Here is a 144,179-nt window from a genome sequence, read left to right on the forward strand (position 1 = left end):
TGGTGTGAGGTTGTTAAATGCAAGCCCGAGCTCCTCGGTGAGAGCTTTGTTGTCCGGATCAAGCGATTCGATGACTAGGCTGCGGGTGTACTAGGTTTTACTAGTATTTTTAAAATGGCCGCCGTCTCGGTTTTGGCACGAGTTCCGGTTGTTGTTTGATTCCCGTGTGTGGGTGCTATATGGAGTCGACATACTAAGTATCTGTTTCATGTACCGGACCATACGACGCCATTGTTCACGTCACAAAACGTACAATTTATCGGGAGATTTAAAAATTTGGCTTAAATTGCCTTATTTCCCAGTGAATAAAGCATCGTTTGCTTCCTGGAAAGCGCTTGGGGTACTATGGAACACCGAATCTTTAGAATAAAACAAACTTTTGTTTTGTCTTCATGGCTCTATTGAATACGGCTTGCCAGGGTATATGGCGCTATCTAGGTTCAGTAACGTAAAAAAAATCGCGCCAATCCACCCCGTGAATGTGGTTGGAAAGCAAAGCTGTAAACGGCACCCATAACGATTACCCATGCGACATCACTTAAATTCACTCACATCGCTCTACAAATAGCAAAACCAGAGAGAAGTGAAATGCACTTAACCACACCATTTATTACTTCAAAGAGATATTCTTCTTAAGTTTAAATCAATGCATGAAGCCTGAACGGTGGACAGCAGCATCTCCCATGGCTGTTGTTGGGTAGTTGACGGAAAGAGAGGAGGGTGCTCAGGGCTAAAGTCGAACACCCTGATTACGGGGCGGAGTGTTCCTACTTCTGAGGAAAATTTACATTCAGCGTCGTAGCGATTCGGATACATTAAATGAAGACGCGTAGGCTGTGGGAAGGAGCCCGGATTGTATGAGCCTTAGGGTAGTTTGTTGTTCTATTGAAAGGTCAGGGTAATTCGAAGGTACAGTCTGTCTCAGAAGGCGATAATGCTGGGTTATCTCCCTGAACGTGACAGGCGGGTGACTGTCCTCGTGCAGCTCCATAGCACGGGAAGTTAAAGCGCAGGCTTGTTGGGTGGGCGTATTTGTTGCCCTTCATTGAAGCGTGAAGGGGTGTCTAGATGAGTTGAATGAACCGTTTGGGGAGCGGTTTTTTAGCACGCGCAGTGCAGGTCAGGACACCCAACCCTACTGGTAATTCCAGTAGGCTTGCTGGGAATCGATGACTACCCTCCGAACTCCTGGTTGAGCGAGAGCCAAGGTGATGGCTGCCTCTTCTGCTGCCGTCATTTCTTGGGTCCTAAGCGAGGTACACGCAAGGAGGTTGGTTCTGGAGGTAGCCACGATGATGGCGTATTGCTGCCCTCGATGTTTGGAGGCGTCTGTGTAGATAACTGCATGATCCCCACCGAGGGTGGTGTTTAGCGCTTGAGCCCGTGCTTTTCGGTGACCCTCGTCATGTGAGGGGTTCATATTTCTAAGCAAAGGGAGCATCTTTGGTTTTAGTCGCCAAGAGTCTGGGTGTACGCCAAGCGGAGTGACATTCTGGGCTGCCCAGCAAATCTGGTGAAGCATGCGGTTACCCATCGCAGTTCTGAGTCGGACCTTCTGGTTAGAAAGATGGCCTTCCATCAGCTCTTCCACCGTGTTGTGGAGCCCCGTGCTAAGCAGCTTCTGTGTGAACGCACTCATTAGAAAACCAATGGCCTGCTCGACCGCCTTTCTAATCATTATATAAAGCATCTCTATGTCTTCCTTGTCGAGAAGAAGACGGGGGGTTGACGTAAGTAACTCTCGAGAGGACAAAAGCTTCAATTAATCGAAAGGTACCGGATTCTTTGAGGCCTCGCTTCTTGGTGGCAACTCGCCTGATCATGTGTCTGATTTGGTTAATGCTGTTTTTGAGGCGCTGCAAGGAGACGTCACTCTTGGTGTTAGCCTCGAGATGTAGACCCAGGATCTTGATGCTGGGGTTTGGAGTGATTGCCTGGCCATCAACGAGTATTTGATTGTATTCCTTGGTTTGGCGTGAGGTCGGACGACAAGGAGCTGTGATTGTTTACGTGAACACTGGAGGCCACAGGCTTTAGCACATTGGCGTACTAGAAGTGAGATGCCATGCATTGGTGTGAGCTTCCTTTAATTTTTGTAACTCTTAGCACATGAGCAAGGTGCGGACAGGGCCGCTAGACGGGCGTGAGTGGTCGCGTGACGCTTTCACGTGGCATTCAGCGAGAACGCAGGGGGGTAAACCCGTCGATGTGCTTGGTGAGTACACCACCTGTCTTCCCAGTCTTCGCGTGGGCTCGTAGCTAAATCGGTAAGACAAAGGGCTCTCGCTTTGTTGGTCTATTAGTTCCAGGTTCGATTCCCAGCGGTTCCAGTAAATTCTTTTATTTGTTCGCTGGAGTTTTCTGGCGACACCAACGGTCGCGAAAGAACCCTTGGGGGGTAGAGGTAGAAAGCTTTGCTTTAAAACACGCGAACCGCCGTAGGGTACCTCGATGCCGGTGCCGCCGTACAGGGGGGAGACACCCTTTGAATGGTCCCGTGCCGCCGCAATTGGATCAACGTGCTCAACGCGCTGTTGTTTTCGTTTCCCACGAGACCCAGCAACGCGAAACATTTAAGATGGTTCAAAATTCGCCAGTAAACCGCGTTGCGGCGATAATTTTAGCGCGGTTTCGATACAATGACTTGCTTCGGCGGCGAGCGAGTGACCCTAAATGGCGGCGCCATCGTATACGTGTCTCCACTCTGTACGGGGGTGCGCGAATAAAGGCACTCGGTGCTGCAGAGCGGTCGGTTCCTGTGATGTCATTGCAGACCACGAAAACACACGATTTAGCGGGAAAATTAAAATTGTAACCTAAATTGACTAATTTCTCAGTGAATAAAGCATCGTTTGTATCCGGACAATCGCTGGGGGCACTATAAAACACGAAATCTTTAGAATAAGACAAGCTTGTATTTTGTCTTCATAGCTCCTTTAAGAAACTGTTCTTTCAAATGATATGTATCCGCGCAAGAGAAAAACTTGTACTGGAAGAAAAAGCACCAATAATCCGTAGATAAACGCCCTAGCGCCAATATGCAATGAATAATGCAGAGAAATCATATCAATTTCACAATTTGTGTATATAATAAATGTAGCTGAGAGCAAACGAGGAAAATAAATAGTGCATAAAAGATGAATTGCAAAACAAAACAAAAAAAAATGTCAGCTTACCTTATCTAGCTCAAGAAGCAAGGATCGGGCGGTAGTTTGCGCTTCAAATAAGTGTATAAGAAATCATCTATTCCTATACATGGCACTATGGCAATAAATAACCCGAAAGTGGGCAAAGTGCCGTGTCACTAAATAGCTGCCTCAACGTACACGGGACGAGTAACGGTGTCATACTTTTTCGTGACACAGGAAACGAAACAAAAAGATAAAATCTTAAAAATATTTTTCACAGTAATTTTTGCACTCTAGTTAAAACTGATGCTGCCTAGTTAAACGGTCGATAACTGGCCACACGGCAGACCCATAACCATGCTGTTCCATAGGTGTGCTATTCTTATGCACCTCGTGGTGTCACATGCTGTTTTACCGCTGCGTCGGCATGTGGCTGTATGGTTCTGACCCGTGATGTTTTGGCAGTACTTTCTGTGGTGTTCTATTTCGCGGCTCTGTGTTTGGACCCCGACCCAGCAGACACGCGCAAACAGGCACACCTGGTTGTGCTGGCATGTCTTTGAGGGACAAAGCAGAACTACTTAGTGGGGATTCTAAATTTTCTAGAATGTTTTATGCAATTTCATGCAGTCCACAGATATTTAGACATGTAAGCCAGAAGATACAATCATTGACAACGTATTGCAACTCAATGTGATACCTACCGTTTTCCATGGCGCTCCTTTGCTTCATGCCGTAAATGCCTCCTTCGGAAAGCTTCACCGGAGACGTCCTGTATGGAAATGAGAACGCGAACAAAAACGTATTAGAAATTGCTGTCACGCCTTATACAAATACGAGATTGTGCCGTGTCATTTTCACACCTTTGTGCAACGACATTTCTACATAACATGAAAGAAGTTCTGTACAGTTAAGCACGTAGCCGATCCATTCTAAATAATAAAATATTTTAGAATTTTATCAGAGTTTAGGTAGGCACTTGTTCCTTTCTGTACTCAGCCGCATCTCCAATCACACATAAGCCCCACACTGCCTGGAACCTTTGACTACAGTACTCGAGGTTTGCAGAACACATTACTGAGTTCTGGAAGCTAAACCATCCGTATCATATAACTTCGCTTCGTATCAACCTCGGGCCAATGCACTAATGTACACAACTGCGCGTCTTTCATCCACCGCAGAAACGTGCGCGTGTACGGAGCCAGGATCTAAAGTCGGTGTCATGCGATTAGTTCGTGCCTGAGCTATTAATTGTACCAGATTAGAAAAAAGGGCAGACGGAAGAGGTAGGAGAATCATTTTTTACGCATGATGAACGATCTGCGACGAATGTCACCACGTCATCAACCAGTGGTTTCTTAAAAGCACGTTGTTATTCTGTGCTTTTCGCGAACAGAGAGTTTGGTATTGTTGTTGTACCAAAAAAACTGTATGTCAAGAGGTTCTCCAAGCGTGGATTCAGAGCTTAAGCGACGCAAAAAGTGTCCTGTCTAAAAGAAAACATACGCGCAGAAGTTATGCGATACCATGGAACTTCATAAACTATTTTGTTTCCTTGTCACCGCTTAGAAACTAACCATCGATGTAATTTTAGTCTCAAGATGCTCTAAATGAACCGTCATTTCAGGTCATCTATCAAAAGTCATTATTTGGCGGAAACGGAAAGCTAGTGTTCTATTCCAATCTAAAAGCAGGTGTCTTCTTTGTTCGACTACCCCTGCATACCTTCCCTACTATGGACGAAATGACAACTTGCGGGAGAATCTGCATTGGTAAACACCTTGATCATTCCCTAAAAAAGCGAGGCACCTTTTGGAACTACAAATTATGTTCCTCTGGTCTGCATGTGTTTGTGTTAACGACCAATGTTGACTCAGAATAATATGCCTGTGAAATCTCCCGCTGGGCACGCGCCAATCATTATCCTCATTAATCATCGTCGTCTTCGTGCAGAGACAACCCGTGGCATTAAATCAGGCATCCCCGATTCGGGGAGCCATAGCCCCGTCTCTCGCATCTGTCTTTTGCTACAGTCGTAGGTGCCGCAACTCAGGAAGATTACCGCACACCACCAAAGAGACCATCCACCGCACCGCTGGATTGAAGTTTGAAGAACAGCGCTACCTTGACCACTTGGCCCTGCCCTTAGTTTGATGGCGCATTGCGCGCACTGGCCAGCTACTCACGCCGACAGTAACCTCTACAATCAATCAATCAATGAATTATTTGTTTAATCTCGAAAGAACAGGTACAAACAATTTGCAAAGAGTGGCTGGATCCATTTCCAAGAGCTAGTTTTGGTCCAAATTTTGAAATGCATAGTTACAAGCAGTCATCTTATTAACAATCAGGTAGCAAACACACCATAGTATAACCATGTTATATACAGGGTGATCAAAGTTAAGTCGACAGGTTTTTAAAAAAATTGGCTCTTAGATTTACGCGAAGACGACCTTTAAATTAAGGTTATGCGCCCAGGGGGACACCTAAATAGGAGGTAATTATTGATATCAGAGCATTCATTAACAAAAATTGATTAATTAACTTTTTAGTGGCTACAGTAACCAGGCATGTTTGTATTGGAAAGTTAGACGCAATCATGTGTCTACGCAGTTTCAATTGGCAGAACTCTTCTAGCGCATCCGTAGTCCGAGATATCAAACGGCGAAGTTCAACTGCCCTTCGCATGATTACGCGTGCAAGACAGTCTGCACCGGCGCAAAGCTCCTCCCTTTTGTGACGTGCCTGCTGTGTACGGTGTTTACTTCGACAAGGGGTGGAGGCACAGGAAAAAGTGATAACTGGCACCCATTCATTCTTGGCTGGCGTTATCGCAATCTGTAAAACTCGGAACCGCTATCAAAACACAGAACAAAAGGGAGGAGCTATGCGCCGGTCTTGACTTCTGGCATGCGTAATCATGCTAACGGCAATTGAACTTCGCCGTTTGATATCTCGGACTACGGATGCGCTAGAAGAATCCTGCAAATTGAAACTGCGTAGAAAGACTATTGCGTCTAACTTTCTAATACAAACCTGCCTGGTTACTACCGCCACTAAAAAGTTATTTAATCAATTTTAGTTAATTAAGCCACCTACATCCATAATTACCTCCTAATTATGTGTCCCCCTGGGTGCATAACCTCACTGTAGAGGTGGTCTTCGCGTAAATCTAAAAGCCTATTTTTGAATAAACCTGTCGACTTAACTTTGATCACCTTGTATAGTAATTACCGATACAACGTCATGCAGTATGCGTAATACGTGTTGAAAAAAGAAGGCAATGAATAAGCTATGCCGACAGCGACGCCGCCATCGCGTCGTCATTACTAGACTGCTCAAGGTAGCGGCCATGCTTCTGCAAGCACCCTCACCATCTCAGCACGACTTGTAAGAGGCAATTTCCAAGCTCAGAAGCGAGAATGCCCCGTTGTAAGAGCTAGAAAACCGAATCATCGAGCTACTTGAAACTGAGGAAAATTAATGGGATTATATCGGCACGTTGGAGTACCAAGGAAATATATGGGGTGCCTTGAACGGGCTGCGCTATAACTCGAAAGTCCAGAAAATGCTCGCTTTGAACAATGGCTCTTGAGGAAACCCAAGGCGCCCTCAATCATCGAACAGGCTGTGCAATGGCAGGCGCCCTGCAGATCATCCAGACGAATTATCTCACGTCAGCTCACGCAGATCGACCTCGAGAGTTTTCCAGCAGAAGATGCAGGTGCCCGACTTTCCCTGTGAGCCATCTGATTGGCAGGTTTTTTGAAACAATTTCGAGGCGACTACCCGCGAGCACACGGACGTTTCCGACATGGTCAATGTCAGGAGCTATGATAACCGTTCAGAGCTCCCCCAGCTGCCAATCAATCTTCCGCGGCTGCAGGAGCTAGAAAATGTGCCATTCACGCTTAACTCATGGAGAAATCGAAGCGAGAGCGCATTCTGCGTTTCACGCACATCACGACGTTGGCAATCTGGAGTTTGATAACATCAGGCCAGGATGTTCATTGGAGTACAGCTGGCGAACGATGGCAATACAAGACCATTTTCCGCCTACCGGATCTTGACGATGCCAGAACAAGAGAAGACCATGGAGACCAATTCATCCAATAACGTCTCCCAAGGCCCCGTTAACAAAGAAGCCGTTGTCAAAGCCAACGCTTCACTATCAAAAATTGCCGGAGATGAGGCTAAAGGAAACGGCTTGGCAGCAGAAGACAGATGTAAGAAAGCGTCAATAGAACAAAGGAACACTGAAGAAGGAAATGATACGCCAGTTTTAAATGACAGAAAGTCACTTTAAACCGGTTAAAGAACTGAAGACAACGACGTGAAAGAATACATAGGGCCTCCACCATGTGACTTAGAGTACACCTTCGTTCGAGCCATCGTGAAGGCTGAATTCTTACCGGACGTTTTCGGGACCAGACGAGTTACAAACGACTAAGTACTGGAGTAGGGTGCACCCACGCGCGAAGTTGAGTCGTTCCATTTCACTACAGCTGGAAAAGCTGAGAAAACCTTGCTCATCTCTTCTGCCCCATGAGAGGAGCCAGTGAGGCCCCATAGAGAAGCAGGAGAAGCGTATATATGAAGCTGACACCCATCCCAAAATTACACTCGTCAGAAACGGAGACTAGCGAAAAAGAAATACGAGGGAAGCACTGCAGCTTGCCCTAAACGCGTCTCCATTCGCTTCACCAGAGCTACAGTGACACTATCCAGTTCCGCTACAACACCTTCCAGCAGCTAATGGCGACATTACTCAGGGACTAGAAACGTTTCGGAAGGCCGGGAGCACAGTCCGCTTCGCTGTAGCGAAGCCTGGCTGTACTGGAATCTGAAAGTCAGTGGAAGCACCACTAAAAAAGATGTGGCTCCATTTGACAATAGGACGTTGCGGACAGAAATAATCATCATGAACAGCCAATTTAGGTCCACTGCAGGATGAAGGCCTCTCCCAATGACCTCCACCCGCTCCTGGCCTACGCTGAATGATTCCATTCTTGGCCTCAGAATTTCCTTATTTCGTCTCTCCAGCGAGTTAATCATCAACAGCCTATTTAGGTCCACTGCATGATGAAGGCCTCTCCCAATGACCTCCACTCACTCAGGGACTACGCTGAATGATTCCATTCTTGGCTTCCGAATTGCCCTATTTCGTCTCTACAGCGAGTTAATGGCCTTACGCTTCTGCTAGTCTCGTGCATTGGTATCCGTTCTGTTACCCTAATACAGTCGAGTCCACTTATACGGATACCATTTATGACAATATATCGGATATAACGATGAACAGCTATGACACCGTCCGCATTTGTATGCTTTCAACGGGAAAATAAACCGCTTATTACAATACGCCAGTTCCGCGATATCCGATATAACGATTGAATCGGGTTACAGAAAGCACCAAAAATGAGAGGTGCCACCGGCTCTCTACGCCAATCACACCGACACCGTGCGCCGCGATGCGCCTCGCATCCCGTCCACCCCTCAGAAAACGAGTCAACTGCGCAGCTTACGAGGCAGCGAGGGGAGGAGGGGAACAGTTCTACTTGCAAACAACCCTCCTGATGCTGCCGCTTTGTCCCCGTTCGCGTGCCTGCTGCTTTGAATTTGACTGGGTGCCTCTTCAACTAACTCCGTTTTTCCGCGGATCAGACGTCAGGGACGGTGTTTTGGAAACGTCTGAGTGCCTCACAAAAAAAGCGATCGTTGCACGGATACGTGCTTCGGACAGCGGTGGCAGTGACAACTCTGACGACGCGGTTGCACAGCCTACTCGGGTAGCACCTTCGCAGGAGGCCCAACGCACAGTAGTCTCTCAGGGACTTCGTTTCCACCGAGGACCCTTCGCTCAGCTAGTAAAGCAACTATAGATGCTCATGAAAAAGATGTGCGCCAGTTTCATGTGCAGAAAACACAGCTGAGACCGAGAATGGCTTCTTTTCCACAAACAGGCAGCAGTACAACCTTGCTTGCTTGCAAATAAAGTGTTTTGAGCTCTGCTAATTATTTTTATTTAGCAACCCGCATATACCAATCATCGGTTATAAAGATGGGATTTCCTGGCCACTTGGATATTCCTATACGTGGACTCCGCCTGTTCTCAGTTCGTCTCACTACATGGCCAGCCATAGTCCACTGTTTCTTCATTTGGACTATGATGCCTTCTACAAGAGTTTGTTCCCTGATCCAGTATCCCCGTTTCCTTTCCCGATGTTACTGCTATCGTTATTAGCTCCATGGATAGTTGTGCCGACCTAAGTTTGCTTTTCAGTTGTTTGCTTACACAGAAAGTTTATGGTCCATATGTCACGACAGGTAGAACGAATTGGTTAAATACTTTTATTTTTAGGGATAGAGGTAGCTTACTTTTTAATATTTGTGAGTGCTCGCAAGTGCACCCCAACCCATTCCTATTCTGCGCCCGATTTCGTTCTTGTCTTTGGGACCAGCAGTGACAACCTGTCCAAGGTAGTTATATTCTTCAACTTGTTCTAGTACTTAGCCACCTGTGCTGAAGTCGGAGCTATCAGCATGCTTTTCGTTATCTTTATAGGGGTGAGACAGCTGAATCAGATTTGGGACAATTTGTGGAGAAGCGAAATCTCGATTTTGGAGCAGAAGAACGGCGTTTATGTCACCTTAGGAGCCTAAAAGATCATATTTTTGGCCACTCGTGAGGGACAACTGCACTTTTAATTAAAATTTGAACGTACATAACACTGAAATAGCCGTTCAATAGTTCTTTTTACCAGATATCACAAGGTACGAACTGCAAGTTACAAACCCCGCTTATATTCTTAGGCTCTATGCATAGATACACAGTAAACGAAAACAAGCCGGATAGGGAGTTTTATTACGTTTATGCTCTGGTATATCCTCCAGCAGTACAACTCTTACGCCGTACTGCGGAGTGCGTAAAGCATTATACGCCTAAACACTCCGTCAACCAAGTGACGGTGTAAATACGAAGCGATAACATACCATTGCTCCGGCCCAGGACGGAGTTAAGCACATAACCTGCACAGAAACTCCGGCTTGGGAGATTCACGCCCGGAAAAGCTCCGTCCATGAGCGGAGTTACAGGACGAGCCTCTCGCGAGATCTCGGCGCAAACGAGAGGGCAGTCGTCAAGATGGCCGCTGCTCCCGGTGGACGTCCAGCGAGACACCGAGTTCCGATATAGAAACCGTGGCATGTCGCGTGGAGTTTCCAAAAAGTGACGACCTTGCCGCTTAAACGGCACGCGAGGAAGGAATGTATCAGCAAGATCAACCAAGACTGTTCCCGACGTATTGTGTTGTGCGCGAGTTTGCTTCGCGCTGCAAGAATGTGGCGGTGGGTGCGTGCGGGAGCACGAACAGGATACTTCAAGCGGCGATCGGATCAACAAGCGTAGGACTCGTCGATGCATAACAGTGTTGCGCTGTATAAGCAACCAATCTTCCTACACAGCAAGGTGGATGTCGCAAACGGTAGGGAGGCTTTCTGGCCCATACTCTGTACTTCGGTAGGTGCATATTCGCCTACGCCGTGATGTTTGTCAAAGCTTGGAATTTCAATTTTGCTTGAAAGGCGTTGCGCTGCTGAGCACGAGGTCGCGGGTTCGATTCCCGGCCGCGGCGGCCGCTTTTCTGATGGAGGCGAAAAGCGAAAACGCCCGTGTGTACGAGATTTCGGCGCACGTTAAAGATCCCCAGGTGGTCAAAATTAATCCGGAGCCCTCCACTACGGCGCGCCTCATCGCCTACGTTGCGTCGGCGCGTTAAACCCCACAATCAATCAATCAATCAATTTTGCTTGAAAGATGCTACCGTCGCGGACTGTGACGCGGTGGTGGTGGCGTAAAAGTGACCATGTTTGCGTCTCGCTGCAATCATTTGGAAAGAGCGACCCGAATAATGTTTTCATTCTTCATTAAAAATGTTCCAGGAGCTGCTCTTTGCTCCAAACTCAGAGTAGTCGGTCAAAGAGAGGCTAGTCTTTTCCGCAATAGCACCATCGTTTGCAATGTTCAGTTCATATTTTGTTTTTTGTTTGTAAACAGCGCATGATTGTACAAAATAGGTGTACATGCTTATTTATTTATTTTTTGTTTGTTTTCCTAGCTAAAGTCGTCCCTCTTCCTTTATATCTATGAGTTTCGAGTGTCAGAAAAGCTCTAAATGCGCCGTAAACACGCCGTGATGGTGTTGCTTCAAGCAGACATCGCCCGCTTCGCCCTTCGTCACGCGGGGAGAAAATCTCCCAGTCGTTTTCTGGGAACGTTCACGAAAGCCGTACCGCGCACACCGAGGAACTGCCGCGCGCCCCCAACGTTTAGGGAACGCGACTAAAAGAAGGGGGGGATATACGCACACAAAGCAAGTTGACTGGCACAGAAAACATGGGCGCCTTACGCAGGTTCCTATGCGCATTCCAATGTCGTCACCTTGTTTGCATTCTCGTAGTCAAACACCACCTTCTTTTCTTCGGGCTTCGTGATATTTCATTTTATGTCTGAATTACTTTTTTTATTTTGGTGATTGCTCGGCCTTTTGTATTGAAACGTCGTATGTGTGTGGCTTTTCGGTACTGCCTGCGCTGTTTCAAATTCAGTTAGCCTTTCCGTAGTTGTTTTTTCTGACGTGGCTATGGTCATGTCATTCTTGTAAACTGTGTTGCAAGCTTGATAGTAATGACGCTCGTCAAATATGGTCGTGATTTTCAATTTTATTTCTGTTTTTATTTTTAAATAAATAACATGGTTTAGAGAGGGAAGACATCTAACTTTCGCTTTACAACGTTTCGTCACTTTCTTTTGAATTTGCGCTTATGAGTGAGCAGAATAGACGCAGAAGTGATGGGCTTACATTGGAGCTGCAAATAAAATATATCGGTGTTTCAACGAGCCCAAGCTGCTATGACTACGGGGCGCGCCGTAATGGAGGATTTTTGGCCGCCTGGGGTTCTTTTACGTGGCGAAAATATCGACACACGGGATTTATTGTGTTTCGCGTTAATCGAAAAAAAAAAAACGCCGCTGTGGTCGGTACCGTACCACCATCCTTGGGCTCAGAGCACAACCCCAATGGGCCACCGTATGCCTGGTAGCCGCATATATTTTCCACCATATTTCATGTTTCAACTGATTGGTATTTCATTTGTGTTTGATGCGATTTATTTCTCGATGTTACTTAGACTCTATTATCGTATTTATTCGTATTCCATCTATGTTTGGGTATCAGCTGATATATTTTTGCACGCGAATATTTTGTTCTATTGTGAACTTTACGTGCCATGTGTTCTATTTTGAATTTGAAATTGACGTGAAGTTGTAGTTGACAAGGAAATAAATGTCTGTTTTTTTTCCTTGCAAGTCTCGGTACTGCCCTGCTCAGCGTGGTTTTTTAAAACATAAACTACTTCACTAGACACTCAAAAACACTTATTCGTGGCGGAGCTTTAGGTGACATAAAATACTCCTCCGGATGGCTAAACACGCCTTCCTTCTGGGGTGTCCTTAATTACATAAAATACCCCGCTAAATGCCATAAAAAAGTACTCTTCAACGGAGTAATTGACAACACGAAATACCCCGCTAAATGCCCCCAAAAGCACCGCTTCTCAGCGAATTAATAAGAGCGTGGCTAAGTGGCTAAGGCGTTGCGCTGCTGAGCACGAGGTCGCGGGTTCGATTCCCGGCCGCGGCGGCCGCTTTTCTGATGGAGGCGAAAAGCAAAAACGCCCGTGTGTACGAGATTTCGGCGCACGTTAAAGATCCCCAGGTGGTCAAAATTAATCCGGAGCCCTCCACTACGGCGCGCCTCATCGCCTGCGTTGCGTCGGCGCGTTAAACCCTACAATCAATCAATCAATTAATAAGAGCAAGAACACTCCACTAAATGACTGAAAAAGCTCCCTCCCTTAGGGGAGGGAGCTTTACTAGATTACTAGATACTAGTTTACTAGATACTAGTTTACTAGATACTCCCTTTTAGCGGAGTAAATAAAACTCCGTATACGGGGGACGCTAGATGAGAAGCAATTATTAGCTATCCGGGGTATTTCCATTTAGAGTGTAGTGTGGGAGCCATTGGAAATATCGAATCGAAAGTAAGCAATGTTAAGGCATTTTAATTATAATGTGAATGCCGGAATTATTATTTTTGTAATCCAAGACTCGGCTTTACGCACGTGTAGAGCCACGGCAAAAGTTGCGGAAAGCGATGTGACAGGCGTCGCACCCCACCAGCCCTCCCATTTCAATCCCTAACGTGCGCGTTCAATACGATCGTAATTTGAGCATCGTTGGTGTGTTCAGCCAACTTTCGTTTGCCATTAACTTTCAATTCAGACAGATGAACCATTATTACTAGCGTACAATAATCCATGTCTGTGTCCATCCCGCTGTCGGACACAGCATGAATATTTTCCCGCGATGTAGCCTGCGGAGCAACTTTTGCAGTCTCGATTGTCCCATAGCCGCTGCTCGGAAGCTCGTTGCCAAGAGCAGCAATAACTCAGCGTTTTATAACACCGCAATGTGTCCGAAATTTCCCTTAAAACACGCACCGCGCCTCACACTCAACGGCGAAAAACGGCGAATTCACTGGCACCACGTTGTTTTTGATGAACTCCCGTCTTTCGAGTTGAGCAACTTCCCACAACAGATCAAAAGACTAAATGTACACCCAAGCACCCTCATAGCCAAAACCACGGTATAAATCGGCATGAACCACGAGCCTCTGCCTAAACCCCAAGCAACTGCTTCGCCCGGCGGCCATGTTTTCCGATCTTTACCGCACCAAGATGGCGGCGCCCAGTAATGTCGTTCCAGAGATAAGGCGCTCCAAAAATTGCCGTTTTTTTCCATCAACTTGCCCAAGTAGTTTGTCGTCTAAGTACACATAACTATTTTTCCTACGGTGGTTTGCAATGGTTTTCGATGGGAAAACTTTAAAAACGCATAGAATATCACATGCGCAATCCGACATGGTGACTTTCCAAAAAACTATCTTGGCCAATTTTATGCGAGTTTTTATTGAATAATCAAAACATTAAACGCTTACAAACAACATCACCTTGGGAGTGCTGGAAAATCATGCCATCAGATAGAATTTTCCCCCACTCAAACTGATGGGACCGTTAAAATCCTTGGTTCTTAGGCTGTTTTGGAGTAGTCTGGCAGAAGTTTTGAAATTTTCAAGCTTTTAGAGAATCCTGGCACAGGAAATTAAATTTGTGCCAAAACTGCGCAATATGCGCAGCTGTCTCACCCCTGCTTCTGATTTGCTCATATTTATTCTTAACCCCACTACAAAACGTTCTGATTGTAGAGCGTTAATCATTTCTTAGAGTTGTTCTACCGATTCAGTGAATAAGACGATGTCGTTTGCGAATCTGAGATGATTGAAGTATTCTCAGTTCATCCCTAAACCTTGGTTCCCCCAGCCACGCTTCCTGAATACCACCTCCAGATATACTGTGAACAATTTTGGTCAGATGGCATCTCCCTGTCACACTCCCTTTTGGATCACAAACTTTTCGCTTTGTTTGTGAAGGCGTATCCTGCCCGTACAGTGCTCATATATGTCGTGTAGTAGTCTTCTATAGGTCAATTCTACACCTTCCCGTTTTGAATGTGTCAACACTGCTACGGTGTCTATTGAATCAAACGCTATTTACAGTAAAGATTCCCTGTAAAAAGGTTTATTACACTCTGCATATTTTTCTATTACTTGATTGATGACCCCTAAAACAAGATGCGACACGATGTGATGAGAGCTTTCCAAAGATTGACATTCCGGACCTAAAAACACAATATTATGATGCTTACTATTTGTTCAACCCTGTAACCGTTGCTCCCTGGTGGGAGTAAGGGACGTAACGAGCCGGTTAGACCAAACAGGTTCGACCTTTACAGGATCGACCTGTGGGAACAGAAGAGTCATCATCGGAGTCACACACACACGAGAAGCATTCCGTGATTCCGGGTACCGCCTCCTTCATAGTTGTTTAGGTGAAGGATATAGCACACCAAGAAGCTCAGCTAGCAGGACACTACTACACGAGCGCAGCAGAAAGCCAATCCCGACGGAGAAATAAAACGTGGTGATTGATGAGGGTGATTGATTCACATTGATGAGGGCAGACAGAACATAAAATACATTGCTAGGATTACAGGGATTAGAGAGCCTTTTTACCTGAAAATCTTCAGCATCTATGTCTCCATGTAATGTGGAAATGAACAGAAAATAGCGAGGCCGCGTGCAACTCCCCAACTAGTTATGTTGACAGCATACTTTCACCCTGTAAAAAAGGTTTCCTTGTCCACACTGTTAGGCTTTGATATGATAGCCTTCGCGTTTACTGGAATAATGCGTACAACAAATATCAGATGGCATCTAAGCGAGCATTGCTGCTACTGAAAAGGTACCTCATTTTATACAGAACTAAGGTGTTGTCGAGAAGCCATGACAGGGAAACCTGAAATTTATCTGAAGCCCGCCCAATTGTTGACGGAGGTGAAATCTGCGTACCAGTGCCATTGATTTCTTAATGTAATAAGGGACGAACATTTGTGGCTAGCACTATTGGTGTCCAGTGACCAGCTGCAAGCGACTTGTTCGTTACAGTGATTTGTATTTTTGTGGTTTGCCTCACGTCTACATCGTATATATACGAGCATGCAAAATAAGCCCAATTTGTTGCACAGCGCTGTTTGGTCTGTGTTTATCTTTTTCCCAGTCCTGTCGTTTGCAGAAGTCTTTCTGATATTGTGAGAATACCTACCACTCAGGTTCCTTTGCTTGTGTCTTGTTCTTTTACCGTATAAATCATTTATATGAATACAGAATAAATTAAACGAATAGTTACAATACATGCACGTCACGGCTGCTTATTCAAAACATTCTCTCGTATACGGGTCACATTTAGAAGCTTGCACCGAACTATGTCGGTTATAAAAGAGGGGGTAAGGCAGTTTCATCAGTATGAGCTGATAATTTACTGCCACCGAAGTTACAAGTTATTAAAAAGCATACGATCGTCTAGTATGCGATTCTAGCTACTTGAGACCAAAGTTAGGTTAGAAGGCTCCCTGCAATATAAGGAGAAGAACACAACGTCAAAAAATGTGTTGTGCGATTATCTTCTCGTGCTCTAACAGCAATCTCTCCAGTGCCAAAATCAGCGTCACACACACAATGAGTGCTTACGATCCACGCTACTCGAGCAATTGTTGCCGCTTCCCCCAATATTATTCGCAAATATCAACTCTTTCCACACCGCATAGTCTTCCAAAACAATTCGGTCACTTTAAAAAAATGGTTTCAACATAAAAAATAACATGAAAGGAGTACGAACAGTTGGGAAGAGAGGGCTGGGAAATTGTAAAGAGTGAGGAATACGGTTAACAGGACGCACAGTTACAAGGAGGAGGAGCACACTGGAGGTGGAGAATAAAATTCAGCACTCAGTGTCAGGCAGCCATCAGGCGCCTGTCCTTTGCACCGTGCATCGGATTAAGCAGGTCTGAAAAAAACTGCTGCTTTCATGGCGCGGAATGAAGATATCGCTGACGTTGCGTTGAGTGTCTCCTGAAGAGGCCCTGAGTGTATACAACCCATGCGCTGTATATATTTTACGCCCGTGAAAGAGTATGACAATGGGAAAAATGCAGCACCGAAAGGCTCCCTACGGTGCAATAAACCTCTGATAAGACCCTAAAAGATATAGTTTGATAAGCCCACGTTGTCATACGACATATTTGACCGAAAAAAAGAAGACAGAGACAAAGCTTTAATTACTCTAATAGCTTACCCTAATAGCGAGCTTGGCTTGCCACTAGAAATTGGACCAAGAAGGGTGATTGATAATAGCTGAAACAATCCTGCACACAAGAACCGCACAAAATCGCGAACACGGCGCTACAAGGTGCGCCGTAGTGAAGTTCTCAGGATTACTTTTGTCCACTGCGGTAATCTAGACGTGCAACGATATCTCTCCACACGGGCGTCTTCCATGTTCGTCTTTATCGGAAAACTTGAAACCCCGGTCGGCATCCAACCCACGCCCTTGGACTCAGAAGCATAAAACTAGCAGGATTAGACGCCTGCCTGCTAACAAAGCCGTGGAACTGACATCGATATCTTCGGAGTCCTCTATTGCCAGAACCAGCTCCGCCCCTCTCCAGCCTCGACCTGCAAGGAGGATAGAGACGCATTGAGAAACGAGCATCAGGGAATAGCACACACTGTGAATATTGTATTCACTGAGTAATTGTTTCCAGTACATTTGCAATTCTACAGATAACTACAGGTGCATTTACGCAATTAAAATCATTGAATCAGAAAATCTCAGAGCTAAAGACATGCAGGCGACACGAATATCTTAATCCGCGTAACTTGAACTCCAAAGAAACCATTCGTTGATTGAACACTTATGGACGCGCATCATTGTTGTCTTCCTATTTCCTTCTTTCTCCATTCGGCCACCAGCCACTCTGCTGATATATGTTATTCGATTTGATTCTTTTCCTCCTGCACACCCATCGCTACCAAATTATCAAGCGTACATATTCCGAAGACTGCGAACAGATACATTTCACAATACCCCTTTCGTCTCGAATATGTCACCTGACTATCTGCAGTCGAAATAACCCCTTACAACGTATCATGCCGTCACCTCCTTTTTACCCATATAACTCGATCCTCTAACAAGCCATCCCTTGAGCAGTGGGAATCCACGCTAACCACCTCGACAGCAGATCTTCCAGAAGCTTTGGAGCGACAATCACTGGATTTGGCACAGTGTTGCGGTCTCTTCGACATTGGAGGCTGACCCCATAATCATCTCCATAATCATTTACTGAAACAAATGTTTTGTTTTGCATTCCTCATCCTTTTTGCCTTCATCTACCCGAAGGTTTTCTTGGAATGCGCCAATTCTGTTCCCCATTTACCTAACTTCCGATGACACCCTGGGAGAAGGCGTTTACCGCAGTCTTGGTGCCACAAAGGGAGATTGGCGACTTCCATGGCAGTACAGATAGCATGCTGGCTAGGCCATCAATGTTTTCTAATCAAACTCCAACGACCAAAGTTCCCTATTCCTGCAGTTTGTTATGCCAACTGTGGTATCCAAGGTAATGGGGGACGCGCCGACATGACCTAGCAAACAGCGTTCGAGCAGCGCCAGGGCAAATTTAATCGAACAAATTTTAAATGGCGATATGATCTACAAGCCTCAGCTGCGTCTTAGCGAACGCGGCGTCCAACACAACGCGATTAGGGCAACTCTCTGCGTACCAAAGACCCCCAGCGTCGGTTGAATTCGAGGGCAGCGGGTTGGATGGGCGATCTGGTGTACAAGGGTTGATGCAGTCCTGGAGAAGCAAATAGTACTTCGAACCTGTCAACAACTGCAAGACAAACCACCGTGTACTTTGCACAACTACAGTGGTTGGTAGGAGCCTACGAACGTTTGATAGACAAAATCAAATCATTCATTGAAGACCGATGAACTGAATGGGATCTAAGACGGACAATGCAGTATGGGCGGAAAATTAGACGGGAAGTTTTATACTAAAGTGGCTATTTGGGTTTTTTGCTTTTACAGAGCAGGATAGTACAGCTGAGCAACACACAAAAGGAAGACTTGACACGCACGAGCGCTGAACCAAAATCATTGAGACAAATAGTACGCACATTTATTTGAGCAGCCACCACAACACAATCTAATACTCTTGATTCAGCAGCCTATGCGTAAAAAAGTTCAGCCCCTCCACTGACGGTGTAACAGACCCTGAGTGTATGTAGGAGAGGCAGAGGCGCATTACGGGTTCTGCTTCCATTATTTTTTTGAGGCACACGTCCATTTCTTGACAACATTCTCAAGTGATCAGCAGTTAACGTAGGCGAATAGTTGACAACCACAAAAAGAGAATTGAACTGTTCACTCATTCGTCGCTGAATCAAGACTGGTAGGTTGTGTTGTTGCTGCCGCTAATATGAGTGCGTACCGCCTACAACTGAATTTTTCTCGAAGCTCTCGGCGTTGGATGTTTCTCGGGTGCTGATAACATGGACAAAATGCGTTGGGTAGCGATTCCGGACTGCCGATAGCCTACTGTGTTGCCGTGGCATTATTATCGCGACAGTTTTCATTGCGTGGTCTCTGGCCGGTCATAGCCCTCCTTGCGTCCTAACGAAACACCGAAGTGATTTGTAAACACTGCGTGATTACTAGCGGAAATCGTTGTCTGGAGATGCTAGGCCAGGTTGCAACCACACTTAGTGCGTTTACGCGACTTTATTCAGTATAAAAAGCAGTTCAAAAATGCTGTCCTCCTCTCTGCATCCTCCTTGCCGATTTACTATGACGTTTCGTATTACGTCAAAACGGGAAGGATTGGCTTGACTGCGCTACAGACGGCTCGCCGACCACATGACAGAATCAGTCGGGCAAGCGTATAGTCGGCCGCAATTCCTCCACTAGGTTGGAACTAAGCCACGACACGTTTGTGCCTGGAAGAATGTGGTTTTAGTTTGTTAGTTGGTAGACTGTATGAATGCCTAAGTCCAATTCGCTCCGAACAAGCGCACATACGACGTTTCGCTGACTGTTACGCTAACAGAAAAATCTAGAGACAAGGAAACGCGGCGGAAGAGTCATAAAAGTTGATATAGGTAAAAAATGAAAATAAGCCGAAAGTTTTATTTAGTGTAAAACCAAGGTGCGGGAAGCACTATTTGCACTGAGTGAACTAGCACAGCTGCCAGCAGCACGACCACACTTTTTCGATCATTTGTGCCGAAGGAATGCAGTCGCTGCAGATGAGATATTTGTGGGAATTTGGGGAACGCACAGAGCACGAGCGTTATTCAAGAAATACTCAATGAAGCTGCTTGGATTGCAGCTAAAAAACTAAATAAAAATGTAAACAGCGTATGCAATATATGCTTTAAATTTCCAATCTTGACAGTGCTGCCTTATGGCCGATAGGTCTGGAGCATTAGGCTCGTTGTTTTTCAATTCGCGAATTCGAATCCCCGATAGCGCACTTTTTTCCATATAAAGCAAAGCTTTTTACCTCTACTCCCCAAGGGTTCTTTCGCAACCGTTGGTGTCAACAGAAAACTCCCGTGAACTAACAAAAGAACTTACTGGCACCGCCAGAAATCGAACCTGGAACTAATAGAGTAACAAAGCCAGAGCCCGCTGTCTTACCAATTCAGCTACGAGCCCAGGCGGAGATGGGGTGGACAAGTGATGTACTCACCAAGCACATCTACAAGTTGAACCCCTTCATTCTCGCTGAATGCCACGCGATAGCGATTAAAGGAAGCTGACACCAACCCATGGCATCTCACTTGTAGTACGCCAATGTCGTAAAGTTTCTGGCCTCCAGTGTTCACGGAAGAAATCACAGCTCCTTGTCATTGCCCTCTCACCAAACGACGCATCAAGGAACACATTCGAATACTCCCTGATGGCCAGCACAGAATGTAACTCCGCTTTATGTACTCCCGGATTCTTCGCGACAAGAAGATTCTCCCTTTGCTTGAAAATATAAACCCCTTACACGACGGGGGTCGCCGACAAGGACGGGCTCAAGCGCTCGACCCCATCCTCGGTGGCGATCATGAAGTCCTCTACACAGACGCCTCCCGACATCGAGAGCAGCAGTACGCCGTCATCGTGGCTGCCTCCAGAACTAACCTCCTTGCGTGTGCCTCTCTCAAGACCCAAGACATGACGGCAGCAGAAGAGGCAGCCATCGCCTTGGCTCTCACTCAACCAGGGGTTGACCGCTTCCCAAAGCCTACCAATATTACCAGTCGGGTTAGGTGTCCCGACCTGCATTGCGTGCGCTTGAAAAACACTCTCCAAACGGTTCCATTCAGCTCATCTGGATACCCGCTCGTGTTTCAATGGAGGGCACCGAACACACCCACCACAAGCCTGGGCGTTTACTCCTCCCCCCCCTTCCCGGCTATGGGGCTATGCAGCTGCACGAGGACAGTCACCCGCTCGTCACGTTTAGGGGCATAACCCAGCATTATCGCCTTCTGAGACAGACCCTACCTTCGCCTTACCCTGCCCTTTCCAGAGACACCAAACTACCCTACGGCTCATAAAATCCGGCTCCTTCCCACACCCTACGAGTCTTCCCTTAAGGCACCGGAATCGCTACGACGCTGAATGTAAATTTTGCTCAGAAGTAGGAAAACTCCGCCACGTACGCGGGGTGTGCGACTTCAGGCATGAGCACCTTCCTCTCTTTCTGTCAACTACCCAACAAAAAGCAATGGGAGATGCTGCTGCCCAGCCCCTCTCCACCTACCCAGCTTCAGTTGGTGACAGGCGGCGCGCACTGTGGAGAAAGAACCACTCCCCTGGGTCGCACTCTGGGCCGTTCAGAAATCTGAATAGAAGTATTTCTTCCTCTTCATCCTGCTCCCCTTTCCTTTTATGCCGCCGATCTTGTCGCCTCCGTCCGCGGCGGCAGAAACGGAGAAGTGAGATCGTCTAACACCAGATTTGAGCTTCCTTTAATTTTGTAAAAAAGTTCCCACTCATGCGCTACACCAATACAACTCAACCAACCAACGTTCATACACCTTTCATTGATTGATTACTTAACAAGAATATCTCTGATTTAACAAGGGGTGTGGTTAAGTGCATTTCACTTCTCTCTGGTTTCACTATTTGTAGAGAAACGTGAGGGAATTTAAGTGACGCCACATGGGTATTCGTTGTTGGTTCCTGTAAGGTCCCCTTATGAGATGAGCGGCCAGCCGCCCGGGCTGGGCGTGAGAACCCGCCACTCTGTTGGGGGGCTCAGCGCGGTGGACTCTACGCCGCAGGCGTCGCCAATTCGCCACGGCGCGCACAGGAGACGGATTGCCTGGCCCACCGAATACCACGGGGATAATCCCCCATTGAGAAAGCAGACGGCGCCGCCGGATTCGGAGAGCCGTCGACGTGACGCGCGGAGGTGGTGGAATTATCGCCGTCGAAGCACGCGCCGCGCGAGACACCATTGTTAACGCGCCCCGGGCGGCACAGTGCACTGTCCCCGCCTTTCGCTCTCACCCCGCGGGGTCGCGCGTACCTGCTCGTCCGCGAGCGGTACGCGCCAAAGATGGCGGCGCCTCATTGAATATTCTGTAGCGCGCTGAGTGACAGCTGTCTACGTGAATCTGGGCACTTCCTTACGCGTGTACGAACGCTACAGGGGCGTTTCCGAGAGAGGGTCATCTCGAGGTGTTATAAGGCCGAACTTGGCCGTTGGAAATCGTTCTTGACAGAGCGCCGAGATGGGTAGTTGCCGGCGGGACAAGGAGTCTCGACCATTAAAGCTAGGTTGGGATTTGTGAGCCCCCTAGGCTACGGGTTAAGATCGCGTCGGACGTTTAGGATACAGCGCCGTACGGGGCAATTAGACGGATTGTCTCGCCCGTCGTTTCTCGAGCGGTTTGTGCACGCTCCGAGGATACGATAGTTAGACGAAGCTGAGAAGTGATTTGTGCTCACTTGGAGCTAGCGTCTAGCTGAAGTTTGAAGGTTTTCTTTTCATTACTCATTTACCCAGTTTTCCTGCTGTAAATAGCTGTATATAAACTCTTCGTTTTATTTAATTAACCCCAACGCCTTGAGTTGGTCAATTCGAACGCCGTCTCCAAGAACTTCAACACCATCGCCCTGCCAGCCTCCTGCCAAATCAACCGAAGCCCGGGCGATTGGGTTCCTGATCGACACCTGCCAAATCAACTGGACAACGGACGATTGGGTTCCTGGTCGACGCCGGACTTCGGGGAAACGAACCACAACAATCTTTAATTTGCAGTTTACAGCTTTGCTTTCCAACCACATTCACATGGTGGATTGGCCTGATTCGTTTTCTTCTGTCCGGCTTTAGGAGCTGAATACCGCCTCTTTGAGCGTATAAAGAATGAAAAGTTCGTTTATTTGAGCCAGTCTGCGGAGTGCAAGTAAAAACCCGAGCTTTACAAACTTAGTTTAGTGTCCCTTTAATACCCGACAAGCAGGACCACACGGAGCTACGCACCGATGTGACTTTTACGTTCCCTGTGTTGTCACAAATCTTCACACACAGCGGCCTATCGCAGGTTTCTGAATTGAAGCAGTAAACCCGTCTTTTTAAAGTGAACCACTCCTTCGGTGCGGCTTAACAAGCCGCACCGAAGGAGTCTAGCCGCACATGAATGTCTGACTGTGTTTCAAACTGTGCCCGAACACCAGGTTGGCAGGAGAGAAGCGCGGCGAAGGTAATATTGCAGCTTTGGTGGATAAAACTGAGTGCTTTTCACGCACAGAAAGAACATGTTTGGTTTCTAGTGATAGTTCATGCATTTGTTCGTTATTTTGTTGAAAGTGAGTTGCATGCGTATAGAATTTTCAGGCAGGAATATCAATAAAAAAATATGATGATGGCTTAACTAACTGCCCGGGGACCAGTTTCTAGAGTAACAATTGCGCCAGAAAAGGTGTTACGCACGTTCGGCTAAATAAAATGTGAGTCATGTCCACATTAATCGCTAAAGTACAACGCCTGCCACTAGGGACAATTACTTCAGACATATTGAACTGTTGTAGGATTGCATCTTCAAACCACCTGTTATCCTAGGAAGCCATTCTGCAGCCTGCATTCTTTCGTTGCCTTTCCATTCGGTGGTGAGGCATCTTTCTTTTGTTGAACTTCCTGCCTTGTTTCCTGTGAAAACGTCTGGCCTACATCCCCCGGCCAGCTCCATGCATTAAATATTAATCGTAATTTCTACTGGTTAACAAATAACCGTTTGAAGTAAGACCAGTACTCTAGCAGTGACCAGGCCCAGCCTCACAAATGTAGGGCAACCCATTAGTGTATTCGTGCTGTTTTGTTGCTGCCTTCTTCCCTTGCCAGACTGATTTGGTTAATTTAGGCAGACACACAATACAGTGGTCGCACAACCGGGGACTCGATCAGAATGTGGATAAAGCGGCAAAAAGCCATATTATACGTGAAGTGTTTAAGGAGGATAACATTCTTTAGAAGAACTAAACATAGTTTCTATTGGGAGAGCTTACAGTGACCTTAAAAACACGGCAAGATTCCTAGTAGGAATATAAAATACAAGAACTTACCTCCAACGGATGATCCTGATGCCAAACATTCAACTGATGTTGAGACGGGACTCGATGGTCTTTCCCTGTAAAAATAGGCGTTCTCTATTGCAACAGAGAGTCTAATTTACACATATGCTAGGTGCAGTCAAACAAAGTACATTAGATTACAACGACTAAAACGTTTGATTACTCTCATGGCCAATATATTCCCCGGAAATACTTTTATCACGTTCCTTATTGTCAACACAAACCTCCTGCCAACCACACAGGCCAAGTACCAGGCTCCAGCCTAACGATCACCATATTTATAGAGAAAATTCTGCGATCCGCAAACGTTTTTCCTGTTTACAGGGGTAAAACAGCACAAACAGATTAGACAGCACTTTTTGAGCAGCAAAATACTGATTTTGGAGGGACCACAATAACCTCGATTTAAAGCAGTTCACGATATATAAGCACATATATATAATGTCACGGAACACATAGGCGGCGAATGCCCTATACTGCCATCGCTCATCACCAAAGACGACGAGGACGACGAAGAAGTGGCTTGGCCCCAGCGCGCGCTGTTATGGCCGCATTCTAAATTCCGTAAATAGATTGTTCCTCATCCTTCAACCGTCATTCGAGTCATTGGTTCTGCCGCCACGTTACAATTGGTGGAGAGTGCGGGTCGTCATCCCCGCCCTGGGCCCAACTTCGCACCTCATCGGCATTGGTGGAATCCTCGAGGGTGCGTGAACCGCGTCGGGCAGCCCCAGCCCCGCCGCTACAAGAACTCGACGACGTCCCCCCCGCCCCGTGTCCCCAGCCCGTGACGAGCCGATCCGACGACGACGCTTGACCAGACGACGACGAAGACGTGTCCCCAGCCCTGTGGTCCGACGCGGTAGCAAGCTCTCACCGGTTCGTCACTCCTTTGTGGACGTCGCTGCTGCAGGCCGGAGCTCACCAAACTCATCCCTCACATTCGTGGTGGCAGGAGCTTCACTGTATATTCTCATAACATCATTCACCTTCACCGAGCTCATCATGCTACTGCGGCCTCGACCGGGACGGTCGCCTTCGAGGAAAGGGGTATGTTACGCCATGCAAGACGATGCGGCCATAACAGCGCGCCATAACAGTGCGCGCTGGGGCCAAGCCACTTCTTCGTCGTCCTCGCCGTCTTTGGTGATGAGCGATGGCAGTATGGGGCATTGGCCGCCTAAGTGTTCCGTGACAATATATATATATATATAATATATAATTGGAAATGAGGGGCAGTCAAGAAAACCTCGGAAAGCTAAGGGGGGAATGCGGTAAGTCATAGAAACATACGAAGAATTTTTTGAGTCAGAAAGAAAGTGGTGAAAAAATGCCCGCCGTGTGGGATCCGAAACCACGTGGAGGTCGTGGGTTCTGGAGGTCGTGGGTTCGGATCCCACCCAGCGGGCATTTTTTCACCACTTTCTTTCTGACTCAAAAAATTCTTCATCTGTTTCTATGACCTACCGCATTCCCTCCTTTGCTTTCCGAGGTTTTTTGACTGCTACCCTTATTCTACAGATAAATAAATATATATATATATATATATATATATATATATATATATTGTCACGAGAGGGCCAGATGGTTGCCAAACAGGAGACTAGTTTTAATTAGAGTCGAGCCCACAGAAGGTAGCGAGCAAGCAGGCAAAGCGTCTTCTTCCTCTAGCCAAGTCACTGGCTCCGCCTAGTGGTCATGGCGGAAGGAGGAAGCAAAGCAATCACTGAACGAGCTGATGAGAGCCTGGAGTAGGTGCTTTTGCTCTTGGGTTAGACTGGGGCTAATTTCAACAAGACTGGTAGGCTCAGCAGTCGCTGTGACTGTAGAAATGTTCAGGACGTCTTGTCGATCTTGATCCAATGTATTCTGTACAGTAGCTATTTCATCGATGCCCGCTATTCCTGTGAGATAGGCTACAGCTGTGTCCTGGTTAAGATTCTGGGGTGCGGCACTGAAATTCGTTAGGAGAATGTCCGTGCGATAGTTCCGGATTTCAACCACTCCCCGGGCCACGCTGATCTGTCGTTCCAACAGAAGGGGCACGTTAGCTTCGGCTATTCCGCACGTAAAGTCACTGTCGCACTTGACGGAAACAAACACACTTGCTCGGGGGGGCAGCGTCACGCGACCATCGCAAAGGCGTAATGCCATACAACGCGGCTCGGCTTCGGTTATGACAGCTCGGTTGGTAGAGAACGTGACCAGGAGCTCCCGCAGGTCGATGATGGCCCCATACTCATAAAGAAAGTCTAGTCCGAGGATGAGTGGCTTTGAACACTCTCGCAGGACAAGGAAACAGGACGGGAAATAGGCGTCTCGTATCTTAATTCCGGTCGTGCAAACTCCAAGCGGTGTAAGGAGGTGACCACCAGCCGAGCGAATCGCGGGGCCGCTCCATGGTGTTACCACCTTTCTTAACCGGCCAGCAAGCTGGCTGCTCATTACAGAAAAGTCCGCTCCTGTGTCCACTAGAGCCGTCAAAGGGTAGTCGTCGGCTGAAATGAGAATTTCGGCGGATACTACTCCAGCGTTTTCATGGTGCGTTTCTGGGCTAGGCGTCAAGTCGTCTGTTCGAGTCGCTGCAAAAGCGGGTTCGGGGTCGGGTCGTCGCGGTGGTGAGGCCGGGGCGTCGGGTTTCGCTTCGCGTCGTAGAGCCGGTGGAGGATGTTGCGAAGTGTGAGCGGCGGCAGCCCTACCCCCGGAGGACGCCGTCCTCAGTTTCCCCGGCGGGGGCTACGGGACCTTCAACCAGCCTCGGCGGTCGTCGTAGTCGAGAGTGGGCGTCGAGGGGACATGAAGCGTTGCGGCGAAGGTGATCTGGACTGGCGTTGCTGTTGCGGCGGAGGAAGCAGATGGGAGGCTAGGTACTCCTGAATTTCACGAGGTCGTTCGCCGTAGCGGGGTCGAGGGGCACCAGGCGAAAACCCTCGCATGCCCATCCTGCGGTAGGGGCAGTAGCGCCGAACGTGGCCCATTTCCCCGCAATGATAACAGAGGGGTCTGTTGTCCGGAGTCCGCCATATCACCGCTTTTCTAGCAGGCTGGTCTGGATCCATCGCCGCAGCGTGGTGAACCGCTGCTGTCTGGGTGCAGTTGGGGGCTGATAATGTTGAGGCCCATAGGGAGGTCTGCGCAGAGCGTCTGCGTACGCCATGACATGGGGTGCAGGCACGTCGTAAGTTGTTGCATGGGGTGCAGGCACGTCATAAGTTGTAGCATAGGTGCTCTGCGGTGGCGGTGTGGGCTGCAATGCCTGACGTATCTCCTCGCGGACTACGTCGGAAAGGGAGGCCACGCTTGGCTGACGACCAACGAGGTTGGCTTTTTGGAGCTCAAGTTCCTCGCGAACAATGGCTCTTATAAGCTGACGCAGAGAAAAGTCATCCGTGTTCCCCGGCGCTAGAGCATGGCAGCTTGATGTCTGGGGATGAGATTGACGGCCGTACTGCATCCCACGTTGCTGCAGCGCGCGTTCCATTGCTGCTGCTTCTTTAAGGAAGTCAGCAACGCTACCCGGTGGGTTCCGAAAAAGGCCTGTGAACAGCTGCTCCTTTACACCTCTCATTAAATGCCGCACCTTTTTCTCCTCGGGCATGTCGGGGTCGGCCCGTCTAAACAGTCGGCACATGTCTTCTACAAACATGGCCACAGTCTCGTTTGGACCCTGGAAACGTGACTGAAGGGCGATCTCAGCCAGCTCCTTTCGTTTGCCACTGCAGTATGTGGCCAAGAGCTGTCGCCGAAATTCTTGCCAAGTGTCCATGGCGGCTTCATGGTTTTCAAACCAAGTCTGAGCTGAATTCTCCAGAGAGGAATAAACCATCCTGAGTTTTCGACGGTCATCCCATTCATTGAATGAGGCCACCCGTTCAAAGCTCTCAAGCCAATCGCCGACGTCTTCAAAGCTATCCCCGTGAAATGCTTTCGGTGTGCGAGGCGTATGCAGGGCAAGCGGTTGAGCCATTCCTGCCGTCTGGCTAGTTTGGCTCGCGGTTGAAGTCATGGCTGACCTCATGGCTGACCTGACAGGTGTGGCGAGACGGCCAAACTCCGGTTCCAAGCCTTGCAGGCGTCGGCTCGCCTTGTGAACTGGTGTTGTGTCCACTGCGCTGGGGCTTGGAGTAGCCGGGTCTTCGGCACCGAAGTACATGGGTTAGATACCCCGCAGCTCCACCAAAACTGTCACGAGAGGGCCAGATGGTTGCCAAACAGGAGACTAGTTTTAATTAGAGTCTAGCCCACAGAAGGTAGCGAGCAAGCAGGCAAAGCGTCTTCTTCCTCTAGCCAAGTCACTGGCTCCGCCTAGTGGTCATGGCGGTTTCCGAGTAGTCGGCGCATACCCTTGCGGGGATAGTTACCGTTCATAGTGTCTGTGGCAATATATATATATATATATATATATATATATATATATATATAGCGAATCACAAATGGGAAATGAGGGGCTCGGTGAATTAAGGCAGAATAAGGGATGGAGTCATATATATATATATTGTGAGCTGAATTTGTGTCTTGCTGCCTGCTAGGAGATATTTGTCCCCATCGGTATTTATCATCATCACCAGTAGCTTGCAGCTACCGCATCATCTGCTGTACATACTCATCATCACCGGCATAACCTCGTCTTCGGTTAATCATCATCAGCAGGGATGCTGAGTCGCCATCTTGGTGCTTCCCCGCCTGACGCCTCGGAATAAAGGAGCTGCGAAAGCAACGGTCCCGTCACCTTCTATCTACGGCCTCACAAGTGGTGGACTTGGAACTCGATTCCGAGCTGTACTTCTCCTTCGACACCCCTGGAGCTCCGTTCCGATCGCCGCTTGCCCTCAAGACCAATGTCCATGTCGCAAGACACTCCGAGTGGCGCAGTCTCCACGCCTCTGCAATGCATCGTCACCACTCCCCAGCGCGACCCGCCCGAGTTCGCTGGTCTTCGGGGCGAAGACGTGGAGGAGTGGCTGAACAGCTACACACGCGTTAGCCAGTTCAATATGTGGGATGATCGCCTCAAATTGTTCAACGTTGGCTTCTCTCTGAAGCAGATTGTCGAGACGTGGTATTTAAACCACAAACATGAATTTACCGACTGGGCTGGATCCACCACGGAGGTGCAAAAGATTTTTGGCGCCCCTAAAACGCGGAGTGACAACGCTAGGAGGAAACTGGAGGTTCGCGTGCAGCAAGCTAATGGGACATACACCTCATACATCGAGGATGTTCTAGCGCTGTGTCGCCACGTCGACAACCACATTCTCAAAGGGATCGGCGAGTTCGCTTTCAACGCACTTGTCCTGCAGAACCTTCCACCATAGCAGACGTAACATCCACCTGTCAGCGTATCGACGAACTTCAATCGATCCGCCTCCCACGGGACACGGCGTCTACCCCTCATCTTGGGAACGAGACCTTCGTGCGATGATTCGAGCTATAGTTCGCGAAGAAGTGTACGGAAACATCTCTCATTTTGCGCACGGTGTTCGCCACGCCGCTACGACTCCTGGCCTTCGCGAGATGGTTAAAGAGGAGCTTGCGGCTATGCCTGTGCTAGTGCCACCTGTCCATCCAGTTGCCCCATCAACACTGTCCTACTCGGATGTCGCTGGTCGGACACCTCTGCCGTTGTACCCGATCGTGACCCACCCTTCGTCTGGCTATGTCTGGCTATGTTGCGGCCATGCCCCACGCGCCGAGCCCAAAGCCCTACTTTCCACCAAGTCAGGATGCCTTCTTCAACCGGCCCGCGTGCGGCATTCGAGGTCACATCTCCCGTTTTTGTCGACGCCGCAAACAGGATGAACGACGTGGCTATGCTGCCTATCAGCCTGAGAGCGTACCCCCGAACTACCTACTACGGCTACCGACGGTGTGCATACCCGTCGCCTCCACGCCGCTCCCCGTCTCCGCCTCAGATTGACGACGTTCCTCACAGCTCCCGTGCGCCACGACCCCGCTCGCTTTCACCAGGTCACCGTTGAGTTTCCTCTCTTAGTCCTGCGTCTTACATCACCGACCACCGCCAGAAAAACTAGTTAATGCAGCTTTGGGAGGGAAAACTGCATCTCCTGCGAAGCTTACAAGTCCTCCAGAGCGTCCGTCGAACTTTCTGTCTGTTTTGGTTGAAGGTGTTTGCGTCAATGCCCTTATTGACACTGGTGCGAGCGTTTCAGTGATAAGTGCGGAATTGTGTGCTCGTCTACGCAAGGTACAAACACCCTACACGGGACCTTTTTTACATGGAGCGAATAGCAGCGTGATTAAGCCATCCGGACAATGCACAGTGCGGATTGTTGTTGGTTCTCTTCGGCATCATGTTCAGTGTGCAGTGTTGTCCCCCTGTGCTCATCATCTTATTTTGGGTTGGGATTTTCTCTCATCCGCATCCGCCGTCATTTCATGTGATCACCCTTACATTCAACTCACGGATACAGAGCAGCTCAGCGGCATTTCTGAAGTACTGCAGCTACAGCTCACAGCGAGTGCAGATTGTGTTTTAAACCCCCTCCGCGAGACGCTGTTTTCTGTCTGCTCAAACGGAATCAGTGACGGAGACGTGCTTATAGTTCCCTCTCCACGTTTTCTGCCCAAAGGTGTCGCCATCCCGACATGCCTCGTCCGCTTCGCACATGGATCAGCAAAAGCTTCTGGCTACCAACACATCGTAAGTAGCGCTAGATACGGGACACAGAAGAGACGACACACACGACGGCGCAAGTGTGTCTTCTCTTCTGTGTCCCGTATCTAGCGCTACTTACGATGAATCAAAACCAACTAACCCAACTGTCAATTTTATTGGGCTACCAACACCACTTCCGAATCCATATTGCTCCCCGCGGGCGCTACTATCGCTTCTGTTATGCCTGACGATACGCTCTCATTAGTTCCCCTGTGCTCCATCTCTTCCATCCCGACGCCTGCAAAATCTGAGCCAAATATTTCCACACTTAAGGCTACTATCAGCAAAGATCTCTCAGAAAGTGAAACAAACCAGCTACTTCAGCTCCTGGAAAAACACAGGGACACATTTGGCTGCCTTTCTAGCAAGCTGGGGCAGACGTCTGTGACAGCGCATCGGGTCGAGACGGATGGTACCCACATCGTCCGCCGTCGCCCATACGTGTGTCATCGTCCGAACGAAAGGTCATCGAGGAAAATGTAGCGGACATGCTGGAACGAAACATCATTCGGCCGTCTTCCAGCCCGTGGTCTTTCCCCGTGGTTTTGGTCCGCAAGATGGATGGTTCGGTGCGGTTTTGCGCGGACTATCGAGCCTTGAATAAAATCACCAGAAAGGATGTTTATCCCATGCCGCGTATAGATGACGCGCTCGACTGTCTACAGGGGGCGGAATTTTTCTCCAGCTTAGGCCTGCGATCTGGTTATTGGCAGATACCCATGCACGAGCCTGACAAGGAAAAGACAGCGTTTGCTACTCCAGACGGCTTATACGAGTTTAACGAAATGCCGTTTACTTTATGCAACGCCCCAGCCACGTTTGAGCGCATGATAGACACAGTCCTTCGTGGCCTTAAATGGAAGACGGGCTTGTGTTACCCGGATGACATTGTTATTTTCTCGTTGAATTTTCCTGAACATCTCTGGCGTCTCGACGAAGTTCTGACTAATCTGGCCAAAGCCGGCCTGACTCTGAACACCAAGAAGTGCCACTTCGCCAGCAAATCCATCAAAGTTCTCAGTCACATTGTCAACAAAGATGGTATACGGCCCGACCCAGACAAAAGTTCCGCTTTGGCCTATTTCCCTCGACCTCAAGAGCAAAAATTCCTTCGAAGTTTCCTTGGTTTGGCATCATATTTCCGCCGTTTCGTTCGCAATTTCGCCACCCTCGCCTCGCCCCGCCATTAGCTGCTGCATTCCGGTAACCCCTTTGTCTGGAGTGACGACTGCGAGAAGGCTTTTCAAAACCCAAATCAAGCACTTACTTCCGGGCCTGTACTTTGCCATTTTCATGACACGCAGCCAGTCCTTCTTCATACTGATGCTAGGGGGTATGGAAGTGGCGCCGTCTTGCTACAGCGCGATGCTCACTCGCGTGAACGACTGGTTGCCTACGCAAGCCGCTCTCTGACGTCCGCAGAAATAAATTACCCCATCACAGAGCAAGAATGTCTGGCTGCTGTGTGGTCAGTACAAAACTTCCGTCCATACCTTTACGGCCGACATTTCACAGTCGTTACAGATCACCATGCCCTGTGTTGGTTGTCTTCTTTGAAAAATCTGTTAGGACGACTTGGGCACTGGATTCTCCGCTTGCAAGAGTAAGACTTCACTGTGATCTATGAGTCTGGTCGCAAGCATCTCGACGCGGACGCGCTTTCCCGGTGTCCACTGGTGAAGTCTTCAGATGACGGTGCCCGACATTCTAATGTGTTACCTTTGCCCATTGCACCCATCGATATTCCTATCAACAATACCCCCGACTTGGTTGCCCTTCAACACGCCGAAAGTTATTGTCGGACAATAATCGACCGGCTCACCAGCTCCACACGAGCACCGAATAGCCGCCTACGTCATCAGCTGCGCCAGTTCCAGCTTCTAGATGGCGCACTGTACCGCATCAACCACCACACCGATGGAGCTAGATGGGTTCCGGTTGTGCCCCGTCGCCTCCGTCCACGTATTGTGGAAGCGTTGCACGATGACCCGACTGCAGGCCACCTCGGATTCCAGAAGACCTACGACCGTGTCCGAGGCGCTTTGTTTGGCCAGGGTTTTCTACGGTGTCGCCAAATACGTCGGCTCTTGTGCGCCTTGTCAGCACCGGAAACGCTCCACGTCACTCCCTGCCGGTCTACTCCAGCCCCTTCCGTGTCCAGCAAGCCCGTTTGAAGTGGTCGGTATTGACCTTTACGGTCCCTTGCCTCCGATAGCGGCCGGTCGTCGCTGGATAGTTACGGCCGTGGATCACCTGACTCGCTACGCCGAAACCGCTCCACTTCCTTCACCTAGCGCCACCGAGATGGCTCACTTCTTCTTAAACAACATTTTGCTACGCCATGGAGCGCCCCGCGTTTTGCTAAGCGATCGAGGCAAGACATTTCTGTCTCAAATTCTCGCCGACTTGCTTCGAGCTTCCAACACCTGTCACAAGATGACGTCCAGCTATCATCCCCAAACAAACCGCCTCACAGAACGCTTCCATCGAACTCTCTCTGATGTGATCTCTATGTATATTCAACCTGATCATCGCAACTGGGACGCCATCTTACCTCCTGTTACCTATGCTTACAATACCGCAATTCAGACCCAAACCGGATGCTTCCCATACTACCTTGTATACGGCCGTCACCCTTCGCACACTCTGGATACCTGCTTCTTCGCCGCTCCCGTGTCACCTTCTGCGGCGTCTCCCGAACAATTTGTTGCTCGCGTTGAACAGTGCCGCCAACTTGCCCGCATGCGCAATGAAGCGAGCCAACAGGATCGAAAGAAACGCTGCGACGCAGGGCATCGCTCTCCTCAATTCCGACCCGGTGACGAAGTCTTGGTGTGGACGCCTATTGGTGTTCCGGGCCTCTGCGAGAAGTTCTTGCACCGTTTCCTTGGTCCGTACAAGGTTCTCGAGGCGACCTGCCCTGTAAACGTTCGCGTCACACCGGTTTGCCCACGTTCCGCCCGCCGCCATCGTGGCACCGAGATAGTTCACGTTTCCCGGCTCAAGGCCTTTAACCGCCGCGACGGACTCTGAAACGCGGCCAGGCGGCCGCTTCTTTCAACAAAGGGGACAATAGTGTGAGCTTGCTTGTGTCTTGTGTCTTGTTTGTGTCGTGTTTGTGTCTTGCTGCCTCCTAGGAGATATTTGTCCCCATCGGTATTTATCATCATCACCAGTAGCTTGCAGCTACCGCATCATCTGCTGTACATACTCATCATCACCGGCACAACCTCGTCTTCGGCTAATCATCATCAGCAGGGACGATGAGTCGCCATCTTGGTGCTTCCCCGCCCCCGACGCCTCGGAATAAAGGAGCTGCGAAAGCAACGGTCCCGTCACCTTCTATCTACGGCCTCACAATATATATATATATATATATATATATATATATATATATATATATATATTGTAACGTGGCGGCAGGACAGACGACATGAACGATGAGACAGACGAACGATCTATTTACAGATTATTTACATGGCGGCCAAGCCAGAGCCCGCGCAGGCAGAGCGCACCGACAGATCTTCTTCGTCGTCGTAGGCTGGGATTACCGAGCCGCGTTGCGTTGCCCTCTTCATCGTCTTCTCGTGACATGGCCCCCCGGTTGAAAGCGACCGTCCCGGTCGACGCCGCCGTATTGTGCGATGTGGTGAGGACGAAAGATGAGATGACAATGTACAATGAAGCCCTTGCCGCCACATAGGATGATGATGCTGTAGGCGATGCCTGGTCCCGCGACACGACCTCGTCACGGCACCGACGAAACGTCGAAGGTATCGGGAACCACGTCGGACTACTGGGCTGGGGACATGTCATCGTCGTCTGGTCACGTCATCGGGTCTTGGCGGTTCTGAATCGGCTGGTCACGGGCTGGGGATACGGGGCGGGGGGAACGTCGTCGAGTGCTGGTAGCGGCGGGGCTGGGGCTGCCGACGTGGGTCACGCCCCCTCGAAGATTGCCACGATGCCGATGAGGTGTGCAGCTGCGGCCAGCACGGGGAGGGACCCGCACACTCCACCAAAATGTAACGTGGCGGCAGGACAGACGACATGAACGATGAGACAGACGAACGATCTATTTACAGATTATTTACATGGCGGCCAAGCCAGAGCCCGCGCAGGCAGAGCGCACCGACAGATCTTCTTCGTCGTCGTAGGCTGGGATTACGGAGCCGCGTTGCGTTGCCCTCTTCATCGTCTTCTCGTGACATGTCCCGTTCACCTCTGGGCACGGATACAGCAGACCTTACCGCCATTGACTCTACCCCGACATTACAACCGTTTGAGGACATGGCGGGGCAACAGCGGCAGGATCCTTGGATATCCTCACTCTGCGACCTCCTTTCTAATCCTAAGCTGCATACCGCTCCCCGGGCGTTGCGACGTCAGGCTGCGCACTTCGCCATCCGTGATGGACTTCTTTATCGCCGCAATTATCGTCCAGAAGGACGCAAGTGGTTGCTCGTGATCCCTCGTCACTTGCGGACTGCCATTTGTGAAAGCTTCCACGCGGATGTGCATTGTGCCCACGCAGGCGTGCTTAAGACGTACGAAAGACTGCGGCAGCGCTATTTCTGGAGAGGCATGTACACCTTCGTGATGAAGTTTATCCGGGCATGCGAAAACTGCCAGCGTCGTAAGTCCCCGCATCAACAACAAACCGGCCCAATGCAGCCTTTACCCTGCCCAGCACGCCCTTTCGACCGGATCGGCATTGACTTATATGGGCCGCTGCCAGTTACTGCTGCCGGCAACCGTTGGGCCGTGGTTGCTATCGACCATCTTACGCGCTACGCTGAGACCGCTGCGCTACCGGCCGCCACGGCGAGCGAAGTTGCTTCTTTCCTACTACATCGTTTCATCCTCCGTCACGGAGCACCACGTGAACTTCTGAGTGATCGAGGGCGTGTCTTTTTGTCGGAAGTCATAGAAGCTCTGCTGGAAAAATGCAAGGTGACTCATCGCACCACTACTGCCTACCACCCGCAGACGAACGGGCTGACGGAGAGGTTCAACCGCACTCTTGGCGATATGCTGGCCAAGTACATTTCTTCTGACCACTCCAACTGGGACGCGATTCTTCCCTTTGTGACGTACGCGTATAACACCGCGGTACAGTCCACCACAGGATTCTCTCCTTTTTTCCTCCTGTACGGTCGAGAACCATCCTGCCCTCTCGACACCATCCTCCCCTATCGTCCTGATGTTTCGGAGCACACGACTATTTCTCGACTCAGCAGCCACGCCGAAGAATGCCGCCAGATTGCCCGCACCTTCACTTCTGAAGACCAGTCACACCAAAAACATCATCGTGATGGCGACCGCCCAGACGCGACTTTTTCTCCCGGCTCCCTGGTATGGCTTTGGATACCGACTACTACTCCTGGTCTCTCCAGCAAGCTGTTATCCAAGTATCACGGCCCCTACCGCGTCGTCGAACGCACGTCGCCTGTCAATTACGTTGTCGAGCCGCTAACCCCGTCTTCAGACCTCCGTCGCCGAGGCCGCGAGACAGTCCACGTGCAGCGCCTCAAGCGTTATTATGACCCTGTTGTCGTGGCGTGCCCATAAGTCGCCAGGGTGGCTCCCTTCACCGCGGGGGGTGATTGTAGTGTGAAGAGGTGACAGTGGTCAAAAGCTCTATGCTATCTCCTACCCTTGCAAGGAGATTGGCCGTCGTGCAATAACGGCAAGGAAGATGAAGCACCGGTGAACTGGACAGGCATCATCTTCAGCGTGGACCGCGAGAAGAGCACGTGAGAGCCAGCCGTGTACCCCGCTTGCTTTGGACTGCCTTCTCTGAGCATCTTGCCGCAATTCCTTCCGCAATAAACCCATCCTACAATATATGTTTATATATATATACATATACAGAAAGAAATGCCGGCCGTCTACAACGCCAAAGAAGGCATAGGGGAATGGTTAGACTATTTTTTACCGTTAGTGATGTTACATTACATAATCGAAAGGCGTGGGTTCGGTCCCCACTCTGGGCGCGTGTTTTTCTTCCTTTCTTTCTCACGTATATAATAAAAAAATAATGTAACATCACTAACGGCAAGAAATAGTCTAACCAATCCCTTATGCCTTCTTTGGCGTTGTAGACTGCCGGCATTTCTTCCTCTATTTTCCTAACGAGCCCTCTTTTCTAAACCCTATTATCGTGCGAAAGCTTAGCGAGGGCCTCGGTTCTAGCAGCCTTGATGCCAAGGTAGCATAAGAGGGTTTCCCACCAGTTAACCACTTAGGACAGGCTGTAAACGTTCGCGTCACGCCTCGGGGGTTGCAAAGAAGGAACCCTTCTCCCCGTGTAGTCTGAGTGGCACTGGCTACCACCCTCAAGCGTCAGATATAGTTGTCGTTATTATAAATACCCCAGAAAGTGAAGGAGAACACAGTCGCCCAGATAGCCGAATTGGTAAGGCATTCGCGATCTCATTGAAAGGCGTGGGTTCGGTCCCCACTCTGGGCGCGTGTTTTTCTTTCTTTCTTTCTCACGTATATAATAAAAAATATTGTAACATCACTAACGTTAAAAAATAGTCTAACCATTCCCCTATGCCTTCTTTGGCGTTGTAGACTGCCGGCATTTCTTTCTCTATTTTCCTACCGAGCCCCTCTTTTCCAAACCCTATTATCGTGCGAAAGCTTAGCGAGGGCCTCGGTTCTGGCAGCCTTGATGCCAAGGTAGCTTAAGAGGGTTTCCCACCAGTTAAGCACTTAGGTCAGGCTGTAGACGTTCGCGTCACGCCCCGGGGGTTTTAAAAGAAGGTCCCCTTCTCCCTGTGTAGTCTGAGTGGCACTGGCTACCACCCTCAAGCGTCAGATATAGTTGTAGTTAATATAAATGCCCCATAAAGTGAAGGAGAGCACAGTCGCCCAGATAGCCGAATTGGTAAGGCATTCGAGATCTAATCGGAAGGCGTGGGTTCGGTCCCCACTCTGGGCGCGTGGTTTTCTTTCTTTCTTTCTCACGTATATTTAAAAAATAATGTAACATCACTAACGGTAAAAAATAGTCTAACCATTCCCCTATGCCTTCTTTGGTATTGTAGACTGCTGGCATTTCTTTCTGTATTTTCTTAACGAGCCCCTCTTTTCGAAACCCTATATACACATAATATATATATGAATATATATATATATATATATATATATATATATATATATATATATATATATATATATATATATATATATATATAATATATATATATATATATATATATATATATATATATATATATATATATATATATATATATATATATATATATATATATATATATATATATATATATATATATATATTATAATGGGGTTTATTAGCAAACGGCTTAAGCGTGGTAACGGGGGCTGGTTGTACCAGAGGCCAAGCTTGCTCGGGAGTCCACGCGCAGGTCTCTCAGCAAGATCGTTCTCGATGGGGCTGCTCCGATGACTGAGCCTTGCACATCGACCCAGTTGGGGATTGACGCCACCAAACAGTCAGCCTCGGTCTCAGTTGAGCGCACACCCATTTGGCCACACTGGCGCTCCTTCTAACGGCCACTATCTCTGTTACAATTACCCCCCGGGGGAAAAAAAGGAGCCATCCTTGGCGACTCAAGGCGAGGCGAGGACGAGCGGGTCGTAAAACGGCTTAAGGCGCTGAATATGAACAGTCTCGTGGCCACGGCGACGACGATCTGTAGGAAGAGTGACCGGCTCAATGACGTAATTCACGGGTGAAGTTCGCTCAACGACTCGGTAGGGTCTCTCGTATTTAGCTTGTAGTTTGCTCGAAAGGCCGGGGTTTTGGACGGTGTCCAAAGCCAAACTAGTGAACCAGCAGCGTATGTAGGAGCTCCGCTGGAAGCGTCATGGCGCGCCTTCTGACGGCCTTGGTCTGCGGTTGTGAATGATCTCGCCAGTTGGCGGCACTCTTCTGCATGCTTGGCGATTTCCGAGACTGGTGCAGACTCGGACGCATCCGGGTGGTATGGAAGGATAGTGTCCAATGTACAGGATGGCTCACGTCCGTATAATAAAAGAACGGCGAGAAGCCCGTAGTTGTCTGCGTCGCCGTATTGTAGGCGTAAGTGACGAAAGGCAGAACTAAATCCCAGTTGGAATGGTCGGTTGAAGCGCTCAGTCAGTCCGTTAGTTTGCGGGTGATAGGAGGAGCTCTTTCTATGTACGACTCGGCATTCAGTCAGCAGGGCCTCCACAACGTCTGACAAGACGCGTCCCCTGTCACTCAGCAATTCTCTCGGCGCTCAATGGCGAAGTATAAAACGTTCAAGGAGGAACGATGCGACATCGTGGGCGGTAACATCGTGTAGTGCGGCTGTTTCTGCATACCTCGTGAGGTGGTCAACCACGACGATAATCCATCGGTTCCCTGCAGTCGTGGTGGGGAGCGGACCATATATGTCGATGCCGACACGGTCGAAAGGGCGAGCTGGACATGGTAGCGGCTGCAGCCGGCCGGTTTGGTGTTGAGGGGGAGACTTGCGACGCTGGCAATCTGTACACGAGCGAACGTACTTGGTTACAAACGTGTACATTCCACGCCAATAATAGCGCAAACGCAAGCGCTGGTACGTTTTGAGCACTTCAGCGTGCGCGCACGTTGCGTCAGCGTGGTAGTGCGAGCAGAAATCAGAGCGCAGATGACCAGGGACGACGAGTAACCACTTCCGGCCCTCAGATGAATAGTTGCGGCGGTAAAGAAGGTCGTCCCGAAGGGCGCAGTGCGAAGCCTGGCGGCGCAGCGCCCGAGAGGCGGCAACTGTTGATTGACTCGACAAATATTGACGGACAGAGGCGATCCACGGATCTTTACGCTGTTCCGCAGCCATGTCAACGAAGTCTAGAGACGCCACGGTACTATCTGGCATAGATGAACTGTGATCGTCCGACCCCACGGGTGATCTGGACAGGGCATCAGCATCCGTGTGTCTGCGTCCGGACCGGTATACGACGCGAATGTCGTGCTCCTGCAGGCGAAGAGCCCAACGACCGAGTCTGTCGGAAGGGTCTTTGAGTGAAGACAGCCAGCAGAGGGCGTGGTGGTCCGTGACGACGTTGAATGGACGACGGTGGAGGTAAGGGCGAAACTTGTTGATTGCCCAAACGATCGCCAAACATTCTTTCTCTGTTACGGAATAATTCCGTTCCGCCTTCGTCAGAGTGCGGCTGGCGTATGCGATGACGTATTCATGGAAGCCAGCTTTCCGCTGAGCGAGCACGGCGCCAAGACCGACACCACTTGCGTCAGTGTGCACTTCAGTAGGTGCAAGCGGGTCAAAATGGCGCAGTATTGGGGGCGTCGTAAGCAGGCGCCGCATGGTCACAAATCAGTTGTCACAAGCAGGCGACCACTGGAGATGTTCGTTGTGTACGCTAAAGAGCTGCGTTAAAGGGGCGATGATGGTGGCAAAGTTCCGGATGAATCGGCGTAAAACAGGAGTATCAGCCTATAAAGCTTCGGAGGTCTTTCAGAGTAGCCGGTTTGGGAAAATCTGCCACGGCACGAAGCTTGTCCGGATCTGGGAGGATGCCGTCTTTGGACACAACATGGCCCAAAATTGTTAGCTTGCGAGCAGCAAATCGGCACTTCTTCAGATTCAGTTGCAAGCCGGCTGACGTGAGGCAGGTCAACACTTGCTTAAGGCGCTCAAGGTGCGTGTCAAAATCCGATGAAAACACAACGTCATCCAAATAACAAAGACAGGTTTTCCACTTCAGGCCCCGTAAAACGTTGTCCATCATTCGTTCGAAAGTGGCTGGCGCATTACAAAGCCCGAACGGCATCACGTTAAATTCGTAAAGACCGTCAGGTGTAACGAACGCTGTTTTGGAGCGGTCGGCATCAGCCATTGGCACCTGCCAGTAACCAGACCGCAAGTCCAAGGAGGAGAAAAACTCGGCACCCTGGAGGCAGTCAAGAGCGTCGTCGATACGGGGCAGCGGATAAACGTCCTTGCGCGTAATCTTATTGAGGCGGCGATAATCCACGCAGAACCGGATCGACCGGTCTTTTTTTGTGACCAGAACAACAGGAGAGGCCCACGGGCTGGTAGAGGGTCGGATGACATTACGGGTAAGCATATCGGACACTTGCTCGTCGATCACGCGGCGTTCCGTAGGTGACACGCGATATGGTCTCTGCCGCAGTGGAGCGTGGGAGCCGGTGTCTATTTCATGTGAAACTGCCGACGTGCGTCCCAGGGTGGTTTGTACGCAATCAAAGGAGTCGCGAAAACTCTGAAGGAGGGCGATGAGCTTGTCACGTTGCTCAAGGCTGAGACCCTTGTCGACGGACTGCAGGAACGCATCCGAGCTTGACGCACGCGCAGGGCTACGTGTGCCAACAGTGAGCAGCGATGGTTCGTCGGGCACAGCGTTCACGTGAGAAGGGTCAACGGCTTCCACACACCCTAAACATTCTCCATGGAACAAGGTAGTCGGGCAAGAAGATGGGTTACAGATGACGATTAAGCTGCAACCGGACTGGACGTCGATGACAGCAGAGGGTAAAGGCAGACATTTGCGCGAGAGGAAGGACCTGGAAGGCGTGAAAACCACAGTCATGTCGTCCACATTGCACAAAACGGGCACTATGACGGAAGATCTCGGGGGAATGTCCGTATCTTCGGAAACAGTTAACTTGGTCGACAGCTCGTTCGGCGGCGGCTCGTAGGACGGGAGAAGTTCAACTTGCAAACGTGCGCAATCGATTATGGCATGATGTCGGGATAGGAAGTCCCAGCCGAGGATTATGTCGTGGGAACATGATGGGAGAACAATGAATTCGATGATGTAGGTGACGTCTTGGATGAGAACCCGAGCGGTACACATGGCCAACGGTTTAATCTCTTGTGCGCTCGCAGTCCGAAGGGTAAGGTCAGAGAGAGTCGTCGTAACTTTACGTAATGAGCGGCGTAGACGTTCATTCAACACAGACACAGCGGCGCCAGTTTCAATAAGCGCGAGGGTGGCGACACCTTCAACAATCACGTCTATAACATTGGCGGGTGAGAGAGGAGGGCTTCGGAATTTCGACGGGGCTGCAGTTCTTGCCTCGGGAACTGCAGCTGTTAGTTTCCCTCAGCGGTCGGATTATGGCGGGGACGCATGGGAGACGGCGAACGGCGACGCGGGGAAAAGGAGCGACGGCTGGAAAAGGGCGGACGGTCGGCAGAGGACGAATTCGGTGCCTGACCTGAGTCTCCATGGGTGTAGTACGGTTGCGGTCCATAAGGGGGCACTCGATTGACGTCGCTAGCAGGCGGTGGCCGCCGACGGCACAACCGAGCGACGTGTCCGGGCATGCAGCACGCGTGACAGATAGGACGGTTGTCAGATGTGTGCCAGGGGTTCAGCGGTTCAGGTGGTAGCCGAGGGTAAGGCGTCGCGCGCTGGTCTCTCACATACTGGTACGCTTGGAAAGCACCGGGCTGCAGTTGCCGGACCACTGAAGCGTAACTGAAGGGGAGCGCTCCAGGAATGGCGGGGAGCACCGCCATTGTCACTGGTGGTACGATGGGCGCTGCCACCGGTTGTTCGAGGGGCACTGTCACTTGCGGTTCGAACGGGGGCGCCACGGGTGGCGCGATGGTCGCTACCACGGGGGCCGGCACAAGTGTAGGTTGGCGAACTGCAGGAAGCGCCTCGGCGACTTGCTCCCGGATTACGCGGCGTACAGTCGAAGGCAGTGAAGACGAAGGCACAGGCTCATGAACACTGGGAAGCAGAGCCAGCTGTCGAGCAATTTCTGCGGGCACGAACTCCTCGATTTGCGGCAGAAGAAAAGAAAGGTCATGTGGCATCGTGAGAGAGGAAAGGCATCCCCGTGAGCACTCTTCATGGGGCGATATGCGCTGGCGAGTAACGACACGCTGCTTGCGCAGTTCATCGTAGCTCAGGCACCATGCAGTGATTTCGTCCACAGTGTGTGGGTTCTTGTTTAGCAGCATCTGAAAGGCGAAATCTTCTATCCCTTTGAGAACGTGTCTGATGTTCTCGCTCTCCGGCATCGCAGGGTCAACTCGCTTGCAAAGGTCTACAATGTCCTCGATGTAACTCGTGTAGCTTTCATTGTCCTGTTGGGCTCGGACGCGCAGGCGTTGTTCGGCGTTTAGCTCACATAGAGCGGGGCGACCAAACGCTGCCAGGAACCTCGTCTTAAAGGCCGACCAAGTCTGCATCTTCGGTTCATTGTTATGAAACCATGAATGAGCTAATTTGTCGAGGGAGAAAGGGACGTTGTTGAGTTTGGCAACGTCATCCCAGCGGTTGTGGGTGCTCACCGTTTCGTATGTTGAGAGCCAATCTTCCGCATCGACGTCGTCGCTGCCGGTGAAACTGCGGGGGGGTCGCGGTGACGCAGTGACGCGGAGCAGATGACGGGCGCAGGCTGCGGCGAGGTCATCTCGTGCTCGATTCCTCGGGAGAGGGGAGGGAGCACTCGCTTGCTTCGTAGTTCCAGGCCGGGGACCGTGCAGACTACGACCTCCACCAAAATATAATGGGGTTTATTAGCAAACGGCTAGAGCGTGGTAACGGGGGCTGGTTGTACCAGAGGCCAAGCTAGCTCGGGAGTCCACGCGCAGGTCTCTCAGCAAGATCGTTCTCGATGGGGCTGCTCCGATGACTGAGCCTTGCACATCGACCCAGTTGGGAGATTGACGCCACCAAACAGTCAGCCTCGGTCTCAGTTGAGCGCACACCCATTTGGCCACACTGGCGCTCCTTCTAACGGCCACTATCTCTGTTACAATATATATATATATATATATATATACATATATATACAGTAAGGAAATGAGGGGCTCGTTGAGGAAATACAGAAAGATCGGTCAGCAGTCTACAACGCCAAAGGAGGCATAGGGGTGTGGTTAGGCTCTTTTCTTTATCACTACGGTTAATTAAGTAAACATTTTTTTTAATCATATAGAAGAAAGAAAGAAAGAAAAACACGCGCCCAGAGTGGGGACCGAACCCACGCCTTTCGATTACATGTCGAATGCCTTACCAATTCGGCTATCTGGGCGACTGTGTTCTCCTTCACTTTCTGGGCTATTTATATTTACTAGAAGTGTATCTGACGCTTGAGGGTGGTAGCCAGCGCCACTCTGACTACACGGGGAGAAGGGGACCTTCTTTTTAACCCCCGGGGCGTGACTCGAACGTCTACAGCCTGTCATGAGCGGGTTACTGGCGGGAAGCCCTCTTATGCTACCTAGGCATCAAGGCTGCCAGAACCAAGACCCTCGCTAGGCTTTCGCAGAATGATATAGTAAGGAAATGAGGGGCTCGTTGAGGAAATACAGAAAGATCGGTCAGCAGTCTACAACGCCAAAGGAGGCATAGGGGTGTGGTTAGGCTCGTTTCTTTATCACTACGGTTAATTAAGTAAACATTTTTTTTAATGATACAGAAGAAAGAAAGAAAGAAAAACACGCGCCCAGAGTGGGGACCGAACCCACGCCTTTCGATTACATGTCTAATGCCTTACCAATTCGGCTATCTGGGCAACTGTGTTCTCCTTCACTTTCTGGGCTATTTATATTTACTAGAAGTGTATCTGACGCTTGAGGGTGGTAACCAGCGCCACTCTGACTACACGGGGAGAAGGGGACCTTCTTTTTAACCCCCGGGGCGTGCCTCGAACGTCTACAGCCTGTCATGAGCGGGTTACTGGCGGCAAGCCCTCTTATGCTACCTAGGCATCAAGGCTGCCAGAACCAAGACCCTCGCTAGGCTTTCGCAGAATAATATAGTAAGGAAATGAGGGGCTCGTTGAGGAAATACAGAAAGATCGGTCAGCAGTCTACAACGCCAAAGGAGGCATAGGGGTGTGGTTACGCTCTTTTCTTTATCACTAAGGTTAAGTAAGTAAACATTTTTTTTAATCATACAGAAGAAAAAAAGAAAGAAAAACACGCGCCCAGAGTGGGGACCGAACCCACGCCTTTCGATTACATGTCGAATGCCTTACCAATTCGGCTATCTGGGCGACTGTGTTCTCCTTCACTTTCTGGGGTATTTATATTTACTAGAAGTGTAACCCGCTCATGACAGGCTGTAGACGTTCGAGTCACGCCTCGGGGGATAAAAAGAAGGTCCCATTCTCCCCGTAGTCAGAGTGGCGCTGGCTACCACCCTCAAGCGTCAGATACACTTATAGTAAATATAAATAGCCCAGAAAGTGAAGGAGAACACCGTCGCCCAGATAGCCGAATTGGTAAGGCATTCGACATGTAATCGAAAGGCGTGGGTTCGGTCCCCACTCTGGGCGCGTGTTTTTCTTTCTTTCTTCTGTATGATTAAAAAAAAATGTTTACTTAATTAACCGTAGTGATAAAGAAAAGAGCCTAACCACACCCCTATGCCTCCTTTGGCGTTGTAGACTGCTGACCGATCTTTCTGTATTTCCTCAACGAGCCCCTCATTTCCTTACTATATTATTCTGCGAAAGCCTAGCGAGGGTCTTGGTTCTGGCAGCCTTGATGCCTAGGTAGCATAAGAGGGCTTCCCGCCAGTAACCCGCTCATGACAGGCTGTAGACGTTCGAGTCACGCCCCGGGGGTTAAAAAGAAGTTCCCCTTCTCCCCGTGTAGGCAGAGTGGCGCTGGCTACCACCCTCAAGCATCAGATACACTTCTAGTAAATATAAATAGCCCAGAAAGTGAAGGAGAACACAGTCGCCCAGATAGCCGAATTGGTAAGGCATTCGACATGTAATCGAAAGGCGTGGGTTCGGTCCCCACTCTGGGCGCGTGTTTTTCTTTCTTTCTTTCTTCTGTATGATTAAAAAAAATGTTTACTTAATTAACCGTAGTGATAAAGAAAAGAGCCTAATCACACCCCTATGCCTCCTTTGGCGTTGTAGACTGCTGACCGATCTTTCTGTACATATATATGAATATATATATATATATATATATATATATATATATATATATATATATATATATATATATATATATATATATAACACCGAAATAAGAGTTGGCAGTCAAGAAAACCTCAGAAAGCAAAAGGGGAGGATGTGGTAGGTCATTGAAACAGATAAAGAATTTGGAAAGAAAGAGAGAAAGTGGAGAAAAAATGCCCGCCAGGTGAAATCCGAACCCACGACCTGGAGGTCGTGGGTATTCTGGAGGTCGTGCGTTCTGGTGCGATAACCACTACGCTACCGGCGGGGCTACTTTAGCCTCCACTTTTTGGGGTAGTTATGTTCAGGTGTTTGTTTCCTGCGATTGGGGGTGGTAGCCAGCGCCGCTCGGACTACTCGGGGTGAAGGGGACCTTGTTTTTGACCCCCGGGCCGTGAGTCGAGCGTCTACGACATGTCGAGAGTGGTCGACCAGCGTTGAACCCTCTGAAGCTCCCTATGGCACCAAGACTGCCAGAACAGAGGCCCTCGCTATGCATGTAGCGAATCAGAATAGGAAATGAGGGGCTCGTTGAAAATAAGACAGAAATAAAAATTGGCAGTCAAGAAGACCTCGGAAAGCAAAGGGGAGGATGTAGTAGTTCAAGATAAAGAATTTGGAAAATAAGGAAGTGGAGAAAAAATGCTCGCCAGGTGGGACCCGAACCCACGACCTCCACAATACCAGTGTGGTGCGATAACCACTACGCTACTGGCGGGGCTACTTTAGCCTTCACTTTCTGGGGTATTTATGTTCAGGTGTTTTTGTTTCCTGCGCTTGGGGGTGGTAGCCAGCGCCACTCGGACTACTCGGGGTGAAGGGGACCTTGTTTTTAACCCCCGGGCCGTGACTCGAGCGTCTACGACATGTCGAGACTGGTCGACCAGCGATGAACCCTCTGAAGCTCCTTATGGCACCAAGACTGCCAGAACAGAGGCCCGCGCTATGCATGTAGCGAATCAGAATAGGAAATGAGGGGCTCGTTGAAAATTAGACAGAAATAAGAATTGGCAGTCAAGAAGAACTCGGAAAGCAAAGGGGAGGAGGTAGTAGTTCAAGATAAATAATTTGGAAAATAAGGAAGTGGAGATAAAATGCCCGCCAGGTGCGATCCAAACCCACGACCTCCACGACGAACAGGCACACTGGGTTTGGCTGCCATGCCTTCGTGGGACAGAGAACTACCCAGTAGTGATTAAACCTTATCTAGGATGCTCTAGGAAATTTCGTGCATCATATGTGTAATTCAACACGCAAGCCAGCAGATACACTCATTGACAATGGAGTGGAACTAAATGTGTCACCTACCGTTTCCGACGACGCTCCTCTTCTTCGTGAGGTAAATGCCTTCGACGGAAGGCTTCATCTGAGATATCCTGTATGGCAACAAGAAAGCAAACAAAGGCCTATTTTAAATTGCTGCCACGCCCGATATACATAGCAAGTTCTGCCGTTTCGCATGCGGTTACGGATAACAAACCAGCTTGCCAAGTACCGCTTCTTGGCCAATACACATTTGTCAGACGATATCTCTTCATTTAAAAAAGAAAGATTGCAAGTTTCGCACAGTGAAGCAAGCAGCTTTTAAACCAGGGGTCAAAAGCCTGCGGCCAGTGAGGAGGTATTATGCGACCCCGGGAACGATGTCAGAACCCCCCTCCCCTTCTCACTTCCCATCTAGCTGAAGGCTGATATGGCAATTTTGACCTTAAAAGTGGGTTAGACCGGAACAAGGCAGGACTTCGTCCACTTGGCATTGCCCCTTCTCCAGGCTTAGTCACATAACATCTAGACTGAGTTTCTTTGCATCGGTGCCAAAAAAGAACCCTTCCCCGCGCCCCTACTGCCCCGACTTGCCATCCGACCCTTGCCGTGTCGGTTTCATGCAACTCGGCCCGCCACCTCAAAAGGTTTCCGACCCCTATTAGCCGGTTTACAGCACGGCGGCTGGTCACGACCATGCTGGTCGACGTGACGTAAATTCGCCATGGCTGGCCTTCAAGATTATGCTTCTCGTCGTTGCCTTCTCAGGTTCCCGTGGGCATGGGCGAGTGCCGGCACTGCTTGACGGGCGAATTTCACTTTTTTGCAGGCTTCTATAAATTGGGACGTAGCATACGACTAGGTGTATGGGCCTACTTCAGAGGTTGCTTGATCATAAAAAATCGCCCATAAATGTCGTCTCAGCACAGGTCGGCGTACTCACTCGTGAGTACACTCATGTGTACTCATTTGTACTCAAACTCACGAGTGGGTACGATGATGATTGAGTACACACCCAGAAAAAAAGGTGAGCTTGATGACGAGTGAGTACAGGGGTAAGTCCACTACTCGTGAGTACAGTACTCGTGAGTACAGTACGCATGAGTACACTACTCATGATTATGAGTGCTCATGAGTACAGTATTTATGAGTATGAGTACTCACGAGTTTCAGTACTAATGAGTATGAGTACTCATGAGTGCACAGTACTCGTGAGTACACAGTGCTCATGAGCACAGTACTCATGAGTACAATACTCATGAATACTGTTTTTGCGAGTGCTTGCACTCTTGAGTATATGCACTCGTGAGTACAGTAGTGCAAACAAGTTGTATCACGAGCTCGAGTTCGGACACGCGTGTACGAGCGGCAAAACTTTAGCGGTGCCGCTGTGCAGCTTAACAGTCAAGGATGGCAATATTAGACAACGAAAACTGCACCTCCCTCCTTTCCCGGTCCCTGTTTGGCGCTGTGAGCGTTTCTCGGCGGTCACTCCCAAAGGGGTCACGGTGAAGAGGGAGAAACGAGGGGGCGAGCGCCCGGCGGGAAACGCGGCCGCAGTAGCTCTTCTCCTATGGCACTTGTTGACTGCCGCAGTTATTTGTGTTGACGCGGCCTGTGAACGCGTGGCGGCTTCATTGCACTTGCTCCCTTCCAGTTGTTTTAGGGGAGAGGCGGTGGAGGCTGCTAACAATGCACGGACTAGGCGTATTGAAGTCCTCTTTTTCGGTCTTCAGAAGTTTCCGTAGACGCATGTCACGCTGTGTAGTCGTTTCGTGAGTCGAACCGCTCATTTCAACAGTCGCAGTCAATTTATGTAACTCGCGTCAAGCCGACTGCGTGGTTTGTAACGTTCGTCTCACCGAAATTGTCCCCACCATTCCGCTGTGCGTATTCAAGCGACAATTTGGCTGATGTACGTGCGCCCATATGGTTTTATTATGTTCCCGTTTTGAAACATTTTGCTCAGGTTCGCTATTAATATGGTCTCGTGTAGTGCCATTTACAAGTGAGCATATAGCCCCATCGTACAGGCGCGGCGGTGGAATTTGCCCCAGCAATGGAAATAAAATATCCGAGTACACCTAAGCAGGTTTGTGAGTAGTGAATCGGACATCGTAATATCCAGTTGAACGCGTGCGACGCCTTGTTTAGCCTCGCATGTTTTGTTTAGCCTCGCATACTTAGTTAAACATTTTATTTTTTTATTTTTAGCCTTTGATTCGAGCCACGGCCTAGCTAAGATGTTGCAGTCGACAGGATCAGGGTTTGAGGCCATGAAAGGACGAACGGACGAAGAGACGAACAACGTGGACGAACCGCACCACGACTACGAGAGTGCGGCACGCAGACGTGAGGCACCGAGGTACTCCATGTCAGTGGTGGTCGACACACTGCTGTCTTCAACGGAAAGCCACGTCCTATGTTCTGCGAAGAAACAGCAGTTCGTTGATGATGATGATGTTTAGAGTTTAATGGCGCAAGGCCGACTAAGGGCAAAGAGCGCCAAACAAAAGTGATTACATGAAAGTGACATGGAAGTAAAAGAACACTTTAGTAAAAATAAACAAAGTAAAACACAACTTAATGAAGATGACTGGTGTAAAGGGCCAGGTTGTCAACATGCATGATAAGAAATGAGATGTAAAAATTTAACGTCGGTGAGAAACTCGAAAACGCGTTGGATTGAAAACAGGGCTTCGTCTCCTAAGAAGTGTGACGGGTGTGGTGGAATATGTCGTGTGTGTAGTTGAGGGAAGTGTTTGCGTCGTGTAGTGTCGAGTGCCTTACATTGTACGAGGATGTGCATCACGGATAGGGCCTCTCCGCACCTACTGCACAGAGGTCTTGGAGACCCAGTGAGAAGGTGCGAGTGTGTTGCATGAGTATGCCCTATCCGTAATCTGGCCAAGGCGACTTCAGTGTATCTATTGCGTGTGTCGGTGGTGTATGGTCCCAAGTGTGGTTTTATTACGTGTAACTTGTTGTCTGTCTGTTCACTCCAGTGTGTTTGCCATGTTTTGCGAAGTTGTTGTCTGATGTGTGGTTTCACGTCAGTGTAGGGTAATGTGGTTATGTCTACTGCATTCGAGAGTGTAGCAGCAGCGGCCATTCGATCCGCTGCTTCGTTCCCGGCTATACCACAGTGGCCAGGGACCCAGCAAAGGACTAGTTCAAATTTGTGGACATACACAGACATAATACCCTTGACTATTAGATTTACAACGTGATTTTTTGAAGACTTTGTTGACGACAACGCCCGCACGACACTGAGGGAGTCTGTATATATAATGGATTGTGGGATGTGACTTTCAAGGATATGATTAACAACAAGAAGTACACCATAAGCCTCTGCCGTAAAGATACTAGTATGACTATTCAGAGTTCTAGTGACACTAAGGCCGGGCCCATGCGCCGCGCAGGACACAGAGGTGGAAGTCTTAGAGGCATCCGTATAAAATTCAGAATAATGATACTTCTCCTGCAAATACAAGAAGTGCTGCTGAATTGCACATGTGGGAGCTCGGTTTTTATCAACATGTGTGAAAGATGTGTCGCATGACACAGGGCGGAGATGCCATGGTGCTATGAAATCTGTTACAGAACTTTGGATGGTGTCTAAAAAGGAGACAGCAAGCTCTGACGCTTCCTCTCTAACTCTGTAAGAGAAGGGCGCAGAGAACGATGGTCGATTTAAAAGGAGTACAGTCATGGATGTATCATAAAAAACTGATTTAAAAGGATGGTGTGGCATGGATGAAATTTTAAAGGCATAAAGGAGGTCTGTGTATGCTCGTTGACGTTGAAGGTTCCATGTGTTGCACTCTACATACAGGCTTTCGACCGGACTAGTTCGGAAGGCGCCACACGCCAAGCGGAGCCCTAGATGAAGGACAGGGTCCAGCATTCTGAGAGATGTTTTAGTGGCTGACCCATAGACAACGCTACCATAGTCCAGTCGTGAACCTATTAGGCTGGTAAAAACACGTAAAAGAAGTTGTTTGTCAGCACCAAAAGAGATGTGCGACAGAACCGTCAAGATATTCATTGTTTTTAAGCATTTATGTTTTAGTTGTTTTATGTGTGGGATGAATGTGAGCTTTTCGTCAAAGATTATACCTAAAAACTTGTCTTCCTTTTTGACAGGAATAGAGGCACCGTGGAGTCGAATGTCTGGATCTGGCCGCATGCCACGCCTCTTAGAAAACAGAACACAAGTGCACTTTCCTGGATTAAATTTAAAACCGTTGCGATCTGCCCAGACGGCTAGCTTGTTCACACCAAGCTGCACTTGGCGCTCGCAGATAGACAAGTTACACGATTTGAAGGACAGTTGAATATCGTCTACATAGATTGAACAGGAGATCGATGGTGGCAGTGCCTTCTGAAGAGAATTCATTTTTACAATAAACAAAGTGCAACTCAAAACACCACCCTGCGGCACGCCGTTTTCCTGCACATGAACCCTAGAGAGTGCAGCTCCAACTCGCACGCGAAACGTTCTTTCAGACAGGTAACTAACAAGCGTATTCATCATGTTACCCTACATGCCAAAGGACTTCAAATCGCTGAGGATGCCGTACCGCCAAGCAGTGTCGTACGCCTTTTCAAGATCAAAGAATACTGTCATACAGTACTGCTTATGCAGGAAAGCATCTTTAATATACGACTCTAACGCAACGAGTTGATCGTTCGTAGATCGCCCCACCCTAAAGCCCGCCTGGCAGCTCTCGAGAAGACCGTTGTACTCTAAGAAGTACACGAGTCTCCTGTTTATCATCTTCTCGAGGAGCTTGCACAGGCAGCTTGTGAGGGCGATGGGCCGGTAGCTAGCGGGAGAGGAAGGGTCCTTTCATTCCTTCAGGAAAGCCACTACTATGGCCTCCCTCCAAGAGCGAGGAATGTGCCCCGAAAGCCATATGTTGTTGTATAGATGTAGGAGTGTTTCAAGAGTGTCTGGGTGTAGGTGTTGTATCATGGTGTATGTGATTTTGTCTGCACCAGGAGCTGAAGGCTTACATGTGCTCAAAGCAACATTTAGCTCATGAAGTGAAAAAGGAGAATTGTAAGAAGTGTGCGACTTGTTGTTATCACGCAGGGACTTCTTTTCTACAGATGTTTTGTGTTTCATGAAAGTGTTTGTGTAGTGTGCTGAACTGGACACGTGTTCGAAGTGTTGTGCAAGTGTGTTAGCCTGGTCTTCCAGTGTGTCCCCTGTTGTACTAACCAGGGGCAGGCTGTGTGTCTGTTGTCCTTTTAGTTTTCGTATTCGTGTCCAGACTTTATGTGTGTCAGTGTATGAGTTGATGGAAGTGAGGAAGGTGCGCCAACTCTCCCTTTTCGCCTCACGACGCACTCGTTTTCCAAAAGCCTTTGCCCGTTTAAAAGAAATGAGGTTATCTGACGTGGGGTACCGGCGAAGGACACCCCACGCCTTGTTCTGGGCCTCTCGCGCCCGCCTGCAGTCCTCGTTCCACCAGGGCCTCCTTGGGCTGCGGGACCCACTGGAGGCCTGGGGAATGGACTTTTCGGCGGCGTCGAGGATGTGCGCCGTGACCAGTTGGGCGGCTTCCTCCACGTGTAGGTGTTTTATGGTTGTGTGGTGTAGTTTAGATGTTTCTGTGAATGTACTCCAGTTTGCTTTGGATTCATTAAACCTGTTATGGGAAGATGGACTGCTCGGGCCTATACCTATATACGTTAATGAAGTGGGGAAGTGGTCACTACCATATGGGTCCGTGCCCACACCCCACTCAAGACATGGAAAGAGAACTGCGGAACCAATAGCCAAGTCAAGATGCGAGAATGTATTGTGTCCTAAGTTATGGTATGTAGGCTGTTTTTTGTTGAAAAGGCATGCTCCTGAAGATGTAAGAAACTTCTCTATCAGGCGACCTCGGGCATCCGTTCTAGAGGAGCCCCAAAGAGAGTTGTGTGCGTTAAGGTCGCCTGTTATGATGTATGGCTCGGGCAGCTGTTCGACCAGCGCCTCGAAGTCAGAGCTCAGAAGTGCATCATCAGGACGAATGTAAATGGAGCATACCGTTATCAACCTATTAAAAATTATTGTGCGTATTGCTACAGCCTCGAGGACGGTGTTGAGAGCGACAGGGTGGCATGCTAGGGATTTCCGGGCTATTATGGCTACACCGCCCGAAGAGTGTGTGCAGCCATCCCTGTCCTTTCTGAAGACCATGTACCTATTTAAGAAATTTGTGTGCTTGGAATTCAAATGCGTCTCCTGAAGACACATCACACTTGGCTGATTAGCATGCAGTATTTCGTATACATCGTCAAGATTTTTAAGAAGGCCTCTACAGTTCCATTGAATTATGTTTTCTCTTCCCATTATTTAGTGTTGGAGCTACTGGAGTGTGTGTGTTTGTTTATGTGTCGTCTTTCGGGGCTGTGACTCTCGTCTTTTTTGGCTTGTCGGGAGGCTTTGGCGTCGGGACGCGTTCCTTGCGCTGCGTTGCAGGCAGGAACGGCCCGACATCCATGTCGTCGTCGGATGTCCGAGGGGTGCCCGACGGACCGGGCCCCCCAGACTTGGCCCCCCCTCGGGAGCCCTTCGTTTGAGCCGCCACCGCCGAGGGCGTCCGGGGCGCCAGAGGTGGCACGGGCGGTGCGGTGGCGGTGGGAACCGGTGCGGGGCCCGTGGTGTCCATCACCTCGGTACCCTCCAACGCACTGGAGGATGGGGAGACAGAGGCGGGAGCGGCACCGGTCCCGACGGAAGAGGTTGCCACCACAACCGCTGCTGCCTCAGCAAGCGGCGTGGTGGCGGGTTGGGCTGCCAGAGGCAACCCAGGGGGGGGGGCGGGGGAGGGACCAGGTCAGACTCGCTGAACTGGGTCCCTGTGGAAACGACACGCCGCTCCGCCCCCCGGCGAGCTGCGTCGGCGTACCTCCCCAGGGGGAAAGAGGCGAACCTCTTTCGCGCCTCTGGGAAGGTAAGGTTCTCAGTGACTTTCACCTTGATGATCTCCTTCTCCTGTTTGAATTTCTCGCATGTTCTAGAGTAGGCCCCGTGGGGCCCCTGGCAGTTAGCACACATGAGGGTTTGCGATGGGCAGTTGTCTGATGGATGATCGTGTTGTGCGCACTTGGCGCATGTTAGTCGACCACGGCAGGCGGTAGTGCCATGCCCAAACCGCTGGCATTTAAAACACCGGCGGGGGTTGGAGATGTATGGCCTGACGGGGCAATGAATGAAACCTGCATGTACTGATTCAGGAACTGTGGAATGGTCAAAAGTCAATATTACATGTTTTGTTAGGATTTCCTTGTTATCTCTACGAATCATGATACGCCTCACTGCTGTCACACCTTGGTCCTTAAGGCCTTCCAACAGATCGGTGTCAGTTTCATTCATTAGATCTGACTCAGAGATCACACCCTGGGAGCTATTAAGGCTGCGGTGGGGTGTGACCCTGATGTCGAGATCTGCGATGCGAGTTTGAGTCAAGAGATTTGTAGCTTGTTGCTTGTTATTCACTTCTACAAGAACTTCTCCTGTTCTGAGTTTTTTGGCTTTGTAGGACTGACCAACAATGCCCTCAAGAAATTTGGAGATCAGGAAGACAGACTTTGTGGCAAGGGGGTTCGACGGATCAACAGATTCGATTACCAAAAACCTAGCATAGTTGTCCGGCTTTCGGAAACTCGTCGTTGGCAACGGAGGAAAGGATACTTCGGTGCGGCCCCTTTTAGGGGGCCGATCTTTGGATTTGGAAAATTTGGAAGCCATATATCATAGTATAAAAGCAGGGAGACGGGGGTACTTTCTCCTTTGACCTTACCCTGGTAGTCAAAGAGGTCCCGGAGCTCCCTGCCTGGTAGACAGGCAGGGAGCCCATCGGCCGGAGCTTGACCAAGGCTCCGACGGCCACCGTTCATGGTTTCTAACCCTCCACCTATAAACACATTGCCACGGTTGGATCCAGCGTATGTTTGGGGGCTCGGGGTCCGCGGTATCGCCAGTACCGTCACCAAGATTGCTCAAGGTGCCCCGTGCGGGGAACAGCAGTTCGTGAGCGCACTACGATTACGAAGGCTATCCTGCTCTGGCCGTAAGGACGACATCGTCTTGCGTCTTATAGAGGACAACGGAGAACGTCGCAATCTCTCCAAATGAACGAATGTGCCAACGCTACTTCCGGCGGCCTCAGACACCAAACGGCAGAGGACCCTGCAAGCGGCGCTGTTTGAGAGCAGGAGGCTGCGTGAGGAGGAGGAAAAAACTTTCTTAATGTACAAGAGAGAGTTAAAGAGAGGGAGAGGCGGTTAGGCCTTTCTTGCGTGGGTGGTATACCCCAGTCAGGGATCCCATTGGTCGAGGCCGCCGCCCGTGCCCGCTGGACGAGAGCCCGCTGAGACTCTAGTTCCGAGCAGCCGGACAGGGCCGCTTCCTAGCCCTCCCTCGTGGCTTCACTTTGACTTTTAACCTTGGAATATACTGGCAGGCCCATACCATATGATACGTGTCTGCTCACTGACCGCAGATGTTACACGAACCCCAGAAGGACGGGTTGATGTGTTTGAGCATTGCGGGGCTGTAGAATGAGCCCGTCTGCAGCCGGCGAAGATGGCGTTCCTCAGTTCTATGCAGGCCCTTGGCGGGCACTTGGAACACCCGCCTACCGTGGCGCAGGTATGTTGTGACCTCAGAGAATGTGGTTAGCGGGTAAGGTACAAGTGTACGATCAGAGCCTGGGAAGTCAGAGGAACTCCGGGTGAGACGCTCGGGCGGCTCTGTGCGCAGCCTCGTTCCACTTTGCTCCCTGGTGGCGAGGTACCCATACAAGTTGTTTTATGGTGTCGGATATTTCTGGATTGGCATTTGTGAGAATTTGTTTCTAGCTTGGAGTGCTATCCGACCCCTGATGAAGGTTCGGCAAGCTTGTTGCGAGTCAGACATTATGTGCGTTGCGTCAGATTGAGTGGCGGCCAAAGCTATAGCCGTCTCTTCAGCAAACTCAATTTTACTCGTTTTCACCGATAGTCCATCCACCTGTATTCCCTCATGCAGGACCATAGTGCCATATTGTTTTGCTATGGCTGTTGCTCGGGCTTGCCTGCTTCCTGAGTTTCGGTCAGGATGCATATTACGGGGCAAAGGTTTAACGATTAGTTTGCGGCGCCAAGGGGAATGGATGTCCGCTCTGTCTTCAGTGGTAGGGGGTAGAGTGATGCCGGATCTTCAAGGACCTGCCTGCCAAAAGTTGTCATTGACAGTCGCAGGATTTGACTCGTGTACTGAGCCTCTATGAGCTCAGTGATCGTATTGTGCATCCAGAGCTGTATTAAACGTTCGGTGGACGTTTTATAAGGGAGTAATAACAAATGGAATAACGCCATTGCCCTTAAAAAACTTCAATCCACGTGTGAACAAATGAGCCGCATGATCGGTCGAGTATCAGGCAAACACGGGTGGCCTCCAGGAATGCGAGACGCTCCGCCTAGTGCAGGCCTTCGTCATCAGCCGCATAACATATGCAGTGCCCTATCTCAAGGTACGACAAAACGATCTTAAGAAATTTGACAATATGATCAGATCAGTTGTTAAGAGTGCGTGATGAACGAGAAAGTTTTCAGAGACAACTGGCGACAGCTGGCCGCACGTTTCCCACGATGCCTGGACTGCACGAGATCAGGACACAGGGAGAATGCACGACGGCACGCACATGAACGAGACGACGCATGCAAAATTGTGATTGCGTGCTCACCGGACCTCTCCCAGGAAATCGCCACGATTACGGAAACGCATCGAAGGTCAGGGCATTTGTGGGGAGATAACGAACACACGTTGCTCTGCTACATCGCCCACGAGCTACATCGCCTACGCGCAGGTCATTCCAGCAACGAGCAACGAGACTCGCGACGTACGCAGCGTGCACGAGCCAGAAGGCACCACGTTCCTGGCACACGCTATTCCGGTACAGACGTACACGAACAGAACGCTGAGAGCACGGAACGCAACGGAGCCAGTACGTACATTTTTCGCTCGTGCTGTCCCGGCGCCGATCCATGCAACCAACGACATGACATCCGGATTGGTGGATATGGCCACGACAAGCGAACAAGACGCACGGCGGCCGAAATGCACCATACGTGGCAAACGACCGCACACCATATTATAGGGGAGTTTCCTAGATAAAACGAGACGCACAGCGCAGGAAACGCACCAGAGGCGACGAATGACATCCAACTTGAACCAGTGGAGCTGACCACGGCGAACGAAATGCACAGCGCACGGAACTCCACCAAGCCAGCACACACGGAAGAAACTACTATTCGCGACATCCTCCGCTCCCACTGCTGCTATCCGGACTTGGCCAGCGAATGTTACAACCGCAGTAATCACCTGGCCACAAGCGACAATAGACCCAGCGCACGCAGTTCAACCGTACCGGAACGTACGAGCTCTCCACACCAGCTGCTCCAGGCTGATGTCCAGCGGACGAACGACATAACACTCGTGCAGGGAGGTCCGTCAACGAGCAACGACACGGCCAGCGCATGCGGCATGTCCGAGCTAGAACGAACAAGATCGCCGGCACCCATACTCCGACCGAGAGAGAGAGAGAGAGAGAGAGAGAAAACTTTATTATTTGCAGTAGGTTTAAGGGGTCGGGGTGGCCGCAGGCTCCAGCCTGGCGGCGACTAGCGTAGCCCTGTCCACGAGGGAGAGTTGTGTCCCTAGGTCAGAGCTACCCAGCGCCCCCTCCCACTGCTCGTTGGAGGAAATTAGAGGGAAATGGTCTTTAGGGCAGCCCCACATGGAGTGGGGTACAGTGGAGCGTGTGCCACAGGCAGGACAATTGGGGGAAGGGTAAAGGGAGGGCTGGATGTGGTGAAGTACCGCTCGGCAAGGAAGAGTGTGAGTCTGGAGGAGGCGCCATGTGCGTTCCTGCGCGTGGGTGAGCTGGGAATGGGCAGGGGGGTATTTGCGGCGGGCGAGGCGGTAATGACTGACAATGTCGGGGTAAGTAGTCAGTCTGTCCCTGGCAGATCTGGCCCAATGGTAGGGAACGAGGCTGGGGCCCGCTCGGATTGTAAGTCCTCGAGCGACGACGTGGGCTGCCTCATTTCCTCCAAGGCCGGCATGAGCCGAGTCCAAATTAGTTCTACCGGGGAGGTTGGGGAATTTTGAGCCAGAATTTTGAGGGCGAGTGGCGAAATAAGGCCACGAGCGAAATGTCGAACGGCCGTGTGAGAATCTGAGATTATAATTTCGGGGGTCGGCCTGTGTGACAGCGCTAGCGCTATTGCCGCCTCCTCCGCCTCTCCGGGATGAGGGGTGTTCACCGTGAGGGAGTTAATGGGAGGGGTGTCGGGCCTGTTGATCACGGCTATCGCATATGCGTCAAGTAGGCGACATTCAGCAGCGTCCACGTAGTGGATATCTTGGCGGATTGGAAGACGCCTCTCGAGTGCTCGTGCCCTCTGTGTTCTTCGGCCCACGTTATATGTTGGATGCATATTGCGGGGTAGTGGCCGAACTATGAGTTGAGCGTGGGTGGTATGCGGAATGGAGACTTTCCGGTCTAAGCCTGCCGGGATATTAATGCCAACTCTTTCAAGAATGTGCAATCTTGTAGGAGTAGTCGCTAGGCGGGCTATTTGAGCAGAAAGGGGCGCTTCTACTGGCTCTTCTGCCGTGTTGTGCACCCCTAGATGTTCGAATCTGGCAGTGGATGTGTGCAGGGGCAGTTGCAGTGCCGCTTTGTAAGCTTTTCGAATGATGCAGTTGATTTTTTTCAGTTCAGTAGCGTTGACGTGGAGGTACGGCAGAGAGTACGTGATCCTGCTCACGACGAAGGCTTGGATAAAGCGTATCCTCTCATTTTCTCGTAAGCCCTGACGCCGAGTCGCTATACGTCTTATCAGTCCGATAGTCTGTGTGACGTGCTTGCTAAGCTGCGTGAGGAATTGTGTGTTTGCCCTATTTTGTTGTATGAGCAGTCCGAGTATCTTTAGAGTATGTACCTCTGGGATCGGGTATTAGACACAGCAGCAATCCTGGCACTAGACTTAACCAAGGCGTTCGACAGGGTCTCACACACAGCAATACTTCAGGGGTTAGCATCTATCAATCCAGGCGAACGCATGTATAACTACATCCGTGATTTTTTGACAGATCGCAAGGCTTTCATTCAGATTGGTGATGTTACATCAAATATAATCCCTCTTTCATCCATACGAACACCACAAGGTGCGGTGCTATCACCATTGCTTTTCAATCTTGCCATAATAAGCATTCCGAGAAATCTCGAACAGATCCCCACCTGAAATTCAGTCTATACGCGGACGATATTACCCTCTGGGTCGCAGAAGGTAGTGACGCTCTCACTGAAGAAACCCTCCAACTTGGAGCCCAGACAGTCGCGGACGAAGCCAAGCTTGCTGGACTGACCTGTTCACCTACCAAATCAGAACTACTACTCATGTCACCAAAACGTGGCACTAAAACGCCACCCAATATTAGAATCTCCATTGATAATCTCCGACCGAGACTCACACGACAAACACCATTTCGTACAAGAGGACGCAACCGCGAGCAAGCGGACTCGGGACGAACGGAGCCTGCTTGTTTGGGAGAGATAGCGAATATAGCATTCTCGAAAAAACGGGCAAAAGACGAGGGCTTGAGCGACGACAGGGACACGGCAAGAACGGAAACAAATTAACCCGATCCAGACAAAGGCATGGAATGCCCTAACGATGAAGTCACGCTTGCGACGGCAAGGAATGTGGGACCGAACGGACGGCATGAACCACGCCTGCTTCCCCACCACAACGGTTTCCCTTCCGAAACAACAACTGCAACTGCGAGCACGGAGCCTCAACGACCTTGACTGATCAGCCATGCCAGCCTACGAAAACAATAAAAAACAAACGCCAGCATCGAGCATCTGTGAATAAGTGGACAGTGATCTGGATACGAACGAACGTCAATCTACGCGAACGTTTCATTGTGCCTGCGGGCAGGCACAATTCAAATATAGAGCACGATTACGAGAGTATCAGCGCGCCCGGAAACGAAAACGGAGGACAAAAGCTGCCACCCGAAGACACGCACAAAACCGAAGTTTACGGCCACGGCCGCACCGACAAGTCCCGAGCTCCCCTGAGTCCGACCTGGCCTAGACTTTGTTGTTTTATTTCTGAAACAAGAGGAGACGCCAGACGCAACGCCAGTGCTTACATTTCGTTTCGCTCTCTCACATGTATGTGCCTTCGCGCAGTAAGTCGCCCTACGACAGTGCACCACGTCAGACGTTTCTTCCTCTGTCCTGATATAGTATGTAGCGCCCTCTGGTTGGCGCTCTTAGCCGGCGCCTTGGCGCCGGCTAGAAAAGACGAGAATAAAGAGACGAGCGGCGCGTGCTTGGTGCGCCAGCACGGCACGAGCAGTTCGATTCCGAAAGCCTGCCACGCTGGTACTTTCTCTCTTGCACTGCGCTGCGACCCCGCGGTTCCCGACAGTGGTGACTCCGGACTAAGACATGACCGACCCCAGCAACCTCGCGCCCTCGGGCCCTCTCCTGCCTGGCGTTTCCTCGCGGCCGCCGGACGTCGCAGTCATACAGCTCCGTCTGCCCACCTTCGTGCGCAAGAACCCACACGTCTGGTTCGCCCAGGTCGAAGCCGTCTTCGATCTGCAACGCGTCACCTCGGAGACTACTCGGTTTCGCCACTTGCTTTGCAACCTGCCTCCAGCCAAGGTGACCCGCCACACGAAGACCCCAACGCAGCCTTTTTTGCCACCTAGCTGTCGCTTTGACCACGTCCATCTTGATTTGGTCGGACCATTTCCTCCCTCCCGTGACTGCCGGTACATTCTCACAATGATTGACCGCTTCACCCGTTGGCCCGAAGCCGTACCAATTCCGGACATCACGGCAGAAACGGTCGCAAAAGCCTTCGTTTCGACATGGGTTTGCCGTTTCGGCTGCCCCGGCATTGTTACCACGGATCGAGGCAGGCAGTTTGAATGCACCCTGTTCACTTCCCTCAGCCGCTTGCTTGGCACTAAACACTGCCGCACCACAGCATACCATCCCTGTGCCAACGGCATCGTTGAGCGGCTCCATCGCCAGCTAAAAAGTGCTCGCACTGCGCGCTTGGATAGAGAGCACTGGGTTGATCACCTGCCTGTAGTGCTTCTTGGCCTGCGTGCCGTCCTTCGTCGCGAACTCGGCTGTTCAACTGCTGAACTTGTCTACGGCGCACCCCTGCGGCTTTCTGGCGATTTGTTTGTCCCTACGGCCTCCTCGCCCCAGCCGCTAGAGTACCTCCAATGCCTGCAGGACTGCATGCAGCACCTGCGACCGGTCCCACCTCGGTCTTCAGACCACCGCATCTTTGTGCATCCCGACCTGGCGTCTTCGACACACGTTTTCCTCAGGCGGGACGCTGTAAAGGCGCCTCTTACCCCCTCCTACGATGGGCCGTACCGTGTCCTTAACAAGACCCACAAGTCCGCCACCATCCTCTTGAATGGCCACGAAGAAGTCGTCTCGTTGGACCGCCTCAAACCGGCCTACCTCGAGACGCCACCCAACGAACTCCGCGCAGACATCGCAGGCATAAACACTCCACTGCTCGCCCCCAACACCAACGCCCGCCAGCCTCGCCGTCGCGTCACGTTCGACATTCCGTCTGGGCGGGGGGCCCTGTAGCGCCCTCTGGTTAGCGCTCTTAGCCGGCGCCTTGGCGCCGGCTAGAAAAGACGACAATAAAGAGACGAGCGGCGCGTGCTTGGTGCGCCAGCACGGCACGGGCAGTTCGATTCCGAAAGCCTGCCACGCTGGTACTTTCTCTCTTGCGCTGCGCTGCGACCCCGCGGTTCCCAACAAGTATATGCATCCTGTGTTTTTCTAATCAATTAAACATTTTATTTTTTTCTATTTATTCTTCAATTCGAGATACTACCTAGCTAACAGTGCAGATAAGTTGATTATTCGTGAGTTATACTAATCGAATACTCATGAGTACAGAGTGAGTACTCATGAGTGCAGAATGAGTAGTACTCGTGAGCGTAGAATGAGTAGTACTCATGAGTACAGAAGATTAAGTACTCATGTGTACAGAGTGAGTACTCATGAGTACAGAGTGAGTACTCATGAGTACAGAGTGAGTACTCATGAGTACAGATTCAGTACTCATAAGTACAGATTGAGTACGAATACTCGTGATGAAAATGAGTTGGGTACAAGTGAGTATGATTACAAATGAGTATTTGATGAGTGAGTGCGAGTGATTTTGTGAACAGACGAGCTTTTTGAGTCTGAGTTTGATTGAGTACAGCGTGAATTTAAAAAATTGTGATTCAGTTTGAGTGAGTTCTTTCTGTTTTGCCGACCTATGCGTCTCAGCGCTCTCTTTTTATTAGTGTCCATCGCCTAGTTCCCTGTTTACGCGTCTGGCCCAAAATAAAGTTGCACGTTGGCTTTACATTTTTTATTTCTACATAGTCTCTTGCAGGAGTAAAGCTAAAGGCGGTAACATTACGAATAAAACAAATTCTTCATGTATACATAATTGTGTACAGCTTTTTATAGAAGGCTTCTTTTCAGATAGCGTTGGCTAAATGGTTGGCTGTGGACGCACGATATCACGACTGCGAAGGGCAGTGGAAAAATAACCCTGAATGAGTGTGGAAGTTTCTATGAAAAAAAATTGGCGCAGCTTGCACAAGTGGCGCAAGGCTGGAGAAAAAGCAGAAATGGCGGCTCTTCTCCCTTCGTCTGAGACTTGGCTGTTTCATCTCGCATGAATATCAAAACTTGCCGCTGTAAATTATCCATGAACGGCAGAGCCCTATCGTTTTGTCGGCAGAGTTGCACGTCTCTCAAAAGTGGACCCCGTCAGCATGGGCTAGAATCCGCGGCCACCAGCTTCGCGAACTCGGAGTCTCTGGCCCGAATTCTGCGTGTGTGTTCCTCACTTCTGGCGCTAACCAACGTAAATTGGCGAGAAGAACAGCACGCGAGAGGTCACAAAACGAAAGCTGGGCCGAGTGTTCTCGAACGCCACTCACGGGAGCACGCTCACGTGCGTTCAGTATTTTTTGGTATTTTCTGCGATCTCCTCACGTGGCGCAAGGCCACGCGCAAGTCTAGACGACGACGGGCACTCCACACGAGGCGCACACTCAGGTGCGTTGGTCTGGTCTGAGTTTTCTGGTAACACTCTACCGCGGAGCTGCAAGATGAAACAGCTTGCTTGTTGAAAGCTGCAGTGCTCAGCGTTAATTGCCAGCTGACGCGGTCAGCACATACGTTTCATGCGTTATCAGCTCTTGCCTGTTCCGTGCGCGCTAATTATTCAAGGCGAACATCTAGTTGCGATGTGTGTTCTGAGCACATTGTGCTGACTTCATTGATGCTGACTTCATCGAAGGGAGAGAAAGGCTTAATGATAAGCATAGATGACCCTAACAGTGAGCTTGGCTTGCCAGTCCAAATGGAAATGGAAACGGCGATAATGGGTGATACCATCGGGTACACAAAAAACCCACAGCAACGCGAACAAAAATGTCAAATTATGCAGTACTAAGCACCGAAGCAACATCTCCGCTATAAGGCCATACGTAGCGGAGTCCTCAGGTTTACTTTTGACCACCTCATGATCTTATACGGCGCAAATATAGAGACACGCGGGCCTTTTCGCTTCTAGCCCAGAGCTACCACCCCGGCCGGGATCCAGCCCACGTCTGTGTGCTCACCAGCACACCTTACTAGGAGCCGCAGAACACTGGCAGGATTAGACGCCTGCTGCAAACCAAGCTGTGACACTGACCTCGATTTCTTCTGAGTCCTGCGATGCAGGATCTGGCTCCACCACTCTCCAGCCTCGACCTGCAAGGAGTATTGATTCTCAATGAGAAACGAGCACCAAGAGAATAGCAAGCACTGGGAATAATGTATTGACTGAGTATTGTTCTTTCCATTACGTATGCAATTCCACAGATTACTGGAGTTTCATATACGCAGCTAACACCGTTCAATCACAAAATGTGACAAACACACGTATCCGGTACGGATATCTGGAGCAGCATAACTTCAACGTGACGAATATTTTTCGTTAAGTAAAATCTTCACGAAGTCTTCCGTTGATTGAAAACTTATTCACGAGGCATCAATGTTGATTTCATTCTTCCGCTTTCTCCATTCGGATTGCAACCGTCCCTGCTGATAAATGCTATTCCATTCGACTCCATTCCTCTCCCACACCCCTCACTATCAGATTACCTAGCGTACATGTTCCGAACACTGCGAACGCAAACCATTTAGAATTACACAATTCCCTCGAAGATGCCACCTGACTGCCCGCATTAGAAATGAATAACCCCTTACAACATTTCACGCAGTCTACTCCTGCCCACATAACACGACTCCCAAACAATCCATCCCTTGATAAGAGGGAGTCTGCGCAGACCACTTGGACAGCCGGACATCAAGAAGCCCCGGAGCGACAATGGCTAGATCTGCCGCAGGCTTGCGTACTCATCGACAGTAGAAGATGGCCACATCGTCGTCATGATTGCGATGTACTCAAGGAACTGTTTATTTCGCATTCTTGCCCGTTTTGGGCAGCTGCCGGCTGTTTCATTTGAAAGCGCCATTTTTTTCCCTTTCCTTCACCTTCGAAGACATTCACGGAGGAAGCGTTTACCATAGGTTTGGCGCCACAGAGAGACATTGGTGGCTTCCGTTGCACAGAAGACGGCATGCAGCATAGGTGATCAAAACCAGTGGAACTCTGCCTGGGAAAGTTCCGCATTCGCGGAGTTTTTTATATCAGCTGTGGCTTCGACTGCAACGGGGGACTCGGCGACATGACCTTTACCCCGGTGTTTATAGGAATGCCAGGTTAAATTTAATCCGAGAAGTTCCAAATCGCGCCCTCATCAACACGCCCCCGCTTCGTCTTAACAAACGCGGCGTGCAACACAAAACGCGTAGGGCAGCTGTTTCTCTCAACTCTCTGCGCACAGAAAACCACCCTGGTCCGTTAAAGCGCCGGATAGCGGGGTGGGTTGGCGATCTCGAATTACAAGGTTCGATGCCGGCATGGAAAAGCAAATATTCTGTTGCGAACTGTCAACCATCACGTACAGGGGGAATGAAAAGAAATGCGATCAATGGAGCGCACAGCCTCCGACGCATGGTGCACCATATGGCTGCAAAGTAAGAAAGCTGCGCGCATGCGCACTTCTTCGAGAGGATTTGAAAGGGTGGCCTGCATTTATGGAACATGTTTGATCAAGAACCGACGGCGGTCATTTATGTTGAGGCGTCCTTCCCCAGTGCGTCGCCACTGAGCAGTGTGATCGTTGAAGTTCATCACGCTAGCTCCTTTCAGACTTCTGCGCCCTTGGCTCCCGAATGTAGCAGATAACAGGATGATAAGTGGCGACAGACCATAAGAAGACGCCTCTTTACCAAGATTTCCTTTAACAGTAGGCGACACTCTCAAACGCTCTGAATGAACCACGCACGCGCGAAGTTCACTAACAGTGCACCTGCGAAATGCGTCGGAGGCTGTGTACTCCATTGTGTCGTTGTTCTTATTTATTTTATTCCCCACTGTACCTTGCAACACGACCGTGCTTGGTAGTAGACTGCGAACGTTTGATATCAAAAATAGGCGCAGCTTGCACTAGTGGTGCAAGGCTAGAGAAGCAGCAAAGCTGGAGGCCCTTCTCCCTTCGTCAGGGACCCGGCTCTTGCACCTCACAATTACTTCCCACCTTGCCGCTGCTATGACCCGGCGCACCTAAGCACGGTTCTCGCCGCTAATTAGTGCGTTCGTAGGTATTGGCTCCCGCCACGTGTCAATCCGCAATGAATACAGCGGCTCATCAACCTTGCGTGAATCGTGCCTCTTCACCTCTAAGTTACTTTAGCGGAAACGACCAGGCATGTCCGGCCAAGCGACTTTCTGAGCCCTCCCCGCCCGGGCGACTCTGGTGAAACAGCAGAGACTCCTTCGGAAGAGCGGACCATAAAATCTGTAGTCGGCGGGCATCGTAAGTCAAGCCCCCCAGACGCGCCTCGTACTGGGAAAAAATATTCTTCTGGTACCGGTGGAGCCATAGCCTCCTCTCCCTCGCGGTCGCGTGGAGAAAAATCCAGAACGGCTTCCCGCGACCTCGGTGCCAGCATGCGAGAGACCGTGGGTCTGTGATTGGACCAGACATTTGGGAGTGAGTTGAATTCCCTAGGAGGACTCTAGGGCCTTTTGCATAACCAGATAGGCGGTGTTGTGAGCTGCCGAGTGTCGCACTCGAGTTGCTTCTGTTGCTGTGGCTGTTGCTAGCACAGCATCCTAACTTGTACTCATTATGTAAATACGTGTATCAAGCTATTCTCCTTCATCACCAAGCATCGCTCTCTTGATCAACATCTCCGTTCACCAGTCACGCTACCAAGATGGACTCCTGAACCCCGGAGTCCCAACAGGGCTGAAATTTCTTCAAACCCTGCATCGTTTCGTCCGCAGGGTTTCACATATCACCCAAAGTGGACGAGTTATCCCGCTCTAGAACCCGCTCTCCAGTCCAAAGCCAAAGCCCGCTAAGAACCCAAAGGAACTTATCTGCGCCCGGAAATAAATGATAGCTAAAATGGATAGACGACAGTTTCATAACTCGACGGACCCGGGTTGGATTCGGAGCAGAAAAAGCGTTTTTTTTCTTTTCAATTGGCTGCACATGTTACTGTTCCCCCGCCCTGCTAACCGCGTGCGCTTAGGGACTTTGGGTTGACCCAGTTGTTAGGTTGCCACTTTCACGGCGCTTAGGGTAAGCGATTCGATCCTCGGGACCTCCTTAACCATGTATATATCATGAAGCGCGCCCTCGCAACCCCTGTTGTTTCACTCCTGTCCTCCTTGCCACTTTCCCTAACACTGCCAGGTTTGGTGCTGCGACGGAGGGATATTAATCGGCCGAAACGGCTCCTCAGTCGAAATTTGTCGTTTATAGAAGATCGATCAACTGGATGAGAGCGAACTCGGTAATGATAGTACGGACATGACATTACACGGAAACTTTTTTTACTAAAACGGCCATTTCGGTTAGTTTGTTCCACAGACCAGGACAGCGCGGCTGAAAAACCCACAAAATGATGGCTTGACCAGCCCCAGCGCTGAGCAAAACGTTGATGAGACAAATATGTGAGCTGCAGACCCAACACAATCTACTAAGCATGATTGAACAGCGGATGCGCAAAAATGTTCAACCCTTCCTTTGAGAGTGTAATAGATGCTGAACTTATCAGTGAGAGGCAGAGCTCGCGTATGCCTTCTGCTGCCATCATTTCTCTTGCAGTATGGTTGGTGCACCTTTTGTCAACAACACTATAAATTCATGAACAGTTATCTGCGCACATACTTCCCAAGCACACAGGAGAAACTTAACTGTACTTTTTTCTCACTCACCGCAAAAACTCAATGGCTGATTGTGTTGCTGCTGCCGGTCCTATGAGAGCGTACTATTTTACAAATAACGTGTTGGGTCAGCCCTCCAGCGTGCCAAATAATTTTCATTACCAATGAGAATAAAATTTAAATGGGACGGAATACGCAATTCTCGCTCCCGAAGCTCTCGTTCTCGGGTCCGTTTCAGGTGACGACAACCTGGACAAAATGCTTTCTGTAGCGATGAGGGCCTGGCTAAACGCCATGTTTGTGCGCTACAACTATTCTCGAAATGGTTTTCGTCGCGTTGTCTCAGCCCGGTCAAAACACTTCTTGAGTCTTACTACCCCAAAGACAGGATGACCAGAAGCTATAGGCGCCCACTGGGTTTTTTCGTAATGCTCAATACAGAGCGCCCTCTTGGTCTTAAACCAGCCGTTTTGAAGTCAACCACTCCAGCGGTGCGGCTGATTCAGATACGTTAATTTCATGCTATTTTTTAAACCATGCGCGAACATTACGTTGGCTAGAAAGACGCGCGAAGAAAATGGCTATGCAACTTGAGTGTATAACACTCAATGTTTTTCACGCAATGAAAAAACAATGTTTGGTTTCTATTGATACCGCCATGCACTTCTTGTTTAATTTTTGCTCAGTGCAATACCTGTGTATGTAATAAAAAATTCCGACCACTTCACTAAGAGCCCAGGGAGCAGTTAATAGAGCAACAGTTAGGCCAGACAAGGCGTTAGTCACGTCAGACTAAATGCACTCCAAGAGTAGTCATGCCGACATTGTTCTCTTCACTACAGCGCCTGTCGCTAGGGGTGATTCCTTGAGACTTGGTGAACATGTTTTCCTAGGAAGCCGGTCTTCATTCTGTCGACGACTTTTCCTAGGAAGCCGGTCTTCATTCTGTCGACGACTTTTCCAATCGGCGGTGAGGCAGCCGTCTGTTGTTAAACTTCCTGATTCGTTTCTACAGAAAACGTCAGAAATATATCCCCCGGTCTTCTCTTGGCATAAAACATTCTTAGACGTTCTTAGCGGTTAACGGCTTCCTCTCTGAAGTTAGCCGAGACCCAGCTTAACAAACGTAGGGACACCCATTAGTGTAGGGTATTCGCGCGGATTTATTGCTGCCTTCTCCCCTTGCCAGAGCGATTTGAGCATTTAGGCAGATAGACACTACTGTGGCACCACCACGCGGGACACAATCAGAATGTGGATACGGCGATATCGCAGCCAGATGTGAATTGTGGACTCGGCAACATTTCCGATTAACGCTTTCACCCTCACTTCGCGTGTGCAAGCATTGTCAAAGCTATAGCTATCAATAGCACAAAGCGGAGCCGTGTGATTTGCTCATGGCAGTATACCTATCCCCTATGCATTTTTGCTTATTAATGGATTCTACCTTAAGTAGTTATCGAATGCGTTTATTGCTGCAACAGAAAGAACACGGCCATCAGCCTCTACAATGCAATAATGGTGCAATTCGAGCCCTCAAAGAACACCAAGGCTGGAGAAAGAAAGAAAAATCTTTTGAGGAGGTTTTCCAATTATCTGAAGAATACAGAGGAGCAATTTTCGGCAAAAGTACTTCGCAACACAAGGTCGTGATGTTCTGTTGGCTACCTTGAAAGCGTTTAAGAAACAGAGAAAAGAAAAGAAACCTGTTAAACAGTAAAAGACTTTTCAAGAACTAAACATCACTGTTCGCACAGGCCACAGGCACAATAAATGCACACCGCAAGCTTTGGACAAAGAAACAAAACAAGCGACTAACCTTCCACAGAAGATGCGGGTGCCAAACCTTCCACTGACTGCGAGAGGGGACGCGGAGGACTTTCCCTGCAAAAAATAGATGTTCTCCGTTGCGACATACACTCTGATTTACATTTATAGCAGATGTAGTCAAAGAAACTACATTGGATTGTAACGAATAAAGGTTTTGATAACTAACATAGCCGATGTACTCCTCGAAAATATTTTTATCTGGTTCCTTTTTGTAAACACAAATATCACGCAAACAATACATGGTCAACTACCAGGCTGCAGCCTACCGATTACGGCCATTATAACGTCAATTCTGCGATGCGTATACTTTTTCAATGTAGTTATTCGAACACCTTGGGAAAAAATTTCTTTCGGTAGTCTTAATTTAAATAGGCAAAATTTCGCAGTGGAAATTAACTCTCGAATGATGCTGTACCAAGCAGCCCGATTACCACTTCGGCTCCGAAGTATAAGAGACTTTGCAATCGCCGGCACAAACGGCTCGGTTACTAAATGCACGGCCGGTCTGGACGTGCTCGCGAGATCTGCGCTCGCTTGCCGGCCGTGCTACATGATGTTGAACAGTGCGTGGGCCCCAATGTTTATTCTCATGGCAAGTGAAAAATAAAAATCGCACTCGCTCGTAAAATGAAACCAAGAGAACAAAAATACCAACCACTCTTCGGAGATTGTGCAGTTAAGAGAACCTGCCGGAGTATTTAGCTTTCGCTTCTCGAGAGCAAGGAATCAAGTGCGGAGCAATGAGTTCACGGAGGGCGTGTAAAGTGATATATATTAAAAATGTTCCCATCATATCACCTGAGATTTTGTTTAATCGCATATTGCTGCAGTTGGTGCAAGAAAAATGCGCTTGATTTGTTCCCTCACTATTGATTACTAGAAAAACGGCCACGTAATAATTGCTATTACCCCATAGTAGCTACTCCGAAGACTTTCCTGTGATATCAACTTGACGCACTTCTTGGCGTGTCTCTCAAACTAGGCTGAATCTGAGGCTTTCTGCAATCCTGCCTGGAATTGCGCTCGATTTCTTCAACTACATATCCTACCCTACTACTCGCCTTTGTGAATATATGTTCCTGAATGATGATATGCCTACATCATTAGAGGTTCACTTAACAAGGGAATGTCTTCCGTAAATTACAAGTGACTCATAACTGCGCCCACGCTCACTTTTTAATTAATGCTTTTGAATGCCCTGTTCATACCTTTTATTTGTGCCGTTATTTTTCTCATGCTGTCAAACTGCCTTCAAGGCCAAAAAGAGCGGTTATTATAAACATGGAAAACGTGTTATGCGTGCCTAATAAACCTAACCAACCGAAGTGCTAGATGCCAAATGTACGCTACCATCGATATCCAAGCCATCATATTCATAGCCTTAAGTAGCAGAACTTTGTACACAGCATTGTAGCACCTTCAACTTTAAGTCTGGAACTTAGCTTGATAACAACGGCCAGAACGTCCTATGTAATCTCTCAAATCTCTCCACACTTTTGCTATCGCTCTGTGTATACGAATCCCAACCCAATATTCACAATTTTTGAATAGACTCCATCTTAGGGAATAACTCCACTATTCAAAACAAACAAACAAACAAAAGATTTTATTTCCTCAGAAGTACGAGGAGGCAGGCTGGGACTAAAGGCTACAAAGCCTGACAGAGGCCCCAGCCCCCTTTGGTACAGTACAATTATGAGGCAGAATCAAACAAGGTAGAAATTCTAATGTGAGTTACAAAAATACAAACAACATGTAGAGCACAAGACATTACAGAACAATATGGGAGAGGTACAGCAACGTACATTAGAGTACAAAAGAGTAAATTAAAACAAAATACAATGGAAAATCAGAGTAGAACTATGATTGGGTTTTAAAGATAGACACAACTACAAAACCTGCGTATTAAACAAGTCGAGACGACATCCACAGCTCTAGCCATTGAAGCAGATATTCTGATTTAAGAGGTATTCGTTCGCCTGTGTTTTAAATATGTTTCTACTGCATTTGAAGTCAATGTGGTCTCCAACTTTGTTGAGTATGTCGGTGCGTTGAAACAGAGAAGACTGCCTGCTGTAGTTTGTTCGCAGTTTCGGTGTATGTATTTTGGCACACCGAAGAGGGTATGTACTGCTATTGCCGTTATGTTTGCCATGAAGATTTTCTTTGTGTATAGCTTGTAAAAGCTTCATATAATAAATTTGGTCAGCCTTAAGCATACTATACTGAACAAATAGTGGACCCGTTCTCAAGTCGGCATAGTGCCCGTGAAAATTGGCAAATAGACGGAGAACTCTTTTCTGTAAGACGATCAGCCGTTTGTAATTTGTTTTGTTTGTTGTTCCCCACGCTAATATCCCGTAGCAAAGCCTAGAATAGACTAGAGTGTTATAAAGCTGCGTTTTCAACCAAAGCGGTATTAAGTCTCTCAATCTGTAGAGAACGCCAATATTTTTTGAAATTTTATTGCCTAAGTGTTCTATATGAGGATGCCAAGATAATTCTTCATGAAACTACACTCCTAAGAACTTCTGTTGTTTGACTTGGTTGATCATATTGCCACGATATTCAATATGAATGCCTTGATCTATCTTCTTGTTAATTGGTCTAAAAATGATATAGGTAGTCTTCGATGCGTTTAGCTGTAAGTTATTTTCGTGCAACCACTTTGACAACATTTCTAAATATCTATTTACTTCATACTGGAGTTCTGTTATACTGCTACCGGAGAAAAATATGTTCGTGTCATCTGCGTACATGGCTATCTGGGGTGTACAAGGTATGTTTGTAATATCATTCACATATATTAAGAATAACAACGGTCCCAGCTTTGACCCTTGCGGAACACCGTGTTCTATTGCCAATAACTCCGATGAAATACCGTTAAATTCAACAAATTGCTCCCTATTGCTTAAATAGCTCCTTAATAGGTCAACCGCTATTCCGCGTATTCCTAATTTTTTTAGTTTTATTAGCAATATTTCATGATTGATAGAGTAAAATGCTTTTTGTAGGTCCACGAATAACCCGAGTGCAAATTTCTTTCCCTCTATATTTTCTATTATACTGTCTTTAATATTAAGCAGAGCTTCCTGCGTTGACTTGTTTTTTTGAAAGCCATACTGATACGGTGAAATGACCTTGTGTGTGTTGAAAAAGTTTGTTAGTCTATTATGTATTACATCTTCAAATATTTTTGAAAAGACAGTCAACACAGAGCCTGTAATTGGACAACTGGTCATCGCCATCTCCTTTGTGAATTGGCCTAACTCGTGCTACTTTCAATTTTTGAGGAAAAACTCCAGTAGATAATGTCAAATTAATAATAAAAGCTAAAACTTCACTAATTGCAGAAGCCATGTGTTTAAGAGGAAGTGGAGCAATAACATCGATGCCAGATGCGACGTTGTTTTTAAGTTTAAGAATAAAAGTTTGCACCTCACTCGCGTTTGTCGAACTTAAAAAGATAGAGTTTGGAAGTTGTGACTGTTCCAGTATAGCGCTACGTTTATCTTCATCGACCTCCGAAATGTAAGCCCCTGCTTTGATGAAATGCCTATTCATTGCGATTGCCATTTCGGCTGATTGAACCCGCCTACCGTTCAAGCGAGCAACATGCGACTGCGTGCTCTTCTTGCGGCCCGTTATCACATTCACTGTTTCCCATATCTTTTTTGGATCGTTACGTATATCCTCGAAGAGGCGTTCATAGTATCTGAGCTTCAGCCTATAACTACTGGGCTGCTGTCCTTATAAAATGACTGCCTACATATACGGGCCACGTTCTGACATGGTTTGCACGGTTTTCTTCGTTCGATGTGCGATTTCTACGAGCAGGGCCAGAACAGCAGTTGCCTAGGTGTTGGGTAGAACTTTTTTCGAGCTACATGAATGGGTTTTGAGGTGGAGTCACCTACATTCCATCTATTGGTTTGAATTTCCACGGGATGACTTTTCGTTGAGAGACTGGGGTACTTTAGCAGGTTTCGGCCAGCTGACAAAAAGTGTCGTTTTAAGCGGGAGATTTTACTCACTGGAGCTGCCTTGGGTGACAGTGGTCCTCGGTGAACTGAAGATTTTCACGGCTCACGGGCATACAGGCAGTTCTGACTGTTTTGTGACGCAAAACATAGGCGAAAGGTTCCGGGGTACAGTCCGTTTTGGTTTGGTTGATGGGTTCGTGCGGGCTTGTAGTCAATGATATTTCACTCGAGTGGCCTCCAAGTGTTGTTGAGGTTGGTATGTGATCAATTGTAGGGCACACACTTGAGAAAACCATAAAAAAAGGCATTGTTTCTGGGTGCGCGTACGAGCGCGGGCCAGTGGCTTCGGCTACGGTTGCCGAATGCGCACAATGCTTTAGCATCCGCCACACGGGTATTCCATTTGATCTTCCTTCCTCGTTACGTGATCCGCATAGAATAAAGCCGTCAGTCATGCTCGATCAAAGTAAATGCTTGGGAATTGCGTTAAGCAAGGCAGCGCCAATTTCGAGAGACTTCAATGCTAAACGTTGCCAAACTTAAATAGGTGTGGCGGTCCCTCCAGACCCACAGATTCCGAGCAATCTCAGGTGTGATCATCATCATGCCCATCATCAGCCTGTCTACGCCCACTGCAGGGCAGGCAGAAGGAGCTGCCCAGCTCCGGTCTCGATTTCCAGCTTAGGCTGGTGGACAGGGCCGTAGCGGCAGGGGTCTCCAATGGAGCCCTGGACTGAGGGCCCCACACCACATTACGATGCTCCCAATAAAGTTTATCCTCCACCTCCTCATCTGCCATGGATATCAAATCATCCCGATCCTGCTCTAACTGCGAGCAATTTATCCCCGCAAACTTGATATCATCTGCACACCTAACCTTTTGCTGCCCCCTGCCACGCTTGCCTTCTCTATAGGTCCACTCTGTTACCCTTAATGACCAACGGTTATATTTTCTACTCTCTACTATTTATACTACGGTCTAGTGTAAGAAGGAGAGAAAACACTTCTTTATTGACGAAGGTTTCAGTTGTTGGTTTCTCATTTCGGGTAACAATGTGCCGTCACGGATCGGCACGGCATCTCGACCAGCAGAAGTTGATCTTGAGGTAAGGATCTGGACAGCAGTATCGCCCACTGCTGAGGGGAAAGGGAAGGAAAAGGGGGGTTTAGGTCTAGATTTTTTTCTCGTAGTCCCATATTACGTGCCGTAGAGTACCTGATAGAATTTAAAATTTACTGTGCATCGGATTGTGTGAGGAACAACAAAGGCACCCTGACTTGATGGGAAAAAGTGTTTGCCTGTTTTATTGTGAGTATGATTTCTTGGTGCTTTGTGAGCTCTGGGCGTGGTGTCAGGAACGTTCTTGTACGAGCTTGTAGTATTGTGTAATTTCGTGGAAGGTTGTAGTTCCGCTGTCTCCTCCGGGGCCAGGCGGGCGAAGTCTCGGGCCGAAAGATGAGCGTATTCGTTGCCTAACCTGAATATTCTGGTTCACCCGTTGTTTTAATGCTTTACAAATGGTGGAGGTTGACCTCAGTTCCGTCCTCAACGCCTTCCAAGCGCGCCCATGGAGCTCCATTCTGGTCGGCGTTTGCTTTCAACAGACACCCACCATGAGGCCGCAAGCAACCCCATTTGCGCCTAAAGTCCCCAACCTCTTGCATATGCTGTCACCAGCCACAAAACCCGCTCCCCGAATTTCGCCGGTATCTGCGGTGAAGACGTCCATGGCTAATTGGATGAGTATGTTCGGGTCAGTGCATTTAACCGTTGGGATGACGCGTTTAAGGTGCACAACGTAACGTTTTATTCAGGGGAAGTGGCAGAAACATGGTTTTAGAACCATGAACACCACATCGACGACTAGGCCAGCCTTTGCCAGCAGCTGCACCAGATATTCAAAACGACAACCGCTTCGTCGAACGAGGTGAAAAGGAGGCTGTCCACTCGCCTTCAGCTCTCTTAAGAGACGTATACCACATATACGGAGGACGTCCTTGTTCTTCGTCGCGGCGCGAATGCAAGCATGCCAGACACCGACAAGAGTCGCCATACCATGAAGCGCGTCAGTTCTTTTGCGTTTAATGCCGTCGCAGTGCAAAATCACATGGAGCATCCATGACGTGCAAGGAACCTGTCAGCGCTTTGACGAATTGCAGTCTGCTCGTTTGCAACGGGATGTTCTGGCTACGCAGTAACAAGAGAACATAGATTTACACTCGTTCATATGAGAAATCATTCGCCAAGAGTTTAGCGTTCCACACTGTTACAGGTTAAACTAACAGATGGCGCCAAGTTGTTAAACCTAGTGCCCCCAAGCGACTAAAACCCGACAATCCCTAACGAAAACGCAAATAAAATAGCGGCTCTGCCGTTGTTCTCGCTGAGGTTGCGCTGTCTGCTAGGGGTTTTGTAGGTAAAATGAAAGGCCACGCGGCACATTCCCATTGTGTACACACCATCTCACAGCTACCAGCACTAAGGTTGACGCACGGAGGGTCACAGGTAACGGAAGTGTAGGGCGGGCAAATTGTTTTCTCCCATGCGTCGAGTGCGCGACCAGTGGCTCCTGCGACCGCGATTTTTCGTTTAGTAGGTTTTAGTTTTCTTGCTAGACCACACCGCTGTCTCACTCCCTCCCGATCTACATCTAAGTAACATAAAACGTCATGAAATGGCGCCACGAAGGAAATTCGTTTCTCAATGTGTAATTTCTAGGGAATTAAAACATCTTTGGGTGCCGAATAAAGCCTAAGAGGACTTCGGGGCAGCTGAACATTCGTCTGAGCCTACCTTGCTATTTGCTTTGAACACTGACGCAGCGATGTGCATGTGACGTAGCCAATATGACGGAGTTGGCGTTGAAGACTACATCGTCGCTATAGGCGGGTTCCATAAAATGCGGCAGCGAATCACCGTTTTTGGCTGTGGGAGAAAACGCCGGTGGTCCGGCGGTTCGGGCGAATGTCACTCGAGTGTCGCCGCTGTCTGCGCCAGCGACTCTCCCGGACGGCGTATCTTTGTTACAATCAATGCCTGTTCTTCGTACAAAACCCATACCTCGGCAAAGTTGGCGCGGCTCACTCAAACTCACTCACAATTTTTTTTTCGAATCACCACTCACTCAGACTCAGACTCAATGCTGAGCAGCACATCTGCGCTCACTCAAACTCATACTCACATTGAGTGCAAAACTCAGAACTCACTCGGACTCAAAACTCAAAATGTACTCAGAACTCAAAATGTACTCAAACTCAAAATGGACTCAAAACTCATATGCACTCAGAACTCAAAATGTACTCAAAACTCAATATGTACTACACTCAAAATGCACTCAAACTCAAAATGTACTCAGAACTCAAAATGGACTCAAACTCAAAATGTACTCAGAACTCAAAATGAACTCAAACTCAAAATGTACTCAGAACTCAATATGGGCTCAAACTCAAAATGGACTCAAACTCAAAATGTACTCAGAACTCAAAATGTACTCAAACTCAAAATGTACTCAGAACTCAAAATGGACTCAAACTCAAAACGTACTCGGAACTCAAAATGGACTCAAATCAAAATGTACTCCTACTCAAAATGTACTCAAAACTCAATATCAACTCAGAACTCGAAATGGACTGAGAACTCAAAATGAATTCATAACTTAAATGGCCTCACAACTCTCTCGTGCTAGCAATTTACTGTGGCTCAGATGGACTGTGATTTCATTAACATTCAGTGTTGTCAAATATTACGGGTATTATGCAAAATATTACGTCAAATATTACGGGTACAAATTCGTGAGCTCAAACTCTTGCATTCGGCCCGACATGACACCAAAGCTCCTGTGAGGTTGGAAACAATTTTAGTTGCAGATTTAATACAGCTTTACCTGCTGCCCATGATGACTAGCGCTGGTTGCAAGCAATTGTACGGATATATTGGACACCAAACTCTTTATGTAGGCTCAATGCTCGTGTTTATGACCGAGGTGGTGCAGACTTGATGGTGTGTTGGATCCCTGGGCCGAAACAAGCAAGATTGGGCGAGGGGATCTGCGCTCACTGCTCCGTTAATGTATGTCGAAGCTGTTTAGGGCTACGGTTCCGCGCATTCTTGCTCTGCATCCTGAAAAAAAACGCCTTGCGTCAAAGCGAACTGTCCCCGCGAATCTCTGAAGCGCGAGGCGTTCATGGATATGCCTTTGCTTTTTAATGCGTAGCATTCTTTGCCGAGTACCCCCCTCTCCCTACCCCCACCAGGATCGTGTAACGCCCTGCATTTACACAAAAATGCAGATATCACGGAAGTTCAACCTGTAATAATTATAAAAGCGTAACTGTAGACAATTGATCAAACTAAATGTTAAAAAACTAAAAAAAATATTAAGAAAAAAATGTCGAAAATGGCGAACCGTGTAACACGAGAGTCATGGATAGTCTCAGATTGGGTTAAAATTCAGAGAGATGTGGCGCTAAAGAATGTGGGGCATCAAATTGAGGGTCTCGAGGAGGGAAATCACGTGGGACAAACAGAAAAGTGCCTCGTTGTTTGCTGAGGCACTTGTATTAGTTTTTCTTAGCATTTGCTAGGTGGGATGAGCTCTCGTAGCTCGGCTCAGCACCACGCTATCGTTGTAAGCCATTACCGCCACCGTACCCAGCTATTAATTTCTAGCATGCAGGCGTGTGCGTGTGCGAATGTGCGTGCGTGCGTGCGTGTGTGTGCGTGCGTGCATGTGGGTGCGTGCGTGCGTGCGTGTGTGCGTGTGCGTGTGTGTGTGTGTGTGCGTGTGCGTGTGTGCGTGCGTGTGCGCGTGCGTGCGTGCGGGTATGTGTGCGTGCGTGTGTGTGTGCATGCGTGAGTGTGTGTGCGTGCGTGTGTGCGTAAATGTGTGCGTGCGTGTGTGCGTGTGGGTGCGTGTGTGTGTGCGTACGTGCGTGCGTGCGTGTGTGTGTGTTGCGTCAGTCATCTATTGTTTCATTGTGTTTGAGATTAGTTGTTGGAGAACTGCAGAGCCCGAGTAAATTCTTTTCCTTTACATTGTCATCATGCGCTAGTTTTGATATCTTGCGCTGATTTCTCATTGTAATAAAATCAGTTCGAACGCACACACAAAGTGCGCTTGCTTATTTTTCTGAAGTGTTTTCGTTCTGTCGCAATGTCTGTTCATGTCTTGGTGGCTCTGTTGCCTCTCTATCTCCTACACTCTAGCAAGGAGTTAATGTCGCACATGTAATTGGCCGATTCTGGATTCGAGTGCACGTTGGTACACTGTGGGAAGGAAATTACGAACACGAAACGCGGCCGCAAGGCTTATTCATAAACAAATGTGAAATTCGCCTTTCTGATGAGCTCTGATGCCCTTATTACCTATGCTCGTCCACAATTTCCACAACACCATATGTGTCGAAGGATTTGCTTGTTCGTTGGGACACGGGGAAATGGAGGAAGTAACGTTTGAATGGCAGCTATTAGCAGAGAGTTTTTGAGTCTGGTGATTTAGGTTCGAGAGCTTGGCATGGCTTTTGTTCTTACCCTATGCCATCCCGCCTCGATGATTCAGCAATTAGACGCCAATGTTTTTATTACTATATACCGCATTGATGGACATCTCTGGACAAGCCCTCGCATGTATATAGCACAACTGCCTTACGGGTTGGCAGGGAATTTTGGTTAAACCCTAGCCAGCAATTAAAGAAAGATACCATTTGATATATCCTCATAAGTATAATCAGAAAGCATCTTGATATTTGTCCCAGTTGATCCCCCTCGACGACACCTTTAGTTTGATACCCCACACACCCTAGAAGAATCATATGGAATTCATACCAGTCAAACTAACCATGACTCTCATGACTGTAACCAGGACGCATTATTTAAATGTCTGACGTGATTCTCCCAACTGAAACCTTCAATTTGACACTCCACATGCTTTAGCGGCCTCACCTTGAATTTAATCCAATGTATGACTCATAATGACTATTTCATGATTAGAACCACGAAGTTTTTGTTATTTGTACCATGAGATTCCCCTCGTCATGACCGTAAATTTGATACCCTACACGCCCTAGGGGTCACTTCGAATTTTAACTATCTCATGGTTATAACCAGGAAGCATTTTTGTATTTCTCCCACGTGATTCCGCTCTTCAAGACCATTATTTGATACCCATCACATCTTAGCAGAACCAATTTGAATGTTAAACCAATCAATGGCTAACCATGAGTATCTCATGATATAGCCATACCGTATTTTTGTCCCACGTGAGTTCCCTAATCGGAACCTTCAGTTTGATGCCCCGCACACCTAGTGGTGCATTGTGAATTTTAACCTAATTTATGACCCACCTTGAGTATGTCATGGCAATAAACAGGAAGCACGTGATTACCCTCATCGAAACCTTTAATTTGATACGCCACACGCCCTAGCGCAATGAACTTAAATTTTAAACGAATCTATGACTAACCATGACTACGTCATTATATAACCATAACTCATTTTGTCCCGAATGATTCCCCACATGGAGACCTTGAATTTGATTCCCCAGATGCCCTCGCAGCACCATTTTGAATTTTAACCCAATCCATCACTCATTATGACTGCCTGATGACTACAATCAGGAAGCATTTTTCTGTTTACCCCGCGTGATTCCGTTAATCGGGACCTTTCATTTGATACCTTACACGCCTTAGCGTCATCAGTTTGGCATTTCACCCACTCTAATGCGGTTATTATTCTGTCTAAAGGGGCGTTGCCCAGTCAATTCAGCTAATTCATTTGAAACAGCAGAAGGGCAGCCCCCACCCCTTTTTGCCCCCGGCTCTCACCTCTTCCTTTGTGACCCCTAGTATATCAAGCCGTTAACAGTAGCAGGCGAACAACAAGCAACCAAGCGCCGCAGTGTGCTTTCCCACCACCCTTTCCCACCCTTAGTGGATCCATCAGGAGGAAAAGTTAAGACAACCCTTTTTTATGACCTCACCAATCAATTATCACTCACGCGCCAGCCGCGAAAACTTGGTATACAGCAAGTGCTTAGGGTCATGAAAATTCGACAAGAAATTTAAAAAATCAGACACCCCCTCCCTCCCAACCGATCACGCGGATCGCGAATGGTACGGTACCCGCCGGTAACCTGAATTCCGAGCCCACAGCGACGCATGAAACTTAACAGCCAACCATAGCTGCCTGCTAGGCTACTCATATGTATTAAAACTCAAAATGGACTCAAAACTCATATGTACTCAGAACTCAAAATGTACTCATAACTCAATATGTACTCAAACTCAAAATGTACTCAAACTCAAAATGTACTCAAAACTCAAAATGGACTCATACTCAAAATGTACTCAGAACTCAAGATGGACTCAAACTCAAAATGTACTCAGAACTCAAAAGGGACTCAAACTCAATGTACTCAGAACTCAAAATAGACTCAAACTCAAAATGTACTCAGAACTCAAAATGGACTCAAACTCAAAATGTACTCAGAACTCAAAATGGACGCAAATTCGAAATGTACTCAAACTCAAAATGAACTCAAACTCAGAATGTACTCAGAACTCAAAATGAACTCAAACTCAAAATGTACTCAGAACTCAAAATGTACTCAGAACTCAAAATAGACTCAAACTCAAAATGTACTCAGAACTCAAAATGGACTGAAAGTCAAAATGTACTCAGACCTCAAAATGGACTCAAATTCAAAATGTACTCAAACTCAATCGGACTTAAACTCAGTTGGACTCACTCAAGCTCAAACTCACAATGCCACACTAGCCTCGTGCTCACTCAAACTAAAACTCACGCGTGAGTTTGAGTCCAAAGGAGTCTGAGTGAGTGGACTCATGAGTGAGTTCGCCGACCTCTGACAAAACCTGTCTTTCGTACAAAAGCAGTTGATCTTGTGCATTTTACACGTCATTCACAAACATGGATAACTCTGGAAAGCATGAAGCACTTTCTGGATGCGGAACCACTCCGCGCACAACACCCGCAAGCACCTGCTGGTATGGTGGGCGACGTGTGCGCACGAATCGTCATACACCACACTCACTAAAGTTTGTCGCCGTCAGACAGAAAGAAAATCATGGCGATATAAAGTTAAGGATGCGCGAAAGGAGATTGCGGCGTGATGAAAAATTTCGCCAGGGATCTTCGTCCACACGAACTCTTAAAGTGGACACTGAATAACTCCGGTGATGCTAAGATTTCTGTACACGATCCAGCCATGGCGGCACCTGTACTCCGTAACAAGGCCATATGCAGCAAACGCAAGCGCGCCGCTAGTTTTTGGTGGAAATCTTGAAAAAACGTCGTGGCCGAGGGTGTTGTGTTTAGGACCGCCCTCCCCCCCCTATGCTTCCACCACAGCGCTGGTTTCCTCTAGTCTATATAATTACCGCCCGCTGCCAGCGGTAGGCGGAGCATGCGTTTTTGCTGCTGAAATAGATTGAAGTGCCGAAATAAGCCCATCATTGCGCGCATATGGAGAAACGAGGGCCTTGAAAGGAGCCGCTAGGGGGTCTTGCACCGAAATGGTGACCTCGGGGCATCCGCAGGTGCTTTGTGACGCCAGAGAAAAACAAAAGCCATTTTTTAGCGAAAGATAACCAGGCTAATACTGTACACTTAAAACGCATTTTTTTAAACGGCGTGCCTGGATCAGTTCTCCAACCCTATTTAACGTCCTTTGGAGGGTTTCGCCTTAAATATAAGCGGAAAAAACTACCGTCTGAGAAGAAAACGCGAAGAGGGAAAATAAAGCAAAAACGATTGGCAAAGTCGATGTGTTTAACCTTTTTCGCAGCTGGGTTCCCATCCACCCACCCCACCGGACCCATCTACGGCGCAAATAAAAGTTCCCATTGCAATGCCAAGAATGCATCGAGACCCTTGTTATCAAATACCTTGTACCCGCGCAAGGCGAAACGGTACTCGAAGAAAAAGCACCACTAACTCGTAAATAAACGCTATAGCGCAAAAATGCAATGAATAATGCAGAGAAATCCTATAATAAGTACAAAACAAAAATCATTGGCAAAACAAAAAAAAAGAGCGTCATGTTATCCCATCTAGCTCAAGAAGCAAGGATATAGAGGTAGTTTGCGTTTCGAATAAGTGTAGTTTGCCTTTCGAATGGGTGTATCAGAAATCATGTATTGATATACATGGCACTATAGCAAAAGAAAAATTTCAAATTGCAAAATTTCATGTCCATTAACCAGCTGGCAAAACGCACACGGGATGAGTAACGGTGTAAGCGCGACTGTTTGAAGGTGACAAAATGCCACCATTTTCGTGAACCGGGAACTGGAACACAAAGAGAAACGCTTAAAACTACTTTTCCCTCATTCATTTTGTACTCTCGTTAAAACTGTCAGTACTTTTGTTAAAACTGTTGATAAGTGGCCACACGGCAGTCCCACAAGCACGCGATTCCGTAGCTGTGCTCTTCTGACGCACCTCCTTGTGTAACGTGCTGCTTTATTGCTGCGCTAGCAGTGGTTCTGTGGTTCTGATTTGTGATATGACGGCAGCGCTTTCTGTAAAGCGCGGTTTACCGGTCACCCAGCACACACGTACGAACAGGCACACTGGGTTCGGCTGCCATGCCTTCGTGGGACAGAGGAGAACTACCCAGTGGTGATTAAACCGTATCTAGGATGCTCTAGAGAATTTCGTGCATCATACATGTATTTCAACACGCAAGCCAGCAGATACACTCATTGACAATGCAGTGGAACTAAATGTGTCACCTACCGTTTTCGACGACGCTCCTCTTCTTCGTGAGGTAAAAGCCTTCGACGGAAGGCTTCATCCGAGATATCCTGTATGGCAACAAGAAAGCAAACAAAGGCCTATTTTAAATTGCTGCCACGCCCGATATGCATAGCAAGTTCTGCCGTTTCGCATGCGGCTACGGATAACAGCAGCTTGGTAAGTATCGCTTATTGGCCTTACACATTTGTCAGACGATATCTCTTCATTTTAAAAAAGAAAGTTTGCAAGTTTCGCACAGTGAAGCAAACACCCTTATAAACCAGGGGTCAAAACCTGCGGCCAGTGAGGAAGTATTATGCGACCCCAGGAACGATGTCGGAACCCCCGTCCCCTTCTCACTTCCCACGTAGCTGAAGGCTGATACGGCAATTTTGAACTTAAAAGGGGGTTAGACCGGAACAAGGCAAGAATTCTTCCACTTGGCATTGTCCCCTTCTCCACGCTTAGTCAGATAACATCTAGGCTGCCTTTCTTTGCATCGGTGACAAAAATGAACCCTCCCCCGCGCCCCTACCGCCCCGACTTGCCGTCCGACCCTTGCCGTGTCGTCTTCATTGCTACTCGGCCCGCCACCTCAAAAGATTTCCGACCCCTATTAGCCGGTTTACAGCACGGCGGCTGGTCACGGCCATGCTGGTCGACGTGACGTAAATTCGCTATGGCTGGCCTTCAAGATTATGCTTCTCGTCGTGGCCTTCTCAGGTGCCCGTGGGCATGGGCGAGTGCCGGCACTGGTTGACGGGCGAATTTCACTTCTTTTTGCAGGCTTCTCTAAATTGGGACGTAGCATACGACTAGGTGTATGGGACAACTTCAGAGATTGCTTGATCGTAAAAAATCGCACACCAATTTCGTCTCAGCATAGGTCGGCGTACTCACTCGTGAGTACACTCATTTGTACTCAAACTCACGAGTGAGCGGCTTCATTGCGCTTCCTCCCTTCCAGTTGCTTTAGGGGAGAGGCGGTGGAGGCTGCTAACAATGCACGCACTAGGCGTATTGAAGTCCCTCTTTTTCGGTCTTCAGAAGTTTCCGTAGACGCCTGTCACGCTGTGTAGTCGTTTCGTGAGCCGAACCGCCGAACCGATGATTGAGTACACACCCAGAAAAAAAAGGTGAGTATGATGACGAGTGAGTACAGGGGTAAGTCCACTACTCATGAGTACAGTATTCATGAGTATGAGTACTCGCGAGTTTGAGTACTAATGAGTATGAGTACTCACGAGTGCACAGTACTCGTGAGTACACAGTACTCATGAGTACTGTGTACTCATGAGTACAATACTCATGAATACTGGTTTTGCGAGTGCTTGCACTCTTGAGTATATGCACTCGTGAGTACAGTAGTGCAAACAAGTTTTATCACGAGCTCGAGTCTGGACGCGCGTGTACGAGTCGCAAAGATTTAGCGGTGCCGCTGTGCAGCTTAACAGTCAAGGATGGCATAATTAGACAACGAAAACTGCACCTCCCCCCTTTCCCGGTCCCTGTTTGGCGCTGTAAGCGTTTCTCGGCGGTCGCTCGCAAAGGGGTCACGGTGAAGAGGGAGAAACGAGGGGGCGAGCGCCCGGCGGGAAACGCGGCCGCAGTAGCTATTCTTCTATGGCACTTGTTGACTGCCGCAGTTATTTTTGTTGACGCGGCCTGTGAACGCGTGGTAGCTTCATTGCGCTTGCTCCTGTCCAGTTGCTATAGGGGAGAGGCGGTGGAGGCTGCTAACAATGCACGCACTATGCGTATTGAAGTCCCTCTTTTTCGGTCTTCAGAAGTTTCCGTAGACGCATGTCACGCTGTGTAGTCGTTTCGTGAGCCGAACCGCTCATTTCGACAGTCGCAGTTAATTTACGTAACTCGCGTCAAGCCGAGTGCGTGGTTTGTAACGTTTGTCTCACCGAAATTGTCCGCACCATTCCGCTGTGCGTATTCGAGCGACAATTTGGCTGATGTACGTGCGCCCATATGGTTTTATTATGTTCCCGTTTTGAAACATTTTGCTCAGGTTCGCTATTAATATGGTCTCGTGTAGTGCCATTTACAAGTGAGCATATAGCCCCATCGTACAGGCGCAGCGGTGGAATTTGCCCCAGCAATGGAAATAAAATATCCGAGTACACCTAAGCAGGTTTGTGAGTAGTGAATCGGACATCGTAATATCGAGTTGAACGCGTGCGACGCCTTCTTTAGCCTCGCATATTTTGTTTAGCCTCGCATACTGAGGTAAACATTTTATTTTTTTATTTTTAGCCTTTCATTCGAGCCACGGCCTAGCTAAGACGTTGCAGTCGACAGGATCAGGGTTTGAGGCCATGAAAGGACGAACGGACGAAGAGACGAACAACGTGGACGAACCGCACCACGACTACGAGAGTGCGGGACGCAGACGTGAGGCACCGACGTACTCCATGTCAGTGGTGGTCGACACACTGCTCTCTTCAACGGAACGCCAGGTCCTATGCTCTGCGAAGAAACAGCAGTTCGTGAGCGCACTACGATTACGAAGGCTACCCTGCTCTGGCCGTAAGGACGACATCGTCTTGCGTCTTCTAGAGGACAACGGAGAACGTCGCCATCTCTCCAAACGAACGAATGTGCCAACGCTACTTCCGGCTGCCTCCGACACCAAATGGCAGAGGACCCTGCAAGCGGCGCTGTTTGAGAGCAGGAGGCTGCGTGAGGAGGAGGAAAATCTTTCTTAATGTACAAGAGAGAGTAAAGAGAGGGAGCGGCGGTTAGGCCTTTCTTGCGTGGGTGGTATACAACAGTCCGGGATCCCATTGGTCGAGGCCGGCGCCCGTGCCCGCTGGACGAGAGCCCGCTGAGACTCTAGTTCCGAGCAGCCGGACAGGGCCGCTTCCTAGCCCTCCCTCGTGGCTTCACTTTCACTTTTAACCTTGGATTATACTGGCAGGCCCATACCATATGATACGTGTCTGCCCACTGACCGCAGATCTTACACGAACCCGAGAAGGATGGGTTGATGTGTTTGAGCATTGCGGGGCTGTAGAATGAGCCCGTCTGCAGCCGGCGAAAAGGCGCTCCTCAGTTCTATCCAGGCCCTTGGCGGGCACCGGGAACACCCGCCTACCGTGGCGCAAGTATGTTGTGACCTCAGAGAATGTGGTAAGCGGGTAAGGTACAAGTGTACGATCAGAGCCTGGGAAGTCAGAGGAACTCCGGGGGAGAGACGCTCGGGCGGCTCTGTGCGCAGCCTCGTTCCCCTTTGCTCCCTGGTGGCGAGGTACCCATACAAGTTGTTTTATGGTGTCGGATATTTCTAGATTGGCATTTGTGAGAATTTGTTTCTAGCTAGGAGTGCTATCCGACCCCTGATGAAGGTTCGGCAAGCTTGTTACGAGTCAGACATTATGTGCGTTGCGTCAGAGTGAGTGGCGGCCAAAGCTATAGCCGTCTCCTCAGCAAACTCTTTTACTCGTTTTCACCGATAGTCCATCCACCTGTATTCCCTCATGCAGGACCACAGTGCCATATTGTTTTGTTATGGCTGTTGCTCGGGCTTGCCTTCTTCCTGAGTTTCAGTCAGGATGCATATTATGGGGCAAAGGTTTAACGATTAGTTTGCGGCGCCAAGGGGGAGGGATGTCCGCTCTGTCTTCAGTGGTATGGGGTAGAGTGATGCGGAGATCTTCAAGGACCTGCCTGCCAGAAGTTGTCATTGACAGTCGCATGATTTGACTCGTGTACTGAGCCTCTATGAGCTCAGTGATCGTATTGTCCATCCAGAGCTGTGTTAAACGATCGGTGGACGTTTTAGAAGGGAGTAATAACAAATGGAATAACGCCATTGCCCTTAAAAAACTTCAATCCACGTGTGAACAAATGAGCCGCATGATCGGTCGAGTATCAGGCAAACACGGGTGGCCTCCAGGAATGCGAGACGCTCCGCGTAGTGCAGGCCTTCGTCATCAGCCGCATAACATATGCAGTGCCCTATCTCAAGGTACGACAAAACGATCTTAAGAATTTTGACAATATGATCAGGTCAGTTGTTAAGAGTGCGTGATGAACGAGAAAGTTTTCAGAGACAACTGGCGACAGCTGGCCGCACGTTTCCCACGGTGCCTGGAGTGCACGAGATCCGGACACAGGCAGAATGCACGACGGCACGCAACCAGACGACGCATGCAAAATTGTGATTGCGTGCTCACCGGACCTCTCCCAGGAAATCGCCACGATTACGGAAACGCATCGAAGGTTAGGGCATTTGTGGGGAGATAACGAACACACGTTGCTCTGCTACATAGCCCACGAGCTACATCGCCCACGAGCTACATCGCCCACGCGCAGGTCATTCCAGCAACGAGCAACAAGACGCGCAACGTACGCAGCGTGCACAAGCCATAAGGCACCACGTTCCTGGCACACGCAATTCCGGTACATTCGTACACGAACAGAACGCTGAGAGCACGGAACGCAACGCAGCCAGTACGTACATTTTTCGCTCGTGCTGTCCTGGCGCCGGTCCATGCAACCAACGACATGACATCCGGATTGGTGGATATGGCCACAACAAGCGAACAAGACGCACGGCGGCCGAAATGCACCATACGTGGCGAACGACCGCACACCAATTATAGGGGAGTTTCCTAGATAAAACGAGACACACAGCGCAGGAAACGCACCAGAGGCGACGAATGACATCCAACTTGAACCAGTGGAGCTGACCACGGCGCACGAAAGAAATGCACAGCGCACGGAACGCCACCCAGCCAGCACACACGGAGGAAACTACTATTCGCGACATCCTCCGCTCCCACTGCTGCTATCCGGACTTGGCCAGCGAATGTTACAACCGCAGAAATCACCTGGCCACCAGCGACAATAGACCGAGCGCACGCAGTTCAACCCTACCGGAACGTACGAGCTCTCCACAACCGCTGCTCCAGCCCGATTTCCAGCGGACGAACGACATAACACTCGTGCAGGTAGGTCCGTCGACGAGCAACGACACGGACAGCGCATGCGGCATGCCCGAGCTAGAACGAACAAGATCGCCAGCACCCACACCCCGACCGAGACTCACACGACAAACACCATTTCGTACAAGAGGACGCAATCGCGAGCAAGCGGACTCGGGACGAACAGAGCCTGCTTGTATGGGAGAGATAGCGATTATAGCATTCTCGAAACAACGGGCAAAAGACGAGCGCTTGAGCGACGACACGGACACGGAAGAACGGAAACAAATTATCCCGATCCAGACAAAGGCATGGAATGCCCTAACGATGAAGTCACGCTTGCGACGGCATGAACCACGCCTGCTTCCCCACCACAACGGTTTCCCTTCCGATACAACCACTGCAACTGCGAGCACGGAGCCTCAACGACCTTGACCGATCAGCCATGCCAGCTTACGAAAACGCCACGCTACCGCACACTAAACGAAAAGCCAAACGGCTCCCGCACTATACGCAACGCACACGACAATTCAGGCAACGTCCTCACCGCGCCGAACTATACCATCGCTACACAACGCAGCTCGCCGCCGGACAAACCGGACGTCTACGCCCCCCCATGCATCAAGCACGTGACCAGCTACACGAATACAATCGCCGACGGAAGCGGCGCGGCTAATGCAACGCTGTAAACACTGTCAAGTTCAGGTCAGACGAAGGCAATCCCACGGCACACACACAATAAAATCAAGCAGATTTTAAATTCACCGAAACTCAACGAGACGAACACCCTCTTAACGAAGTTTCTAGTATCCGGAACAATTAAAAACAAACGCCTGCATCGAGCATCTGTGAATAAGTGGACAGTGATCTGGATACGAACGAACGTCAATCTACGCGAACGTTTCATTGTGCCTGCGGGCAGCCACAATTCAGATTCGGAGCACGATTAGGAGAGTATCAGCGCGCCCGGAAACGAAAACGGACGATTAAAGCTGCCACCCGAAGACACGCACAAAACCGCAGTTTACGGCCACGGCCGCACCGAGAAGTCCCGACTCCCCTGAGCCCCTCCCGCCCTAGACTTTGTTGTTTTATTTCTGAAACAAGAGGAGACGCCAGACGCAACGCCAGTGCTTACGTTTTGTTTCGCTCTCCGACATGTATGTGCCTTCGCGGAGTAAGTCGCCCTACGACAGTGCACCACGTCAGACGTTTCTTCCTCTGTCCTGATATAGTATATGTAACCTGTGTTTTTCTAATCAATTAAACATTTTATTTTTGTCTATTTATTCTTCCATTCGAGATACGACCTAGCTAACAGTGCAGATAAGTTGATTATTCGTGAGTAATACTAATTGAATACTCATGAGTACAGAGTGAGTACTCATGAGTGCAGAATGAGTAGTACTCATGAGTGCAGACGAGCTTTTTGAGTCCGAGTTTGATTGAGTACAGCGTGAATTTAAAAAATTGTGATTGAGTTTGAGTGAGTTGTTTCTGTTTTGCCAACCTATGCGTCTCAGCGCTCTCTCTTTATTAGTGTCCATCACCTAGTTCCCTGTTTACGCGACGCCAAGCCGACGACGACACCGTGTCGTGGTGCTTCACAGCGGCTTCTGCTTAAATGACAATTAGTGCAGCGTCAATCAACTGGTATCGTTGCGTAATTAGTACCAGAAGATCCGCGAAGGTACCGCGCACACGCTGATACCAAGTTCAACTAATTGGTACGTGAAATTTGGACTTTTCCCCGATTTTCTCGGAGCCGCGGCAGCACCCCGAGCTAAGCCTAACCGCTCGGCCGGGGAATACGCGGCAAGTATAGGCCGCTAGGCTTAGCGAGCCGAGGTATGGGTGATGCAATGGAAACGGCCACGTCGCCTGACCTGTCACCGACCCCTAGTTCTGAAGACATGGGCCGGATGTGCGTCGAGGTTAACGGCGAGGAAATGGCTTCAGAAGACGACGCGGCAGCAGCGGATTGGACGGAAGTCGTTCACCGCTCCAAAAAGCCGAGGAAGGACAGCGTGCCGGTGACTACGCACCAACCGCGCCCGAGGACGAAGACGTTCGCCAAGAAGGCAGCAGCGACGGCCACGATGGCGGCAAGAATGCCCGACGTACTGCCGAAAGAAGATACCAAGATCGTCGTGCGGCCGCGGGGCGGCTTGTGTATTGCGAAAACACCCATCGCAGTCATGGCGGCGGCGGTCACCGCGGCGGCCAATATTCCTGGAAAAGAAGCGGCGGGCGACACATTCCTTCCAAACAACGAGCAGAATATCCTGGTCGTGAGTACCCCTGATCTTTCTCGAGCACGCAAGTATGCCAGGATTCAGGAGATAAAAATCGGAGAACAGGTGCACGAGGTGGGAGCGTACATGACGGTTCCCGACAGTGTGGTGAAGGGAGTAATACGAGGGGTGCCAACGGAGCACACGCCAACAGAAATTGACAAAAGCATTGTAACCAAGAGAAACCCGACGGCGGTAGGAGCGAAACGAATTGGGACCTCGACCACGGTTATCGTGGCCTTCGAGGGGGAAAAAGTGCCTGATTATATTTTCTATGGGCCAGCAGTGATGAAGTGTAGCCTCTACCAAAAACACTTCGATGTGTGTAAAACTTGCGGGAAAGTTGGACACAGAAAGGATGTATGTCCCACGCCGAAAGTTAGGGTGTGCTTCGATTGCGGGGCAAACAACCCGGGCTAAGGCCACGCCGAGGTTAGCAATCCAAAATGCAGACTTTGCGATGGCCAGCACCCCACGGGTGGCAGGGGCTGTAAAAATAAATTTAAGATGCCGTACATCGTCACAAAGAGGCGATGGGAGAGGAAAATGGCCGAACAGAAAAGGATGATGCAAGAACAAGAGAACCTTGCACCGCGCAGCTTCCCGGCGCTGGGGAATGGCGATAGGGCGGGAAAGGAAAGGTCGAGATGCAGTCGCGCGCATCGAGCAGTTGGAGCGCCGAGAGCGAGGCAATCAAGACGATGCGGGAGATGATCGAAGTGCTCCGCCAGGAGAATGCGCAGCTGCACGCGGCAACCGAAAGGAACAACGGAAGAACATGGACCATGCTCCGGCACTTCCGTGACGAAACGAAAACGAAATCAAACCACAGGGACAGCCTAGCCAAGATCCTAAACAAGGCGCTGCGCGAGCTAGGAGAAGAAGAAGTGCGTAACCGAATTAACAACAAGTACCTGCCAGCAAGCCCCGAGGAGTCGCACCCAGACTATCGGGGAGCGGCAAATGAACAATTAGACAGGGACATCGAGGTCTGGGAGGTGCGGGCAGCGTTGCATGAGCTCAACTGCCGATCCGCTGCGGGCACGGACAAGATCATCAACAAAGCACTCAAGAACCTCAACGAGGCGGCGATTGCGAGCCTGACAGCCATCTTCAACAAATGCTGGAGGGAGGGCAGGTTACCCAAAATGTGGAGGACGGCGGAAACCACCCTCATCCCAAAACCGAGGAAGACGCCCAGCATCGAGAACCTCCGCCCCATCTCCCTGACCTCGTGCGTCGGGAAGGCGCTGGAGCACGTCTTGATGAACCGCTGGCAAAAGTATTTGGAAGACAACGACTTGTTCCCGGAGTCGATGATCGGCTTCAGGAGCAAGTTGACCACACAGACGCAATGATACAGCTGAAGACTGAAATCATCGATGACAAGACCAAGACGCGTGACAACAAGGCCATCCTGGGGCTAGACCTGCTGAGTGCATTCGACAAAGTCAAGCACGCGGCGGTTTTGGCCCAAATCAGCGAACTGAACATGGGTGTCCGGACGTACAACTACGTGCGCGAGTTCCTGTCAGAACGCACGGCAGAAATCCACGTCGGCGACATCACGCTCGAAGAGAAGAAGCTCGGCAGCATTGGGACCCCACAGGGCTCGGTGATCTAACCGCTGCTCTTCAACCTGGTGATGATCGGGGTCGGCCGGCGCCTGAAGTCACTGGCGGATGTGCGCCACACCATCTATGCCGATGACATCACGTTGTGGGTCCCGGGTGGCAGCAACGGGCACATAGAGTCGACACTACAGCATGCAGTGGAAGTCATCGAGAGCCAACGTGACAGATCAGGACTGGTATGCTCCCCGAGCAAGTCAGAACTTTTGGTGTTGCCACCGAAGGGCGCAAGAAGGAAGACGGCGGAAGAGGAAGCCGCGGCAAAAGACAAGGTCATCATCCGAATCAGCAACGCACAGGTGATCCCGGAGGTCGAGAAGATCCGAGTGCTGGGCATGTTAATCGAGAAACGTCGCACGAACGGCGAAACCATCAATCGCCTTTCGGCTAAGGTCACCGCGGCCGCACGCCTCATAAAGAGGGTCGCCAACAGAAAGGCTGGAATGCGAGAGGACAGCCTGCTAAGGCTAGTTCAATCGTTCGCCATAAGCCACGTGGCGTACGTCGCCGCCTTTTATAACTGGCGGTTAGACGAACGAAACAAGATCAACGCGATGATACGGAAAGCCCACAAGGCCGCACTCGGACGTCTCGACTGCACGAGCACCGAGAAGTTGCCGGCCCTCGGCGTGCACAACACGCTCGAGGAGATCGGAGAAGCACATCAAGCCGCCCAAATCGAGAGGCACAAGGAAACCAAGAGGGGCAGGGCCATCCTCGCTAGACTGGGTCTAGACTCCGGTACGAGCGAGGAAGAGCTATGCGAACAAGATGACGTACCCGAACACATCAGGAGAGGAATGTGAGTCTACCCCGTTCCAAAGAACATGGACCCCGAACACAGCGGAGAACGGCGGAAGGCTCGACCCAAGGCCATGGTCGAGCTGCACGCTGAGATGCCGGGCACGAGGTACGTGGACGCGGCAGAGTATCGAGGCAAAAAGACGTACGCGGCGGTGGTCATCGACGCCAAGACCGGCTCAACAGTCACCGCGGCAAGTGTCCGGGCACGTGAGGCGAGATGTGCCGAAGAGGTGGCTATAGCCTTAGCAATCGCGGACCCACACACCAGGACCAATCTGTGCGACTCTAAAGGGGCCGTGCTGAACTTCGCCAGAGGGAGAGTGTGTAGTAGAGCAGTGAGGTTGCTCGTCTCGCTGGACTTCGCGAACAGGCACGTGACAGTGAAGTGATTCCCCGCACACGCGGGGAAAGAAGTGTCAGAACAATCTGCTCAGACGCTCTGCGCACGCTTGGGTTTCTGCGCCGTAATCTAAAATCTGCATCTCCTGACGTTAAAAAACTAGCATACTTAACATACGTACGCCCAAAGCTCGAATACGCATCGTCCATTTGGAATCCATCCCAGGCATATCTCGCTAACGAACTAGAATCAGTCCAAAACCGCGCAGCCCGCTTTATAACCTCACAGTTCTCCAGAGAAATCAGCGTCACCGCCCTAAAACAATCAATCGAACTGCCATCTCTCGCGTCACGCCGCCTCATCTCACGCCTATGCCTCCTGCACAGTTTCTTTTTCCGCCCGAAATCAAGCCACGAACTTTTACAGCCCCCTAACAGAACTTCTTCTCGCATTAACCATTCTAACCCTATTGCACGAATCAACGGCCGTACATCCGCAATGAACGACTCCTTTTTCCCCCAAGCAATTACACTTTGGAATCACCTCCCCGACACCATTGTTGCACACCTGACCGCACATCATTCCGCGCAAAATTGGAATCCCACTTTGATTCCACCCAATAACCCGTGGCTGTAAATATATCCTACCAGCGTACTGCATGTATAATTTTTTTTGCCAAGTTGTTTGTACTCTAATTCCCAGTCAAAGCGTTCCTTTTGTTTGTTGCTTGATTCGTTTTTGTTGTCATTCTTGACCAAACTACCATATGCGTATTTAGAACTGTATTGTTTATATTAATTTGTTCATATTGAATTGTACAGTCTCACACCGTATTTGTTGCCCCCCCTTATGTAATGCCCTCGGGCCTTTAAGGATGCAATAAATGAAATGAAATAAATGAAATGAAATGAACAATATGTGAGCCACAATGAGACGGCGAACTCTACCGCGCGAGTGTTAACTGGCCGCGCGGCTGGAGCGAACCGGTCTGCAGAACTGTGGGGGGAAACCAAAGACAGGATGGGGACATATAACGAAATCACGACATACTATAGGATAGGAAGAAGAGAAGTGGCGCCGCCGCATCCCGGCCTGGCCAGGGAGCAAGCGGTGGTACTAAGACAATTGCAGACGGGTTCCTTACTGACCCCAGTCATCATGAAGCATGTGTGCCCCGAGCAATACAAGGACGATACGTGCAAAGTGTGCCGCAGTGCGCGGGCTACGATGGCTCACATCATGTGGGACTGCTCGGTAAGACCTACAAAAGCGTCAATGGAGACAAAGATCCCGCCGTGGTACCTGACCGCGGCGCGGAGCAGTGACAAGGACGTACAAATACAGGCCGTCCAGCAGATCCTGGCGGCACTTGAACAGCATCGCCCGAGCTAAAGCCGAGAGGGCCCGGCCGCCCAGCGCGGGCAGGCCGGAGGACCTCGACACTAGTAGCGAGGGAGCTGCCTAGTAAAGAGCCCAGCCGCAAAGACGTAGGGCCGCGTCACGGCACATCGGTAACGGAGGTCGCCTGCAGGCGATTTTAATAGTCTTCCCTCACTCACTCACTCCCTGTTTACGCGTCTGGCCCAAAATAAAGTTGCACGTGGGCTTTACATATTTTATTTCTACATATTCTCTTGCAGGAGGCGGTAACCTTACGAAAAAAACAAATTCTTCATGTATACATAATTGTGTACAGCTTGTTATCGAAGGCTTCCTTTCAGATAGCGTTGGCTAAAATGGTTGGCTGTGGACGCACGATATCACGACTGCGAAGGGCAGTGAAAAAAAATAACCCTGAATGAGTGTGGAAGTTTCTATGAAAAAAATTTGCCGCAGCTTGCACGAGTGGCGCAAGGCTCGAGAAAAAGCAGAAATGGCGGCTCTTCTCCCTTCGTCTGAGACTTGACTGTTTCATCTCACATAAATATCAAAACTTGCCGCTGTAAATGCTCCATGAACGGCAGAGCCCTATCGTTTTGTCGGCAGAGTTGCACGTCTCTCAAAATTGGACCCCGTCAGCATGGGCTAGAATCCGCGGGCACCAGCTTCGCGAACTCGGAGTCTGTGGCCCGAATTCTGCGTGTGTGTTCCTGACTTCTGGCGCGAACCACCGTGAATTGGCGAGAACAACAGCACGCGAGAGGTCACAAAACCAAAGGTGGGCAGAGTGTTTTCGAAAGTCACGCTGGCCGAGGCCACGCGCCACTCACGGAAGCACGCTCACGGGCGTTCGGTATTTTTTGGCATTTTCTGCGAGCTCCTCACGTGGCGCAAGGCCACGCGCAAGTCTAGACGACGACGGGCACTCCACACGAGGCGCACACTCAGGTGCGTTGGTCTGGTCTGAGTTTTCTGGTAACACTCTACTGCGGAGCTGCAAGATGAAACAGCTTGCTTGTTGAAAGCTGCAGCGCTCACCGTTAATTGCCAGCTGACGCGGTCAGCACATACGTTTCATGCGTTATCAGCTCTTGCCTGTTCCGTGCGCGCTAATTAGTTAAGGCGAACATCTAGTTGCGATGTGTGTTCTGAGGATACTGTGCTGACTTCATTGATGGTGACTTCATTGATGCTGACTTCATCGAAGGGACAGAAAGGCTTAATGATAAGCATAGATGAGCCTAACAGTGAGCTCGGCTTGCTAGTCTAAATGGAAATGGAAACGGCGATAATGGGTGATACCATCGGGTACACAAAAAACCCACAGCAACGCGAACAAAAATGTCAAATTATGCAGCACTAAGCACCGAAGCAACATCTCCGCTATAAGGGCAGACGTAGCGGAGTCCTCAGGTTTACTTTTGGCCACCTCATGATCTTATACGGGCGCAAATGTAGCGACACGCGGGCCTTTTCGCTTCTAGCCCAGAGCTACCACCCCGGCCGGGATCCAGCCCACGTCTGTGTGCTCACCAGCACACCTTACTAGGAGCCGCAGAACACTGGCAGGATTAGACGCCTGCTGCAAACCAAGCTGTGACACTGACCTCGATTTCTTCTGAGTCCTGCGATGCAGGATCTGGCTCCACCACTCTCCAGCCTCGACCTGCAAGGAGTATTGATTCTCAATGAGAAACGAGCACCACAGAATAGCAAGCACTGGGAATAATGTATTGACTGAGTATTGTTCTTTCCATTACGTATGCAGTTCCACAGATTACTGGAGTTTCATATACGCAGCTAACACCGTTCAAACACAAAATGTGACAAACACACGTATCCGGTACGGATATCTGCAGCAGCATAACTTCAACGTGACGAATATTTTTCGTTAAGTAAAATCTTCATGAAGTCTTCCGGTGATTGAAAACGTATTCACGAGGCATCACTGTTGTTTTCATTCTTCCGCTTTCTCCATTCGGATTGCAACCGTCCCTGCTGATAAATGCTATTCCGTTCGACTCCATTCCTCTCACACACCCCTCACTATCAGATTACCTAGCCTACATGTTCCGAACACTGCGAACGCAAACCATTTAGAATTACACAATTCCCTGGAAGATGCCACCTGACTGCCCGCATTAGAAATGAATAACCCCTTGCAACATTTCACGCAGTCTACTCCTGCCCACGTAACACGACTCCCAAACAAACCATCCCTTGATAAGAGCGAGTCTGGGCAGACCACTTGGACACCGTGACATCAAGAAGCCTCGGAGAAACAATCCCCAGATCTGCCGCAGGCTTGCGTACTCATCGACAGTAGAAGATGGCCACATCGTCGTCACGATTGCGATGTACTCAAGGAAATGTTTATTTCGCATTCCTGGCCGTTTAGGGCAGCTGCCGGCAGTTTTATTTGAAAGCGCCATTTTGTTCTCCCCTTCCTTCACTTTGGAAGACATCCACGGAGGAAGCGTTTACCATAGTTTTGGCGCCACAGAGAGACATTGGTGGCTTCCGTTGCACAGAAGACGGCATGCAGCATAGGTGATCAAAACCAGTGGAACTCTGCCTGCGAAAGTTCCGCATTCGCGGAGTTTTTCATACCAACTGTGGCTTCCACTGCAACGGGGGACTCGGCGACATGACCTTGACCCCGGTGTTTATAGGAATGCCAGGTTAAATTTAATCCGAGACGTTCCAAATCGCGCCCTCGTCAACCCAGCTTCGTCTTAAAAAACGCGGCGTGCAACACAAAACGCGTAGGGCAGCTGTTTCTCTCAACTCTCTGCGCACAGAAAACCACCCTGGTCCGTTGCAGCGCCGGATAGCGGGGTGGGTTGGCGATCTCGAATTGCAAGGTTCGATACCGGCATGGAAAACAAAATATTCTGTTGCGAACTCTCAACCATCATGTACAGGGGGAAAGAAAAGAAATGCGATCAACGGAGCGCACAGCTTCCGACGCATGGTGCACCATATGGCTGCAAAGTAAGAAAGTTGCGCGCATTAGCACTTCTTCGAGAGGATTTGAAAGTGTGGGCTGCTTTTATGGAACATGTTTGATCAAGAAGCGAAGGCGGTCGTTTATGTTGAGGCGCCTTTCCCCAGTGCGTCGCCACTGAGCAGTGTGATCGTTGAAGTTCATCAAGCTAGCTCCTTTCAGACTTCTGCGCCCTTGGCTCCAGAATGTAGCAGATAACAGGATGATTTGTGGCGCCAGACCATAAGAAGACGCCTCTTTACCAAGATTTTCCTTAACAGTAGGCGACACTCTGAAACGCTCTGAATGAACCACGCACGCGCGAAGTTCACTGACAGTGGACCCAGCCGGTGCGAAATGCGTCGGAGGCTGTGTCGTTGTTCTTATTTATTTTATTCCCTACTGTACCTTGCAACACGACCGTGCTTGATAGTAGACTGCGAACGTTTGATAGCAAAAATAGGCGCAGCTTGCTCTAGTGGTGCAAGGCTGGAGGAGCAGCAAAGCTGGCGGCCCTTCTCCCTTCGTCGGGGACCCGGCTCTTGCACCTCACAATTACTTCCCACCTTGCCGCTGCTATGACCGGGCTGCGTACCCGGCGCACCTAAGCACGGTCCTCGCCGCTAATTAGCACGTTCGTAGGTATTGGGTCCCGCCACGTGTCAATCCGCATTGGATACAGCGGTTCATTAACCTCGCGTGAATCGTGCCCCTTCACCTCTACATTACTTTAGCGGAAACGACCAGGCGTGTCCGGGCATGCGACTTTCTGAACCATCCCCGCCCGGGCGACTCTGGTGAAACAGCAGAGACTCCTTCGGAAGAGCGGACCATGAAATCTGTAATCGGCGGGCATCGTTAGTCAAGCCCCCCAGGCGCGCCTCGTACTGGGAAAAAATGGTCTTCTGGTACCGGTGGCGCCATAGCCTCCTCTCCCTCGCGGTCGCGTGGAGAAAAATCCAGAACGGCTTCGCGCGACCTCGGTGCCAGCATGCGAGAGATCGTGGGTCTGAGATTAGACCAGACATTTGGGAGTTGAATTCCCTAGGAGGACTCTAGGGACTTTTGCATAACCAGATAGGCAGTGTTGTGAGCCGCCGAGTGTCGCTCTCGAGTTGCTTCTGTTGCTGTGGCTGTTGCTAGCACAGCATCCTAACTTGTACTCATCATGTAAATACGTCTATAAAGCTTTTCTCCTTCATCAGCAAGCATCGCTCTCTTGATCGACATCTCCGGTCACCAGTCACGCTACCAAGATGGACTCCCGAACCCCAGAGTCCCAACACGGCTGAAATTTCTTCAAACCCTGCATCGTATCGTCCGCAGGGTTTCACATAACTCCCAAAGTGGACGAGCTAGCCCGCTCTAGAACCCGCTGCCCAGTCCAAATCCAAAGCCCGCTACGAACCCAAAGGAACTTCTCTGCGCCCTGAAATAAATGATAGCTCAAATGGATAGACAACCGTTTCATAACTCGATGGACCCGGGTTGGATTCGCCGCACAAAAGCGTTTTTTTCCCTTTTAAATTGGCTCCACATGTTATTTTTCCCCGCCCTTGCTAACCCCGTGGGCTTAGAGACTTTGGGTTGGCCCAGTGGTTAGGTTGCCACTTTCAAGGCGTTAAGGTTAAGGGATTCGATCCCCGGGACCTCCTTAACCATGTTTATATCTTGAAGCGCCCCCTCGCAACCCCTGCTGTTGGACGCCTGTGCTCCTCGCCACTTTTCCTCACACTTCACGAGGTTTGTTGGTGCGACGGAGGGATATTATTCGGCTGAAACGTCTCCGCAGTTGAAATTTGTCATTAATAGAACATCGATCAACTGAATGAGAGCGAACACGCATATGGTAGTACGGACACGACCTTACACGGTAACTTTTTTTTTAAACAGCCATTTGGGTTGGTTCCTTCCACAGGACAGCTGAAAAACACACAAAAGGATGGCTTGACCTGCCCCACCGCTGAACCAAACGTTGATGAGACAAATATGTGAGCTGCAGACACAACACAACCTACTAAGCATGATTGAACAGCGGATGCGCAAAAATGTTCAACCCTTCCTTTGAAAGTATATAATAGATGCTGAAATTATCAGTGAGAGGCAGAGCTCGCGTATGCCTTCTTCTGCCATCATTTCTCTTGTAGTATGGTTGGTGCACCTTTTGTCAACAACACTATAAATTCATAAACAGTTATCTGCGCACATACTTCTCAAGCACACAGGAGAAACTTAACTGTACTTTTTTCTCACTCACCGCTAAAATTCAATGGCTGATTGTGTTGCTGCTGCCGGTCCTATGAGAGCGTACTATTTTACAAATAACGCGTTGGGTCAGCCCTCCAGCGTGCGAAGTAATTTTTTACCAATGAGCATAAAATTTATATGGGACGGAATACGCAATTCTCGCTCCCGAAGCTCTCGTTCTCGGGTCCGTTTCAGGTGACGACAAGCTGGAAAAAATGCTTTCTGTAGCGATGAGGGACTGGCTAAACGCCACGTTTGTGCGCTACATCTATTCTCGAAATGGTTTTCGTCGCGTTGTCTCAGCCCGGTCAAAACACTTCTTGAATCTTACTACCCCACAGACAGGATGACCAGAAGCTATAGGCGCCCACTGGGTTCAACGTTCCTTCTTTTTTCGTAATGCTCCATACAGAGCGCCCTCTCGGTCTTAAACCGGCCGTTTTGAAGTCAACCGCTCCAGCGGTGCGGCTGATTCAGATACGTAATTTCCTTGCAATTTTTTAAACCATGCGCGAACATTACGTTGGCTAGAAAGACGCGCGAAGAATGTGGCTATGCAACTTGAGTGTATAACACTCAATGTTTTTCACGCAATGAAAAAACAATGTTTGGTTTCTAGTGATACCGCCATGCACTTCTTGTGTTATTTTTGCTCAGTGCCGCACCTGTGTATGTAATCAATAATTCCGACAACCACTTCACTAAGAGCCCAGGGAGCAGTTACTAGAGTAACAGTTAGGCCAGACAAGGCATTAGGCACGTCAGACTAAATGCACTCCAAGAGTAGTCATGCCGACATTGTTCTCTTCACTACAGCGCCTGTGGCTAGGGGTAATTCCTTGAGACTTGGTGAACATGTTTTCCTAGGAAGCCGGTCTTCATTCTGTCGACGACTTTTCCAATCGGCGGTGAGGCAGCCGTCTGTTGTTAAACTTCCTGACTTGTTTCCACTTAAAACAGCAGGAATAAACCCCCCCCCCCGGCCTTCGCAGGGCATAAAACATTGCTAGACGTTCTTTGCGGTTAACGGCTTCCTCTCTAAAGTTAGCCGAGACCCCGCTTAACAAACGTAGGGACACCCATTAGTGTAGGGTATTCGCGCTGATTTATTGCTGCCTTCTCCCCTTGCCAGAGCGATTTGAGCATTTAGGCAGATAGACACTACTGTGGCACCACCACGCGGGACACAATCAGAATGTGGATACGGCGATATCACAGCCAGATATGAATTGTGGACTCGGCAACATTTCCGATTAAAGCTTTCACCCTCACTTCGCGTGTGCAAGCATTGTCAAAGCTATAGCTATCAACAGCACGAAGCGGCGCCGTGTAATGTGCTCATGGCAGTATAACTATCCCCTATGCATTTTTGCTTTTTTAATGGATTCTTCCTTAAGTAGTTATCGAATGCGTTTATTGCTGCAACAGAAAGAACACGGCCATCAGCCTCTACAATGCATTAATGGTGTAATTGGAGCCCTCAAAGAACACCAAGGCTCGAGAAAGCGAGAAAAATCTTTTGAGGAGGTTTTCAAATTATCTGACGAATACAGAGGAGCAATTTTCCGCTAAAATACTTCGCAGCACAAGCTCGTGATGTTCTGTTGACTACCTTCAGAGCGTTTAAGAATCAGAGAAAAGTAGAGAAACCTGTTAAACAGTAAAAGACTTTTCAAGAACTAAACATCACTGTTCGCACAGGCCACAGGTACAATAAAAGCACACCGCAAGCTTTCGACAAAGAATACAAAACAAACGACTTACCTTCCACAGAAGATGTGGGTGCCAAACCTTCAACTGACTGCGGGAGGGGGCGCGGAGGACTTTCCCTGCAAAAATAGATGTTCTCCGTTGCGACATACACTGATTTACATTTATAGCAGATGTAGTCAAAGAAACTACATTGGATTGTAACGACTAAAGGTTTTGATTACTAACATAGCCGATGTACTCCTCGAAAATATTTTTATCTGGTTCTTTTTTGTAAATACAAATATCACGCACACAATAATACATGGTCGACTACCAGGCTGCAGCCTACCGATTACGACCATTATATCGTCAATTCTGCGATGCGTATACTTTTTCAATGTAGTTATTCCTACACCTCAGGAAAAAATTTCTTTCGGTAGTCTTAAATTAAATAGGCAAAATTTCCCAGTGGAAATTAACTCTCGATTGATGCTGTACCAAGCAGCTCGATTACAACTTCGGCTCCGAAGTATAAGGGACTTTGCAATCGCCGGCACAAACGGCTCGGTTACTACATGCACGGCCGGTCTGGACGCGCTCGCGAGATCTGTGCTCGCTTTCCCGCCGTGCTACACGATGTTGAACATTGCGTGGGCCCCAATTTTTATTCTCATGGCAACCGAAAAATAAAAATCGCACTCTCTCGTAAAATCAAACCAAGAGAAAAATACCAACCACTCTTCGGAGCTTGTGCAGTTATGAGAACCCGCCGGCATATTTAGCTTTCGCTTCTCGAGAGCAAGGAATCAAGTGCGCAGCAATGAGTTCACGGAGGGCGTGTAAAGTGACACATAATAAAAATGTTCCCACCATATCACCTGAGATTTTGTTTAATCGCATATTGCTGTAGTTGGTGCAAGAGAAGTGCGCTTGATTTGTTCCCTCACTATTGATTACTAGAAAAACGGCCACGTAATAATTGCTATTACCACCACACTAGCTACTCCGAAGACTTTCCTGTGATATCAACTTGACGCACTTCTTTGCGTGTCGCTCAAACTAGGCTGAATCGGAGGCTTTCTGCAATCCTGCCTGGACTTGCACTCGATTTCTTCAACTACATATCCTACCCTACCACTTGCCATTGTGAGTATATGTTCCTGAATGATGATATGCCTACATCATTAGAGGTTCACTCAACAAGGGAATGTCTTCCGTAAACTTCAAGTGACTCATAACTGCTCCCACCCTCACCCTTTTTTAATGCTTTTGAATGCCGTGTCCATACCTTTTACTTGTGCCGTTATTTTTCTCATGCTGTCAAACTGCCTTCAAGGCCAACAAGAGCGGTTATTATAAACATGTAAAACGTGTTATACGTGCCTAATAAACCTAACCAACCGAAGTGCTACATGCCAAATGTACGTTACCATCGATATCCAAGCCATCATATTCATAGCCTTAAGTAGCAGAACTTTGTACGGAGCACTGTAGCACCTTCTACTTTAAGTCTGGAATTTAGCTTGATAACAACGGCCAGGACGCCCTACATAATCTCTCAAATCTCTCCACACTTTTGCTATCGCTCTGTGTATAAGAATCCCAACCCAATATTCACTATTTTTGAATAGACTCCATCGCAGGGAATAGCTCCTCTATTCTATAGATTAAGCCGTCACTCATGCTCGATCAAAGTAAATGCTTGGGAATTGTTTTAAGCACGGCAGCGCCAATTTCGAGAGACTTCAATGCTAAACGTTGCCAAACTTAAATGGGTGTGGCGGTCCCTCCAGACCCACATATTCCGAGCACTCTCAAGTGTGATCATCATCATGCTCATCATCGGCCTGTCTACGCCCACTGCAGGGCAGGCAGAAGGAGCTGCCCAGCTCCGGTATCGATTCCCAGCTTAGGGTGGTGGAAAGGGCCCTAGCGGCAGGGGTCTCCAATGGAGTCCTGGAGTCTGGACTGAGGGCCCCACACCACATTACGATGCTCCCGATAAAGTTTATCCTCCTCCCCCCCTCTGCCATGGATATCACATTATCCCGATCCTGCTCTAACTGCGAGCAATTTATCCCCGCAAACTTGATATCCTCTGCACACCTAACATTTGCTGCCCCCTGCCACGCTTGCCTTCTCTATAGGTCCACTCTGTTACCCTTAATGACAAACGGTTATATTTTCTACTCTCTACTCTTTCTACTGCTGTCTAGTGTAGATGGAGAGACAACACTTCTTTATTGACCAAGGTTTCAGTGGTTGGTTTCTCATTTCGGGTAACCATGTGCCTTCAGGGATCGGCACGGCTTTTCAACCAGCAGAAGTTGATCTTGGGGTAGGGATCTGGACAGCAGTATCGCCCACTGCTGAGGGGAAAGGGAAGGAAAAGGGGGTGCAGGTCTAGACTTTTTCTCAGAGTCCCATTTTATGTGCCGTTGAGTACCTGATAGAATTTAAAATTTACATTGTGCATCGAATTGTGTGAGGAACAACAAAGGCACCCTGACTTGATGGGGAAAAGTGTTTGCCTGTATTAATCTGAGTATGGTTTCTTGGTGCTTGTTAGCTCTGGGCGTGGTGTCGGGAACGTTCTTGTGCAGAGCTTGTAGTATTGTGTAATTTCGTGGAAAGTTGTAGTTCCGCTGTCTCCTCCGGGGCCAGGTGGGCGAAGTCTCGGGCCGAAAGATGAGCGTATTCGTTGCCTAACCTGAATGTCCTGGTTCACCCGTTGTTTTAATGCTTTACAAATGGTGGAGGTTGACCTCAGTTCCGTCCTCAACGCCTTCCAAGCGCACCCATGGAGCTCCATTCTGGTCGGCGTTTGCTTTCAACAGACACCCACCATGAGGCCGCAAGCAACCCCATTTGCGCCTAAAGTCCCCAACCTCTTGCATATGCTGTTACCAGCCGCAAGACCCGCTCCCCGAATTTCGCCGGTTTCTGCGGTAAAGACGTCCATGGCTAATTGGATGAGTATGTTCGGGTCAGTGCATTTAACCGTTGGGATGACGCGTTTAAGGTGCACAACGTAACGTTTTTTTCAGGGGAAGTGGCAGAAACATGGTTTTAGAACCATGAACACCACATCGACGACTAGGCCAGCCTTTGCCAGCAGCTGCACCAGATACTCAAAACGACAACAGCTTCGACGAACGAGGTGAAAAGGAGGCTGTCCACTCGCCTTCAGCTCTCTTAAGAGACGTATACCACATATACGGAGGAGGTCCTTGCTCTTTGTCGCGGCGTGAATGCAAGCATGCCAGACACCGACAAGATTCGACATACCATGAAGCGCGTCAGTTCTTTTGCGTTTAATGCCGTCGCCGTCCAAAATCACATGGAGCGTCCATGACGTGCAAGGAACCTGTCAGCGCTTTGACGAATTGCAGTCTGCTCGTTTGCAACGGGATGTTCTGGCTACGCAGTAACAAGAGAACATGGATTTACACTCGTTCATATGAGAAATCATTCGCCAAGAGTTTAGCGTTCCACACTGTTACAAGTCAAACTAACAGATGGCGCCAAGTTGTTAAACCTAGTGCACCCAAGCGACTAAAACCCGACTATCCCTAACGAAAACGCAAATAAAATAGCGGCTCTGTCGTTGTTCTTGCTGAGGTTGCGCTGTCTGCTAGGGGTTTTGTAGGTAAAATGAAAGGCCGCGCGGCACATTCCCATTGTGTACACACCATCTCACATCTACCAGCACTAAGGTTGACGCACGGAGAGTCACAGGTAACGGAAGTGTAGGGCGGGCAAATTGTTTTCTCGCATGCGTCGAGTGCGCGACCAGTGGCTCCTGCGACCGCGATTTTTCGTATAGTAGGTTTTAGTTTTCTTGCTAGACCACACCGCTGTCTCACTCCCTCCCGATCTACATCTAAGTAACACGAAACGTCATGAAATGGCGCCACGAAGGAAATTAGTTTTTCAATGTGTAATTTCTAGGGAATGAAAACATCTTTGGGTGCCGAATAAAGCCTAAGAGGACTTCGGGGCAGCTGAACTTTCGTCTGAGCCCACCGTGCTATTTGCTTTGAACACTGACGCAGCGATGTGCATGTGACGTAGACAATATGACGGAGTTGGCGTTGAAAACTACATCGTCGCTATAGGCGGATTCCATAAAATGCGGCAGCGAATCACCGTTTTTGGCTGTGGGAGAAAACGCCGGTGGTCCGGCGGTTCGGGCGGCTGTCACTCGAGTGTCGCCGCTGTCTGCGCGAGCGACTCTCCGGGACGGCGTATCTATGTTACAATCAAAGCCTGTTCTTCGTACAAACCTGTCTTTCGTACAAAAGTAGTTGATCGTGTGCATTTTACACGTCGTTCACAAACATGTATAACTCTGGGAAGCATGAAGCACTTTCTGGATGCGGAACCACTCCGCGCACAACACCCGCAAGCACCTGCTGGTATGGTGGGCGACGTGCGCGCACGAATCGTCATACACCACAGTCACTAAAGTTTGTCGCCGCCAGACAGAAAGAAAATCATGGCGATATTAAAGTTAAGGATGCACGAAAGGAGGTTGCAGCGTGATGAAAAATTTCGCCAGGGATCTTCATCCACACGAACACTTAAAAAGTGGACACTGAATAGCTCCGGTGATGCTAAGATTTCTGTACACGATCCAGCTATGGCGGCACCTGTACTGCGCAACAAGGCCACATGCAGCAAACGCAAGCGCGCCGCTAGGCTTTGGTGAAAATCTTGAGAAAACGTCGTGGCCGAGGGTGTTGTGTTTAGGACCGCCCCCCCCCCCCATGCTTCCTCCACAGCGCTGGTTTCCTCTAGACTATATACATACCGCCCGCTGCCAGCGGTAGGCGGAGCATGCGTTTTTGCTGCTGAAATAGATTAAAGTGCCGAAATAAGTCCATCATTGCGCGCATACGGAGAAACGAGGGCCTTGAAAGGAGCCGCTAGGGGGTCTTGCACCGAGATGGTGACCTCGGGGCATCCGCAGGTGCTTTGTGACGCCAGAGAAAAACAAAAGCCATTTTTTAGCGAAAGATAACCAGGGTAATACTGTACACTTAAAACGCATTTTTTAAAACGGCGTGCCTGGAACAGTTCTCCAACCCTATGTAACGTTCTTTGGAGGGTTTCGCCTCAAAAATAAACGGAAAAAACTACCGTCTGAGAAGAAAACGCGAAGAGGGAAAATAAAGCAAAAACTATTGGCAAAGTCGATGTGTTTAACCTTTTTCGCAGCTGGGTCCCCATCCACCCACCCCACCGGACCCATCTACGGCGCAAATAAAAGTTTCCATTGCAATGCCAAGAATGCATCGAGACCCTTGTTATCAAATACCTTGTACCTGCGCAAGGCGAAACGGTACTCGAAGAAAAAGCACCACTAACTGGTAAATAAACGCCCTATTACAAAAATGCAATGAATAATGCAGAGAAATCCTATAATAAGTACAAAACAAAAATTATTGGCAAAAAAAAAACAGCGTCATCTTACCCCATCTAGCTCAAGAAGCAAAGATATAGAGGAAGGTTGCGTTTCGAATAAGTGTAGTTTGCGTTTCGAATGGGTGTATCAGAAATCATGTATTGATATATATGGCACTATAGCAAAAGAAAAATTACAAATTGCAAAATTTCATGTCCACTAACCAGCTGGCAAAACGTACACGGGATGAGTAACGGTGTAAGCGCGACTGTTTGAAGGTGACAAAATGCCACCATTTTGGTGAACCGGGAACCGGAACACAAAGAGAAACGCTTAAAACTACTTTTCCCTCACTAATTTTGTACTCTCGTTAAAACTGTCAGTACTTTTGTTAAAACTGTTGATAAGTGGCCACACGGCAGTCCCACAAGCACGCGATTCCGTAGCTGTGCTCTTCTGACGCCCCTCCTTGTGTAACGTGCTGCTTTATTGCTGGGGTAGCAGTGGTTCTGTGGTTCTGACTTGTGATATGACGGCAGCGCTTTCTGTAAAGCGCGGTTTACCGGTCACCCAGCACACACGTACGAACAGGCACACTGGGTTTTGCTGCCATGCCTTCGTGGGACAGAGGAGAACTACCCAGTGGTGATTAAAGCTTATCTAGGATGCTCTAGGGAATTTCGTGCATCATACATGTATTTCAACACGCAAGCCAGCAGATACACTCATTGACAATGCAGTGGAACTAAATGTGTCACCTACCGTTTCCGACGACGCTCCTCTTCTTCGTGAGGTAAATGCCTTCGACGGAAGGCTTCATCGGAGATATCCTGTATGGCAACAAAGGCCTATTTTAAATTGCTGCCACGCCCGATATACATAGCAAGTTCCGCCGTTTCGCATGAGGTTACGGATAACAAAGCAGCTTGGTAAGTATCGCTCCTTGGCCTATACACATTTGTCAGACGATATCTCTTCATTTTAAAAAGAAAGTTTGCAAGATTCGCACAGTGAAGCAAGCAGCCTTATAAACCAGGGGTCAAAACCTGCGGCCAGTGAGGAAGTATTATGCGACCCCGGAACGATGTTGGAACCCCCGTCCCCTTGTCACTTCCCATGTAGCTGAAGGCTGATAGGGGAATTTTGTTTTGAACTTAAAAGGGGGTTAGACCGGAACAAGGGAAGAATTCTTCCACTTGGCATTGTCCCCTTCTCCACGCTTAGTCAGATAACATCTAGACTGACTTTCTTTGCATCGGCGACAAAAAACAACCCTCCCCCGCGCCCCTACCGCCCCGGTATACCACCCCGACTTTTCGCCCGAACCTTGCCTTGTCGGCTTCATGCTACTGGGCCCGCCACCTCAAAAGGTTTCCTACCCCTGCTAGCCGCTTTACAGCACGGCGGTTGGGCACGGCCATGCTGGTCGACATGACGCAAATTCGCCATGGCTGGCCTTCAAGATTATGCTTCTCGTCGTGGCATTCGCTGGTGCCCGTGGGCATTGGCGAGTGCCGGCGCTGCTTTATGGGCGAATTTCACTTCTTTTTGCAGGCTTCTATAAATTGGGACGTAGCATACGACTAGGTGTATGGGCCACCTTCGAAGATTACTTGATCATGAAAAATCGCACATCAATGTCGTCTCTCTCTTTTTAGTAGTCTCCATCACATAGTTCCCTGTTTACGCGTCTGGCCCAACATAAAATTGCACGTTGGCTTTACATTTTTTATTTCTACATAGTCTCTTGCAGGAGTAAAGCTAAAGGCGGTAACATTACACATAAAACAAATTCTTCATGTATAGATAATTGTGTACAGCTTGTTCTCGAAGGCTTCCTTTCAGATAGCGTTTGCTAAAATGGTTGGATGTGGACCCACGATATCACGACTACGAAGGCAGTGGAAAAAAAAAAACCCGAATGAGTGTGGAAGTTTCTATGCAAAAAATTGCCGCAGCTTCCACGAGTGGCGCAAGGCTGGAGAAAAAGAAGAAATGGCGGCTCTTCTCCCTTCGTCTGAGACTTGACTGTTTCATCTCACATAAATATCAAAACTTGCCGCTGTAAATTCTCCATGAACGGCAGAGCGCTATCGTTTTGTCGGCAGAGTTGCACGTCTCTCAAAAGTGGACCCCGTCAGCATGGGCTAGAATCCGCGGCCAACAGCTTCGCGAACTCGGAGTCTGTGGCCCGAATTCTGCGAGTGTGTTCCTGACTTCTGGCGCGAACCACCGTGAATTGGCGAGAAGAACAGCACACGAGAGGTCACAAAACCAAAGGTGGGCAGAGTGTTCTCGAAAGTCACGCTGGCTGAGGCCACGCGCCACTCACGGGAGCACGCTCACGTGCGTTCGGTATTTTTTGGCATTTTCTGCGAGCTCCTCACGTGGCGCAAGGCCACGCGCAAGTCTATTCGACGACGGGCACTCCACACGAGGCGCACACTCAGGTGCGTTGGTCTGGTATGAGTTTTCTGGTAACACTCTACCGCGGAGCTGCAAGATGAAACAGCTTGCTTGTTGAAAGCTGCAGCGCTCAGCGTTAATTGCCAGCTGACGCGGTCAGCACATACGTTTCATGCGTTATCAGCTCTTGCCTGTTCCATGCGCGCTAATTAGTTAAGGCGAACATCTAGTTGCGATGTGTGTTCTGAGTACATTGTGCTGACTTCATTCATGCTGATTTCATCGAAGGGAGAGAAAGGCTTAATGATAAGCATAGATGACCCTAACAGTGAGCTTGGCTTGCTAGGCCAAATGGAAATGGAAACGGCGATAATGGGTGATACCATCGGGTACACAAAAAACCCACAGCAACGCGAACAAAAATGTCAAATTATGCAGTACTAAGCACCGAAGCAACATCTCCGCTATAAGGCCAGACGTAGCGGAGTCCTCAGGTTTGCTTTTGACTGCTTCATGATCTTATACGGGCGCAAATATAGCGACACGCGGGCCTTTTCACTTCTAGCCCAGAGCTGCCACCCCGGCCGGAATCCAGCCCACGTCTGTGTGTTCACCAGCACACCTTTCTAGGAGCCCCAGAACACTAGCAGCATTAGACGCCTGCTGCAAACCAAGCTGTGGCACTGACCTCGATATCTTCTGAGTCCTGCGACGCAGGATCTGGCTCCACCACTCTCCACCCTCGGCCTGCAAGGAGTATTGATTCTCAATGAGAAAAGAGCACCAGAGAATAGCAAGCACTGGGAATACTGTATTGACTGAGTATTGTTCTTTCCAGTACGTATACAATTCCACACATTAATGGAGTTGCATATACGCAGCTAACACCGTTCAATCACAAAATGTGGCAAACACACGTATCCGGTACGGATATCTGACGGAGCATAATTTCAACGTGACCAATATTTTTCGTTAAGTAAAATCTTCACGAAGTCTTCCGTTGATTGAAAACTTATTCACGTGGCATCAATGTTGTTTTCATTCTTCCGCTTTCTCCATTCGGATTGCAACCGTCACTGCTGATAAATGCTATTCCATTCGACTCCATTCCTCCCCCACACCCCTCACTATCAGATTACCTAGCGTAAATGTTCCGAACACTGCGAACGCAAACCATTTAGAATTACACAATTCCCTCGAAGATGCCACCTGACTGCCCGCATTAGAAATGAATACCCCCTTAGAACAATTCACGCAGTCTACTCCTGCCCACATAACACGACTCCCAAACAAACCATCCCTTGATAAGAGGGAGTCTGCGCAGACCACTTGGACAGCGGGACATCAAGAAGCCGCGGAGCGACAACCCCTAGATCTGCCGCAGGCTTGCGTACTCATCGACAGTAGAAGATGGCCACATCGTTGTCATGATTGCGATGTACTCAAGGAACTGTTTATTTCGCATTCCTGCCCGTTTTGGGCAGCTGCCGGCTGTTTCATTTGAAAGCGCCATTTTGTTTTCCCCTTCCTTCACTTTCGAAGACATCCACGGAGGAAGCGTTGACCATAGTCTTGGCGCCACAGAGAGACATTGGTGGCTTCCATTGCACAGAAGACGGCAGGCAGCATAGGTGACCAAAACTAGTGGAACTCTGCCTGCGAAAGTTCCGCATTCGTGGAGTTTTTTATACCAACTGTGGCTTGCACTGCAACGGGGGACTCGGCGACATGACCTTGACCCCGGTTTTTATAGAAACGCCAGGTTAAATGTAATCCGAGAGATCCTAAATCGCACCCTCATCAACCCAGCTTCGTCTTAACAAACGCGGCACGCAACACAAAACGCGTAGGGCAGCTGTTTCTATCAACTCTCTGCGCACAGAAAACCACCCTGGTCCGTTGCAGCGCCGGATAGCGGGGTGGGTTGGCGATCTCGAATTGCATGGTTCGATACCGGCATGGAAAAGCAAATATTCTGTTGCGAACTCTCAACCATCATGTACAGGGGGAATGAAAAGAAATGCGATCAACGGAGCGCACAGCCTCCGACGCATGGTGCACCATATGGCTGCAAAGTAAGAAAGTCGCGCGCATGCGCACTTCTTCGAGAGGATTTGAAAGTGTGGCCTGCTTTTATGGAACATGTTTGATCAAGAAGCGAAGGCGGTGGTTTATGTTGAGGCGCCTTTCCCCAGAGCGTCGCCACTGAGCAGTGTGATCGTTGAAGTTCATCACGCTAGCTCCTTTCAGACTTCTGCGCCCTTGGCTCCCGAATGTAGCAGATAACAGGATGATGAGTGGCGACAGACCATAAGAAGACGCCTCTTTACCAAGATTTTCCTTAACAGTAGGCGACACTCTCAAACGCTCTGAATGAACCACGCACGCGCGAAGTTCACTGACAGTGGACCCAGCCGGTGCGAAATGCGTCGGAGGCTGTGTCGTTGTTCTTACTAATTTTATTCCCCACTGTAAATTGCAACACGACCGTGCTTGATAGTAGACTGCGAACGTTTGATAGCAAAAATAGGCGCAGCTTGCTCTAGTGGTGCAAGGCTGGAGGAGCAGCAAAGCTGGCGGCCCTTCTCCCTTCGTCGGGGACCCGGCTCTTGCACCTCACAATTACTTCCCACCTTGCCGCTGCTATGACCGGGCTGCGTACCCGGCGCACCTAAGCACGGTCCTCGCCGCTAATTAGCACGTTCGTAGGTATTGGGTCCCGCCACGTGTCAATCCGCAATGGATACAGCGGTTCATCAACCTTGCGTGAATCGTGCCCATTCACATCTACATTACTTTAGCGGAAACGACCAGGCGTGTACGGGCATGCGACTTTCTGAGCCATCCCCGCCCGGGCGACTCTGGTGAAACAGTAGAGACTCCTTCGGAAGAGCGGACCATGAAATCTGTAATCGGCGGGCATCGTTAGTCAAGCCCCCCAGGCGCGCCTCGTACTGGGAAAAAATGGTCTTCTGCTACCGGTGGCGCCATAGCCTCCTCTCCCTCGCGGTCGCGTGGAGAAGAATCCCGAACGGCTTCGCACGACGTCGATGCCAGCGCGCGAGAGATCGTGGGTCTGTGATTATACCAGACATTTGGGAGTTGAATTCCCTAGGAGGACTCTAGGGACTTTTGCATAACCAGAAAGGCGGTGTTGTGAGCCGCCGAGTGTCGCACTCGAGTTGCTTCTGTTGCTGTGGCTGTTGCTAGCACAGCATCCTAACTTCTACTCATTATGTAAATACGTTTATAAAGCTATTCTCCTTCATCAGCAAGCATCGCTCTCTTGATCAACATCTCCGTTCACCAGTCACGCTACCAAGATGGACTCCTGAACCCCGGAGTCCCAACAGGGCTGAAATTTCTTCAAACCCTGCATCGTTTCGTCCGCAGGGTTTCACATATCACCCAAAGTGGACGAGTTATCCCGCTCTAGAACCCGCTCTCCAGTCCAAAGCCAAAGCCCGCTAAGAACCCAAAGGAACTTCTCTGCGCCCGGAAATAAATGATAGCTAAAATGGATAGACGACAGTTTCATAACTCGACGGACCCGGGTTGGATTCGGAGCAGAAAAAGCGTTTTTTTTTCTTTTCAATTGGCTGCACATGTTACTGTTCCCCCGCCCTGCTAACCGCGTGCGCTTAGGGACTTTGGGTTGACCCAGTTGTTAGGTTGCCACTTTCACGGCGCTTAGGGTAAGCGATTCGATCCTCGGGACCTCCTTAACCATGTATATATCATGAAGCGCGCCCTCGCAACCCCTGTTGTTTCACTCCTGTCCTCCTTGCCACTTTCCCTAACACTGCCAGGTTTGGTGCTGCGACGGAGGGATATTAATCGGCTGAAACGTCTCCGCAGTCGACATTTGTCGTTTATAGAAGATCGATCAACTGGATGAGAGCGAACTCGGTAATGATAGTACGGACATGACATTACACGGTAACTTTTTTTACTAAAATGGCCATTTGGGTTATTTCCTCCCACAGAACAGGACATTGCTGCTGAAAAACCCACAAAAAGATGGCTTGACCAGCCCCAGCGCTGAACCAAACGTTGATGAGACAAATATGTCAGCGGCAGCCACAACGCAATCTACTAAGCATGATTGAGCAGCGGATACGTACAAATGTTCAACCCCTTTTTTTTGAGAGTGTAATAGATGCTGACCTTATCAGTGAGAGGCAGAGCTCGCTTATGCCTTCTGCTGCCATCATTTCTCTTGTAGTATGGTTGGTGCACCTTTTGTCAACATTAACAATTCATGAACAGTTATCTGCGCACATCCTTCCCAAGCACACAGGAGAAACTTAACTGTACTTTTTTCTCACTCGCCGCTAAAACAGAATGGCTGATTGGGTTGCTGCTGCCGGTCTTATGAGAGCGTACTATTTTACAAATAACGCGTTGGGTCAGCCCTCCAGCGGGCCAAATAATTTTCATTACCAATGAGCATAAAATTTATATGGGACGGAATACGCAATTCTCGCTCGCGAAGCTCGCGTTCTCGGGTCCTTTTCGGGTGCCGACAACCTAGACAAAACGCTTTCTGTAGCGACGAGGAACTGGCTAAACCCCACTTCTGTGCGCTAATTTATTCCCGAAACGGTTTTCGTCGCGTTGTCTCTGCCCGGTCAAAATACCTCTTGAGTCTTACTACTCCAAAGACAGGATGACGAGAAGCTATAGGCGGCCACTGGGTTCAACGTTCCTTCTTTTTTTGTAATGCTCCATACAGAGCGCCCTCTCGGTCCTAAACCGGCCGTTTTGAGGTCAACCGCTCCAGCGGTGCAGCTGATTCAGATACGTAATTTTTTTGCTATTTTTTAAACCATGCACCAAGATTACGTTGGCTAGAGAGACGCGCGGTGAAGGTGGCGTTGAAACTTCAGTGTATAAAAGTCAATGTTTTTCCCGCAATGAAAAAACAATGTTTGGCTTATAGTGATACCGCCATGCACTTCTTGTTTTTTTTTTCTCAGTGCAGTACCTGCGGATGTAATTAAAAATTCCAACAACCACTTTACTAAGCGCCAAGGGGCCAGTTCCTGGACTAACAGTTAGGCCAGACAAGGCATTAGTCACGTCAGACTAAATACACTGCAAGAGTAGTCATGCCGGCATTGTTCTCTTCACTACCGCGCCTGTCGCTAGGGGTAATTCCTTGAGACTTGGTGAGCATGTTTTTCTAGGAAGCCGGCCTTTATTCTTTCGAAGCCTTTTCCATTCGGCGGTGAGGCAGCCATCTGTTGTTAAACTTCCTCACGTGTTTCCTCTGAAAACGTCCGGCATAAATCTCCCCGGCCTTCGCTGGGCATAAAACATTGCTAGACGTTCTTAGCGGTTAACGGCTTCCTCTCTAAACTTAGCCGAGACGCCGCCTAACAAACGTAGGGACACCCATTAGTGTAGGGTATTCGCGCTGATTTATTGCTGCCTTCTCCCCTTGCCAGAGCGATTTGAGCATTTAGGCAGATAGACACTACTGTGGCACCACCACGCGGGACACAATCAGAATGTGGATACGGCGATATCACAGCCAGATATGAATTGTGGACTCGGCAACATTTCCGATTAACGCTTTCACCCCTCACTTCGCGTGTGCAAGCATTGTCAAAGCTATATCTGTCAACAAAACGAAGCGGCGCCATGTGATTTGCTCATGGCAGTATAACTATCCCCTTTGCGTTTTTCCTTTTTCATGAATTATTCCTTAAGTAGTTATCGAATGCGTTTATTGTTGCAACAGAAAGAACGCGGCCAAAAGCATCTACGATGCATTACTGGTGTAATTCGAGCCCTCAAAGAACACCAAGGCTCGGGAAAGATTGATTGATTGATAGGCTTTAATGAGAAAAAGGCAAGAAGCCATAGCGGGAAAAGGGAATAAGGGGTGGGGGTGGGGAGAGGGCTTACATATTATCGAAACGTGATAGTATTCAGTTCTTGTGTAGTGCTCTTGAGTAAAAAATAAACACTTTAAAGGGCAGTACAGTGAATCGGCAGAAACTGGGCAACAAGTTGCAGATCTTCCAGAGGGTGCACTGAAGAAGGGACTGGCATTCACGTAGTCTATTGAGTTTGTAAGAGAAAAAAAACACACTGAAGGGCACTACTGTGAATGTGCACAAACTGGACAAAAGTTCTTCCAAAGGGCACATTGAAGAAGGGATCGTCGTTCACGTATCAGACAACCTTATAGAGACCACTGTGTAGTGAAAACCGCACAATTCCTTCAAGTAGGGTGGTGTCACTCCGAACTCTTAGTAAGTGTTCTTGCACATCCTTTGGGAGGGAATGGGAGGCGAGGAGTTGTTCTCGACCCCGAACAAAGTGAGGGCATATCCATATTAAATGAAAAAGGTTAGAGTCAGTGTGTGATTCACAAAATGGACATTTTGAGGGAGAGTCCCTATGTGGATGAGTCCATTTACGGATGATATCCGCAGTATAAGCAGAGTTCATTATCATCATCATCACCAGCCTATCTACGCCCACTGCAGGGCAAGGGCCTCTCCCATTATTCTCCAATTACCTCGGTCCTGTGCCAACTGTGACCAATTTATCCCCGCAAACTTCTTGATCTCATCTGCCCATCTAACTTTCTGCCGCCCCCTGCAGCGCTTGCCTTCTCTAGGGATCCACTCTGTTACCCTTAATGACCAGCGGTTATCTTGCCTTCGCATTACATGCCCCGCCCAAGTCCATTTCTTCTTCTTAATCTCAACTAATATGTCCTTAACACCAGTTTGCTCCCTGACCCACTCTGCTCTCTTCTTGTCCGTTAATGTTACACCTATCATTTTCCGCTCCATTGCACGCTGAGTCGTTCTCAATTTAAGTTGAACCCTGTTAGTGAGCCTCCAAGTTTCTGCCCCGTAGGTGAGTACTGGTAAGACGCAGCTGTCATACACTTTCTTCTTCAGCGACAATGGTAGGCTGCTATTCATTATCTGAGAATGTCTGCCGTATGCACCCCACCCCATTCTGATCCTTCTAATTCATCCATCCATCTACCCCCTTGTTCCGTAATGCCTGAATGACTGCTAGGGTTTCCACCGCGTCAAATGCTTTCTCATAATATATGAAGGCTATATATAGGGGTTCAGTATACTCAGCGCACTTCTCGATCACCTGATTGATGGTGTGAATATGGTCCATTGTTGAATAACCTGTACGGAACCCTGCTTGTTCTTAAGGTTGACTGAGATCTAAGGTTGCAGAAATTCGGTTAGCGATTACCTTGGTAAATACCTTGTAGACGACTGACAGTAAGCTGATCGGCCTGTAATTTTTCAAGTCCTTCATGTCAACTTTCTTATGGATTAGGATGATGTTCGCGTTCTTCCAAGATTCCGGTACCATTGCGGTCATTAGGCATTGCGTATACAGGTTTGCCAGTTTTTCAGGTACAATTTCTCCGCCATCCTTCAACAGGTCTGCTGTTATCTGATCCTCACCAGGTGCTTTGCCCCCTTTGATTTTTTTCAAAGCCTTCCTTACTTCTTCGGTCGTTACTGGTGGGATGTCTATCTCCTCTATCTCTCTGTCTCGTTCGGCATTATCCTGGATGTCCCGGCTACTGTGCAGATCCCTATAGAACTCCTCGGCCACTGTGTCTATTTTATCCCTATTTGTGATGACATTGCCTTGCTTATCCTTAAAGGAGCCATGAAGAGAAAATGCAAGTTGGTTTTATTCGAAAGATTTCGTGTTTTATAGTGCCCCCAGCGCTTGTCCGGATACAAACGGTGCTTTATTCACTGAGAAATTAAACAATTTAGGTTAAAATTTTGGTTTTCCCGCTCAATCGTGCGTTTTCGTGGTCCCAAGTGACATCACGGGAACCGACCGCTCTGCAGCCTAGAGTACCTTCATTCACGCATCCGCCGTACAGGGTAGAGACACGTAACGCTGGCGCCGCCATGTTCGGTTGCTCGCTCGCCGCCGAAGCAAGTCATTGTGTCAAAACCGCGCTCAAATTATCGCCGCAACGCGGTTTACCGAAGAAGTTTGAATCATATTGTCTGTTTCGCGTTGCTAGGTCTCGTGGGAAACGAAAAGAATAACGCGTTGAGCCCGTTGGCCCAATTGCGGCGGCACGGGACCGTTCAAAGGTTGTCTCCACCCTGTACACCGGTGTTGGTTTGTTACCGCGTTTCTTTACGTTCCGTAACCTAGATGGCGCCACCATACCGTGGCAAGCGTTTGGTTTGTTTTTGCCCGCATTTAAACCTGGCTTGTTTTTGTTCTGGGAGAAAATATTCGTTCCCTGAAACAGTGCTCGCTCGACAAATGGGGTCACGTAAGACACCGTTGCTTGCGTCAATCGGCCAGCGTCGTCTGAGACAACCCCAAGCCCCGTAGTGCTGTGCAGCTAAACCAAAGCATGCTGTGCGCAGTACGAACTGCAGAACGCATCAGTACTTCTATGTTTACATGTGCTTTCGCAACTTCCACTGTTTGTCCCATCATTCTTATTGCTTTGTAAAGAATGTGCCCTAAATTTAAGCGCAAATCGCTGGTTCGTCTAGTTTGTAAGCTCTACCTAATTTGCGTCTGCTTCTGCCAGCCTCCGCCAATCGCAGAGCTTAGTCCATGTGACATCACAGGTTCTGTTGCGGGAAATGAGCTGGTGGGTCGCATGACCATTCTCGTTTTTCCTAATTATGTAGCTTATTTGAGCGAAGTTTACGTTAAAAGTGGTGTCAGTATGATTGTAACGAGACAATCTTTTTAATGAACCAAACTTGTGTTTTCTCTTCATGGCTCCTTTAAGTGCATACAACTGATTTTTCCCCACGCCTAGACGTCTCTACACTGCTTTCAGGCTACCTTCGTTCTTTGGAGCGTATTTGATCCTCTCCATATTATACTTCCGTATGTCAGCTGTCTTACGCTTATTGATTAACTTCGAGAGCTCCGCTGGTTCTACTCTGTCAGCTGCGGTAGAGATTGTCATGGTTTGCCGTTTCCTGATTAGATCTTTCGTCTCCTGTGAAGGTTTACCAGTATCATGTGTAGCCATAGTGCCCCCGACTTCTACTGCACACTCCGTGATAATGCGTGTAAGGTTGTCGCTGGCTTCCTGTATCGTAAGCTCGGCTTCTTCGTTAAGAGCGGAATATCGGTTCTGCAGCGCGATCCTGAGTTCTTCTACTTTACGTCTTACTGTTAGCTCATTTATCGGCTTCTTTCGTACTAGCTTGTCGCGGTCCCTCCTCAAGTCTAGCCAAATTCGAGATCTCACCATACGGTGGTCACTACAGCTTACCCTTCCGAGCACTTCCATATCCTGCACGACGCCAGGGTTATCGCATAATATGAGGTCTATTTCATTTTTGTGGTCCCCATTTGGGCTCCCCCAGGTCCACGTCCGACTCTCCCGTTTGCAGAAGAAGGTATTCATTATGCGTACGTTATTCCGTTCTGCAAACTCAACTAGTAGGTCCCCCCTGCTATTTCTACAGACCAGACCATAGTTCCCAACTGCCTTGTCTCCAGCCTGATTCTTGCCTACTTTAGCATTGAGGTCCCCCATAACTACGGTATACTGTGTTTTTGCTTTAGCCATTGCCGATTCCACATCTTCATAGAGGCATTCCACTACTTGGTCGTCGTGGCTGGATGTGGGCGCGTAGCCCTGCACCACCTTGAGCTTGTGCCTCTTATTGAGCCTAATTATTGACCCTTTCGTTAATGCTATAGTGTTTTTCTATGTTGCCAGCTATGCTTTTATTGACTAGAGATCACGCTCCTAGTTCTCTTCTGTCGTCTAGGCCCCGGTAACATGAGAGGTGCCCATTTTTCAGCACCGTAAAGGCTTCGCCTGCCCTCCTGGCCTCGCTAAGCCCTATTACATCCTATTTAATGCCCTCTAATTCCTCGAACACCTCGAGACTCGCTTCGCTAGATAAGGTTCGCGCGTTAAACGTTGCCAGGTTCAGATTCCATTGGCGGCCTGTCCGGATCCAAGGATTCTTAGCACCCTCTGCTGCGTCAGAGGTCTACCGCCGCCGTGGTGAGTTGCTTCGCAGCCACTGGGGACTGAGGGCCGTGGGTTAATTGGCGTATTCATGGGAGGTTGTGGCCGTTACTGCACCAGGGTGGCCAATCCTGCTCTGGTGAGGGAGTGCATTGCCGGCAATGGTCGCCGGGGTCAGGCCGCACCCCAAGCCCCTTTGTGCAATTCCATCAATACGCGGATTTTTTTTCTTAATCCGGTGGGAATTGTCCGGCACCGGGATTCGAGCCACGGTCCTTCTGCACGCGAGGCGGGTGTTCTACCTCTAAGCCATCGCTGCATCCTGGAAGCAGAGTTCGCGTAGACCTTATTAGCAAAGATTTCTCCTTGCCTATTCGGGCAATTGAGAGTAGAAATGAATCCTCGTGGCGATGCATCAAACAGCCGTTTCCTACTCATAACCTTGTACTGTCGGTATTGCTGGAGCCAAATAGGAAGGGATGCATCCGGTTGTGGAGGAGCAGGCTCGTTATGTGGTGGGACCGAAGAGGTAGCCATGGGAGGGTTGAAGATAGACTCCCGGGCAGCATTGTGTGCCATATGGTTACCTGTGGTCTCTAAGGTGTAAGCCGGGTCCAGACCATGCGGATTTGAACATTTTCTCAGCGTAACTCTTGAATAGTTCGAAGTATTGTAGTGGCCGTTGAATTTAATGAAAAGGGATGGTTTAGTTCCCGAAGTGCAACATGTGAGTCGGTGATAATGCGGTGTTTTCGAGACGGCAGATTAGAAACACAATTTTGTAGGTGTTGTAAAGCTCCGAGGATGCCAAAGAGTTCAGCTTCTTCAACAAGACCGTAGACATTGGTAATTTGTCGTGATCCGCTAAGCAGAGGCACATCGGGGCATCTCCAGGCGATGGCCGCTGCGCTTTCATAGGCGGCTGCGTCAGTGTAGATGTCTAATTCGTCTTCTGCCTTGTCTTCGCACTTCTTTTTGACCAGAAGTTTCCTGCCGTTACGATTTGCACGTAGACGGGGGCATTGTCTCATTACTCCTAGAGGAGGACATTCCCATGGAGGAATGCCTCCGGAGAAGGGCTCTCGATCGAAGACGCTATTTAGCTCGTCCCATTTCGCAGCTGCTCTCCCTTGCGGAGAGCATTTTAGATGTTTCTGAAAACGTGAGACCGTTTCGTCATATAATGTTTGAAGCGGAGGAAGAGGTACGGCCTGTTCAAGAAGGTAAATCCGAGTGTGGCGTGGGAGACCTGCAACAGTGCGGATCAAGGATCTGTTGAGGATTTCTAGGTCCTGCAGATGTCGAGGACTGAGGTCGTAAATAGGGAATCCATAAGTAATGCGGCCATGAGCCACTGCTTTTGCTAGCACTTGGCATGAGGCTTGTTGAGCACCGCCGTATTTGTTGGATATTCGACTGACGAGGTGCATCGTGGCCGGTCAAGTTGTGCGGAGATGCCGAATCCAACTGCGGGGGCTGTTACAGCTTCCAAGTTTCAAGCCAAGGATACGTATAGTGCCATTTTTATACGTGATATCAGTATCTTTGATGCAGAGAGTGATGGTCTGAGACAGATTCGTGTCTCATCTGCCATCGATGCTGATAAGTTCGGTTTTCTGAGGAGAAATGTTCAAATTAAAAGTAGATAACGTCTGAGTCAAGCTAAAAAGTGCAGCTTGTAATTCAATTTGCATCTCTTCTTTGGTTTGATAGTCCTGCGCTTCTGTCCAGACAACAATGTCGTCAGCGTACATGGCAAACCGAGCAGATGAGTCGATTTCGAGTTGCCGGGCAACTCTGTTCTTTGCAAGGTTGAAGAGAATAGGCCCGAGGATGGACCCCTGAGGGACCCCCCGATCAAGGTAATGTGTAGCTGGATCACGCCCTGGGCAACTTAGTCGTATGGGTCTATGTTGTAGAAAATTTCGAATCCAAGCTTGAGCCTTGCGACTTGGGAATGCTAGGGCAAGCTCCTTCAGGATTCCGTCTTGGTTCACGCTATCAAAAGCTTTATGCATCTCTAGAGCAAGTACAAAATCAGGTAAGTGCCTTCGGGAAGTACGATTAATGACTCTCCTCAGTAACCATAGATAATCATGGGTCCCGAGATTATGTCGAAAACCCGTTTGTGATGGGTGGAACCAGCCAGTTCTTTCAAGATGGTGTTGCATTCGATTATGTAGCAATCTTTCAATTAATTTGCATATGGTCGGTGTTAAGGCAATAGGACGGAGATTTTCGGGCCTACGAGCATCTTTTCCGGGCTTTGGAATGGGGTGAATGATAGTTGTCTTGAGGTGTTCCGAAACTTGGCCTGTATCCCATGAATTGTTCACAATGTCAAGAAGTTGTTGTCCAGTATGCGGCAGATTTCGAAGATCTTGCCACGTGACCAAGTCGTGACCAAGGGCTGATTTTGGTTTGCCTTGACTCAGTGCAATCTCAAGTTCTCCAATGGTAAAAGGAATGTCCAGATCTTTAAGGGGTTCTTGAATGTCGATTATAGGGAGGGGTTGAAGTGAGGTCCGATCCGTAGTCGCGTGAGGAAAAAGGGTAGTGATAATGACCTCCTCAACGTCGGGGTAGTCATACTGAAGGCACAACTCTTCAACAATGGGAAGCTTTGCTTTTGCCTTACCGCTTAGGCTTCGAAAAATGGCCCAAAGATGTGACAGGCCTCTTTCTTGACCTAGGCGGTTGCAGAGATGATGCCATTTCTCAGTCTGTAAAATCTTTTGATATTCTTAAATGACCTTATAGTGTTTCTTCAGTTTCATAAGATCGCTGTGCCGCTTGCCTTCAGTACGATACCGGTGAGTAAGTCGCTCCGCAGTACGCAGTAGCTGATACATGTCGTGGTCCGGGTGCGCTGCATCGACACTGCTGTCCAGCGATTCAGTGGCTTCCCGCTTCGCTGTAGTGATAGAAGAGACAAGGTCGGGAATGGTGAAAATGGAGTCCATATTGAATGAATTCGTGAGTAAGTCGCTCCGCAGTACGCAGTAGCTGATACATGTGGTGGTCCGGGTGCGCGGCATCGACAGTGCTGTCCAGCGATTCAGTGGCTTCCCGCCTCGCTGTAGCGATAGAAGAGACAAGGTCGGGAATGGTGAAAATGAAGTCCATATTGAAGGAATTCCGAAAGGCGGTCCAGTTCACTACTGAATATTTGAGCTTGGGCCGAAGTTTCTTAGTATTGAGATGCAGCAAAATAGGATAGTGGTCACGTCCCCAGGTACAGGTGGCAGTTTGCCATGTTTTGACTATACCCGGAGTAGTGAAGGTAAGATCCGGCATGGTGTCCTTTTGTGAAGAATGTAGGCCGACGCGTGTAGGGGTAAAAGGTTCATTACGCAGTTGCAATTGGCTGAACTCAATGGCCTGTTCCAAGTTTTTACCGCGTACATCCGAAGTTAAGTAACCCCAAAGGGTACTCTTAGCGTTAAGGTCCCCGCCTATGATTATCGGTCCGGAGAAGTTAAGGGACAGCATATGTGGCAACCAATCGTAAGTGCCACGGTTACGAGAACTGCATTGGGGACGATAGTAGACAGAAATAATTAAGAGAGGTTTTCCTCCAGGAGGAGTGATGCGAATGACAACTACCTCATGGTTATTGTTGCTTGCACCATCCCAGCGGTGTTGAACTGCTTGGCAAGACTTGTGTACAAGGACTGCTGCTTGTCCACAGGCAGTAGGACCTTTAGAAGGGTCTTTGGGAAAGTGAGTAATTTTGGGATCAGCGAAAGAGGCATAATTCGGTATTTTACAAGGACCTCTAGTTTCGTGTAGAAGTAGAGCAAGGGGCTGTAGATTTAAAATTTGGTGCTTAAGGAGGGTTCCAGTTTGAGCGAAACTGCGGCAGTTCCATTGCACAATGAGCCGTTTTGGAATAACGAGTGATGCTGTTGGCATTTAACGGGAGTTTTTCTTCTTTCGTTTGGCTTCTTCGGGAGTGTCCTGCGGAGATGACTGTTGAATCAGCTGAAAAACTCGTTGAATTTCTTCCTTTAGCAAGTTGAACTGCTCTTGTAAACCAGAGATGCCACTGAAGGCCTTCTGCCATTCTTTAGCGCTTTCAAATTTTAATTTCGCTTCCCGCTGCACCAGCGTCTGCTCAGTGATGTACGTCGACGAGGTGCCTGGCGTGGATTGGGTGGCATTTACCTTTTGGCGGGAAACTTGCGATCGACTGCGCCGTTCCGAAGTCTTCAGTGGTTGCGGAGACACCGACTGCCTAGGGGGCATATTTTTGCGAATGGATTCCATCTCGTTTCTTAGAATCTGCAATTCATTTCGGAGATCCTGAAGGTCTTTCTTAAGTTTGGCATTTTCGACCATGACCGGATGAGGAGATGGGAGAGCGGCAGTGGTAGAGTGCTCGTTATCCTTATTTCGACCAACCACCTTTGAGGCCCAAGATACTCCATTGGACGCTGGACGCAAGGAGCAGGTTGAAGGGAAATCAGTTGCAGCATCTGATTTGTGATTTTTGTGCCCTGATCTCTCTTCCACTTTCGGACGGCGGCTTGGACAGGCTTTGCTGGCCGAGAGATGGCCGACCTCCTTATATGAGACACAAAATACTGTTTCTTCACACTCATCTGTGTCAGTGTGAGACCGCCCACATTCCTTACAAACACTAGGTGATGGGCAAAATTTAGCCATGTGACCTAAATTGTGGTAATTGAAACAGACAATTCGTTTAGGGTGGTAGTCCACCACCCTTACAAGCTCCACGTAGTACTTCAAAACCCGAGGCAGAGTGATAGAGTGAAAAGTAAGTATAGCTCTGTTGGATTTACCAATCTTTTGGACGCGAATGATGTCGGCTTGCTCGCAACGCACCCAGTTCAAGATAGTTTCATTGCTATCTGCAGGATCCACTTGAATAACACCTCGAATGGTATTCTTGTGAGACTGCATGAGTTCAATGACCACTTCGATTGTCTCAACTTTCTCGTTCTGACGGAACGTGAGGTGGTCGATTTGAAGTAGTTTGGCTGCATGATTTTCGTCACACAGGGCAATGTGAGCACTGTTAGCGGCATCATCGAGAGTCACTGCCGCCATTTCGGCGAGTTCAGCGGAGGGAGCGGTATAGCCTATAGCATTGGCTATTGCGCGACGTGGAATTTCTCTAATGCGGATCTTAGCAAGTGGTCTCAGTTACAGGTTGATACGTGAACATCTTACCCGTTCATTTCGCGTTGGTCGCTTCTTCTTAGAAAGTACGACTCGTTGCCATCCATCGTCGCGGTCGTCTTGCGTAGGGTCGTCGTACTCTTGCATAGCAATCTCGTCATTTTCATCCTCCGTACCTTGAGGGAGCGGCTGGGCGAAGCCCTGGTTGCCCTGTCCACCTTACTTCGGCGTCTCGTTGTCCATTTTCAGGGAAGACCTTGAGGTACCAGCCTGGAGCATCAACGGTACCTGTTGCGAACGCGCCGTCTCTTCGGCAGGCGCAGCTGCCGTCACGCGGGCAGCCGCCGCCACGCGGGCAGCCGCCGCCACGCGGGCAGCCGCCGCCACGCCCGCTGTGGTAGAAGCAACTCGCTGTTTGGAACGCCGCCGGGTCATTAGGCCTAACCTGAGAATCGGGCTGTCCGAGGCCTTTTTATGATGACTGGATGGTCCGAGTGAGCGAATCTTGACTTCTGGTGATTCAGCACTTGATCATAATTATGAGGGTATACTTTGATTGGGTGAAGAATAGAGAGAACCGTGCTTACGAGCTGGATTTGCAGGAGCCCATACGAAGAACGACTGCACTCCGCGGCCCCCTGGTGGGTTCGCTCGGGAAAGACAGAAAAATCTTTTCAGGAGGATTTCAAATTATCTGACGAATACAGAGGAGCATTTTCGTCTAAAGTACTTCGCGACACAAGCTCGTGATGTTCTGTTGACTACCTTCAAAGCGTTTAAGAATTCGAGAAATGTAGAGAATACTGTTACACAATAAAAGACTTTTAAAGAACTAAACATCACTGTTCGCACAGCTCACAGGCACAATAAAACCACAGCGCAAGCTTTCCACTAGGAATACAAAACAAGCGAACTTACCTTCCAGAGAAGATGCGGATGCCAAACCTTCAACTGACTGCGAGAGGGGACGCGGAGGACTTTCCCTGCAAAAATTGATGTTCTCCGTTGCGACATACACTCTGATTTACATTTATAGCAGATGTAGTCAAAGAAACTACATTGTATTGTAACGACTAAAGGTTTTGATTAGTAACATAGCCGATGTACTCCACGAAAATATTTTGATCTGGTTCGTTGTTTTAAACACAAATATCACGCAAACAATACATGGTCGACTACCAGGCTGCAGCCTAAAGATTACGACCATTATATCGTCAATTTTGCGATGCGTATAATTTTTCATTATAGTTATTCCAACACCTTGAAAAAAATATTTCTCTCGGTAGTCCTAATTTTATAGGCAATATTTCGCAGTGGAAATTAAATCTCGCCTGAGCTGTACCAAGCAGCTCGATTACAACTTCGGCTCCGTAGTATAAGGGACTTTGCAATCGCCGGCACAAACGGCTTGGTTACTACATGCATGGCCGGTCTGGACACGCTCGCGAGCTCTGCACTCGCGTGCCGGCCGTGCTACGCGATGTTCAACAGTGCGTGGGCCCCATTTTTATTCTCACGACAACAGATAAATAAAATTCGCACTCTCTCATAAAATGAAACCAAGAGAACAAAAATACCAACCACTCTTTCTTCGGAGCTTGTGCGGTTATGAGAACCTGCCGGCATATTTAGCATTCGCCTCTAGAGAGCAAGGAATCAAGTGCGCAACAATGAGTTCACGGAGGGTGTGTAAAGGGACACATTAAAAATGTTCCCACCATATCAGCTGAGATTTCGTTTAATCAAATATTGCTGTAGTTGGTGCAAGAGAAATGCGCTTGATTTGTTCCCTCACTATTCATTGCTAGAACAATGGCCACGTAATAATTGTTATTACCACCACACTAGCTACTCCGAAGACTTTCCTGTGATATCAACTTGACGCACTTCTTGGCGTGTCTCTCAAACTAGGCTGAATCAGACGCTTTATGCAATCGTGCCTAATATTGGGCTCGATTTCTTCAAATACATATCCTACCCTACTACTTGGCGTTGCGAGTATATGTTCCTGAATGATGATATGCCTACATCATTAGACATACACTCAACAAGGGAATGTCTTCTATAAATTTCAAGTCACTCATAACTGCTCCCACCCGCACCTTTTTTATTAATGCTTTTGACTGCCCCGTCAATACCTTTTATGTGTGCCGTTATTTTTCTTATGCTGTCAAACTCTATTCAAGGCCAACAAGAGCGGTTATTATAAACTCTGAAAACGTGTTATGCGTGCCTAATAAACCAAACCAAACGAAGTTCTAGATGCCAAATATACGTTACCGTCGATATTCAAGCCATCATATTCATAGCCTTACATAACAAAACTTTGTTCACAGAATTGTAGCACCTTGAACTTTAAGTCTGGAATTTAGCTTCATAACAACGGCCAGGACGCCCTACAAAATCTCCCAAATCGCTCCACACTTTTGCTTTCGCTCTGTGTAGAAGAATCCCAACCCAATATTCACTATTTTTGAATAGACTCCATCGTAGGGAATAGCTCCTCTATTCCATAGATCAAAGCCGTCACTCATTCTCGTTCAAAGTCAATGCTTGAGAATTGTGTTAAGCATGGCAGCGCCAATTTATACTTCAAGGCTAAACGTTGCCAAACCTAAATGGGTGTGGCGGTCCCTCCAGACCCACAGATTCCGAGCACTCTCAAGTGTGATCATCATCATGCTCATCATCAGCCTGTCTACGCCCACTGCAGGGCAGTCCCTCTTACATGGATATCATATCATTCCGATCCTGCAATAACTGCGAGCAATTTATCCCCGCAAACTTGATCTCATCTGCCCACCTAACCTTTTGCTGCCCCCTGCCACGCTTGCCTTCTCTATAGGTCCACTCTGTTACCCTTAATGACAAACGGGTATATTTTCTACTCTCTACTCTTTCTACTACTGTCTAGTGTAGATGGAGAGACAACACTTCTTTATTGACCAAGGTTTCAGTGGTTGGTTTCTCATTTCGGGTAACCATGTGCCTTCAGGGATCGGCACGGCCTCTCGACCAGCAGAAGTTGATCTTGGGATAGGGATCTGGACAGCAGTATCGCCCACTGCTGAGGGGAAATGGAAGGAAAAGGGGGTGCAGGTCTAGACTTTTTCTCAGAGTCCCATTTTATGTGCCGTAGAGTACCTGATAGAATTTAAAATTTACATTGTGCATCGAATTGTGTGAGGAACAACAAAGGCACCCTGACTTGATGGGAAAAAGTGTTTGCCTGTATTAGACTGAGTATGGTTTCTTGGTGCTTTGTGAGCTCTGGGCATGGTGTCGGGAACGTTCTTCTGCAGAGCTTGTAGTATTGTGTAATTTCGTGGAAGGTTGTAGTTCCGCTGTCTCCTCCGGGGCCAGATGGGCGAAGTCTCGGGCCGAAAGATGAGCGTGTTCGTTGCCTATCGTGAACGTCCTGGTTCAACCGTTGTTCTAATGCTTTACCAATGGTGGAGGTTGACCACAGTTCCGTCCTAAACGCCTTCTAAGCGCACCCATGGAGCTCCATTCTGGTCGGCGTGTGCTTTCACCAGACACCCAGCGTGAGGCCGCAAGCAACCCCACTCGCGCCTCCCGTCCTGAGCCTCTTGCATATGCTGTCACCAGCCGCAAAACCCGCCCCCGAATTTCGCCGGTTTCCGCTGTGTAGACGCCCATGGCCAATTGGATGAGTATGTTCGAGTCAGTGCATTTAACCGTTGGGATGATGCGTCTAAGGTCACCCGCCGCGGTGGCTCAGTGGCTAAGGCGTTGCGCTGCTGAGCACGAGGTCGCGGGTTCGATTCCCGGCCGCGGCGGCCGCTTTTCTGATGGAGGCGAAAAGCAAAAACGCCCGTGTGTACGAGATATCGGCGCACGTTAAAGATCCCCAGGTGGTCAAAATTAATCCGGAGCCCTCCACTACGGCGCGCCTCATCGCCTGCGTTGCGTCGGCGCGTTAAACCCCACAATCAATCGATGCGTCTAAGGTGCACAACGTAATGTTTTATTCAGAGGAAGTGGCAGAAACATGGCTTTAGAACCATTCACACCGCATGGACGACTAGGCGAGCCTTTGGCAGCAGCTGCGCCAGATATTCATAACGACAACCGCTTGGTCGAACGAGGTGAAAAGTAGGCTGTCCACTCTCCTTCAGCTCTCTGAAGAGACGTATACCCCATATACGGAGAACGTCCTTGCTCTTTGTTGCGGCGTGCATGCAAACATGCCAGACACCGACAAGGTTCGCCATACCATGAAGGGCATCACTTCTTTTGCGTTTAACTCCGTCGCAGTGCAAAATCACGATAATCGTCCGTGACGTGCAAGCAACCTGTCAGCGCTTCGACGAATTGCAGTCTGCTCGTTTGCAACCGGATGTTCTGGTTACGCAGTCACAAGAAAATATTGATTTACACTCGTTCATACAAGAAATCATTCGCCTAGAGTTGCACCTCCATGACTCAGTTTCTCCTCCATGCGATGGCTCTCGCACGGAAACTCCTCAGCTCCGTAGCCTTGCGAAAGAGTTGCTAGCATCTGTCACGGGTGTGATGCCCTTGACTTCTTCTGTTTCTGCGACTTCCACGCCGACCTACTCGACAATTTCTGCCGGGAATACTGCAAGAATGTGCAACTTGCCTGCCAGTCTTCCCGGGTGTGCGCCCCGACTCATATTAATGCGGCATTCGCGGACACATTTCGCGCTTGCGTCGGCGACGTCAGCAAGACGAGCGACGCGGGTGCTCACCGTTCGAACGTCAATTTGGCTTTTCTCACTGGTCCGGGTTTGGCACATATGGTTCTCCCCCGCGCCGCGTGCCGCAGCCCCCACCTCGTTTGACTGGCCTCAGCCCGTGCGTTCATCACGACGCCGCTCACCCTCACCGTATCACCGCTCTGTGTCACCTTTTCGACCTGCGACTCAGCTTAATGACAACCAATCGGTAAACTAGCGCGTGCACTTTGTGAAGGGGAAACAACTTCTCCATTAGGACTGTCAAATACATTGGCTGTCGAAGTTGAAGGTTTTTGTATCGGTGCCCTTGTTTGTACTGGAGCAAGCATATCAGCATTGAAAATTTGTGTTCGCGCATCGAGAAACCCGTATACTAGACCTTCGTTGTGCGGTGCTAAAAAGATGTCCTCCAGCGGTCCGGATACAGTACAGTACGAGTTTTGCTAGACAAAATTCGGCACCACATTTATTGGGCGGTGTTATCTAGCTGCTCCAATGAACTCATTCTAGGACGAGCCTTTCTATAATAGGCATCCGCGGTCATTTCCTGCTGATACCCCGACGTCGAGATTATGGCTACAGACCATAAGGGTATTCCTGAAGTCAAAGTTGTGATATCACAATCTGCTTTCGCGGTGGCAACTCTCCTGACGGTGACATAGTCATCCTTACCAGTGCTCGCTTTCTAAAAAGAGGCACCGTCATCGCCACCTGTCTTGTGCGCTTCTTCCGTGGGTCTGCCGTACTTGTTGCATCGACCGTTACTACTGAACGGATTTTCCTTTGTCAAGGCACCACTATTGCGACCTCTGCTGACTCTGAAGCTGGGTGTGTTGTTGCTCTTTCCTTCAATTACTCCGTCCCATGTTCACTCTCTGAACCGCAGAATCCGCCTCTATCTGCCACAATCAGCTCTGATCTACTCTACGCAAACTGGCTCTTTTCTAGACCTCCTGAACAAGAACAAATCTTTATTGGATTCGAAACGTACTACATTTGGCCAGACATGCGGCGCCATGCACCGAATTGAGACACATGGATGCCGTTTTATTCGCCACAGCCCATACCGTGTGCCTTCTTCCGAAGGAAAAGTCATCAGTAAGAATGTCACCAATATTCTACAACGTAAAATCATCAGCCCATTGTTGGCGCATTTCAATGCTAGAGGTCGACAAAGAAACGACAGCATTTGCCATCTTTGATGAACTACTTATATAAATTTATTGCAACGCCATTCGGGCTGTATAATGTTCCTGCTACTTTCGAAAGAATGATCGACAATGTTCTTCGGGGCCTTCAATATAGAAGATGCCTCAGTTATGTGGACGACATGGTTTTTAAAAGTTTTGCTTAGCGCGTCAAACAGCTAGATGAGGTTCTCACACGCTTCGCAGAATGCTGGTATTCAGCTGAACCCAACAAAATGGTGTATCGCCACAAGAAGCACAAAGGGTGTATGCCACGTCGTCAGCAATGAGGGGATTCGGCGCGATTCTCAAAAGACTGATGCTGCCGTCGATTTTCAAAGGCCTCAACATCGAAAAGTCCTAGGCAGCTTTTTTGCCTGGCGTCTTACTTCCACTGTTTCGTCCGAAACTTTGCTGCAGTTGCTTCCCCCCTCAAGAAGCTGCCACACTCCGGAACCCCCTTTGTATGGTCACACGACTGTGAGCAGGCTTTCCAACGTCTCAAGCCCGCGCTGACGTCAGGACCGGTAATGTGCCATTTTGATGAGTCTAGCCCTGTTATTCTCCACACGGATGTCAGTCGACACGGAGTCGGGGCTGTGCTGCTGCAGTCTGATGATCAAAACCGAAGAAGGTTTGTTTCTTACGCAAGTCGTATCCTAAGCACTACCCAGAAAAACTACACAATCACCAATCAAGACTGTGTCGCTGTGGTTAGGACTGTACAAAAATTTCGACCTTACCTCAACGGCCGCCACATTACAGTAGTGACTCACCACCATGGTCTGTGCTGGTGGCAGATTCCTAAAAAAAGCCGCCCGCCCGCATCTTCCCACGGGGGGAACTCGAGTAAATGCGTCGCATAGGGGTGGTTGTATTTCGTGAAAGTTGCGTAATTGGGTAGTTTGCGGTTACCGTTTGGATGTGGGGAGGGTTTGGAATGCTTTACTTGTTGACGGTACTGTTGCTTCCATCGCTTATACTTCATCTGGAGCCAAACGAAAGGCAAGCAAAGACGCACTTGACTGAAGTTCGAACGCGCGCTCCGCTGCTTATATACACTGCGCGCGCTGTCGAGGGAGAGGAGTATGGGGGAGAGACGCGCATGCGCGCACTTCCGTACACAAGCGCGCGACCTTTACACGCCCCCCACCACGCTGTTGTCACGCAGCTTTCACGCCGCTAGCACGCCGCTATCACGTGTACACCTGTCGCTGTTGCTGCTGAGCGCGACGGAGGGCACGGGGTAACTACTGCGCATGCGCGCGCAGACGCGTTCCCCCGCACCGCCGCAGCTGTTGTTGAGAGCGACGAGGCGCACGGGGCAGCTACGGCGCATGCGCGCGCAGACGCGCTCCTGCGGCACCACCACAGTTGTTGTTGAGAGCGAGGAGGGTAGGGGGAGAGGCGCGCACCTGCGCCTCGACGTGACATCATGAGCTGCGGACGCCTATGGACGGAGGAGTTGGCGAGCCTAAGAAATGCTCCGCATTTAAAAATTATCAGGATGACTGGGAGGATGGCTCATTCGACTGCGAGAATACGACATCACTCTCACCTAAAGGTCCGGGAAGATGCACCAAGAGGCGCATGCACTTTCTAGTTGACCTCTGAAGACGAATAACACTTACGGGCCATTGTCCCCCCCCCCCCCGCGGTCCTCTCCATCGCACGTGCTAATCATGTAGCAGTTGAGGAGCTGTCGAGCCTGTCTTCTCTTCAAAGGGCCGACAAATACTGCCGTGGAATAATCGCCCAGCTTACTGGCTCATCGCATCATCAGTAGGTCCCGTCGGCAGTTTCAACAATTCAAGCTCTAGGATGACATCTTGTAACATTACACCCATCTCTCGTCTGGCCACCGATGGGTTCCCGTTGGGCCGCGCTACAACCTCGCTCAGACACTGGTAGCTCCTAACGACGACGCACAGGGGGTCACCTACAATTCAGAAACACCTATGATCGCGTCCGCGATCGTTTCTTCTGGCCTGGCCTATACACCTGCGTTGCCCGCTACATTGGTTCGTGCAACGCCGCCTGTATAAACATTGCCTGACGCGTCGCGCGCTTTTCAATGGGAAGGGTAGGGACGCTTAGTTCAGGCACTCATCCGCGATGTGGCGCGCGCCGGCGGACATTTCGCCTTACGTCACTGCTCTGGAGTCGCGAACGTTGCACCCACTTATACGACGTGTGTCTGTCGGCTTGCCTGTTGGATTTCAAGAGCCGTTTCGCTCACATGTTAGCCGCGACGGGGCGATAGTTCTGGGGCGCGCTGGGGATCTCGTTCAACATGTCGCTCGCTTTATACTTGCTGCATTTTTCCCAAGATAGCTGACGGAGGAGGAACTGAAATAGTGTAAGAACATATTAATTGTCGGGTAGATAAATAGTGAATAGAAAAACGATATTTTAGGATGGTGCAGCCATTATTTTACTGATGTTTTTTTTCTCTCTGGAGGATTTAGGGAGGAAAAAATTGCGTGCACATTTTTTATTCTGGCGCTCGCTTCCACCATTACTTTCGAAAAATATCACGTGCTTGTGATGTTTAGAAGATTATAGAAAAAAAGGATAAGCAGCTGAGGGTTCCGCCACGCAGTCCGGACACCTCTACAGAACCAACGTTACTAGTTTGTACAGAACAGTCCTCAATTTTAAAAGTGCGTACCGATGCGGAGTGCGACCAGCGGGCACAAAACAAGACCGAAATGCGGAGCGGACAGAGGGGGGTATGCCCCACTCAGGAAATTTCGGGGCCCCTGATTCAAGTAGATAAGCGCGCAAAGCCGACATCAGCCTGCGGCAGCACAAGTGATTTTGCTCGGAGGCAAAGGCGGTTTTATCAGGGACAGACCAAGACAGACAGTCATGGTGAAAAACAAGGCGTAGAGGCGCCGCCTGGGGAACCCTAAACAAACTTTAAACTATTTTGAATAGTTTCCGAGAAGCGGCGCTGGCCGGCGGACATGAAAGCACGCAGGAAGGCTACGGAGCGGGGAAGGGTAGGAGAGGGCAACAGGAGAGTGGCTGTTTGGCCATTTTTCGCTCACGCGTTAGGCAATGGTTCGTGTCTATACCGTCAGCAGCGTAAGAGAACCCCATCCACGACTGCCGGACTGTTGCAGCCGCTCCCTTGTCCTTTTATACGTTTCGAAACAGTCGGTATATATCTCTTAAAGTCTCTGCCTTGCATGGCTACAGCAAGGTGGGTTGTGACAGCATATCGGTGGGTTGTGACAGCTGTTGACCACCTAACGCTTTATGCAGAAACAGCGCCCATCCGCTCTGATTGCGCAGCAACTGTCACAGAATTCCTCCTGCGCGCAATACTCTTGTGCCATGGGACCCCTCGTATTCTTCTGGGTGATCATGGAGGAGTTTTCCTGGCCAGTAGTGTTGAAGAAGTTCTTCATGCATCAAACACAGTCCATAAAACTACTTTCTCCTACCACCCGCAGACAAACGGCCTCACTGAAAGGCTTCACCGGACTCTGTCTGATAAAATGTCTATGTGCATTCGCCCTGATCACACCAACTGGGACGCAATCCTTCCATTCGTTACGTATGCCTATAATACTGCAGTTCAACGGACAACCAGCTATTCTCCTTATTTCATAATATTCGGCCGCGACCAAATCAGCCATGGCAGACATAGGACTTTGAAGGGTTCCCGTTTAGACCCCAACACCAATACCAGAACAGTTCGTCTCCCGTGTGAACTACTGCCATCGAGTTGTTCGTATCCAGACCAAAGCCAGCCACCACGACCGCAGGACCGCTATGAGGACCCCCACAGTACTGTTCGGCTCTGCCCTGGTGACGACGTCGTACTTCTCACGCCCACTTCAAGTTCAGGACTGTGTGAAAAGTTTCTTCAGCGTTTCACAGGCCCGTATACAGTCCTTGAGAAAACCTCAAACCTCCCCTGTAAACAATTGTGTCAGCCTAGTCAAGCTCCTTTAGATCGTCGCTACCGCAGCACAGAAATCACGCACGTGGCACAGCTGAAGCCTTTTGTACGCTGCACTTAATGAACATAGGCTTTCAGGCGGCCGCCTCCACCGGGAGGGGAAAATTATTGCGAGGGAGCGCGTATGTCGCGTCACCACGGCCAGGGCATCGACGACCACTTGCAGGGACTTGTTTATACACTACCAGCAATCTCCCGTATTTTCTCCTCGAAGTATCTTGATCATTCTCATTAACATTATCCCACCCTCTTCGCTCATGCATCATCATCATCGCTTCCGGGTTAAGTGTTCCGACCTGATTATATCGCCGAGTAACTGTCCTCGTTCACCCATTGTTAAAGAGCCCAACAATATACATAAAAAAAGCGAACTAATTCTAACCCCAAAGCGGACCTGAACCGGAAAAGAAGTAACGGTTACGGGTTCACGACGACAGGGTTAAATATTCGCTGCTGATAATCCCTTCGCCTTCAAACCACGTGAGAAAGTTAAGGTGCCCGAGGAATTTTAGCTGGGGAGCACCTAAGGGCCCGGCTTGTCATAGTTCGTACGGCATCATGGTACCTAGCAACCTTAGTAAAGCGTAATGTGGCGTCACGCATCCAAACACAGGCTTCCAAAAAATTACCGCTTTCCCTGGTAGGGATCAAACCTGGGTCACTCGATGTGAATCCCATTAAGCTCCACAGGCACATGTTTCTTATATGCAACGTGTTGAGGGTTACCTTTGCCTTGCGCCGTTGCCAGGGGGGCTGCCGTAGCTAGGCCGCGAATAAGTACATAAAAAGATAAAATGCACAAAAATCATAAATTAACCATTATTTACCTAAAATTACTGAAAACTAAATGCAGAGTCACTTTGTAAGCATTTTCAGGGGGTTGCGGCACCTGGCTTGAGTACTTTCGGTATCGACGCCAGGCTAATACTGAAACTAGTCAAGACAGGGCGCCACAGCCGCTTTGGGAATCACTGTTCTGTAGTTGACTGGTTTCACATTGAGTGGAACTGCTTTAATTTCGTATCCCTTGTGCAATCCAGGGCAGCCGCCAATGAAAAAGATGTATATTTCTTTCCTTGTTTACTGGTGAATTCTCTTTGCCATTCCAATTAACACTGACGCAGCTATGTGTATTTGGCGCAGCCTATATGACGGAGTTGGCGTTGAACACTACGGCGTCGATATGGCCAGGTTCCATAAAATGGTGCCGCTACTCACCGTGTTCGGCTCTGGGTGAAGCGACCGGTGGTCGGCCGGTTCGCGCGGCTGTCAGTCCAGTGTCATCGCCATCTATGCGAAAAACTCTCCCGCTTCGCCTGTCTTTCTTGCAATCAATTCAGATCTAACCCGTCCTTCATACAAATTTCGCTGATTCTCTAGATTTTACACGTCGTTCACAAATATGGATAACTCTGGAAAGCATCAAGCGCTCTCTGGAAGCGGAAACGATCAGCGCGCGACGGGTAGCAATAACCTTCCCCATTGGTAGGCGACGTGCGCGCACGAATCGATATACGCCGCAGCAAGTAAAACTTGTCGCGGACAGAAAAAAAGAAATTCATGGCGATAGCAAAGTTACAGATGCGCGAAATAAGCTAACAGCGTGATGAAAAAGTTCGCTAGGGATTGTCCTATACGCGTCCCGTTAGATTTCGGTACACGATCCGGCAACAGAGGAACACGTTCTTTGCAACAGCGTCATATGGAACAAACGCAAGAAAACCGCTTGTGTTTGCGACCGCGGAGGAGAGCGACCGCGGATTGCGACCGCCAAAAAGGATTGCGACCACCCGCCGCCAGCGGTAGGCAAAGCATGCGGGTCGGCTGCTAAAAAGGATTTATGTACAGAAATAAGCCCACCACTGCGTGTATTTTGTATCAACGAGGGCCTCGACAGGAGCCGCTAGGTGCTATTGCTCCGAGATTGTGAGCTCGGGGCATCGACAGTACAGTGGGAAGTCAGAGGAAAACAAAAGCTATTTTTTAGAGAATGGTAACTGGGCTAACACTAAACTAAACCCTTCAAAATAATTTTGTAGAAGGACGTTGAACAGCACCACAACATTGCGCGAGTGAAATGACAACCTTCAGAACCCTATTCAAGGTCTTTTTCCGGCTTTCGCGATAAAATTGAACGTAAGAAACTACCGCACGAAAAGAAAAGGCGACGACGGAAAATCAAGCAAAAAGGATTACAAATGTCGAATTGATTCGCCTTTTTCCCAGTATGGTCCCCGTCCTACAATGAACCGGACCTATTTGTGGCGAAAATAAACGTTCCAATTGCAAATAAAAGAATGCTTGAAGACATTTTTTTGAAATGCTTTGTACCCGCGCAGCAGAAAAAGGTACTTGCGCAAAAAGCACCAATAACCCGTTAATACACACCCTAGAGCAAATATGTAAATAATAATAGAGAGAAATCATTTTAGATTCAGAATTTTTGTATATAGTAGATCTGGCTGTGAGGAAACGAGGAAAATAAGAACTACAAAAAGGATGAATTGCAAAACAAAAAAAGAATGTCACCTTTCCACATCCAGGTCAACAAGCAAGAATTTCGAGGTATTTTGCGTTTAGAATAAGTGCATAACAAATCGTGCATTCATATACATGGCACTCTAGCAAAAGGAAAATTGGCAAGTGTGCAAAATGTCATATCCAATAAATAGCTAGTGCAATGTACGCTTGTTGACTAACGGCGTAAGCGCGACTGTCTGGAGGTGACCAAATCCCACCTTCTTCTTGAAACGGGGAAAGTAACAAAAAGAAAAGTCATAAAAATTTTTCCCTGCGGAAATTTAGTACTCTATAAAACTGTCTGCACTTTCGTTGAAATGCTCGATAAATGGCCACACGGCAGTCCCATATGCATGCATGCAGTTCCGCAGCTGCGCTGTTCTGACGCATCTCCTCGTGTCACGTGCTGCTTTATTGCTACGGTGGCTTGTGGCTCTGTGGTTCTTCCTCGCGATATCATAATGTGCTGTTTGGCCGCTCAGCCAGCACACACGTGCGAACAAGCACACTGGGTTTGGCAGCCACGCCTTAGTGGGACAGAGGAGAACTACCCAGTGGTGATTAAACCTTATCTAGGATGCTGTAGGGAATTTCATGCAGCATACACGTATTTCGACACGCAAGCCAGCAGATACACTCATTGACGGTGCAGTGGAACTGAATGTGGCCCCTACCGTGTCCGACGACGCTCCTGTTCTTCGTGCGGTAAATGCCTCCGCCGGAAGGCTTCATCCGAGATGTCCTGAATGGCAACGAGAAGGCGAGAAAAGGCCTATTATAAAACGCTGTCATGCCCTATGTACATAAAGTTGCAGATTTTGCCGTTTCGCATATGTTTACGGATAACGACACAGGTTGCCAAGTATCATTTCTTGGCTATTACACCTTTGTTCCACAACATTCCTACATTATACGACATGCATCTGTTCATAGCTAAAACCTGCAAGAACTAGAGCTTTATTGGAGCGTACAATTATCTAGCTGTCCGTTTCAGCCCCGCATCCTAATCGGGGGATGGGTTCGTGTGTTACAGTTTGTGTAAAGAACCAAATCAGACACAAACCGCTAGACAATTCAGGACAGCTGACAGGCCGCATTGAGCCGCGAGATTCCACGTTTAAATTTCCCGTCAGCACAACGGGCATGTCATCGGTAGCGGCATGAAGACTAGGTGTGCATGCACGCCCACCTACTTCCAGCCCCAACCAGTGCTCGCATCAACCGGCAACCGGTTATGGGCGCGGGAAAAACGTCGGGCAACTACACGGGCAAAAATGTCGCGCGGGAAGCCGTTCATGGTGAAAACAAATTATGGGCTCACGTCGGCGTTCAAAGCGGGCAAGTTGGTCCGGTAACGCCTCGCTATCAGCGAAGTCGCAGGTTCTGAAAGACGCACCCGTGTTGGCGAGGGTAATACTTGCGGAAGCGGTGTAGGCGCTGGCGAGGAGGAGCGCAGCAGCGGCGCCAAGTAAATCTGCCTTACCGGAATAAAAACTGGGGAAGGGGGGGGGGGGGGGTATATATAAACTGCTTCGCAGTAAAAGTCGGCAAGATTTTGCACGTTCATGAACCCACACATTTTAAAAGACATCGCGAAGCATACAGGGGTTAAGGTGACGTTGTTGGGACCTAAAACTTCTCAGAGGCGTTATCACAGGGTGATCCGGAAAAAAAAAAACAGAAAAGAGTGAGGCCTCATGAAAAACTAGAATAAGTTACCTTAGCAGTGTACTTGCAGCATACAAAAAAGTTTTCCTTGGCAAGACTGCAATACCTCTATAAGATAGCCTAAGCAATCACAGAAATAACGTGTGCAACGAATATCAAATGCCATATAGGTGTCCAGCGCCGCTACTGAAAAGGTTATCGATCTCATTTTAAAAAAGAACTAAGCTGCTGAATTGATTGATTGATTATAGGGTTTAACGCGCCGACGCAACGCAGGCGATGAGGCGCGCCGTAGTGGAGGGCTCCGGATTAATTTTGACCACCTGGGGATCTTTAACGTGCGCCGAAATCTCGTACACACGGGCGTTTTTGCTTTTCGCCTCCATCAGAAAAGCGGCCGCCGCGGCCGGGAATCGAACCCGCGACCTCGTGCTCAGCAGCGCAACGCCTTAGCCACTGAGCCACCGCGGCGGGTAAGCTGCTGAATAGGTGCCATGACTGGGAAACCTGGCATGCATGTGAAGCCCGATAAATTCTTCCCGGGGGTAAAACGTGCGCATGTGTGCGGTTGAATTCTTCTTCACGTAAAGGAATAGCATTTCTGGGTGGCACTCTTTCTGACCAGTGACCAGCTGCAGGCGACTTGTTCGTCACAGTGACTTAGATTTTGGGGGTTTGTGCCATGTTTACCTCGTAAGTATTGATTGATTATGGCGTTTAACGCGCCGACGCTACAGGCGATGAGCCTCGCCGTAGTGGAGTACTCTGGAATACTTTTCACCACCTCCGTATCTTTAACGTGCGCCGAAATCTCGAACATACGGGCGTTTTCACTTGTCGCCCCTCCCCCCCCCCCCCCCCCCCCCCTCTGAAAGGGGGCGTCACTGCAGTGAAGCGAACCCGCTTCTTTGGGCTCAAGAGCTCAATGCCTTAGGTCTCGACATCGTAATATATACGAGCATGCACAATAAACCCAACCTGTTGCTAAGCGCTGTGCCATACGTTGCTCATTTTGTGTGACCTGTAGTTTGCAGAAGTCGTTCTAATATTGTCAGACCACGCAGCCCCTAAATTTCCTCCGGGTGTATATTCTTTGTTGACAGTACCAATATTTTATATGAAGGCGCAATGAATTAAACGAATAGTATAATTAGATGTGCTCCGTGGCTATTTATTCAAAGCGGTCTTTCGTCTACGGGTCACCTTTACAAGCTTGCATCGAACTATGTTGGATATAATAGGTGGCGTAATGCAGTTTTATGAGTATGAGCTCGTAATTTACCGCCACCGCAATGAAGTGTTTGTGAAAAAAGCATACGATATTCGAGAATGAGAGGCTAGCTTTTTGAGACAACAGTTTGGACTGATGGCTCAATGCAACGTAACAGGACAAACACAGCGTAAAAAATGCACTGACCATTACTATACTCCCTAACGCGAAATCTGGTCACAAAGCGAGCTCCATCTTCCGCGGCCATGGCGCACATCTGCAGCGTAACAGGAGTGATCGCATGACCAGAAAACGCACACCCGCCGGAGTAGCTCAGTGGCTAAGGCGTTGCGCTGCTGAGCACGAGGACGCGGGTTGGATTCACGGCGCGCTATACTCTCCTGTAATCTAGCAGCGAGTCGCCGCCGCCGGCAAGCGTGTTGTTCCAAATAGTGTTTTAAATTGCAGCCGAAATCTCACTCTGGATGAGACACGCACGGGGGAGAAGCGGGCATGCCATTGCAAATCGTATTTGATGGTCCCCCGCAAATTCCACGTGGTTTGTATTAGCCGCAACAACGGAAGAGCGTCTGGGAAAGGTGTCAGGCCTTGGCGGCAGTGCATGAAAAAAAAAAAGCGAGGGGGAAGGCAGTGAGACAGACGACGCAATAGCCCTGCGGGAAGCCCCCCTCCTCAACTTTCTCCTGACGCTCCTCTCCGTTTTCTTCCTGCCGTCGCTACTGCGTTCGCTCACTCAGTTACGCGGTCATAAACACCGACGCCGCGAAACCCAGGTAACGGTTGCCAAAGGGCTGAACTGTAAAAACTAATGAGTGTTTATTTTCTCATGATCATCACCACAATGTTTCCTACGGAAAACTGAACGCCGAAAAATCTGCGCGCTTATGACCGGCGCTACTCGTACACGAGCAGTATCCGTCGCGGTTGCTCAGCGACTACATCTGTGTGCTGCTAAGCCAAAGGACACGGGTTCGATCCCGCACGCGGTGGCTGCTCTTCTGACGGAGGCGGAAAGCGGAAGTGCTCGTGCGTCGAGATTTAGACGCACGTTAAAGATCTCGAGGGGGTTGAAATTAATCTGGAACACCCCGCTACGTTGCGCCTCATAGCCCAGGTTTCAAACACCCCAATAAATAAACAAATAAACAAATAAATCATCCAAACTATCTTAAAACGGTACCGTTCATAAATCCTTAATACGTTTCGCTCGTTTTAAAAAAACATCGTTTCAAAAAATCCAGGGAAGCCTGCACACATGCGCAAGACTTGAATCGCGAAGCTGTTGTAGGTGAGCATTGACGGACATAGAGTTTCAGTACAGCGCCCTGCTTTTCGGATCGCGGCATCTTCCTCTACAATGCGAACTATCCGCGGCGGGGCCATGCAAAGAACTGCGAAGACGCTGCGCGCGAAGTCTCTCGCACGATACTGAGAGCACGCAAACGACGACGCGAGCTCCCGCGCGAAAGGCTTTCCTACGATACTTAGCGCATTCCCACGCTCCCTTCGAGTGTGTCGGCGGCCGCTATCATGTGTCTACCTTGCCGAGGAGTTACTGCGACATCTGTACGACGCCTGTGCGATAGCGTTCCTCGCGGGATATTTTCGGAGCGCACGAACCCCGGCCAGCAACAACAGCTCCGCTGTAAAACGTTGGCTCCAATCCACGCTGTGAAGTTGGCTGGACAGCGAAGCTGTAAACGACAGCGAAAAGGATTACCCATGAGGCATCACTTGAATTCGTATGCGTGGCATCCGATCCATCCTACCACCCCTCACGCTCTTCGCGTCCCTGTCTCACTACTCTCTCGATAAATTGAACGGTGGTTTGGCCAATTCAATTCGAATTTCCCGCCTTCGCAGTGCACCGCGCCCCTTGCCTGATCAGCGCGAGCGGGAGTTCTGGGGCCCTATTCTTGACAGCACAAATTGCCGGCAATTCGCCATGTTTTTTGCGTAAGCACGACGCAAGCAATCAGTGACGTGCTGCACCTATAGCTATGACGACATGCAGTGTAATTTGACGATTCACTCATAAAGATCGCAACCAAGGTATTAAATATTGTGCAACAAAGATATGAAACACTTGACGGTAGCTGAGGCTGACAAGAAAAACACATTTCTGGAGGTCAAAAGTGGCGTCAACACCACACCGCGATCGAGTCACGTTGATCCAAAAGCGAGCGAAAGGCGGATGTCGTGCTAAGGAACATCACACAATTTTTTTACCGTATCTATTTATTTCTTTTAATCGCTTTTAGTAACATAGCTGGGCTCTCTCCTTCAATGCAAGCTTTGTTGCGTTATCACCTTCCCTGCCGCACCGCCGCCACGCCATCGTCTGCTGCTCGATTACTGCTCGATTACAAAAAGAAGGCCGCGACCATCGCTTTTATGACCCAAAGAGCATCGAGGCGCTACGCCTTATAACCGCGGAGCGCACCGATGTCGCCGATTCATTCATTCGTCAATCTCGACTTCAACCAGCGCTGTAATGAACCAAAGAATCACTTTTCTTTGTTATTTTTCTCTTGAGTTCGATCATGTGACCCACCGGCTTACAGGACGAGTGTGGACAAATGCCATGCATTGAGTTCTCTTTGTTATGGAGAGGCTTGTACTGCCCTCGTATGTAGCGGTTATGGCAAAGAGATAATTTTTATTTTATTGCCAAACATAAACGCAGAATACTGCACGTTATTTGTGCTCTATGATCGCTGACTTGGAAGCAGTTGAAACTATAATTTGTTTCGGTAGAAAACATGCTTTAAACAGCGTGCATGCGAAACTGCGCCTGCTGCAAATTGGCGGACATTTCGTGGCGCCGAAAGACGGGGCAATTTTTTGCCCTATTTTGCTTTTATTTTGCGACAAACACAGCCGCCATTTTCAAGCTGTTACGTAGCATTAAGTCACTTTTACGCAGGCTGAAGTTGCCAATGCATGACGTAATTGTTCCCGCCAACTGTTTAAATTACGTCATGCCTTCTCAGGCACTCACAGATAGGCCATTTATTACAGGCATTATTGTTTTTGAATAGCAGACAGGCCTACGTTGTCATGTCTAGTGCTTTTAGTTTGGTTTTTCATTGCCGGCCAAGAATTATGCGCTTTCAGTAAAGAGAAATAAGGCGAACTTTAGAACTGGTGCCCGTAAACGTCAAAAAACGTCAAAATGACGACCGCACACACAACCGCTTTGTCAACCGGAAGAACGTAACGAAAATTGAAAGCCAATCAGAAAAAAACGTTCGGCAAATTGCCGGCAAACATGGCGAATTGCCGGCAACTTGAGCAGTCGAGAATAGTGCCCCTGTTCTTTTTTTGCTTGCTTCCATGTCGCATGTGCCGGCACCTAACTGCGCAGTTTGGAGCACGCCGTTTCTGGCGGCCACTTTTACAGCCTTTCAAAGGCTGAGGAAGAGGGCGACACGGCGTATTTGGCTTCATCTCTGTCACTGCTTCCCCCTCGCTGTTGTTTTATGCGTCACCGCCAAAGAGCGCCTCCCCCTATACAGACACTCAATCCAAACAACCGTCTGTCGCCTCCTCCTACACGTCTGGGCGTATCTGAGTTAGCAAGACAACGGGCTTTCAGTCCTCTCCTCTACGCGGACCCAGGTTGGATCCCTGGCGGTGTCAGCAGTTTATTGCTGTAGCTAGGCGGTAGCTAGTACCCAGTAGTAGGTTGAGAGTTTTCTGCTAATGCGAACATGGAAATTTCCTTGGTTCGTTAGAGGTATACTGCTTCGGAGTAAAAAACTAAAATTAAAATGGAAGGTATCCAAAAAGTTCCAGAGGTTCGGAGTGCGAAGTAGTAAGCAAATTAAATGCATTGAGCCGCAGGAATAACGTTAATATCCCAGTCAGGGGTGCGGCGGTGAACGAAGGAGGTGGAGATTATATGCAGGACTCAGAGGCACGCCGCCGTCAGTTACTCAGATGTCCTTGAACCATGCCTGGGATTAAGCAGGTCTGAAAAAAGTACTGCTCACAATGCGCGCCACTAAGATATCGCTGGTGTTGGTATAAGTGGATTCTGTAGAGGCCCTCAGTGTATGTAACCAATTCGCTGTAGATATTTTGCAGCTAATAAAAAAGGGCAACGGGAGGCATGCAGCCCCGAAGGCTTCACTCAGGTGCAATAAATATTCATAAGGCCCTAACAGATACAGTATGGTACCCCGCTTTGTCACAGGGCATAGCCTGCCGAACACAATAACAAGGAGGGTAAGCTTTCATGATTAGCATATCTTGGCGTAACAGCGAGCTTGGCTTGCTAGTCCAAATGGAACTGGAATGGGCGATGAATGGGTGACACAATCGTGCACACAAATAACGCACAGAAGCGCGAACAAATTTGTCAGATTATTGAGTACTATACGCACCCGAGCGACATCTGACCTATAAGGCGAGCCGTAGCAGATTTCTCATGATTACTTTTGCCCCCCTGATGGACTGATATGCGCGCAAAAATATCGACACGCGGGCCTTTTTGCTTCTCGCCCACAG

Source organism: Haemaphysalis longicornis, unplaced genomic scaffold (genome assembly GCF_048455015.1).
Source record: "Haemaphysalis longicornis isolate Haplotype H1 unplaced genomic scaffold, Haemaphysalis longicornis Haplotype H1 scaffold_1, whole genome shotgun sequence".
Taxonomy (NCBI): Eukaryota; Metazoa; Arthropoda; class Arachnida; order Ixodida; family Ixodidae; genus Haemaphysalis; species Haemaphysalis longicornis.